This window comes from Bidens hawaiensis, unplaced genomic scaffold (genome assembly GCF_021521415.1).
Source record: "Bidens hawaiensis isolate Kalapana, Puna unplaced genomic scaffold, B.hawaiensis_p1.1 tig00014334_1, whole genome shotgun sequence".
In the NCBI taxonomy this organism is placed as follows: Eukaryota; Viridiplantae; Streptophyta; class Magnoliopsida; order Asterales; family Asteraceae; genus Bidens; species Bidens hawaiensis.
The window spans coordinates 45371-175131 of NW_027492232.1; the positions used below are offsets into that span (position 1 = coordinate 45371).

Genomic DNA, 129761 nt, shown 5'->3' on the forward strand with positions numbered 1-129761 from the left:
CTTTATGTGCTCGCCTTTCTAACGGTTTGGTAAATGGTAAAAGCTTACACGCGTATGCTTTTAAGATTGGCAAGGAAAAGAATGCACATGTTGCAAATAGTTTGGTAAATATGTATGGGTTGTTTAACCGCATCGAAGATGCCAAAATAGTTTTCACAAAGATGAAGGTGCTTGATGTGATTTCTTACAATGTTTTTATCGCGGGTTTGGTTCATAATAATCTAAAGATTCAAGCTTGTGAAATCTTTATTCTAATGTTAAAGACGGAAGTTAAACCGAATTCTCAAACGGTTACTTCAATTCTTGCTGCTTTTGATAATCGAGAGTTTTTGAATGTTGGAAGATGCATCCATGGTTATGTGGTTAAATGTGGGGACCAAATTGATGCGACCTTGAACACTGCATTGACTGAAATGTATATAAATTGTGAAGATGAAGAAACTGGTTCGAGTTTGTTTGAGAACTTTCCTGATAAAGATTTGGTTTCTTGGAACTCGTTACTGTCCACTTACATTAAAAACAACCAAGAACATAAAGCTTTGATTTTTTTCCACCTGATGATCTCAAGGGTAAAACCGACAATTGTTACGATAATAAACGTTCTCTCGTTATATACTCATCTTTCTAATCTCCCTCAAGGTCGATGCTTACATGCTTACACGTTAAGACGGTTTTCATCATTGGATATTGAAGTATCACTTGCAAATGCATTCATAACTATGTATGCTAGATGTGGAAGTTTGGAATATGCTGAAAGAATCTTTCATATGTTATCAAAACCCGATATTGTTTCATGGAATGCTATGATTGGTGGTTATGGAATGCATGGGTGTGGGGATAAAGCCATGTTGACTTTCTCAAAAATGGTCAAAGAAGGGGTTAAACCGAGTAACGTGACATTTGTTTCTGCTTTATCTGCTTGCAGCCACTCAGGTATGATACATAAAGGTTTAAACTTTTTTCAATCAATGGTTCAAGATTTTGGCTTTACACATGAACGCGTGCATTATGCGTGTTTGGTTGATCTTCTTGCGCGTGGCGGGTTATTAAACAAAGCCAAAAATGTGATCGACACGATGCCTATGGCACCAGATGCGTCCATCTGGCGAGCTCTGATTGGTGCGTGTCGAATCTATTCAAATACCCACATGGCCAAAAGTGCTTTTGAAAATCTTATTGAGTTAGAACCAACAAATGCTGGGAATTATGTGTTATTATCCAATATTTATGCTGCTAATGGTCAATGGTCCGAAGTGAAACGCTTGAGGTTAATAGTCGAAAACAAGGGCTTAAAGAAACCGGCTGGTAGAAGTTGGATTGTCATCAAAAGTAAAGTTCATTTTTTTGCAGCAGGAGACAAAACACACTCACAATCTGAAACAATTTACAAAAAGTTGACCTTTTTGTTGACTTCGGTTAAAGAAATAGGGTATGTACCTGATTTGAGTTGGGTTCTTCATGATGAAGATGATGATAGAAAATTGGCAAGACTTTCAAGTCATAGTGAGAAACTAGCAATTGCTTTTGGGTTAATTAATGTTAACCGTGGCTCGCGGATCTTGATTACCAAAAACTTAAGAATTTGTGGTGATTGCCATGAATTTAGTAAACATGTTTCTAAGCTTACAAAAAGGACCATAATTATTAGGGATGCGAGTCGTTTCCACCATTTTGTAGATGGTTCATGCTCTTGTAAGGACTATTGGTGAGATTTGATGCTATTTAAATTCTTTTGTAATTAACTTGTTAATTGTGTATATTCAGATGACATGCAAGTATCGAACTTTCAAATGACAAACAAGTAACATTTGAATCATTAAACCAAACTAAAAACAATTTTATATATATATGCACAATGTCATATACATATAAAGAGATTTCCCTATAACACATCTTCGTTCTACCTAGACAAGATTGAAATAATAATGATAAAAGATTCAAGTCTTAAGTCTCCCAATTGGCATCATCAGAAGGCCATATCACCGTCTCCATGAGCCGCTCACGCATCAACGCCAAATTCTGGTCCGATAGATCTTTATACATTGCAGAATGATCCACTTTCTAATGTGCAAAGCCACCCACAATCATAATTTTATAAAAGTGAAAATAATTAAATAACATAATGTAATTATTAATCATTTGATACCTTAATCCATTTTCCATATAGGTGAAGGCGAGTCACCATTACTCTTTCTGCAAGTTCGTGTTTCTCCTGTGGTAACAAATTACACCAATAAAACAAGACGGTTTTCCTTGATGTAGCAATTTTAACCAATTAATATGTAAAGGTGCACTCAAATGTTTAAAACCTCCTGAACCTAGATTTATACCTTCTGGAGGACACGAAGAAAACGCTTTCCATCGTTAGGTTTGTTTGTCACCACAAAACTGTCGTCACATGTCAAAAATATATAGAAAGCAGAAATTAAGTTTTCAAAAACCAGAAACAACTTGAGATATGAAAGAAATATAAATTATGAAAGTAGACTTACTCATAAAACCAACGGTATTCGGTTGGATTCATCTCATATAGTTGGTTCATAACAGTCCTCACAGCTTTGTAAGTGAATAGATTAAAGAGTTGCTGCAAACACAGTAGCGTTTTGATCATACAACTCATACGTTTCAATTTTCATCATGTTAAATCAGGATGAAACATACATGACATAACACCTAACATTAGTAAATATCAAATAAAGAATATTTTTTTCCACATTCCAATCGGTTTATGTACGAGTCCACCGTTTGAGTAATCAGTCCTCATTATCTAATATCTACAAAGGATGAATGTATTTTGGATTTGCATTGGTAACTAACTTCCACATTTAAGTTCTAAAATATAAACTAATCACCACTAGATATTAACCTTTTCTTGAATTAGAAACTTGGATCTTTAGTAAAGACTCAAACATGAACAAAGTCCGCAATGCTTGAACAATTATAGCAAAAACACGAAAGATGTTATATAAATTGTGAAATGTCATTCAACAATTTAACATCCTACAAAACTGTATAGCTAATCTTGGCACATAAATACACAAATCTTTATAATTGAGTAAAAGATTTAGCAAGTTCTAACCGCTTGAACATCACGAAAAGTATCATCATACTGTCCACCAAGTTCATTGACAACCACAAGACCTTTAGATTTCCTCTGCTTATTTGAACAAGGTGTTCTTGCAAAATATTTTGAATGGACAAAAGAGCTTCTTAATTCCAGTGAACCATGAAGCAACAACTGCTTTTTACCAACAGATTTGTGCTCATTTTTTGTATGATTCATATGAGTTTTGGATGTGAATGAATCCACACACAAACATGGTGAGGTGTGTGAATCCATAACTGATGAACCAACAACAGACACACCTCCCACCATCCTTCACTGAACAAGTTTCTTGATGGTAAAAATTGAACTTTTTCCCTAAATAATAATAAAACAAGAATCTTTATGAAAATTGAAGAGACACCCAGATGAAAAGATTCCAAAATATTTTGTGGGTGTTTATGAAAACTGGAGATTTGTGACTAAAAACCAAGATTTGATGATTTGGATGAAGAAATCAGAAATGGGTGGGTAGAAAGCAATAATAAAGATTTAAAGAGAAATGTGAAAGAAAACAAGTAGTGTTTGAAGAGAATTTGTGGGATGTAGAAGCTATGGCCAGAAATAAACATGAGGCCTCAAATTCTCCAACCAGTTAGTGTTCTTTTTTTCAATTGTTTGAATCTTCAAATCAAACTTAGGAATAGATTTGTGTACTGGTCTAAACGTGTATGGTCAGTTTGAAATTTGGACAAGTGTAGGTCCCTTGTGTACCAAGCATGTGTAGTGTTAAGTTTTTGACTTCTAAAATTGCAATTAAAGCATGTTTCTTGTGGGGAAGGTTACCTAAGTTCCCTTTAACTAGTTCAACTACTTTCACTTTGATTTTGCTTTTTTGGGAAGGTGACCATCTCTAACACGATTATAGTTGTTTTGCTTTCATGGGTTACTCGAATAGTCGAATTCGCTAAAGACTAGTAGAAATAATTCATGTATAATTTATTGAGCGTTTGATGCTCTAATGCGTAGTGTTGATATGTCTTTGTTACATAAATCATAATTGAAAACAAAGCATCCATAATATTAAGACAAGGCTATGAGATTCATAAATCCAACATAAACCAAAGGGATTAGTCTATGGAATAGTAACCAAGTTTTGAAAAATTTTCAATCAGGTCACTCATAAAATATTTTGTTTAAATCAGGTCCCTAAAGTTTCATTTGTGTTTCAATCATATATATTTTACATGGATAACAGGTTATGCAAGTTTTTTTTTATTTTTAAATAGTTTGACATTGCTAAATAAATTTTTTTAAAATTGAAAAAATTAGTAAAAATTGAGAAAAAAAAATTTATTACACAAATTTGCAAAAAAAAAAATAATAATAATCTAGAAAACTGCAAAAAAAAATGTAGTTAAGAAATCAACCTTTTTTAAGTTACGAATTTTTTTTAAGAAGCCATCATGTTTTAGAAAAATTTCAAAAAGATAGTTAGGTGATAATAAATTATTAAATAGTTGAATTATTAATTGCTTTCATAAAAAAAAATTAGGAACATATTAATTATATTAATTTTTCACAACTTTTAGTTTGTTTTTTTTTTGCAATTAAATAATTTTTTTCTCAAATTTTTCAACTTTTTTTTAAATATTTTGAAATTGCAAACTAATTAAAAAGAAACCTACATAACATGCTAGCTATTCAGGTAAAATATCTAGGATTGGAATATAAATGAAGCTTTAGTGACCTGATTGAAACAAATATTTTATTAGTAACCTAATTGGAAAAATTTAACTTAGTTACTATTTTACAGCGTAATTACTAAACTAAATGGCCTAAAAGTACTTAAAAGGTAAAACACCGCATGCCCAACAATAGTAGTGATGAGTATAGCTAGGGTTGGAGAGGCACTTTAAAAAATAGAGCTTCCGTTTAATTGCTCAATTTATATAATGGTTTATGTTGAGCTTTTTTATATATTTTCTTTCCTCTTACTAATTTACTAAATGTTTTTAGATTATTCAAGTAAATAATGAATTTAAAGTTAAGTTCGAAAATTTTAAAATAGTGTTTTTTGTTATAATAAAAACATATGTTTTCTTTTTAGACTCGTGATAACTTTATCTTTTGGGTTATCTTTTTTCATTATTATAGCGAGTGTCGGTATTCTACTCTGATCATAATGAACAAATAGTGACCAGATTTTCATTGCATCCCTATCATGTCACGCAGATTCAAGCAGAGTAGTTTAAAATTATATGGTTTTCACAGAAAACAATGTTTCGGGAAAAAAAAAAAACGAAGTCATTGAAAAAAAAAAGAAAAAAACCAAACAAATCCCCAACCATTCAAGTACATGTGCACGTGTGATTTAAAAATCTGTCCTTAAAAGATTGAGGTATCCTAGGCCTTCAACTTGTCCTATACTCGTGTACTAGTTCGGCATCCTAAAAGAGAGAGGTTGTATTTAGAGTGTTAAAACGTGAGGTTTTATATATTATTTTTTATTATTACTTCATAAAATGGGTAGGTAGTATTAAGAGAGTTAGAATATTATAGTCTTTAGTTGCACATTTAACCTACTAATTTTAGAGATTTTAATATTAATAATCTTTTAAGAATTTTATTATCTTTAAACATGAGTTTTATGTTTAAACTAGTGATATTTCTTTGCACGATACATCGAGAAATATGTATGTAATACAAATAAAAAAAATTAAGAATTGTTTAATAACATAAAATCTCATGTTATATATATAAAAAACAAACTCATGATATGATCAAAAGGATATCAATACATGTTTACTTGTTAAAATATTATTAATAATTATGTGTATCTTCATCTTATATTGAATAAATAACTTCAAAATTATGTAACAAAATGAAATATATGTTTTCAATCTTACGAAGAAACTGGCATTTCTTTTCGTATTGTATAATTCACAAGCGTGTCTATCTTCTCCGCCTATGCTCCACCTTTATTGTCGTCTCCACCCTCCAAGGGCAAGTCCCCCACCCGGATGCCAAATGATATATAGCTCCTAACATATGAACACAAGACACGGTATCCCTTCACCCTCTCTGCCCATTGCCCTCGAGATCTAACAACACACCATTCATTACATGTTGCTTTAATTGTGAAAACAAAGAATAATGCATGTTGGTTGTATGAAGTGTGAACTATTTAATAAAAATATATCGCTATCATTTAATAAACTAAAGTTTTGATTGCTATTTAGTGACGTGTGTTATATCATAAAATAATCACAAATCTTAATACCCCCTAGTAAATAAGTTGATATCTTAAAATTATTTTATTGAAAAATATAATGAGTGATTACTTAAGCATTTGTCGTTAGTCCGGTGTCACATATAATCATATTGTAAGTATCTTTCTGTCCAAACTTCCAAATTTAAAAGTTATTAAAAATTTTCAAACTTATCCTTATTTTAAGTTTGTTAATATTATTTCCTTTAAACAAAGCAATTTAAAATTCTCCCACAATTTTGTTTAAAACTAGTTACTTGACCCGCGCGCGTTGCGGCGCATCAAGACGTGAAACATGTACGTTAAGATTGACCTGTAACGACCCTGATATGCACCTAATATTACTATATGTAAAATTTAAGAATGAAGTTAAATTCTTCGAAAAATCTGCTTCATGACTCTTAAGTAACTAAAGTTTACATAAAGTGGATAAATAAGTTACCTTACCCACACCTGAACTCACCAACCCGTCAGTCTTGATCCGTAGCCCGTCGTGTAATCTGTAAACCGACCGATCGAACCAATATTTACATGTAGCCTGACTCACCCAATTCTAACCGATATTAAAGGAAAAAAAAACCATTGACCCAACTCGTTTCAAGATGTGCAAAAGATGCTCTTTTGACTGTTATATGTTTGACACGTTAGCCAACCCACCTAACCGAGACTAAACCGTTGATGACGCTGTACAGGTTTATGCCTGAAAAGTTGATTAGATGTTGAAGACTTGAAGTTATTGTTGTTACACCATAATAATGTCATAGCGTTTACACCATAATTAAGTTTGTGAACGTATACTGCTTAAAAATATTTGCAGCGGTGACTTAACGTGTATATTTGTATATTATGCAAAAGATGGCTTCACACGTAGCTGCAGTCTTGTTTACACATATATATTAGATAGAATATAGTTTACGATAAAATGAACCGTTTGAAGACGACACCGGTAAAAAAAGAGACCCACTAAGGTAGAACATCGTGATGTATATACGTTGCCGGAGATGGAATCCCGTTGACGGAAACCAATCTACCACCACCACCGGAACAACAGCCCAGACACCATCTCCATCGCCGTTGCTAAAGGGGGCTGCAAATATCGTTCAAGGAGGTGATGACCAGGTTTTTTAACATAATGGGTGGAGAGAGGGTCAATCACAACCAAGTAATCTGTAGTACAATCTTTACTTCATAATGTACAAGTGCAACTGCATTACAAAGTTGCCTTTTGTGTATATATATAATGTGGATTAAATTTAAAAATGGTGTTTTTTAATATAAGTCATAGGATTATGTGAGATTGTGCCCTAATAAGGGCAGTGGTATCCAATAATTTCAAATTTGTGTAGCCATGTGATCTTAAAATAAGACAAATCAGTTATAAATGAAATAGATAATTAGGATTAATTTTAGTTTGTAATTTTAACATAAATACAATTTTTTTCCACGTCATGTCGCGTAAAAAGAAGGTATTTTTTGCAAATATATAGTCTAAAGTTATAATAATATTACATTACAAAAGGAAAAATGGTACTTAAAAGTTTTAAAAAGATCAATTATTGCAAGGTCGATCGAATGTTATAAACGAAATATTAGTTTTTGATTCCTCGAATATTTTTGTTCACCTATGAAATATTAAAATGAATTGAAAAAATTCGTTATATGATGTTTTTATCTTTTATGAAAATTTCACAAACTAGTGTTTAACATGAAATAGTACAATACTTTTAAAAGAAAATAGAACATTTTATAGGATCTTCTTATTCCGATATCGTCTTAATATGCTGATTTTATGGAAATAGAATCCGATGTTTATAACCGCCGATTTTTTGGGTGGATGAACATTAATCATGATATCTAGACGTACTTCGAAATAAAATATGCCACATTAATGATATTTTATAGAGCAAGATACTTTCTATGAAACAAGGGATTAGTAAATGGCAATGTTTTAAAAATCTGTTTTTAAACCTTACAAAGTAATTGTGCAACCGGTTCTATCTAGCGGTTCCACTGGGTTAACTTGTTAACCCTCTAATTTCATAAAAATACACATTTTGGTCAAAAAATAATTTAAAAGTGCATAATTTCATGATATAGGGAATGAAGCTACGGTAAAACTCTTAATCACACTTAAATATGGGTTGCTAAAAGTTTTAGTCTAAAGTCTAAATAATAAAGTTTACTTTAATTATATTTAAAGCGGTATGGCGATAGGAACTGATATCAACGATAATACCGGTAGTTCAAATTACAAAGCATTTATACAATTTACTGGACCATAACATACCGACCACTTGCCCGTATATCAGGATATAAACCGGTTTTTAGAACATTAGTAAATGATTAAACTAGTGGAGTTCTTTTTTCTTTACAACAAATAAATATAAAAATGCTTATTCAACTCATCTAATTGTTCACAGAATGTTTTTAGAAGTAGAAGGGTTAGAAAAAAAATATATAACGTTTCTAGTTGGTTTTTGGGAAAAAAAATGTGTCTAGATAACTTGTTTATGCAACTAGTAGGCTTCAACATAAATCAACCATTTATGAGAAACTTCACTTTATCATAACACTTAAAGTACGTATATAGATTACAAACCATTTGGTATAAAATTCGCATATGAAAAAGAAATTTCAAAAAACGTTAGGATGGAAACGTTGTTGCGACTAACCTCATCAAAACGCAAGTGAACATGTTAATATATTCGAAGAGTCATCTAATATCTTCAACTTTCATGAATAATAAAAAAATGTTCATTTTGAAATTATTGAAATTTATGATTGCAAATAATAATAATAATAATAATAATAATAATAATAATAATAATAATAATAATAATAATCCGGGCAGCGGGCAGGGCGCACGACCCAGGTCCCTGTCAATAAATACCCACTACCGCACAACACAAGTAGCCCACCCTCCTCTTCTTCCTCGTTTCCTTCTTTCTCGTACTCAGGCTTCCTAAGTAACTTCACTTCTGGTTTTGTAACAGTGTACTTCCTCCAGATTTAGAACAGAATCTTTGTTCTTTTTTACTTCAAGATTCAACTCTTTCATATTAACCACCCATCCATCACTTTTTCAGTCAAAGATTTTTTTTAGGGTTTTCCATCTTCATTTCTTAAAAAGATTTCAGTTTCTCTCTCTCTAAAACTGTTAATTAATATCTTGTTTCACAACTCAATAATAATATCCTTCCTTTCAATGGCCCCTTCAAGAAAAACTCCAAGAAAACCAAGAAAAGCCCTAAATAAGAAGAAGAAGATTGATCAGGACACCAAGTCTTTATGTTCTGATCATGATTCAGTGAATAAGAAGGATGAGACTAGTAGTTCTGGTTGTACAACTCCTAAAGCAAAAAAGTACCAAATACCCGAGATTTTAACCTGCCCGCCGGCTCCGAAGAAACCTAGGCTTGTTTCGAGTTGTACATTGAGAAGAACACCTATTTCTTTCTTTGATCCTCCTGATTTAGAGATGTTTTTTGCTTCTCACTTGGCGAATATTTATAAACATGTTCATACACATGTAAGATGATCATCAATTTATCATCCTCTAGCAAGTAATTAGTTTAGTATTTCTTTATTTCAAAATGGCTAAAGTTATTGATTAGCAGTTTGCTTTTCTTTCTTTCTTTCTTTCTTTATGTTTTTTTGAATGTCTTTGATGATGAAGAAAGAGAGGGAAGGTAGATATATGTGTTAGTGTATGGTTTGAACGCAGTGTGTGGCTTTTAATTATTAGAAGAATTCAACTTTATAAGTTGTTTAGTTTGTGTGGTAGGGTATGATCATCTTGAAGTTATGCTAGATAATTTGTAATATTGCTAACTTTTTAAAGTTTGAGCATGAGTGCAATGTATGGTTTGATTGGTTCAACCATATTTACAAGTATTGAACTTTGAAATTTGAATGAATATGCTTATTTATTTGTTACTTTTTATATAGATTTTAGGTCTTGTTCATCTTGATACATATGGATTGTTCGGTTATTCAAATCTATAATATATGAATTAGTTGATAATGAAATCATGAGAGATATTGATTATGTTTCAAATGATCTTTTGCTTTTTTTTTTTTTGTTTTTTTTTTCTTTTGTAGAACACTATCTTCTTGATTTTGAGATATCCTAATTTTGATTAAATATGATATAACCCAGATATACACCTATTTATTAGATAGTTTGATTCACTGCGAATATCATAATAAGACTGACTTAACAAAGACTAATTGACAAATACTGTATGATGAATCTTTTTATAAAACATTAGATATATATCGATTTGGTCGGAAATTACCTACGAAAAACGAATTTTTGCACAAGACACGGCCTGGTTTACTAGTGTATTGAGATACTATGGATCAAAGTAGTACAAACTACCACATGGCATATAATGTACATGTCTCCTCACACAAACATGCAAAGGTTCAATGAACAAGAATATTACCGTTTTCCATATATAACACTATTCATAGTGGGAGATCTTATAAACCTATGCATATCAATTAAATCATCTTGATGCATGTGCCTGCATATGTATACATGTAATATACATGTACTTTATGCAAGGACCACCATGCACCCTAAGAGTGATATAAGCAATGGCCCCTTCACAGAACTTTTGAGGCTTTAATCAATGCATTGCGAAAAACTTCTACAAAAGGGGTTTTCATATTTTCCACTTCTAAAATACAGAGTTGGAAAAGACATTAAAGCTTTCTGTCTAAACTCCATCCTCTTTCTTAATTATTGTTTTCTTTAAAGTAAATGAGAGAGAGGGGAGGGGTAAAAGAGTCAATTTGAATAAAGACTACACAAAGGGTAGGGACAATGGACTTAATTTGGAATGTTGTTGTTTTCAATACGGGTTAAGTCGAGGTGAGATCATGGTGTCAGATTGATGCTATCTGTTAAGGTTTTGTGGTGTTAAGGTTATGCGTAGTGGAGGGGCTATAAATTGGGACGTTTTACGTCGTGTGGTGCCCGGTCAGCAAGAGGTGAGAATTTGTTTTTGGGGTGTAATGATGCAGGGGCTACAATAGTAATATAATAATATATATATATACATATATATATATATATATATCTATATCTTACACACATTAATATAATATATATATATATATGCAAACAACACAGACATGAGGGCGAGAAGAACTCCCCGCCCCCGCCCCTTTTCGCCCATTTATCGCCGGAGGGGGCGGTCTTCACGCCCCTTATCGCCCCATTTCGCCCAAACTCGAGCCCTACTACACTCGGCCTAAGAGAGTTAAACAACTTAATTAAAATTTCTCTTTTTTATATGAAAATATCTTACTCATTTTATATAAGTTTTCATCTTCTTTTAGTTAAGTTGGTATTTTGTGGATTTGGTAAACTTTAAAACACATAAGTGAGAAAGCTGAAGGTTTTAGAGGTGAGGATGTTGAGATGACTGTGAGCAGGAAATGTTGGACCGAATTAGGGTATTAGGTGTGGATGAAAAATTATGGTGAAAGATCAATCAATGAGAGAGCCTCTTGTTAAAAATTAGGAGTGTATGGAGATTTGTTTTACGGGTGAATGAAGAATTACTATGAATTATACAGGAAGAAATTAAAAAAAAAATTAATCTTTTTAGTTTAATAGTTTCAAATTTGTGTTTTTTTCGTCTAATAGTTTTGTTTTACTTGCAATTAAACCCGACCACACTAGCCCCATTGGTCGTTAAACCCATCAGTGTGCCCCTCACATAGGGAAAATTTTGTCATTTTTCTCCCCAAATAAATCCCGACACTAATTCACAAATATCATTTTCATCTTCGTGGTTCTTTCCTTCGTCTTCCACAAACCTTACATGAACAAACGAGGATTATGATTCATCTCTGGTGGCTTCGATTATGGCTCTTATAGGTAGTATTAATTTAACAATTATAGTCCAAATATATGAGAAACACTACCTGGTTTTTTAATTGGTTGTGTAATCGTTTGGCCCGCTTATGATGTGTTATGATTGAAGCCAGCAAAGATGAATCGGAATCCTCGTTTGTTCGTGTAGGGTTTGTGAAAGACGAAGACAAAGATGAAAATGGATTTGGGTATTAGGGTTGTGGTTTATTTAAGAAGAAAAAGGACAAAATTGCCTCTGACGTGAGGGCATGCTGATGGGTTTAACGAATAAAGTTAACGGGTTTAGTGGAGTTAGGTTTAATTGCAAATGAAAATAAATATATTAGACGAAAACTGAAAATTTGAAACTACTGGACTGAAACCACATATTTGATCAAACATTGACAAAAATCACAATTCTCTCTTTTTTATTAAGCTATTCTTTTCTTTCTCTTTCCTTGGCCCCCCACATAATACTCTCTCTTTCGGCATCCCATAGCCAAATAGTAAAAAAAAAAAAAAAACCCAACTTAAGTTTTGGTGAAGTAATGGCGGCAGTGTATCAGTGAACCCAAACCAACCTAATTGCCTTACCAAAAGAAGCTCTGGATTAGGGGTGTTCAAAAAGCTCGCGGCTCGTGGCTCGCTCGAAACTCGCTCGAAAATAGATCGAAAAAAGCTCGGCTCGAAAAAGCTCGATTCTAAATGAGCTCGGCTCGACTCGGCTCGATTTCTGAACGAGCCGAGCTCGAGCCAGGGTCAGCTCGGCTCGTGGCTCGGTTTTGGCTCGACTCGTTAGCTCGGCTCGTTGGCTCGTTTAGATTAAACCCTAAATTTTAATATCTATATATAATAATATCATACTTATACATATATTATGTCACTCGATACATATAACCTTATAAAAAATAACGAAAATAAAACATATAAAGTTCTAATTATTAATTTTTTATAATATGTATGTTAAAATCATATTTTTTTATCTTTTATATATCAAAATTTGTAAAAAGAAATTAAAAAAATTAAAAATAAGAAATAAAAAAAATAAAAAAAAATAAAGGAGTATGGCTCAACGAGCTCGAGCTCGATTTTTTAGCTCGATAAAGAAAACGAGCCGAGCTCGAGCCAGCTTGATTCAGTTCGAGCTCGAGCTCGAGCACACTCTGGCTCGGCTCGAATCGGCTCGTTTACAGCCCTACTCTGGATATCCTTAAAATCACCTGTACTAACTCCTTTTAGCATTTTAGAACTACAAATACAACCCAATTTTCTTCTAAATTTGATGAATTTTCATTTATTTTCTTACACCTTTGGTAACTAATGAAATGTTAACGATATAATGCATTATTTTTTTAAATCTAAGAATAATTGCATATATCCTTATTTAAACTTAAGCAATTGCATATATTTCTCTAAAATACAAGTTTCTAATGTGTTATGTACAAATTACAATGCTCTTCAAACATAGTTTGAGAAATTATGTAATTTTTTAAGCTTAGAAAGGCATATATGCAATTACAAATAAAAATTGTGCATTAACATCCTCTGTTTATGTTTCTCATCACTATGATGAAAGGCTTAAATCACACCTTTTACTACATGATAGATATATGGGAGGTGGGCCATTTTCATCAAGTAATTAAGCTTAAAGTGAAACTAAAATGACCACATCATGACTCACTTAAGCCGACATCTTATCATATTTATCGCACATGATTCTTGAAGCATTACGATTTATGAAAACGGAGGGTTCTTTTTTTTTCTTTCTAATGAACAAACAAAAAACTTTATTAGAAAAGACATGTCGGACTCCGCTAAAGCGACAAAAGAAATCACCACCAAACTAAAACAAGAACCCAAAACCACCCAAAACCACCTACAACCCAACAAAATCAAAGGTTCTCCAACCTTCCCAGGTGACTCCCAAATATTTGGACCTATTATAAATCCACAAATAACTCTAATTAAGCTTTAATTTCACCCAATACCTTACTAATCTAAGCCTGTTTCCGATTAAATATCGCCTTATTTCGTTCTTCCAAAGGCACTGCATCACGGTTAGATAAAGCGCATTAAAAACTTTTGCTTTCCGCATGGGTAACTGGTAGTATTTATGTAGTTCAAGAATGTCTCATGTAGAAAAAGCAAAAAACACCGGCACCTTACACCAACTCACAATTCCATGCCAAATGGCTTGAGCAAAACTACAAGACACCATTAGATGTTCTGCCGTTTCCTCGACATCCTCCATACATACTTAACACCAAACCGTCTAATCATATTCAAGAAAATGTTGAAAACTAAGAAAACTAAATCATGCACGGATGAAAACATTTAAATACAAATCAATTTTTATCATATAAACTATAAGATAAAATCTCCCCCTCATACTTAGTAAATGGTCTGAGACATAGCATCACTTGTTTTACTCTTCTACTTTTCTATTTCATTAAATGCATAATTTGATTTTTAATTAACAACTTGTAACATTTTATTATTTTCAAGTACACAAGTATTAAAATTTAAACATGCATAGTTTTGTTTACTTTTGGTTTTCTACATTCCAATTTAATTTTTATTATTTAAAACTAAGTATTTTTCGGTGTACTAAACGTAAACAACATACTTAGATCTCACCTATATAGATAATTAAGCTATTAATTAGTTCAGGGAGGGTGAGATGTACGAAATAAGGCACATCATCTATTTTCCTAAGGGATATAGATGCTACTTCCAGAGAGACCATTGAATCTATAAAAGACATGCATAAAAAAGTGTAATACAAAAATATATTGATATTATGCTATGAACGGTTTCAAAATAGTAGAATTGGATTGCTATCGCTATTCGCTAATAGAAGGAGTGTTGAAAGAGTAAAAATAACGTCACATACAACATCAAATAACAACATATAGACAAATAATTAACTATAAGAAGCAAAGTCAAACTAAAGTCTGCCCTTCCCAAAAACTCTTAAACCTTAATTTTACATCTCTAGAAAGTAAAAAAAAAAACCCACATTTTAGATAATGTCCAATAAAAGATGTAACTATCAAATGTCGCCTAATTCATTCATCCCAAATGAGTTGACTAGCCTTTACTTCTCCTCCCATTCACAATGAGGGTTTCCATTGTTATAACTAACACTTTCTTATTTTCTCTCTTTATATGTCCAAATGTCTGCATGCTTTATTTATACATCAAATGACAAATTAAGACTCCTTCATATTAAATGATTCACAAGTAATATTACATATGTACAACCTTGAATAGGGGCAAAGAGTCATTCTCACATTAAAACTCAAATTTTATTTAATATAGTTATAATATTGACCCCTCAATTAAAATTAAAAACTAAGAATAGTTACAGCAATAACCTTAATCTTTTACCTATATCTTATTTTAATTTTCACTTTTAACCTAAATTCCCTCATGATTTTTTAAACGTTAACAACTTTTTCATACTATAATATTTTTAAAAAAAAATTACACCATAAAAACGAGCATATTTTTATCTTTAATTTAAGTATGATATTGTCATAGTTATTTTCAGTTAAAAAATATACATTTTATGTAGATGTGTTTGCGTTCTGGTTTTGATGATTATAAATTAAATCATGAGCCAAACCTTTTGTAACAGTTTTTTATTGTCGAAAACCAAGACAGAATCTTTGAAAGTTGAAAATAACTGGCCAAAAGTTAAAGAAAAAAATCAACCGTCAAATCAAACCAATGAACGGTTTTATAATTTCAAACCGAACAATAAACACCCATAAACTTATTACGTGATTAGTTGATTACCAAGGCCTGTATTTCTCGCTGTATGGTGCGGGCACCCGTTTAGTTTTATCTAATATACTAGCCTCTCATAGTCGTTCACTTATATTAGGCTTACTAAATATATTAAAGAAAACCTTTATTATGAATAAAGTTCGGTTTCCAATAAAATGTACATCTGAATGTAACCAACAAAAAAAATAAACAAAAGTACGTATAGAGTTTTAAAAAAATGTTAAAAGTTATTAAAAAAATCAAATTTTATACTTAACTAAATGCTGTTAAAAATTACATAGAAATATGACCGGGTAAATTATCAAAATAAACAACTATGACCCAATTTTTACCAAAATAGACATGCCTTTTTTAGCCTATATCCATCAAATCATTGAGTTTTTACCAATAAACACGTGACATGTCGCCGACTAAGGAGGCTAAGCCTTAGCCGCCACTTTATTGACACGGAATTTTAGAAAAAGTGAGCGTGTCCTACCTTTAGCCTATAAAAATTCGACACATGTCAAAGACGGCTAAACTTAGCCTGCATCTATGGTTTATTTAGCCGGCATCCTTGACTCTTAGCCGGCTTCGAGATATGTGTCTATTCACTTAGCCGGCTCCAAATATTCTTTATTAGCCGGCTCCAACTCGGCTTGTAGGCTAAAACTTAACTTAGGCGTCTTTTTTTTCATTTTCATTTAGTCGTCTAATTTTAGCCGTCAAAATTGAATAGTTTAAGGAGAAAATCCTTAAATATCAGAGGTTTATGACAAATTAAATTTACATTTGGCATTGTCGGCCTACCATCGAGTAGATTGAAATCGTTATTTAGTATGCTTTGTTATTATTATGTTTCTTAATTTTTATTACTATTGAACATTTCCGTGTATTACTTTTTTTTAGTATCTACATACAAAAAATAATTTTAATAAAAAATAAACCTAGTTTATTCATAAAAACAACTTTATTGATAACATAATTCAAATTTATTGGTTAACAAACCTTTTTTTTAAATGAAAAAATAGATATGATATAGTTAGAAAGTAAAAACCTTTGGTAGGGTGAAGATGATTTTATATGTATAATAAGATAGGGTGAAGATGGTTTTATAAACTTTATAAAAATGGTAAGTAAAAAAAATTAAACCCGATAAGTAAACACATATAATACGTGACTAAAACATGTCAGCTGGGAAAGAAAAAGATAGAGGCCAATCACAAATTTAGCTGCGTAGATAAAAGTATTTAGTTTTGACGGCTAAAAGTATTTAATTTTGACGAGCCAAGTGTTTTATTAGGTTAGTAAACATATTTAACTTTGGCGGCTAAAACATGACGGCTGAGGGAGAAAATCAAGACGACTAAGAGAGAAAAAAAATGTGAGCCGGCTAATATTTATTTTGGAAGTTAAAGTAGTTAATATGGTGGCTAAATGAAGATGACTAAGAGATTAAAATAAGATATGGCAGCTAAAATATTTTAAATTTTGGCGGCTAAAAATAGACTGCTAAAAGAAAAAAAAAACGGCTAAGTGAAGCTTTAGCCTACAAGTCGAGTAAACAACGACGTTAAAAACATATTTTTTTTAAAATGAGGATCTTGTGTGATAAAAAAAGTAAAAAGTTTGATAGGGTGAAGATGATTTTATAAGATGGAGTGAAGATGGTTGTAAGGCCCCATTACCGGTGCCTCACATTGGACATTGGATTTACTCATAAACACAGTTCTAAACATCCGAGTTAATTAAAACTTTCACAAAATATAATAACTTCAACCATAATATATTACAAACTTCCAAATCTCGTTTTACCTAACATTCATAGTCATTTAAAAATAAAACATAGTCTTTAATTCATCATAACATTTCCTTGAGTTGCCAGTGTCTTTAATTCCATGCCATGTGTCCACATTAAGCGAGCTGCCTCATTCTACTCACCTGCGTGCATACTAAAAGTCAGCTATGCTGAGTGAGTTCTAGTTAATCATACAACATACAATACATTCGCTACTACATACTTTCTCACATAACTCATATTCTCATACCTCATTCATAGTATATATATATATATATACTTACCTTCATACTTTATTCAAATTTCTACTTTACATTATTCTATTCTGCCTCGGATATTACTAGGGTCCGGTCCCTTTTTCTACCTTGAGTATTATTAGGGCTCAGTCCCTTTCTGCCTTGAGTATTATTAGGGCTCAGTCTCTTTCTGTCTTGAGTATTATTAGAGCTCAGTCCCTTTCTTTTGTACCTGACTATCTCTTACATTCATTCATAACATACGTACATGTCATTCATACATTATACACAACGTTATATCCATAATCATAACTTGACAATGCGTGCAATATCCGAAGATCGTTCACGTACTGACAAGCAATCAATCATATCTTTCACATAATTCACGTAAGGCATACACTTATCACTTAGGATAAGAGTATTAACGATTCACATCGAGTATGCACACAGCCCCGAAAACATAACAAGGAATGGGGCTAGAACTCACATGAATGCGGTTACGTTCACCGTTAATGGTAATCCCTTTCTTTAGTTGCGCACGACTAACTGTATAACAATTACACGTATCAATTAACTATTACTACCCATGTCATATTTCTATCTTATTATAACCCACAACGAACGGGGGTCAGGGGGCAGCGGCGCCCCTGGTAGCGGGGTTCTAGGGGCGGCAGCCCCTAGAGGGGCCCAAGGGGCAGAGCCCCTGGCTGGGGTTAAGCTGTCAGGTTAGCTTGGAAAAATTTTATTTTCATTAACTGTCTTAACACATTTTCCATTAAAATTTTGAATCATTATTAAATTTGCTAACTTAAAAAGTTCGAGGACTTCCTTGTAATTAATCCATTCTTTTATAAGTCCAGGGACTGTTCTGCCATTTATCAAACTTCTAGTTCGTTACTTGGTTCTTAACGATTGGCCTAGCATAACGAACTGGTTCTTGTAACGAATTGAACCCTCTGATGAACTGGACTCTTAACGAATCAGTCCATAACGAACCAGTCCATGTAGCGAATCAGTCCATCTAATTCGTTATCTCTTTTAACGAATGATTATAACGAATCAAGGGTAATTCGTTATCCTTTTTCCCTTAACGAATTGGGTACGAACTAAAGCTAGTTCGTTATGCTTTCTTTAATGAATCCTCTAGCGAATTACCTCTAGGTCGTTAATTTCCCGTTAACGAACTAGGGTTAGGTCAGAGAATGTTAGAAAATTCTCTGACATTCTTCTCACCTCGTACCACTTACCGGCGCCGTCGCCGGTAAAACGCGGTTTCGTCGGAAAAACGAGTTTTGACTCGTTTTTCACCGTTTTTTTGCGCCCTGTTCGATCCAGATCTGAGCTAGGGTGATCCCTAAGCTCATTTTAGGTTCGGTTTATACCCGATTCCATCCGGATCTCGTGACTTAAACGGTTTAACGGTGTCGGCTCGTCGTTTCGTGACCATATCTAACGGGTTTAAGTTCATACAACGTCATACTATTATTACCTCGGGTCGGTGTTCGATTTCCTTCTTGATTTCGGCTAGGATAAGGAGAGAATAAGAGAAAGAGCTTAAGTATGTGTTTTGGTGGTGTATGGAATATGTGTGAAATGAATTAAATGAGTGATTTAAGGTTTATATAATTATAGATCATGGGCTTAAGCCCATGGTCTTTCCTTCTTTCTCTCATAACCCAAGTCCATAGTCCATATCCCTTTAACCCAACACTAGCCCGACTCATAATAACTCTTATTTTCATTTTATTAATCGAAACGAGAAAACGGGATGTTACAATGGTTGTATAGTTTTATAAGAATGGTTTGTGAAAAATTAAATTTAGGTAGGTAAATGTATTTATTTCTGATGGCTAAAACATGCCGGCTAGGAGAAAAAAATTGACCGCTAAGAGAAAAAAATAATTGAAACTGCTAAATATTTACTTGAGTAGGTAAAAATTTGTAATTTGGGGGCTAAATTTACACCGGCTAACAAGACAGCTAAGAGATAAAAAGATAGAAGCCGGTTAAATATTTAATAGGGTTGGTAAGGTTGGTAAAATATTCAATTTTGGCGGCAAAAATTAGACGGCTAAGTGAAAAAAAAAGAAGACGGCTAAGTGAAGCTTTAGCTTACAAGCCGAGTTGGAGTCGGTTAAGAAAGAATATTTTGAGCCAGCTAAATGAATAGACACGTATCCCGAAGCCAGCTAAGAGTCAAAGATGCCGGCTAAATAATCATAGATGTATGCTAAGTTTAGCCGCCTTTGACACGTGTCGAATTTTTATAGGCTAAAGGTGTGTCCCGTTCACTTTTCCTAAAATTTCGTGTCCATAAAGTGGCGGCTAAGCCTTAGCCGGCTTCGCTGACGTGTCACGTGTTTATTGGTCAAAGACTCAATGATTGAAGATATGTAGGCTAAAACAGACATGTCTATTTTGATAAAAATTGGATCCAAGTTGTTACCCATAATCAATTGGAGTAGTGATATAGTGTCTCCCTCATAAATGTAAGATTGTGGGTTCAAATCATCACAACAACTTTGCTTAAATTTGTTTTCCACGCCCTTTGACTTACCTAGTTTTACAATTGGATTCATAAATCACCTGTCCTAAACAACTATAAATACAAAAATTTCCACAAATATTGGTAAGTTATCAAACCAAATTTACCAATTCGATCGATTATTTAGGGTCTAAACCCAAACTAAGCAACACACAAAAGCCTTGCATAAGATAACAATATGTCCATGAGCCAAGCGAGCTCAACTTAATAGATCTCTTTCGCCAACTCTTTAAAAAAAAAGCAAAAAAAAAAAAAAAACAACAACAACAAACTTGTGTCCACATGTTAAGTAGAAGTTTTATTAGGTAGGTGCATTTAACACAACGAACCAAGTAATCCATGCATTTTAGCCAAGACTTGTGAGCATTGCACTGCACTTATGTACTTGCGACTGGCTACGTTGAGTGGAATGGAATCCTTGGAATGAGGAACCTGAATGAATCACACTTTAGTTTTATAAAAGAAAACTGCATATGGATTGATGTTTGCTTTTACAAATTGTCGCTTTCACCAAATGATGTTTTCCTAGAGACATGCATGATCATATTCCACATAGCCTTTTGAATTGATTCCATGCTTTAACTTTTGATTGGTAAAAGAAAATTGTGGATATGATACCAACAAAGCACTACAAAACATTGACGCCTTTTCAGGAATCCTAGGTTGCTCCTATTTTTTCCACAAAGAAAAAGGGCTTCTAAAACACCAAATAAGGTGGCTCAAGATTTCTTCAACTTTTGGGTCAAAACATTCATGATTTAATAGCTAGCTAGTACACCCACAAACACCAAAACTTGACCCCTTTGCTTACCACTCATGTGTTCTTTTCCTTGAATCTGTTGCTTGTTAAGGGACTACAAAAAAAAATCCTTAAAAAAACGAGTTTTAATAGCATATTCAACTTTGATCGAACAAATAATTACTGGTAAGAAATCGAGCTCTTTACATTCAAAGAACAATTTCTTTTTAAATGAAATAGAGGCAGGTTTTTTACTTAACAATTGGATTGTATTACATTTAAAATAATATTAAAAAAAATTCCAACTTTATTTTTTAGTATAATAAAATCGGGGTTTATTACGCTAAAGTGATGACCAATAGGAGTTTTCCAAAGTTTATAATGCATATTTTGATTAAAGATTGGGTACTATTATCCTAAATGGCGTCGAGTGAATTTTAATCAAACTATATATCATCTTCTTTGACTTTTTTCATGACCTTTTAAACCTAAATGAATGAAATTAGAAATATAGCCAAATTATTAACACCATTTTTGGAATAAAGTAAAAAGAACATACAAAGCATGTAAAATTCTACGGTTAGCAATAAAAACTTTAGTGTATATATGTCATACGTTCCATTAAAGTTGATAGCGTAACATTTTTCGAACCATAAAAAGAATATACATAAATTTAATATCATCGATCTTCATTTAATCTAACTAATATAATAAAATAACATTGTTTTTTTTACAAATTGTACCCTCTAATAATTGTTTAGTTTTGAACAACACATTTCTTCATACATTTCTTCATAATATTCTATGTTTGGTAGGCTGCCCTACTTAAATTTAATGTTAAAGTGTTACGATTAAACAACATACGCCTTTCTAGACCATAGTATATATAGGCTTAAATGTGAAAAGTGTTTTTAGTAGTACGAGAAATTAATATGAACAACTAATTTAGTTATAAGATTTAAATGTTTAAAAATAAATGAAAATGTTTTCTTGATCAAAGGTTTTTAATAGGACTATTCAAACTTTTTCCTAGTGATTAAACGACCTTCATGATGGCAAATCCTTTTTCTTGATCAAAGGTGGTTTTCTAAATACGTCAAATTTTATAAATTTTATATTAATAAGTAAATGAATTTAAATCTATTAGTTACAAGTTACAACCATTTATAAAATATCCATTTTTTTGGTATTTCAAATTTACATTTATAATTTATTATATGAAGTATGTATCAAAAAATAATTTAATTAGTTTACTAAAATATGATGCTAGACTAGACCCTAACAAAATTACGACTAAAATACTTACAAATCTGCTTGTTCATGAAGACTAAAAAAAGGACTAATGAATATATCTAATTACAAATCTTCTTAATCATGACACTATTATTTCTCAGTCAGTAGACTGGAGAGTTGCGAGTACTCGGCCTAGATAGGGAGTACTCAGACATTACTCATCGTGTACTCAATTGCCTAGACCGATTTTTACAACACTGATTTTTGTTACCTTTTCAATTGTTTCACATGTATAGTTAATATGATCATGTTAATTATACGTGTAACACCCCCTTCATAGAAGAAGAAAACAAATTAAAACTGATAGTCGGATAGTAAAAAATTACTCATGATGACAATTAACCTCACCCAAAAAAAAAAATTAAAATTGTAGTTGCCTATTTTCTCAATGAAAAAAAAAAGTTGACAGAAAAAATAAACTACACACTCTCAACAACCATTACAGAAATTTGAGTAAAATTTGTTACTTTCTTTTATATGGATCAAAACCATTACAAAAACAAAAATGTGACCTTATGTATGAAGTATGAACAGAAGAAAAAAACGATCATGGTAAAAAGATAAGACCATAAATTATGAACAAAAAACTGATGTGGCAAACAAATAAAACTGAAACAAAAAATTAAAAACGCAATGCCATATGAACAACAATAATCAACAATGGTAATGGTGTGTCACCGTCCTGCTCTAAGACTCCCCTCGCTTATAAAGTCGGACGATATTACGGGTGACGACATGGAGTTCACACCAGTTGAAGTAGTTGTATTTGCAGTTGATGTTGCAGTCACCATGCTTGCACTTTCAAAAGAAATAGATTCTCCATCTTCGAAATCGTTGGTAATATCATTAAAATCCCAATCCGTCAAATAACTTGGTTTTGTTGTGACAGGGGGTATTTCAGCATCACCTGAAAGCATGGCAATCACACGTGACATTGCGGGTCTTGCTGTGGGCGATCCTTGAACACATAAAAGTGCTACCCCGATCATACGAGTAGCTTCTTGTTCGTTAACAGATGACAAAGATGGATCTATGAGCTCCGCTTGTCGGTTGTTTTCGTATAGACTCCATGCCTGAAAAGTACCATAAATTCTTTTGATTGTTAATTTGTTATATATAAAATGAAAGTATGAACAGAGGACTTTTGGGCCAAAATGCATCCCCAAGGTCCAATCAACTTACCCATTGTAGGAGATACTTCTGTTCCGGGTCCACTTTCTCGTCATAGTTGGGCCGCCCACTAACAATCTCCAAACAAACAACTCCAAATCCAAAAACATCAGCCTTTGATGTTAAATGCCCACGCATTGCATACTCTGGTGCAAGATAACCACTATATACGATCCAGATTATTAATAATTAGTTAGTTAGTTAGTAAATAAATGAAAATAACATATTTCTTTAGAAAGGACAGAAGAACTCACATGGTTCCTGCAACCCGAGTGCTCATGTGGGTTTTCTTATCATCATACAATTTCGCTAATCCAAAATCTGATATTTTAGGGCATAATTCTCCATCAAGCAATATATTACTTGCTTTCACGTCCCGATGCACAATTCTAGGCCTTGATTCCTCATGAAGATAAGCAAGTCCTTTTGCGGTTCCCATGCATATATTGAACCGTGTTGACCAGTCAAGGTGCACATTCGTTTTCCCTAAAAGATATCAAGATATTTTATATGACTATAGATCACCAGAACGCTAAGATTCCCTCTTTCATAATTATTTAGAGAACTATTTTTATTCAGGATTGAGAACATGCAAGATGTGATTATAGGGGTAAAATGGGAATATTAGTCATTTCTAACTATCCATTTCTAAAACTGCACAATTATTTTGTGACGAGAGGTGCATCTGTTTTTAAAAAGGAATCAATTTGTTGTTTCCTTTTTTGGTTCTGAACATGACAAGTATAATGATATATAACTAAAATATGATCAAGGTGACAAGGTGCATAAAGATTTAACATACCAAAGAGTGCTTGATCAAGACTTTTATTTTCAAGATACTCATAAACCAAAAGTCTTCTAGAACCTTCAAGGCAAGAACCATGCAACTTCACAAGGTTCCAATGTTGTACAGCTGAAATGGTTGAAATTTCAGCTATAAACTGACTCCTACCATGGTGTGATGCTACAGACAGTTGCTTAACTGCTACTACACTTCCATCATTCAGTATACCCTGTGACATATTACAACTCATTATAACTTGTAATTAAATTACTAAACAACCAAATATCAGCTAATATCAAACCTTGTAAACAGGTCCAAAACCACCCTCTCCTAGCAAATTTGCACTACTAAAATCTGCAGTTGCGGTTTTCAGTTCCGCATAGGTATAAGTTTTTACTTTAGGCCCCATTCCAAGAATTTCTGCTAAAAATAATTAAAAATAAGGACTCTCCGCCAGAGACATAAAAGAAAATAAAATATTATGAAATTAAAATCATTACCATCTTCTTCTCCATGTTCCGACTTTTTCCTTTTCATGTACAAACCGAAAATTAACAGCAGAACGCTGATAGACATTACAGAAGCTACAATACCAATGATCATTCCGGTTTTGTTTGATTTTTTGGACTTAACTTTAAAACCTGTAATTAAAATAATTAGCAATTACAAGAGTTGTTAGCACAAATAAAACTAATGCATGTTTGGTACCAGGAGAAACTCGTATGGCAGAAATTAAAGGCCCATAATCTCCCTGTTCAGGTATGCAGCAGGTCCCTTTTCCAGCCCAAAACAAATGAATTTCAAGATAATTTTGTGCAACAAGAATATCAAATTCCTTTTCAAGAGCTCTTCCAATGCCGCCTGCCTCCTTTGATATATCAAAATCCTTCTGTATACGGTTTCCCTAGAGAAATTGACAGCTCGTCATACACAAAAATAAAACGATATTTTACTTAGAATTTAGAACATGTGCAGGTCAGGTTGGATTAAGCTGTCATACAGATTGTTCTCCATTGTATTTGTTATATATAATTAACGTCTAAATATGATTAAAAAACAATAGAGGGTTTTAGTCCCTATGGTTTGACCCAAATACCCTTTTTAGTCCATTAGGCTGGAATGTTGGATTAAGCTGTCTGCTGTCATACATATGAAAAAAAAAAGAAAAGAAAAGAAAAGAAAAGAAAAAAAAATTCGATGGTTTGGACAAGTTTCTTGCGGTTCTCAAAACCCACCATAGCTCTCAAAGTAACCCTATATATAGATAGATTGATAGATATAGGATGAGTATCATTATAGAGCTCTTATATTATTTACGAACTTTAAATAATATATATATCATATAAAAACCACTAAGATACTTGAAACTTTGCGAAAACCACTTTAAAACAAGAATTTTCTTTTTTCATTCTTATTGTACGTTATTAATCTTTGCCAAAATCAAAAAAGGAAAAAACAAAAAAAAAATATATATATATGTAATTCGCGGTATTACATGTATGTACCTCGTAAGCTATATATATATATACCCATTTATATAGGGCGGGTTTGGATCAAATACAAATGAAATTAACGTGCTAAACATGAAAATCAAGTAGAGTAATTATGTAATTACACCATAGAGTAATTATCATAGAGTAATTACATAATTACTCTACTTGTATATATAATTACTCTACTTGATTCTCACGTTTAGCACGTTAATTTCATTTGTACGTTAACCTTCCCCTATATATATATATATATAGGATCAGGATCATGAGAGAACCTTTTTAAAATTGAGAACTATGAAAACTATTTTGGACCACAAAAAACCCAAAAATAAAAAAAATCATAAAATAAAAAAAACACAAAAATCAAAAAAGTAAAAAAACCAAAATTCTTATTTTATCATCCCGGTTTCATAAAAAAAAAAAAAAAACTCGGTTCAGCTAAATTATATACACATATGTATAATATATACATATATGTACATTTACATGTTTTTTTTTGTCCACATGTGTATAATTTAAGATAAATGATACTGTACATATGTGTATATTACGTAACTAAAGATTAAATAAAATTATACATATGTGTATAATACGGCGTTTTTTTTTTTAATTTTTTTTAATGAAACCGGAATGAAATATAAGAATTTTGGTTTTTTTACTTTTTTAAAATTTTTATTATTTTTTGTTTTATGATTTTTTTAAATATTTTTTTTAAAAGTGTTTTTAGTGGTCCAAAATGGTTCTCAATTTGCAAAGGGTTCTCTTAGGATCATTACCCTATATAGGATACATATATATAGCTTCACGAGCTACATATAGCGTTTTAATTTTTTTTTACAATACCAACCTTATTATTAAAAGAAATGGAAAAAAATGATTGTTTGGTAGTAGTTTTTGGGCTTTTCAAATTAAAGGATGTTTTCGTTGGAACCTCCCTCTATATATATATACATAATTAAAGATCTAACCTGGATGTAAATATCAAAGACACGCCTCCCATGACCCGTCCAGCTGTTATTGTTTAGGTCAAAAACAGTCTCTGCAAAGAAAAGTTTTACAGTATATGGCCCGTTTACCAGCCCTAATCCATAGTATCTAAGAGAGTTCGGAGACTTTCTAGAAGTTCTAAAAAGTTCCGGATATCTCGTGTTATTGACTCGCATAGAAGTGGAAACTATATATGATGTCGTGTCGCTTTCGTCAATGGCAATGCCCCCATTGCTAACTGCCCATTTGTCTCGATTTAACTTAAAGGAAGCTGGTCCAAGTGTTGTGTCGTTCTCGGTGTCGAATAGTATTTTGTCAACGGTCATTTCTGGCCCGCCACACTTGATTGCCAAGCTGGAATCTTTAGCAAGTAACAAAAATCGTCATCAATCGTCGTGTCACCGTTAAATAGTTATTTGATAATGCATTTGACAGATGTGCAAAGATACAATGAACTCACAAGGTGTTGTGTTCTTGTTGCAAGGAAAGCCTCGTTGAAGACAGTCTAATCCTGGGAAAGTACTGCACATGGAGATGCAATTATTCATAATAATATAGAACTTTCAACATGAAATTATTGTATAAAGGATTTTTAAATGATTACTTAATGTTTGTGCTGTCAAATCTGAAGTTATTAGCCACCAAATTCCTGAAATAACAGGCAAACATTTCATATATAAAATTACAAGCCACTAAAATCCTCAAAGTTAATGAAGAGAAGTAAACATACAATTGCAGATTAGCCCTTGACCACGTTGGAGTCACCCATTGAGGGAAAGATCCCGACAGTTGATTGTAAGACAAATCACTGAAAATAAAATTTCATCAAATCATGAGAACGAAATTCTTAAAACCTTGTTTAATGAACAAAACTAATGCAAAAACACAACTTACATGTTCAGAAGATTTGGACTTTTCTCAGGAAGAAGAGAACCAGACAAACTGTTGTTTCCAAGGAATCTGACCACATTAAGAACAATAATAAACAACTTAAAGTGTGAAACAGTTAAATTAATCAGATATTGTAAGGGAAGGTTTAGTAATAACTTACAGAGATACTAGAGAGCTCATATTCATTAATGTTCGTGGAAGTGAACCATTTAAATTGTTGAAGCTTAAATCCCTACAAAATAGAATAAATAGTGAATGAAACTTAGTACTAAACATGTGAAAAGTTTATTTAATTAATACTGCATTATCACTTACATGTAAGCTAGTTTTTGCAATTGAATAATGTCTGATGGAATAGGACCAGAAACTAACGCGTTTCTTATAACTCTAGTCAAACATTAAAAAGTAGTTAGTAACTTGAATAATGAAATATACACAAGATAGACATGTGTCATTCAAGAGAGGGTAATTGTGCCTTTTTAAATTTAAAACCCTAATAAGATAGTCTTTTCAAAATTGAGACCCTGATAAAAGAATGGATTAATATTGTAATTATATAGTTACTGTAATAATACTTAGCACACTAGTTATTGAGCTCAACCCTGACCTGTTTTAACACATACAAAAATTACCCAATTTAACCCAAACCACCCGATCTCCCATTCTGCCACCTGTAATATACATCATTGCATGCCAAAGAGATTTGTGTGCTTACAAGTCAGTCAAATTCCTTAAAGTGGTGATAAAATCAAGAGATGAACTCACATTCTGCAAATCACTTATTCGCCTGTAAAATTTCAAGTAGTTGAATAACCAGAGGGAGAAATATCAAGAGAGAGAGAGTATGCATACATAAAAAGAGAGAAAGCATGTAGCTCACAAAGAGTTCAGCGAGGTTAGATTTGAAAAACTAGCTGGTATAGGACCGTCAAAATTATTCCCTTGAAGTCTCCTATAAAGTCAACCATATGCAAAATGAGAATTTTAGGATTTTGCAACTTCAAAATTGTGCATTATAACCATTCCTACTCACAGTTTCTCTAACTTTGTCCAGCTTCCTATAAATGAAGGTATCTTTCCAGAAAATGGACCATCTGAAGCCCACCTGAAAGTAAAAATAACCGACCTAAACATATATCTGGTTTTCACATTAATTTCAAAACAATGAAAATGGGACAAAAAGAAGTACATCTCACGCATTTTTGTGAGGTTGGCAAATGTGAGGGAATCTCGCCACCAAGACCACAACTGTCCAGATAGCTGCAACATTCAGTTAAGATTGTATGAATTAGCATCCAATCAAATACTACATATATCTTTCATATATTCAAAGAAACGTACAGTAGTTCCATCGTGACTACGTTTCCAAGTTCAGGGGGGAGAGTACCTGAAAATTTATTCGAACCTATAGCCCTGAAAGATACAACAGACAACTTTAACCATATGTAAAGATTCAACTCGAATTCGAAAATGATATTAAGAGGTAGGTACTCACAACATTCTTAGGTTTTTAAGGTTTGCAAGCTCCCGGGGTAGAGTACCCGTTAATTGATTGTGGTCCACTGACCTGTTAAGATCAATCAAATGAAACAAGACCAATATGAAAGTGTGTGTGCTAATTCGAATAGATAAATAAATTACTAAACATGCTACACTTACAAGAACAACATGGAAGAAAAATTTCCAAACCACCGGGGCAAGGTACCAGTTAATGCATTCTTATCAAGTTTCCTGCAGAAAAATGACTATCTGTCAACTTATTAAGACTAAAGTTTGAATTTGATTTACAAATTTTAAAGGAAAATGCATACAATTCAATGAGATAATTTAGAGCAGCAAATTCTTCAAGAATCACCCCTGGACTGCTAAGTTTATTGATTTTCCTGGATGACAAGTTTTAAGATACCAGGTTAATAAGAGATACAATTAAGACAAACTATTCAAATGGCTCATAACACTTAATAATAATACCCAATATCCATATGAGAAATTGGAATAAAGTTCAAATATAGTAGATGTGCTGTTAATCTGGCTGAAGTCATGATGATTATTAGCCAAATCTGATTCAGATTTACAAATTAACAAAGAACACATCTTTATTTGTAAATTCACAACAATGTTGATTGTGATATCATATGAGTGAATCCATCGATGTTTGTAAACGAACTGAACTTCAGTGAACCGTTCGAGAACTGTTTAAAAGCTAATTACCGAGTAGGGCCGGGGCCGAGATGTTCTAGTTAGATTGAATAGAATAATGGGTTCTAGGGTGATTTAGTTTTCTTGTTGCTTAAGTCGTGCCAACGCTATATATATCATAACTGAGTCTATAATTGAGAGTTATTGTTTTAGGGTTTTTGAGTTATATATTTCTTTGGTATAACAAAAGTGAGTTTTCTTAAATATTGCGTTGTCGTTATCGGATTACGTTAATTCCTTTGAGACCTTGACTGTTTGGCGGGAAGTTCGTTTAGTTAAATGAACGAACATGAACACATAACTCATTCATCCATTTATGTCTGTGAGTGTTCATTCGTTCGTTTATGTTTGTTAGTTTACGTTTGTTTAAGTTTGTTCGTTTATATTCATTAATATATCCATTTCACTTTTTAGGCCCGTTACAATTTAGTCTAGTTTTATTAACTTTTTAGGCTCAACAATTGTTTTGTTCACTTTTTATTGGTTTTAACTTAGTTATGCACGTTCATTTACCATTAATATAATTGTTCGTGTTCGATTGTTTGTTCAGTTAAAGTAGATGAAAGAACACCTTTGATGTCTTCAAGAAAAACAAAGTGAGAGTGAACAACTGATTCAAGAAAACAAAAGACTTACAGTCTAGTAATATGGCAAGTGGAGTTACTGTCGAAGCTACAATTACATTCGATGGCTGTATCGTTGAGATCCTGGGCGAAATATCCTCCTAGCGCTGGTCCACTGCATGGTTCTCCGCTTATGTTCCACAGGTTCCTCGGATTTGGAACATTCCATTTTTGAAATATCGTTCTTAACGCCGTCACTGTTGTACCATTGTCAAAATCAGAATATTTATTATGTACAAATATCACCTCTTTTGGTTATTGATGGATGCTAAAAGTTTCATGCATACAGTTAATGCTGTTAAAACAGACCAATACAGTTTTTTTTCATAGACAGAAAATTTATCTATTTGGGCCCTTTCTATTAGGAGTGTAAAGCAGGGTTAGAGCTCGAGCTTGCTTAACTTATCAGAGTTCAAGCTCAATCCGATCTCTAAATCTAAAGCTTGAGCTCGGCTTAATCCAGGCTCTATTTCTAAAGCTTGAAATTGGCTCGTTTATTAATGATTAATTAATTATTTATATATAGAATCATCTTTTATATGTATTTTAATTATATTTTTTTACATAAAATAATATATGTTATTGAGTCATTTTTATCATGATTTTTCACATAATAACAACTATTGTACAGATATATAATTAATACATTAAATAAAAGCTATATAAATAATAGGGTCAACTAATCTAGGAATTAGGAAACACATCCCATGCTCATACAAATACTATACTGTTTAAATTTTATATTAACGTATATAAAGAAAATATTACTAATTATGATGCATTCCGGGTTTGAATTAAATTCGCCGAATCTAATCGTAATTAAAATTTATGTTACAAGTTAATATTTGTAGCTGTTGTAGCTGAAAATCATTGCAAGTGACCAAGAGACAACCAAATTTTCCCGGAACCATTGCTAGTGGGAAACTGGGAAAGAAGAAGAAAAATGTCAAGAAAGTGTCTCCCTCGTATTTAATAACTTGAATACAAAGTCACATGGAAACTTTGAAAAAGAAAATAGAAAATAAAAATGTACTGTTTGTTCTGACCTTGAATTGGTTGTTAGTTTCTTTGTCAACTCATTTTACCAATAACAATAATAATAATAATAACAAAAAATCAAATAACAATAATAGTAACAAATATAATTGATGCTTTCGTTGCTTGGTATCTCAATTACAAAATAAATAGTTTATTATAAACTGTAATTCAAATTGAGCCACCAGTGTTTTTAATATGTATAGTATAATGTCAATGCATACAAGTGTTCTCCTAAATATATTTGTTAGTTCCATATTTTAATCCAAAATGACTTGGTAAACACGGTAGGTAAGTCTTTCAGTTATAAATTCAACAAAATACAACATGGTTATTAAAATTTATGTTACAAGTTGTTAAAACTTATAAGGTCAACCATTTTTCTGATATTATAATTTATGTTCAAGTTGTTAAATGGTCAACCATCTTTCTGATATGGTCAAAAATATATAGACATGGATATAGATGCAAAAATCAGTTCATACACCTAACAGTTCGGTTCCTAGTCAAAACCGGTTTGTGGGTGAAAATGGTTTGCGAACCCGAAAACCCAAACCTGTGGAACTGGTTCAAGACTTCAAGTTCGCTGTGGAACCGGTTTGTATAAAACAATATAGATATAAAACATATATAACATAGACAGACACATAAATACATAACATACATATATACCAAACATAAATAGATACATACACAAATAGGTTCGTGAGCATCGGTTCCAAAGCGGTGCATAAACCGGGTCCTAGTGGTCGGTTTGTGAAACCAGTTCCTGCTTGCACACTACAAACCAGTCCTAAACCTACGGTTAATTTTGGTTCAAAACCGGTTCCTATAATACCGATCCGGTTTCAGGTTCGGGTAGTAGGTTCGGTTCGACTAACCGATTTCATTATCCACCTCCATACATGAAACAGTTTATCCTATGTATATTATCTATGTTTACCTATTAACATAAAATATCTTTATAATATACAAAAATGACAAGAGTAAAAAATATAATTAATGTACAAATACACGTAGCACTTGCCCTAAAAAGATATTATCTTTATAAAAATTGTAAATTATATAGAAAATTGTAACAAAAATATCTGATTTACCCCCACATCCCATTCTTTATAGAGATATGGTTTAGAAAAGTTAGCTTTTTTTTTCTATTTATTCATGCATAAAGTCAAATCTCTATAAATTAAAAGTAATATAATAAAATAAGCTTTACGTGAGTATAATAGGATGATTTAGGTTTTTAAAAATTAAACAAATTTTAGAGAAAAAATCAGAAAAAACTGAGTTTTTTTAGTTAAATTTTATAGATAGAAATAAAGAATGAGATTCGAAAATCCTCAAGATAGTGATATGACTGATAGTCAAGACTTGTTAAAATTAAAGTCGCCGATTTTGACCAACTATTTTAACATTTACACGGTATTCTCGGGTTTAAAATACAGGAAAAAGAAATTATAAGATTGGACGGAGTAAGAAAGAAAAAAAATTATATAAATTCTCAAGTTAAAATAAAATAAAAGAAAAGAAAGTGTTAGTTAAAAAGAAAAATTTTCTTTTCTTTTCCGATCCTTAAATAAAAAACTCAAGTGTTAGATTTTGAATTGTGAAGAGTTGAAAAACAATGAATCCAGATAAGAAATTCAATTCGTGTTGTGTTACTGTTAATTAAAAGCACACACTTTCGAACTAAACAAGCCGATTAATGGAATAAAAATAAAAACCGATTGAATGATAATAAGCGATTTATGAGCTAAAATCAGATCCAAGCAGTTGAATTGTAAACTCGAATATCATATAGCAATGAGCTACGGGAGAGTTACATAACATACCTTCAGAAGGATCTGTAGTTTGAGCGTTTGATTTCTGAAATATGATGATGATGCAGAGAAGGAAGAAGATGAAATTTGGTGGTATCGACGCCGAGAATTTGAACCGGAAAACCATTGCATCTGTTGGTTTCCGATAATTGAGACGAAGACAGACAACGTGGAATTTCAATTGACAATTGAAATGAGCAAGTCAATAGAGAGGATTTATTGTGTTAATGGTTGGGACCGGTATGCGACTTTATACTTTAATGATCCATCCTATTGACTTGCCAGGTCTTTCCACCATTATTACCCATTTACTCTTTCTTCTTGGGAGCTAGTCTTGCTAAGGAAAGGTGGGGGCGGGCTGCGGGTAGTGTTTGGGTACTCCAGCACACCGCTAGCCCCAACCCACATTTCTTTTGGGTTGATGGATTCGGGTTTCGATGGCATGAGAAACTGAGAGAATGTAGCATTTTTTTTTAATGTTGGACAAAACTCTTTAGGATGATTGAAAAGAGTAACGTTATTACTTAGTGTAGCTAAGATAGTTCATTGTAAAACTTAAGTGGTGGTGAAGGATTGGTTGGTTCTTAAAGTAATTTTTTAAATTAAAAGGAGCACCTAATTTCCCCTTAATAGCATGGTTAATTAAACGAAAACGAAGACAATTAGCTAGCTAATTGGGAGATTTGAGATCCAAGAGGAGTGGATTGCATAACCTTCTTGGGTTGAAAAGGTTTTTTTTCTTTATTGAAAAGTTTAATTATTTCAAATAAGTGGAAGTGCTGGTGCGGTTTTGATCTAAAATCAAACTGAAAAACCAAATTTTCGTTTTTTATATTCTCAAAACCACTCAGTTTCAGTTTTTTAGGTTTATGGTTTTGTTTTTGAGCTCAATTCAATTTTTTTGGGATTGCTAATCTTGCTAAAATTTTGGGGCCGGAAAATTTAATCTAAGATATTACCTTACAATTTTCTAAAAAAATGAATGAATTACAGAGTATTGTGCATTTGAACCAAAAATATAGGGCTAATAAGAAATACTTAACATTTAAAGTCAAAGATAAAAAGTCAAAAAATCAAAGGTTTGGGCTAGGTCGTTGCGCTCCTGCCACCTCTTGGCAAAGTAGGCTGCTAGAATAACAATCATTTTAATTATATAATTTTATCCATGTTGATAAACGCATAACCTATTAATGTTAAACAACAAACAATTATTAAACTTGACAAAACGTGATTCAAGTATTTTATTATTACTTTTTCGGTTTTAAGTCGATTTTATCTTGTGCACATACATGCAGGGCTGGCCTAAAGGCATGGCGGGGTAGTTGACGGTCATAGGCCCGACACCCTGCTAGGCCCGAATTTTTTTTAAAAAAATTTGTATGTATTTTTACCAAAAAAATATACATAATCAATGTTTCAACACAATTACATAACTACTAGTTTGGTCTAGTGGTAAATGGATATAACATTTAACCAAAATGTTGTGGGTTCTAATCTTATTTGAGACAATTTTAAGTTTATTTTTATACAAAAGTTTTATATACAGCTCAAATCATAATCAAGTAAGCCCAAATTAAATTGTTTAAACCCAAAAAAATGCTTCTTTTATTAAGACTCAAAATTTTTTTTGTCTTTGACCCAAAAAAAATTTTATCTTTTCGAAGCCGGCCTGCATACATGACTCTTTTGGATGAAAAGGGAGGTGGCCATTCAAGAATTTGAAAGAGGCTGTCGGTTTTTGTCTTGGCTTTTTAATAATATGAACACAAAATAAAATAAGTGCAACTACGTAAAATAAAAATAATAAATACTATATAAAATTGTTTGAAATAATGAAGGTAGGTAAGAAAAATACTCCGTAGTTATTTAATTATGCTTTCGCTTTCCAAAATCTTCCGGTCAAAACCCGCTAAATATAAAGTCGCCGTCAATGTTGACCATTTATTCTTATTGCCTTCAGACTATCAAACTCTATTCATTGACATATTAACTACCGGTTTAACACTTTTTCTGAACGTTAACGACTCCTTAAGTCGGCAAATTGGAAGCAGGTAGGTAAGCTTCTTCATCTTCATGAATCATCAATTAAGATAGTAGTAACCGGTGTTGATAATGAATTATTATCAATTACGAACAATAATTTCGATTCGGTTTCAATTCAAACAAACCGATTCATGCAAATAACATGACCTAATTATGTGCACAGAATTCATGAGCTATTATAAACAGTTGAATTCTATACTCGAATTATTATTACATATTAGTCGTCGAATTAAGCTAGTAATGATAGAGGAATAGAAGAGTACCTTCGGCAGGATCGGTTGTTTGAGCGTTTGATTGCTGAAACATGATGCTGATGATGATGCAGAGAACCGAGAAGATGAAATTTGAACGCGAAATTGACGACAGCGGTGCCGAAAACTTGAACCGGAAAACCATCAGATCCGATTACTGGGTGGGCGGGCGTTGCCTCCCACGCGCGGTGTACATGTGTGCACATGATGAGTTGGATGGATGACCACAACAAACGTCTCATTCAACTTAAACCATAGTCAAAATATATATCCTAGTTGTATTTTTTCTTTCTTTTTTTTTTTTTTTTTGTTTTTGAACAATAAAACATACTATATTATTCTCGCCTTCCTTTGTTTCCAAACGCACCACATAGAGAAAGGAGTAAAGAGAAGCTATTTCAAGATTCTCGAAATGAATTAGTTTATTTTAATTGGCATTCAACTCTCCTAATTACAAAGAGGAGTTGAAGCGTTCCCATATAATTTAACAGCTAAGACTCATTTCAACCCAGAATCCCTGGTTCATCTCCAACTATCAACAAGAAAGTTAGTCGAAAGATTAGCAATGGACCAGCCTTAAAACTATTTTAATTAGCTAGTTCTCATTCAAAATCACTCTTTATTCGTCTGCAACTTGTATAAAAAAGGAAACACAACTTTCAGAGTGAACCTGCCTAGCCAAACATCCAAATTTGGTACGATTTTCTGCCCCACCTTCCCTAGCAAATATACACCTTAAATCAAAACCCATCAAAGAGAAACATGTACCAATCTTTGATTTTCTGCTACGGGCCACAAATAGACAATCTCGCTACCATCTTCATGAAGGCGAGTAGAGTGAATTGCATTAATACAACTCATCCATAGAGTGTCCTTCTTGGTGCACCATCTCCACCACCATTTTACGAGTAAAGCTAAATTCATCAAGTTGGAACACCCCACCATATCCACCACCATTTGGCAAGTTAAGCTAAATTCATCAAGTTGGAACACCCCACCATCTCCACCATCATTTGGCTACTAAAGCCAAATTCATCAAGTTGAGACACCTCACACCTAGACATCCATATCTTTTTTTGCTTAACCACCGTGTTCGAAGCCACACAATTGTTTCTCTTATTGCCACCCGAACCACCCCACAAAAATAATTCCTTAGCTTTTCCAAATTTGCAACCATCTTCAAGGGAGCAAGAAACATCCATAGTAAATAAAGAGACAAACTCCACAGAACCGCCTTGACTAAGGTGAGTCTACCCCCAAAGGATAAAGAGCTAGCCTTCCATCCGTTAAGCCTTTTGTTTCCTTTTTTAACTGATTGATGATAGGTGGTCAATGTTTATAAGGACCCAAGTTCACCCCGAGTGGCAAACTGATAAAATAGACCGATAAAGTAGTGGTTTCACAATGAATAATAGAAGCCAAAGAAGAGACTTCTGAATCAATTACCGCAATGCCAAAGACTTTAGTTTAACCTAATCAAATTTTAGGTTAACTGGTTTGATAACTTAAAATGATTTTTTAAACCATATAGGCCAGACTTTCTAGAGGCCTGCAACTTTTGAAATTATTTTTTATATATTAAAAAAACAAAATATAAACTTAGATCAACAACTTCACAAGAAAAACAAATGAGTTAGATACTTTCCTAACGAAAAATGATTTAGAAACAATCAGTTAGATCAGCGACTGTCAGTCTATCAAGTGTCAGCCGGCGGTATGGTTTTCCAGAGAACGCCCAAACCAAACTTTGAGCCAGCGTGGACCTGGTTAAAACAACATAGTCTAGACAGAGTAGGCAACATGACTTTTCAATTTGAGAAATATGATAGCCTAAACACTAGAAAGTCGTCGTTCTAAAGAAAAAGGTTACACAATGTCAAATGGTGTCATCGAAGGAGCTTGAAGAGGAATGGTGTCATTGGATCATTACAAAGGTGGATGTTGAGGGAGACAAGTTTTGACAAGACGGAGTTGGTGCAAACTTTGCTTTCCACGGATTTCAAAACGACGGGTTTGGTTCAAAAGTTATTTGAGCCGACGTGTTTGATTCAAATGTTGTCTCAGCCGGCGGATTTGAAAATGGGCTATTTAGAGAATTTTCCTATAAATAATTTGGGTCTATCATTGTGCCCGAACAAAAATAAAGAAACGCAGTTAAAATATTAGATAAATTTTAGTAACATTTGTTACTTTCTTTTTACGAGACAAAAATGTAACCATTGGTTCATTATGAACAAAATGATGTGGTGATACAAAATTACAATAAAACTTCAAATGTCACCTTAATTATGAACAAAAGCGATGTGGTAAACAAACAAAATTCAAACAAAAATTAAAAAAATGCAACCATATGAACAATAATAATCAACAATGGTGTCACCTTCCTTCTCTAAAACTCGCCTTGCGTATAACCTCCGACAACATTATGGGTAATGACATCAAATCCACACCAGTTGAGGTTGTGTTTGTAGTTGTAGTTGCAGTTGTAGTCATCATAGTTGTATTTTCAGAAGGCATGGGTTCTTCATCATCGAAAGCATTGGTAATATCATCAAAATCCCAGTCTGTCAAATAACTAGGTTTTGTTTTGACCACAGGTATTTCTATGTCACCTGAAAGCATTGTAGTTACACGCGACATTGCAGGTCTTAATGCGGGTGATGCTTGAACGCATAAAAGTGCTACCCCTATCATACGAGTAGCTTCTTGTTCGTTAAAAGATGACAAAGACGGATCCATGAGCTCCAGGTGTCGGTTGCTTTCGTATAGAGTCCATGCCTGAAAAGTACCATAAATTCTTTTGATTGTTATATGTAAAATGAAATTATGAACAGATGACTTTTGGGCAACTTACCCAATGTAGCAAGTACTTTTGTTCGGAATCCTGTTTCTCATCATAGTTGGGCCGCCCACTCACGATCTCCAAACAAACAACTCCAAATCCAAACACATCAGCCTTTGATGTTAAATGTCCATGCATTGCGTACTCTGGTGCAAGATAGCCACTATATACGATCCAGATTATAAATACTTAGTTAGTTAGTAAATAAATAAATGAAAATAGGATGTTTCTTTAGTGAGGACAGAAGAACTTACATGGTTCCTGCAACCCGCGTGCTCATGTGGGTTCTCTTATCATCATACAATTTTGCTAATCCAAAATCTGATCAGATCAGAGATACGACAGCTCACTGATACAGTATGGCGAGCAGCATGCTCCTGTACTGTATCACTATTAGCCGCTGCCTACTCACCAACTACTGTCATACCACGTGCGTAGCCGGCAGTTGGTGGAAAGGGAATAGTATACAGCAGGCCTGGTCACTATCAGCCGCTGCCTACCCACCAACTACCAGCAGGGCACGTGCGTAGGCTACTGTTGATGAACAGGAACACTGTTGCAGCCGGCCATACCTCCTTGGAAACCTACCTTCGGCTATAAATACCCCAAATGGTATGATCATCAAAACACAACATTACATTATCACATTATCATCATAATATACCTGATATCTGCTCTAGCAATCTCTTAATATACTTTTATATTTAAAGAGCAATCTAGTCTGATTCTCACGCCGGAGGGTGGTCACAAGGAGGAACCCCCCCTTCTCAGTGACGAGCTCACGGTGTCTGTTTTGCAGGTTATCAGAAGAACCATCTTCCAAGGGTCTAACCCCTCGTGGGAAACATCTATCTAACCCCCAGGTTACCAGTAATCTGTCCGGGGTCCGGTTAGTGTTTCTTCAGTGAGTATAATAGGATGATTTAGGTTTTTAAAAATTAAACAAATTTTAGAGAAAAAATCAGAAAAAACTGAGTTTTTTTAGTTAAATTTTATAGATAGAAATAAAGAATGAGATTCGAAAATCCTCAAGATAGTGATATGACTGATAGTCAAGACTTGTTAAAATTAAAGTCGCCGATTTTGACCAACTATTTTAACATTTACACGGTATTCTCGGGTTTAAAATACAGGAAAAAGAAATTATAAGATTGGACAGAGTAAGAAAGAAAAAAAATTATATAAATTCTCAAGTTAAAATAAAATAAAAGAAAAGAAAGTGTTAGTTAAAAAGAAAAATTTTCTTTTCTTTTCCAATCCTTAAATAAAAAACTCAAGTGTTAGATTTTGAATTGTGAAGAGTTGAAAAACAATGAATCCAGATAAGAAATTCAATTCGTGTTGTGTTACTGTTAATTAAAAGCACACACTTTCGAACTAAACAAGCCGATTAATGGAATAAAAATAAAAACCGATTGAATGATAATAAGCGATTTATGAGCTAAAATCAGATCCAAGCAGTTGAATTGTAAACTCGAATATCATATAGCAATGAGCTACGGGAGAGTTACATAACATACCTTCAGAAGGATCTGTAGTTTGAGCGTTTGATTTCTGAAATATGATGATGACGCAGAGAAGGAAGAAGATGAAATTTGATGGTATCGACGCCGAGAATTTGAACCGGAAAACCATTGCATCTGTTGGTTTCCGATAATTGAGACGAAGACAGACAACGTGGAATTTCAATTGACAATTGAAATGAGCAAGTCAATAGAGAGGATTTATTGTGTTAATGGTTGGGACTTGGGACCGGTATGCGACTTTATACTTTAATGATCCATCCTATTGACTTGCCAGGTCTTTCCACCATTATTACCCATTTACTCTTTCTTCTTGGGAGCTAGTCTTGCTAAGGAAAGGTGGGGGCGGGCTGCGGGTAGTGTTCGGGTACTCCAGCACACCGCTAGCCCCAACCCACATTTCTTTTGGGTTGATGGATTCGGGTTTCGATGGCATGAGAAACTGAGAGAATGTAGCATTTTTTTTTAATGTTGGACAAAACTCTTTAGGGTGATTGAAAAGAGTAACGTTATTACTTAGTGTAGCTAAGATAGTTCATTGTAAAACTTAAGTGGTGGTGAAGGATTGGTTGGTTCTTAAAGTAATTTTTTAAATTAAAAGGAGCACCTAATTTCCCCTTAATAGCATGGTTAATTAAACGAAAACGAAGACAATTAGCTAGCTAATTGGGAGATTTGAGATCCAAGAGGAGTGGATTGCATAACCTTCTTGGGTTGAAAAGGTTTTTTTTTCTTTATTGAAAAGTTTAATTATTTCAAATAAGTGGAAGTGCTGGTGCGGTTTTGATCTAAAATCAAACTGAAAAACCAAATTTTCGTTTTTTATATTCTCAAAACCACTCAGTTTCAGTTTTTTAGGTTTATGGTTTTGTTTTTGAGCTCAATTCAATTTTTTTGGGATTGCTAATCTTGCTAAAATTTTGGGGCCGGAAAATTTAATCTAAGATATTACCTTACAATTTTCTAAAAAAATGAATGAATTACAGAGTATTGTGCATTTGAACCAAAAATATAGTGCTAATAAGAAATACTTAACATTTAAAGTCAAAGATAAAAAGTCAAAAAATCAAAGGTTTGGGCTAGGTCGTTGCGCTCCTGCCACCTCTTGGCAAAGTAGGCTGCTAGAATAACAATCATTTTAATTATATAATTTTATCCATGTTGATAAACGCATAACCTATTAATGTTAAACAACAAACAATTATTAAATTTGACAAAACGTGATTCAAGTATTTTATTATTACTTTTTCGGTTTTAAGTCGATTTTATCTTGTGCACATACATGCAGGGCTGGCCTAAAGGCATGGCGGGGTAGTTGACGGTCATAGGCCCGACACCCTGCTAGGCCCGAATTTTTTTTAAAAAAATTTGTATGTATTTTTACCAAAAAAATATACATAATCAATGTTTCAACACAATTACATAACTACTAGTTTGGTCTAGTGGTAAATGGATATAACATTTAACCAAAATGTTGTGGGTTCTAATCTTATTTGAGACAATTTTAAGTTTATTTTTATACAAAAGTTTTATATACAGCTCAAATCATAATCAAGTAAGCCCAAATTAAATTGTTTAAACCCAAAAAAATGCTTCTTTTATTAAGACTCAAAATTTTTTTTGTCTTTGACCCAAAAAAAATTTTATCTTTTCGAAGCCGGCCTGCATACATGACTCTTTTGGATGAAAAGGGAGGTGGCCATTCAAGAATTTGAAAGAGGCTGTCGGTTTTTGTCTTGGCTTTTTAATAATATGAACACAAAATAAAATAAGTGCAACTACGTAAAATAAAAATAATAAATACTATATAAAATTGTTTGAAATAATGAAGGTAGGTAAGAAAAATACTCCGTAGTTATTTAATTATGCTTTCGCTTTCCAAAATCTTCCGGTCAAAACCCGCTAAATATAAAGTCGCCGTCAATGTTGACCATTTATTCTTATTGCCTTCAGACTATCAAACTCTATTCATTGACATATTAACTACCGGTTTAACACTTTTTCTGAACGTTAACGACTCCTTAAGTCGGCAAATTGGAAGCAGGTAGGTAAGCTTCTTCATCTTCATGAATCATCAATTAAGATAGTAGTAACCGGTGTTGATAATGAATTATTATCAATTACGAACAATAATTTCGATTCGGTTTCAATTCAAACAAACCGATTCATGCAAATAACATGACCTAATTATGTGCACAGAATTCATGAGCTATTATAAACAGTTGAATTCTATACTCGAATTATTATTACATATTAGTCGTCGAATTAAGCTAGTAATGATAGAGGAATAGAAGAGTACCTTCGGCAGGATCGGTTGTTTGAGCGTTTGATTGCTGAAACATGATGCTGATGATGATGCAGAGAACCGAGAAGATGAAATTTGAACGCGAAATTGACGACAGCGGTGCCGAAAACTTGAACCGGAAAACCATCAGATCCGATTACTGGGTGGGCGGGCGTTGCCTCCCACGCGCGGTGTACATGTGTGCACGTGATGAGTTGGATGGATGACCACAACAAACGTCTCATTCAACTTAAACCATAGTCAAAATATATATCCTAGTTGTATTTTTTCTTTCTTTTTTTTTTTTTTTTTGTTTTTGAACAATAAAACATACTATATTATTCTCGCCTTCCTTTGTTTCCAAACGCACCACATAGAGAAAGGAGTAAAGAGAAGCTATTTCAAGATTCTCGAAATGAATTAGTTTATTTTAATTGGCATTCAACTCTCCTAATTACAAAGAGGAGTTGAAGCGTTCCCATATAATTTAACAGCTAAGACTCATTTCAACCCAGAATCCCTGGTTCATCTCCAACTATCAACAAGAAAGTTAGTCGAAAGATTAGCAATGGACCAGCCTTAAAACTATTTTAATTAGCTAGTTCTCATTCAAAATCACTCTTTATTCGTCTGCAACTTGTATAAAAAAGGAAACACAACTTTCAGAGTGAACCTGCCTAGCCAAACATCCAAATTTGGTACGATTTTCTGCCCCACCTTCCCTAACAAATATACACCTTAAATCAAAACCCATCAAAGAGAAACATGTACCAATCTTTGATTTTCTGCTACGGGCCACAAATAGACAATCTCGCTACCATCTTCATGAAGGCGAGTAGAGTGAATTGCATTAATACAACTCATCCATAGAGTGTCCTTCTTGGTGCACCATCTCCACCACCATTTTACGAGTAAAGCTAAATTCATCAAGTTGGAACACCCCACCATATCCACCACCATTTGGCAAGTTAAGCTAAATTCATCAAGTTGGAACACCCCACCATCTCCACCATCATTTGGCTACTAAAGCCAAATTCATCAAGTTGAGACACCTCACACCTAGACATCCATATCTTTTTTTGCTTAACCACCGTGTTCGAAGCCACACAATTGTTTCTCTTATTGCCACCCGAACCACCCCACAAAAATAATTCCTTAGCTTTTCCAAATTTGCAACCATCTTCAAGGGAGCAAGAAACATCCATAGTAAATAAAGAGACAAACTCCATAGAACCGCCTTGACTAAGGTGAGTCTACCCCCAAAGGATAAAGAGCTAGCCTTCCATCCGTTAAGCCTTTTGTTTCCTTTTTTAACTGATTGATGATAGGTGGTCAATGTTTATAAGGACCCAAGTTCACCCCGAGTGGCAAACTGATAAAATAGACCGATAAAGTAGTGGTTTCACAATGAATAATAGAAGCCGAAGAAGAGACTTCTGAATCAATTACCGCAATGCCAAAGACTTTAGTTTAACCTAATCAAATTTTAGGTTAACTGGTTTGATAACTTAAAATGATTTTTTAAACCATATAGGGCAGACTTTCTAGAGGCCTGCAACTTTTGAAATTATTTTTTATATATTAAAAAAACAAAATATAAACTTAGATCAACAACTTCACAAGAAAAACAAATGAGTTAGATACTTTCCTAACGAAAAATGATTTAGAAACAATCAGTTAGATCAGCGACTGTCAGTCTATCAAGTGTCAGCCGGCGGTATGGTTTTCCAGAGAACGCCCAAACCAAACTTTGAGCCAGCGTGGACCTGGTTAAAACAACATAGTCTAGACAGAGTAGGCAACATGACTTTTCAATTTGAGAAATATGATAGCCTAAACACTAGAAAGTCGTCGTTCTAAAGAAAAAGGTTACACAATGTCAAATGGTGTCATCGAAGGAGCTTGAAGAGGAATGGTGTCATTGGATCATTACAAAGGTGGATGTTGAGGGAGACAAGTTTTGACAAGACGGAGTTGGTGCAAACTTTGCTTTCCACGGATTTCAAAACGACGGGTTTGGTTCAAAAGTTGTTTGAGCCGACGTGTTTGATTCAAATGTTGTCTCAGCCGGCGGATTTGAAAATGGGCTATTTAGAGAATTTTCCTATAAATAATTTGGGTCTATCATTGTGCCCGAACAAAAATAAAGAAACGCAGTTAAAATATTAGATAAATTTTAGTAACATTTGTTACTTTCTTTTTACGAGACAAAAATGTAACCATTGGTTCATTATGAACAAAATGATGTGGTGATACAAAATTATAATAAAACTTCAAATGTCACCTTAATTATGAACAAAAGCGATGTGGTAAACAAACAAAAATTAAAAAAATGCAACCATATGAACAATAATAATCAACAATGGTGTCACCTTCCTTCTCTAAAACTCGCCTTGCGTATAACCTCCGACAACCTTATGGGTAATGACATCAAATCCACACCAGTTGAGGTTGTGTTTGTAGTTGTAGTTGCAGTTGTAGTCATCATAGTTGTATTTTCAGAAGGCATGGGTTCTTCATCATCGAAAGCATTGGTAATATCATCAAAATCCCAGTCTGTCAAATAACTAGGTTTTGTTTTGACCACAGGTATTTCTATGTCACCTGAAAGCATTGTAGTTACACGCGACATTGCAGGTCTTAATGCGGGTGATGCTTGAACGCATAAAAGTGCTACCCCTATCATACGAGTAGCTTCTTGTTCGTTAAAAGATGACAAAGACGGATCCATGAGCTCCAGGTGTCGGTTGCTTTCGTATAGAGTCCATGCCTGAAAAGTACCATAAATTCTTTTGATTGTTATATGTAAAATGAAATTATGAACAGATGACTTTTGGGCAACTTACCCAATGTAGCAAGTACTTTTGTTCGGAATCCTGTTTCTCATCATAGTTGGGCCGCCCACTCACGATCTCCAAACAAACAACTCCAAATCCAAACACATCAGCCTTTGATGTTAAATGTCCATGCATTGCGTACTCTGGTGCAAGATAGCCACTATATACGATCCAGATTATAAATACTTAGTTAGTTAGTAAATAAATAAATGAAAATAGGATGTTTCTTTAGTGAGGACAGAAGAACTTACATGGTTCCTGCAACCCGCGTGCTCATGTGGGTTCTCTTATCATCATACAATTTTGCTAATCCAAAATCTGATATTTTGGGGCATAATTCTCCATCAAGCAATATATTACTTGCTTTCACGTCCCGATGCACAATTCTAGGCCTTGATTCCTCATGAAGGTAAGCTAGTCCTTTTATGGTTCCCATGCATATATTGAAGCGTGTTGACCAGTCAAGGTGCACGTTCGTTTTCCCTAAAAGAAATCAAGATATTAAGATTTTGATAATATGACTAAAGATCACGAGAACGGTTGGATTTCCCTTTTCATAATTATTTATAAAACTATTTTTAAAAGGAATCAATTTGTTGTTTCGTTCTTTTGTTCTAAACATGTGAAATATGATAATATATAATGTGCATGCAGATTTGACATACCAAAGAGTGCTTGATCAAGACTTTTATTTTCAAGATATTCGTAAACCAAAAGTCTTCTAGCGCCTTCAAGGCAAGAACCATGCAACTTCACAAGGTTCCAATGTTGGACAGCTGAAATGGTTGAAATTTCAGTTATAAACTGACTCCTACCATTGTGGGATTCTACAGATAGTTGCTTAATTGCTACTACACTTCCATCATTCAGTATACCCTGTGGCATATTACAACTCATTATAACTTTAATTAAATTATTATACAACCAAATATCAGTCAAGATCAAACCTTGTAAACAGGTCCAAAACCACCCTCTCCTAGAAAATTTGCACTACTAAAATCTGCAGTTGCGGTTTTCAGTTCCGCATAGGTATAAGTTTTTACTTTAGGCCCCATTCCAAGAATTTCTGCTAAAAATAATTAAAGGTAAAGACTCTCTGCCAGAAATATAAAAGAAAATAAAAATAAAATATTACGAAATTAAAATCATTACCATCTTCTTCCCCAGGTTTCGACCTTTTCCTTTTCATGTACAAACCGAAAATTAACAGCAGCACGCTGACAGACGCTACCGATGCTACAATACCAATGATCATTCCGGTTTTGTTTGGTTTATCGGACTTGACTTTAAAACCTGTAATTAAAAAAATTAGCAATTACAATAATTAGGCACAAATTAAAATAATGTACGTTTGGTACCAGGAGAAACTTGTATGGCAGAAATTAAAGGTCCATAATCTCCCTGTTCAGGTATGCAGCAGGTCCCTTTTCCAGCCCAAAACAAATGAATTTCAAGATAATTTTGTGTGACAAAAATATCAAATTCCTTTTCAAGAGCTCTTCCAATGCCGCCTGCCTCCTTCGATATATCAAAATCCTTTTGTATGCGCTTTCCCTAGAGAAATTGACAACTCGTCTTCACAAAAATAAAACGATATTTTACTTAGAATTTAGAACATATGTGCATACTTCTTTTGTTTCTAGACCGTTTTGTTTCATAATATCTCCAAGATTTTAAAACAGGTTTGAATTCTCTCTCTCTCTCTCTCTCCATATATAGATAGATATATCAGATAAAAACCACTAAGATATTTGAAAACTTCACGAAAACCACTTTGAAACAAGAATTATTTATTTTTCATTCTTATTGTATGTTATAAATCTTTTTCTTCGCATTTTCACTGAAATACTAGTTCAGTATTGCACTTTTGATTTTAGCTGATGTGTTATATGACTAGGGCACCAGTTTGGACGTTCTTTCTTTATTATGCCTTTGTTTAATTATTTCTTTGTTTTAAATGGTTAGTTTATTTTCTATTCATGTGCACAATTTAATGTTTAAAATGTTGCTTTTTAGTTCTTTTTGATGTCAACATATGAATTTGATTGTAATAATCCCTCCTGGTATAGTCTGACGATTTTGGAGAATGTTTATCCTCTGGAAGTCTTTGGAGTCAGTAGTGTGAGGGCCTGTTAAGATTGAGGATGAGTTATTGACAGGTTTTGCCATGGTTGGGTCATGATGACCGGATTGGAGCTCTCGGGAGCTTCAATGGGCCTTTCTAGTAACTGATTGATGAGAAGGGCCGCTACAATGAGGGTGGATTTGTAGAAATCTTAGACTGGAGGCTTGGAGAACTTTTTGTTGTTGAAGTTTTAGCTTGTTCTTGGAACTAGAGGCTTGGTAGATTTATGTTACTGAAGATTACTAGAGTTACTGGATGATTGGGATTCTTATGTGCTTGGACAATAGGTTGAAGTTTATCGCAAGGCATTCATGTGGGAGATTGTTTGTTGATGAAGGCCTTTAGGCTGGTTTTATTAGAAGGCTTGGTTTTGTTTTCTAATTGTGTTTAACCCTAATCTTGTTTAATATTTATCTCCCATCATATAACTCTTTGTAGTCTGTTCCTAATAAGAGATACCTAGTTGCAGTCAGTGGATGTAGGTCCCCTCTAGGGGACCGACCCATGTTAAATTCTTGTGTTGTTTATATTTTCGTTTCTGCATGTTTATCGTTGTGCATATGTGTGTTGTTTCGCTTCCGCACACCACTTTGTTCCTAACACTGGTGGTGCAACAAGGGCAACAACTTCCTATTTAGTTGCCATACAATATTCAACCAGCTAAACAAAGGATGCCTCGGAGCACACAAGTTTTTATATATGTTAATTTCAACAATATATATTATTTTTATTTTCCCCTCTTATGGAGTTATTCTTAATATTATCTTTAGACGGGCTTTATCAATATTTCACTAACAAGGAGACCGTTTATGAAGTTGAGCTCTTTATTCATTGGTCCCTAAAAGGCAATCCAGCTCATCATTTAATCGAAGAAGTTTTATTTCATAATTTCATGTATTTACTTTTAACAAATTAAAACGTATGATTACGAATTGTTTTAAGTTGACTTTTGTAATTGAAAACATTTTGACTTTTTTTTTTATTTAATTTTGACTTTTGTATAGGATACAGTGGAAGAAAAGATGCAACAAGTTCAGGAAATGATAACAAGAGCTCTAACCAATGGAGAAGTCAGATCGGTTGCCTTGAAGAACTTAAAATGCTCGATAGACGAATTTTTTTTTTGTTTAAAATGATTTCTTAGTTTTGAATGGAATATATAAATACATTTGGTTTACATTATGTTTATTTAGTTAATTTAATGTTTTACTTTTTATATATTTTCTATTATGTGGTGTTCATATTCGACTAGACTCACTCCAACCCAATTATAACCTACACGTCTCAACTGAAAGAGTTCAAACGTTAAAAAATATAATGAACCTGACAAACTAATATATACGTATTAAATCAAAACGAAACTTTGTTCAAAAATAAAACAAATCATTACAAAAAGTAAAATAGAAAAACGATTAAAAACTAAAACTTAAATTAACCCCCATAAAACGGGTGGTTAAATCTTGTGTGCGTGTGTATAATCAAAGATCTAACCTGGATGTAAATATCAAAGACACGCCTCCTGTGACCCGTCCAGCTGTTATTGTTTAGGTCAAAAACAGTCTCTGCAAAGAAAAGTCTTACAGTATACGGCCCGTTTACCAGCCCTAATCCATAGTACCTAAGAGAGTTCGGAGACGTTCTAGAAGTTCTGAAAAGTTCTGGATATCTCGTGTTATTGACTAGCATTAAACTATAAATGTCGGGTCGCGTCGGTCAATGACAATGCCCCCATTGCTAACTGCCCATTTGTCTTGATATAACTTAAAGGCAGCTGGTCCAAGTGTTGTGTCGTTCTCTGGATCGAATAATATGTTGTTGACGGACATTGCTGGCCCGCCACACTTGATTGCCAAGCTGGAATCTTTAGCAAGTAACAAAAGTCATCATTAATCACCGCGTCATCATTAAATAGTTATTTGATAATATGCGCATAGATACAATGAACTTACAAGATGGTGTTGTGTTCTTGTTGCAAGGAAAGCCTCGTTGAAGACAATTTAATCCCGAGAAATTACTGCAAATGCAAATGGAGATACAATTATTCAAAATAATATAGAACACTAATAAGAACTTAGTAGGCTTGTAAAGGAGCCGAACGAACACGAATGGGGAATGTTCATGTTCGTTTAACTTTAACCAAACAAACGACTGAAAAAATATACGAATGGGGTTTTTGAAGAAACACGGATCTACTCCCCAAGTATGGGTCTTAGATCCAATGAGTCAACAGGGTAGGATAGGGTTAACTGCCAAACGATATGAACCCAATTGCCTAAAGTCCAGTGACGAACACCTGCAAAACAGACACCGTGAGCTCGTTACGGGAAGAACAAGAGGGGGGGGTCTTCCCGTAACTACCCTCCGGCGTGAGAATAAGTATTGTACTGTAGGAGATAAGCATTTAAGTAAATTGAGAGAGTAATGTGGGAGTGAATGAATACCTCATAATGATTGAGAGGGTATTTATAGCCGAAGGGGGGTGGGAAGGTGGTTGGGCCAGCTGTCCCTTAAGAAGATACCTGCATAACCGTCTAGACGCGTGTCCTTATGTGATTGGTTCAGTTTATACGTTGCATGTGCATCTATAACAATCTGGACACGTGTCTCTTTATCATTGGTTAATGGGAGAATATTGGCCATGTGCACGGTTATAACGTCCTTGCCAGGTGTTATTGGCTGATTGGCCGAAGGATCATGTATTGCCCAAGAAAGCATTTCGGTAAATCTTCTAGAAGGTAATTAGTTATTGACAGCTGTCCCGGAGCATTACCTCGTGGCCATTTACACGGAAGGGTATTCCTTCTTGCGGATGACTTTTGAGGGTGTTATGATGCTTCCGCATGTGCTATGGAAGTGTTTCTTCCTCAAATGATTATGCGGATGACTTGTATGCCCCGCAAGTGTCTTATGAGAGACTCCTGAGTGACCCGTGGGTAGTCCTTAAGGGTATTTGGGTCTTTTTGGTACCCTACCTCTTCAAGTTAGAAATACTAACAATGTTAGTTGATAATTGGTTTGACGGGTTATTATATTTGTTAGTCATTTTAAAAAGTGGCTATTTTTGATTTACTACAATCAACCCTTTGTAAAAAGATGCGGCGTTAGAACGCAATTTTTTCACATTGATTTTTGGTTATTAATTTTAACATTTGTTTTCGTATCTTTTGCCTTTTAGGAAAACAGTCAAACCACCTTCAAATGAGAATGAAGATATTCGAAATAATGGTGTTGCACTTGGGAATATAAAGTAAGAAAGAATGTCATTGTTTTTGAGTTCAAAGTCTAATTTTGAGAGTGGGGTATTCACTCTAGCAAGTAATAATTCAAATGGTTCGGATGGATGACAAAGTGACGATGATGGTGACGAATCGATCTAGAATGCCAGTTAATTTTTTTAAGTTATCAGTGGATATTTTTGTTATTGTTTTAACGATTTTTGTTTATTGATCATATGTTCGATTGGTTATGGGTTTTAAAATTTGGATTTGAAGTTTCTTGGTTATATACAATGAGAATGCAATGACATCATATAAAGACTCATTTCAATCTTAAAGATGGTAAACATGGTATCAAACACTAGTTTTCAGCCTCTAAAAGAAATACATCAAAACTAGCATGGTATTAAAGACTATTTTTTTAGTCAAGAAATAAATATATAAGGACTAAACTTATTTTAATTTCTAGTCTTTAAAACATATTATTCGGGACTAAAATATCATGAAAACAGAAACCTAATGAAATTGATTGGGGACAAAATATATATGGTTTAAAGACTAATTTTTAGTCTTTAATGAAATATATTCGAGACTAGAATATCATGATATTCGAGACTAATTTATAGTCACTAAATAATCGTTTTGAGGACTGAAATGATATGGTATCAGGTGACAAATTGAAGACAGAAATTATATTTATGAGGCACTGAATATTAGTCCCGGTTGATGGCAAGCAATGAGGACTGATTTTCAGTTACCCAAACTAGTATCTAGGACTAGGAATAGGAGACTGACTAGTGACTGGCAAAATCAGTCCCTAATAATTATTAGGAACTGATTTGATAGTATCAAAGACTAATTTTTCAGTCCCAAATGCCAATCTTTTTTGTAGTGAATCTCAGTCCCGTCTAATTTATCCAGCTTGTAGGCACCTTTGGTTAATACTTGTTTGATTCTATTAGGTCCTTCCCAAGTTGGGGCTAACTTGCCCGGAGGCTCCTGTCCGGATGCCTCGTTGTTACGGAAGACAAAGTCTCCCGCATCGGATTTGCATTCTTGAACCCGCGAATTATAGTATTTTTGAAGCTGTCTTTTGTAATTGTGCTCGCGGATCGATGCTAATTCTCGTCTTTCTTCGAGCAAATCGAGATTCATCCGGAGTTCGCGATCGTTATCGTTGATTAACAGAGCCCTCGCGGATGGGATCCCGATTTCTGCCGGGATTATGGCTTCAGTGTCGTAAGTTAGGCTAAACGGCGTTTCTGAATTACTAGAGTTTTTCTGGGTGCGGAAGGCTATGAGGTAACTCGTCAACCGAACCGGTCCGTTTAGTACCCAACTCGCCTTAATTCCTTCCTTGATAGTTCTGTTGGTCCTTTCGACCTGACCATTTGCTTGCAGGTGAGCTACAGATGTGAAAAATTGGGTTACCTGAAGATCTCTTAACCATTCTTGTAATCCGCTATCAGCAAATTGGGTCCCATTGTCACTTACCAACTGTTGCGGGAGACCAAATCGGCAGATGATGAATTCCCAAAGGAATTTCTTAACACTTGATGTCGTTATTGAGGCGACTGGTTTGGCTTCTACCCACTTGGTGAAGTAATCAATGGCCACTATCAGGAACTTGACTCGTCCCGGGGCTTCTGGGAAAGGTCCCATGATGTCGATAGCCCACTTCTGGAACGGCCAGGCAGATGTTATCGGAATCAGTTCGTTATTTGGACGCAAGGTATTTGGGGCATGACGCTGGCAAGAATCGCACTTTCTGATTTCTTGCACAGCGTTTAAATGCATTCCAGGCCAGTAATACCCTGCGTTCATGATTTTTGCAGCTGTCATTCTTGGACCCGCATGAAGTCCACAAATACCTTCATGAATTTCCCGGATGAGGTAATTTGCGTCTTCCGCGTCCACACAACGTAACAGCGGACCAAGAAATGATCTTCGGTACAAGATACCATCAGTCAACTGATAATTCAAAGCTTTGTGTTTGATTTTCCGAGCTTCAGCTTTCCCAGCTGGAAGCGCTTCGGAAGATAGGTAAGCTTTAATTGGCGTCATCCATGATTCGACGCCTGTTTGAATTACCAAGACTTGATTCTGGGGAACGGATGGATGGTCTAAGATTTCTACACAAATATCTTTGGCAAAATGCTCAAAATTTGTTGACGCTAACTTGCTAAGAGTGTCCGCCGATTTGTTTTTACTCCTTTTAATGTGAATGACGTTGAAGGAGGTAAATTGGCGAATCAAGACCCTCGCTTGTGACAAATAAGAAGCCATGACATCGGAGTTTGGACATTTTTCCTATCCGTCAATAGGACAGCCCCCACAGCAATGTCGGATGCCGACAAATATAGTGTTAATGGTTCACCTGCGTGTGGAGTAGTTAACGTGGGTAGTTCCATTAAACACTTCTTGACTTTTTGGAACACTTGCTCGGCTTCCGGAGTCCATCTGAATTGTGCCTTTTTGAGGCAATTTCTCAGTGTTGAAATGAACGGATAAGATTTAGCAGCGTGGTTTGCCAAAAACCTATTTAATGCTACCAATCTCCCGTTAAGTGTTTGGACTTCTTTGAGGGATGCGGGGGATGGCATGCGGGCTACTGCTTGTATCTTGTCTGGATTAGCCTTGAAACCCGTGCCTGTAACGATTACCCTGAGGAACTTCCCTTCCTCCATCCCGAAGGAACACTTTGCTGGATTGAGTTTCATGTTGATACTTCTCAGTGTTTCGAAAGTTTCCTCTATGTCCCTCAGCATTTGATCTTCTTCGATTCTTTTGATCACTAAATCGTCCATGTAAACTTCGAGGTTTCGACTTATCTGACCTTTGAAGGCTTGATCCATCAGCCCTTGATACGTGGCCCCCGCGTTTTTTAACCCGAAAGGCATCATTCTGTAGCAGAATGTGCCCTAGTCAGTGCGGAACGCTGTCTTATCCTCGTCACCAGCCGCCATATGAATCTGGTGATACCCTTTGTAGGCATCGAGGAAGCACTTGAATTTGAATGGGGCACAGCATCTACCTTTAAGTCAATTTCCGGAAGTGGGTAACAATCTTTCGGACATGCCTTGTTTAGATCTTTGTAATCTATACACATCCTCCATGTTCCATTACTTTTTGGGACCATCACCGGGTTAGCCACCCATGTTTGGTACTTGATTTCTCGGATGATTCCGACGTGAAGAAGGTCTTGCACTTGCTCGTTCATGGCTTTTGTCTGTTCGGGGCCATTTTTCGCTTCTTTTGCACAATTGGGGTGATCAACGGATTCACCTTCAACTTGTGCTCTGAAATGTTCTGCGGGACACCTGTCTTGTCCGCGGGTTTCCATGCGAAAATGTCGATATTCTTTGTCAATAATTGTTTCAGAAAAGTTCAGACGATTTCAGAGATAGCCGGACCAATTACTACGGTTTGATCGGGAAATTTCTTGTTGAGAACCCATTTCTCCGGTTCAGTCCTCTGGTTTTGTTTGGAAACTTTGTTCGGCCTTGAACTTTCAGTTGTGTAGCAATGTCGGTTAACATGGATTATTGCTACGCCAGTGCGGGTCGGGACCCCTACTGCTCCATGAGTTGTGGACGGATGGGCATTGAAGTCACCAATTGCCTCTCGTCCGAGGATAATATCATGTTTAGAGGTTGCCGGTAAAACTAAGAATACAACCTCTTCAGTTCTTGAGTGAACTCCATCACTAAGTGTGACCGGGAAAGTAATGACACCCCGCGGGTGCATTATTTCCCCACCAAACCCAGAAACGGGTGCGTGAATAGGTCGTAATCGTTCTTTATCCTCTTCCTCAAGCTGTTCAAAGCACTGTTCATACGTAATGTCGGACGTACTACCGGTTTCGAAGAACACATATTGTGACCGGTAGTGTCCGAATAAGGCAGTAATTATCAAAGGGTTTTTGTTACATGGTCCTCCTTTGATACGAGGAAAAATTTCGTCCTCAATTTTTTTCCTGTTCCCGCTGGTCTGCTGGCCTCCGTGAATCATATGAACGTTCAGATCTTTTATTTGCCTTTTGGCTGGGCCCTGGTTGTCCTTTGCGGGAGGTTTACCAGCCCCTGGTCTTACATTCTTGACCAAATGGTTTAACTTCCCGTTTTTTACCGCTGCCTCTATTTCATTTCTTAAGGCCACACATTCGTTTGTGTTGTGCCCTATGTCATCATGGTACGTACAACGTTTATTACTGTCAAGGAATGATTTCCTTGGTAATGGTTGAGGCTTACGGAAAGTCAGATTCTCTGTCGTGAGGATTTCTGATGGAGATTTTGACAACTGAGTCCAACTGTTATTGGAAGAACGTGCGAGAAAGTTACGTTTGTTCTTGTTGCTAATCAATGATCTCGCATCAAATTGCTTTGGTGCTTCTATACTTGGTTGCAGTCTAGACCAAATCGACCAAATTGGCCCCTTGGCCTGTCGATTTGGTCTTGGGGTTTGGAATTCGACTCTTGGCACTTGTTTTTGACTGCCGGATCCCAAGGTTTTCTCAGTTCTTGCGAATAGCTTAGCTGACGTCTTGATTTCGTCCCAAGATTTGGGCATACCATCTCTTCCGGTTAGAGTACGAATCAGAGCGTCACTATTTACATTTTTTTGGAATGCTCCCCCAGCATGTCTTCACTAACCCCGCCAATATTAAGGCTCTCATTATTGAAACGGGTAATGAAATCCTCAATGGATTCATTATTTCGCCTTACTACATCAAGTATTTCAGACGGGTCACGAGTGTGTTTCTTTTGTTGACTAAAGTGTTGGGAAAACTTTGCTACGAAGTCTTTCCAACTCTTAATGTGTCCGCAAGGCAATTTTTCAAACCATTATCGTGCAGCTCCAGTAAATGTTAATGCGAACATATGACACCAGTATGGAAGAGTCCAACCACTGACTCCTCCAACCACTTCGAACCTCAGCAAGTGATCACTGGGGTCCGTCATCCCGTTATATGTCCCAACGGATGTTGGTATTTTTGTGTTTATCGGGAACGGAGCTGTCGCGATGGCCGGAATAAACTTTGATTTTTCTGCAAATGATTCCGGACGATACGGTTTGGAGAAATCGTGTTCCGCGTTGCTATAATATTATGTGTGGCGAATAGCCGATCGCGGGTAACTAGCCTCTCCAAATGGAAGAAAACGGCTGTCCCTGCTGTAATAACTACCTCCCGGATGATATGTCGAGTCGTGTCCGTCTAGTTCTTCTTAGTAAGACAGTACTCTCATATTTACGCGGGAACGAGGACGTAACCTTGTAATTTCTTTCTGGTATTGTTCTTCTGGGTGACTGTACTAAATATGACTTCCTCTTATCGGAGGAGAAACAGATCTCCTAGGAGGGTCGTCATAGCTCAGGGTACGGGCATGAAATCGTTCATTCCGTACCCTTCGTCCATATTCAGCGGCCAAACTCTCTTGTTGGATACGGTACCACTCATCTGGAGACAAAAGTTCTTCAGATCTATGGCTTGCTGTATGAGTTTTTGCCGGGGCTGAGTTACCTGAATTTTCCTCGAGGTCCAATTCTAGGTGAGTCCGGCGATTATTTCTCATAACTCGCCCAAGATCTCCCAAATTGGAACCTCTCTGAGCTGTGACTCCTCCTAGATCATTGGGAGGGGTACCAGCTGGTGTTACTACATTTCTCATACCCACTGGAGCAGTGTCTGCCAGTGGGGTAAAATGCTTTCGAGTTGATGAACCACCCAAAGTAAAACCTCCGGGTGTCACAACATCATCTTGCTCATCAAGAGTAAGATTCTGAGCGAACAATGACGTTACTCTTTCACGTGTTTCTAGATTAGTAAGACGTGGAGTTTGCTCTGAGGTCCCCGTCGGCCTTTAGGAATTTGGCTCATATTGTAACTTCGAAAATAAAAACTGATGTTCTAACAAAAAACACGGATGGCGCCAATGAAGAAACACGGATCTACTCCCCAAGTATGGGTCCTAGATCCAATGAGTCAACAGGGTAGGATACGGTTAACTGCCAAACGATATGAACCCAATTGCCTAAAGTCCAGTGACGAACACCTGCAAAACAGACATCGTGAGCTCGTTACGGGAAGAACAAGAGGGGGGGTCTTCCCGTAACCACCCTCCGGCGTGAGAATAAGTACTGTACTGTAGGAGATAAGCACTTAAGTAAATTGAGAGAGTACTATGGGAGTGAATGAATACCACATGATGATTGAGAGGGTATTTATAGCCGAAGGGGGGTGGGAAGGTGGTTGGGCCAGCTGTCCCTTAAGAAGATACCTGCATAACCGTCTGGACGCGTGTCCTTATGTGATTGGTTCGGTTTATACGTTGCATGTGCATGTATAACAACCTTGACACGTGTCTCTTTATCATTTGTTAATGGGAGAATATTGGCCGTGTGCACGGTTATAACGACCTTGCCAGGTGTTATTGGCTGATTGGCCGAAGGATCATGTGTTGCCCAAGAAAGCATTTCGGTAAATCTTCTAGAAGGTAATTAGTTATTGACAGCTGTCCAGGAGCATTACCTCGTGGTCATTTACACTGAAGGGTATTCCTTCTTGCGGATGACTTTTGAGGGTGCTATGGTGCTTCCGCATGTGCTATGGAAGTGTTTCTTCCTCAAATGATTATGCGGATGACTTGTATGCCCCGCGGGTGTCTTATGAGGGACTCCTGAGTGACCCGCGGGTAGTCCTTAAGGGTATTTGGGTCTTTTGGTACCCTACCTCTATAGTTTTCTTGTTATTGTTCATGTTTGGTTGTTACGAAAATGTGTTTGTTTTCGTTTATAAACAAATGTCTCAAGAACGTAAACGAAATGGACATAACTGAGCATAGATGAACAAACATAAACGAATAAAACTGAGTGAAACAAATTAAAATTTAACATGAACATCAATTTGTTAGACCTAAAAAGTAAACAAAACTAGAGAATTGTAATGGCTTATATTTTAGTTCACAAAAACTAGACTACATTGCAATGAACCTAAAAAACTAAATAAATATATAAACTAACTTAAACAGACAAACTTACACAACCATAAACTAACAAACACAAACAAATGAATTTAAAAACCATAAACTAACAAATATAAATGAACGTAACCAAACAAACATAAGCGAATTAGCGAATGTAAACAAATTTAAATGAACGAACGTAGACAAACACTCATGAACATATATGAATGAAAGAGAAATATTCATGTTTGTTCGTTTAACTAAATAAACAAACATTATTGTTTGTGTTCGTTCATTTACTAAATAAATGAACATACAACGAAGTTTATAGAAGGCTCACTTCGTTTACAGTATACCAACTATAGACTTCCCTTACTCCACATGAAATTATAATCTTACACAATCCTTATTGTAATTAGAATCAAACCTAAAGGTAACCTACTATATATAAAGTATTTCTTTAATTCTTAATGATTATCATACCAAATAAAACAGGCATCTAATGATTACCTTATGTTTGTGCTGTCAAATATAAAGTTATTAGCCACCAAATTCCTGAAATAACAAACAAACATTTCAAATTTAAAGTTATAAACCACTAAATTCCTCAAAGCTAATGAAGAGAAGTAAACATACAATTGCAGATTAGTCCACATCTGATGAGGCACCCACTGAGGGAAAGATCCCGACAGTTGATTGTAAGACAAATCTCTGAAAATAAAATTTCATCAAATCATGAGAATGAAAATCTTAAAACCTTGTTTAAAGAACAAAACTTACATGTTCAGAAGATCTGTAGTTTTCTCAGGAAGAAGAGAACCGGACAAACTGTTGTTTCCAAGGAATCTGATCACAATATTAAGAACAATAAACAACTTTGTATAAGTGTGGAACAGTTACATTTATCAGACATTGTAAGGGAAGGTTTAGTAATAACTTACAGAGATACTAGAGAACTCATATTCATTAATGTTTGTGGAAGTGATCCATTTAAATTGTTGAAGCTTAAGTCCCTACAAAATAGAATAAATAGTGAATGAAATTTAGTACTAAAAATTTGAAAACTCTATTTAATTAATATGTGCATTATCACTTACATGTATTTTAGTTTTTGCAGTTGATTAATGTCTGATGGAATAGGACCAGAAACTAACGCGTTTCTTATAACTCTAGTCAAACATTAAAAAGTAGTTAGTAACTTAAACATTGAAATATACACAAGATAGACATGTGTCATTCATGAGAGGGTAATTGCGTTTTTTCAAATTTGAAACCTTAATAAAATAGTCTTTTCAAATTTGAAATCCTGATAAAAGATTGGATTAATATTGCAATAATATAGTTATTGTAATATTAATACTTAGCACACCAGTTATTGAGCTCAAGCTAACCTGTTTCAACACATATATACAAAAAATACCCAATTTAACCCAAACCACCCGATCTCGCATTCTGCTACCTGTAATGTACATACATCATTGCATGTCAAAGAGATTTGTGTGCTTACAAGTCAGTTAAATTCCTTAAAGTGGTGACAAAATCAAGCGATGAACTCACATTCTGCAAATCACTTATTCGCCTGTAAAAGTTCACGTAAATGAATAACCAGAGGAGAAAAATAAGAGAGAGAGAGAGAGAGAGAGCATGTAGCTCACAAAGAGATCAATGAGGTTAGATTTGAAAAACTAGCCGGTATAGGACCTTCAAAATTATTCCCTTGAAGTCTCCTATAAAATCAAACATCTGCAAAATGAGTAATTTACATGTTTGTAACCTCAAAATATTATTCTTGTACTCACAGTCTCTGTAATTTTGTCCAGCTTCCTATAAAAGAAGGTATCTTTCCAGAAAATGGACCATCTGAAGCCCACCTGAAAGTAAAAATAACCGACCTAAACATATCGATATGGTTTTCACTTTTATTTCAAAACAATAAAAACGGGACAAAAAAATGTACATCTCACGCATTTTTGTGAGGCTGGCAAATGTTGAGGGAATTTCGCCGCCAAGACCATAACTGTCCAGATAGCTGCAAAAATCGGTTAAGATTGTATGAATTAGCTTCCAATCAAATACTACATATATTCAAAGAAACGCACAGTAGTTCGATCGTGACTACGTTTCCAAGTTCAGGGGGGAGAGTGCCTGAAAATTTATTGGAACCTATAGCCCTGAAAGATACAACAGACAACTTTAACCATATTATGTAAAGGTCTAACTTTAATTAAGAAATGATAATAAGAGGTAGGTACTCACAACATTATTAGGTTTTTAAGGTTTGCAAGCTCCCGGGGTAGAGTACCCGTTAATTGATTGTGGTCTACTGACCTGTTAAGATCAATCAAATGAAACTTGACCAAGCTGAAAGTGTGTGTGCGTGCGTGTGTGTGTCAATTCGAATAAATAAATTAATAAACATGCTACACTTACAAGTACAACATAGAAGAAAAATTTCCAAACCATCGAGGCAAGGTACCATTCAACGCATTCTTATCAATTTCCCTGCAGAAAACCAACTATCTGTCAACATTTTAAGACTAAAGTTTGAATTTGATTTACAAATTTTAAAGGAAAATGCATACAATGTAGTAAGATAAGTTAGAGCAACAAATTCTTCAAGAATCACCCCTGGACTGCTAAGTTTACTGATTTTCCTGGATGGCAAGTTTTAGGATGCCAAGTTAACAAGAGATACAATATTTAAGATAAGTATTCAAATGACTAGTAACACTTGATAATAATATCCACTATTCCTCTGAGACCTTGACTGTTTGGCGGGAAGTGCGTTTATGTTCGTTTATTTAATAAACAAACAAACATGAACAAAAAACTTTGTTCATTTAGTTAAATGAACGAACATGAACGCATGTGTCATTCGTTCATTTATGTCCGTCATTCATTTGTTTGTTTATGTTCATTAGTTTACGTTTGTTCGTTTATATTCATTAATATATCGATCCATTTATCTTTTTAGGGCTGCTACAATTTAGTCTAGTTTTACTATCTTTTTAGGCTCAACAATTTATTGTTCACAACTTTTAATTGGTTTTAACTTAGTTCCGCGCGTTCATTTGCCGTTCGTCTATACAGTTAACGAACGAACACATCCATTTTCTTAGCAGACGAACACGAACAAGAAACCCCCGTTCGTTTAATTATTCGTGTTCAATCGTTTGTTCGTTAAAGTTAGACAAACAAACACGAACATGCTCCATTCGTGTTCATTTACAGGCCTATCGAACACCATCAATATCCTCATGAAAAACAAAAAAGAGTAAGCAAGTGACTGAAGAAAACAAGGCTTACAGTTTAGTAATATGGCAAGTGGAGTTACTGTCGAAGCTACGATCACATTCAATGGCTGTATCGTTGTAATCCATGTCGAAATATCCACTGATTGCTGGTCCGCTGCATGGTTCTCCTCTTATGTTATACAGGTTCCTCGGATTTGGAACGTCCCATTTTTGAAATATCGTTCTTAAGGCCGTCACTGTTGTACCATTGTCAGAATCAGAATATATATATATATTATATGATTATGTACAAAATAACACTTTGTTTATTGATGGATGCTACAAGTTTCATGCATACAGTCAAAATCAGCATGTTTGCACTCAGTTTTGTCATTTGGCCTTCTTAACTGCTCTGAAAAGCCGCGTAAAGCACCGTTTTGGTGTTAGTGTTTCATCCTATTTGTTTTCAGCCAGCAATCACTTTGGATTTAAGGTTTTGAGTTTGAATCCAATCATATATATGAAGCTTCACAAGCTCACCCAATTTGTTATCTTAAGGGTGGTTACGAGGATTCACAGCGGTTTTTAGCCTCCTTTTATGGTGGTTGCTTGGACTGGTGTCTTGTAAATGATGTGATACCAAGGCCACTCTTTAGTCTCAATCCATGGTTTCCTGGTGTTAAATAAATTGGATCATTGCAAAGGTGGGTTCTACACATATGGTTCTAAGACTAAATTATATTATTAAGGTATAGTTTCATATATTCCAACTTCCATTTTGATGTCCACCACTCTTAACTTTAACCTTATTTATTTCTTGCACTTCTTAACGATCCTAACTTCGTTAGTTTCTTGCTAAGGTGGCATTTTTTAACACACGTATTTTATTTTTTGTTTGTCCCATTACAAATGTCCACTTTCAAAGTTTATTAGCCCATTTTCGAATTTACTCTTAAACACACACAAGTAACATTAATAAACAATATTGATGGACCCAACTTCCAAGGGTATTATTGTCATTTGGTAAGTAAAAAAAGTAATCATTCAATCGATCTACCTTGAACTTTATGTTTTTCAAACCATGACACTTTTAATAGGACGGGGTGAGTAAATCTTAAAAGAAACTTATTCGATATATATACCACCACCTATGGCCGACCACCACCTACCTCCACTACCACCTCCACCAACCACCATCGGCCTCCACAACCACCTACAACACCTAAGTTCAATCCCTAGTTTTGTATACCACTTAATTTGAAGCCCTAATTTCACCACCAACTTCATCACCAACACCAGCCTCCACCACCGAAAGCCTCCGCCAATGCTGGAGTACTCCACCACTGATAGCCTCCACCACAGCTAGTCTGTTACACCGCCTGCAGGTACACAAATTTCATACCTGCAGGTAGAATTGAAATTGGTGGTGGTTGATGATGGGGTGTGTTGAAGAAACTTGATAGTGAGGTGTTAAATCAAAGAATGATACTTTGATTTTAAGAATCATGAATTACATATGAATATTGGAAATTGAATGGAAGGAATTACATTTGAATAGTGGTGGCAGAGGCCGGCAGTGGTTGGTGGAGGTGGTGGTGGTGGTGGAGGTGGTTGGCCATAGATGGTGGATGTGGGTGGTGGTATGCTATATGGAATTAGTTTCTTTTAAGAGGTATTTTAATTTCAACATAAGCATGCCACGTGTGTTAAAAAATGTCACGTCAGCAAGAAAACTAACGGGGTTAGGGATCGTTAAGTTCGGGAGTACCATAAACAAATAAGGTCAAAGTTGGGAGTGGTGGGTATGTATGGCAAAACTAGCTGTAGCTGGAAGCTGGTGGCTTAAAGCTGGTAGCTGTAGCTTTTTATATATATTTAGATAATTGGCAGATTAGCTAGAGCTTTTAATAAAATGTATAAAATTACTAAAATGGGCATAACTAAAAACAATAATGGTAATAAATCTATTTTGGAAGGTTATTTATGTAAATTAAAATACTAAAAGCTTGTAGCTCTTTCTAAATGTTACTAGTAGAAGCTTTAAGCTTTAAATTTTTTCTCCTGACCTAAAAGCTTCAAGCTCCTTGAGCCAAACAAGGTTTTCAATTGAGTATGAGTGTTTTCTTAAAAGCTTGAAGCTGGAAGCTCCTAAGACCATCTTCTATGGTGGGGGGCTTCGAAGCCCCTCCACCGTGCCATGTCAGCGCCACGTAAGCACCGAGGGCATCGAAGCCCCACCCCAAAGATGTCCCACTATGGTTTAATGCCCCAAGGGCGCCCATATTTTACATATATATATGCATATGTATGTATGTGTGTGAGAGAGAGATGGAGATAACTGCTGAGAGGGGATCCACCCACATTCATCAACCGTGCCCACCGTTGCATTGCCCTTTTCCTCGTCGCCCATGGTTCGTTGGCGCCCCACTATGGTGTTCGGCGCCCAAAAACCCTCCTTGAGGGCGCCCCATAGTGGGTGGTCTAAAAGCTTCATGCCAAACGTACAAGGTAAAAGTTGGGAGGGTTGCCATCGATCTAATGGATGAAACTTAGGAGTATTGAAAACCAATATCCCTATTTTTAAAGTAAAAATACTTTTACTAAAGTTCATGTAAGTTATCCCCGTTTATGTATGCTATTATCTTTTTTGGCTAGAAAGTCTATTTATTTGCTCTTATTTTGTATAGAGGACCCGGTACAGTATGATCATCCTCCATGGTGAGGGGCTTCGAAGCCCCTCCCTAGTGCCACGTCAGCATCACGTGGGCACTAGGAGCTTCAAAGCCCCACCTCAAAAATGCCCCTCAATCGTGAGGGGGCTTCGAAGCCCCTTATTTTTTTTATAAATTAAGGGGATGGGCCCACCAACATTCACCATTATTTCAACACCCAACATATCTTCCTTCTGCAACTCTTAATCTTAATCCACCACCATCACTTTCTTCTTCAACAATGGTCATGAATCTTCAAACCCTTGAATCTTATATCCACCAGCACTTTCAAACCCTTGAATCTCATATCCATTCAACCCACCACCAAAAATACTGGTTTCTCATGTAATTGTATGTTTGGATTAGGTGTGTCGGAGCTCGTAGTTATCGCCGGCGTTGCCACCCTCGTGTTCGACCCTAAGGCCGTGCCGGAAATTGGTCGGAACTTTGGCAAAACCCTCAACATGTATAAATCAATTATTTTTTTAATAAATTTAGGGGAGCCGTTGAAGGGGAGGGGCCCACCAACATTCACCATCCGCGCCGGCCGTTGGCTTGTTGGGCATCACCACGCCCTTCAACCAACGATGCCCCTCTACAGTGTTTTCCGCCCACCACGCCCCCAAAAACTCACCCACGGCGCCCCATAGCGTTTAGTCTTAGTGCACCCTTTTTGTATTGGTACATGTCATCACAAAGTTACAACATTGGTCCTAGTGCATTTAAAGTTACAACATTGTCGAGTGGTCTTAGTACATTTAAAGTTTCTTTAAAATAATTACAATTTTAATCCCTTAAAGCTACACATTGGTCCTTAATTTTTTATATATATATTATTTTATTTTCATTTTTAACCCAACTATCCTCACGATTTTTAGATCATAATTTTCTCACACATTAATATTTTTAAAATAAAAGACATCATAAAAACAAGCATTTTATTATCTTTAATTTGAGTATGATATTGCTATAGTTTTCGAAGTAAAAAAAATTTTTTATACAAAAGTGTTTGTAGTTTGGTTTGATGGTTTTAAATAAACCATGAGCTAACTTTACACATTTTTTTGTCGTCGACAACCAAAACTGAACTGTTTAATAGTAAAACCCAACTAAGCCAAACCATTACCAACGGTTAGGTTCCGATATAGTTTGTACTTCAATAAAAAAAATTGAGTTTAAAACTTAAAATAAGAATTATTAATTTGCAGATACTTTCACTTCAAACTAAGGACCAATTAATACATTATTAAGGACAATCATACTATGAACAAAGATAACTTTGGTCACGCAAATAATAAACCTTATTAGAATAAATAAAAAACGAAATCATAACAAGAACAAATATTATAAAAAAACATTTTGAAAATTGGGCTAAATTAAAGTTGTAATAGACGAGTTTTCTTGTATTAAATAAACCTTTGTTTAACTATATTTTAAGTATGTCTAATATATATTATAAAACATATCTAATACTAAATAAGTAAATAGTTAACATTTCAATATCTACGGCTAGCTCCGGTTTAGACCAAGAAACCAAACTGGTGAACAGTCTCACAATTTATTGTTACATGATTATCAAAGTATGTGTTTCTCGGTGAACGGGCACTCTTCTAGTATATATATATAGGGTGCAGTTACTGTACGCTAATGTCTTAACGTACGGTAGGTACGCGAGACGCTCAAAGGCAGAAACCTAAAACGCTCACAAAACTTAAACGCTCAACAAACTCTCAAAAAATGGTCTTCGTGAAAAAAGTAAAAAAATTGATCGATTAGCCATCCAAAACTGTTTTTTCGGAGAACAAATGATTGATTGGATATGTATTGACGATTCCGAGATGTTTGAATGTGTTTTCATGGATCGATTCGTGAAAAAATGGATTCGCGTACGTAATGTACGTTAAGTCATTAGTGTATTGGATATTTTCAATATATATATATATATATTGTGTGTGATTGTGTGTGTGTGTGATTAAAGATTTTTATATATTCGTCCGTGTAGTACATGGTCCTTGTGGTGTCAATAGTCCTGCATGGTGGATAACTCATTTTCTAAAAAAATTTCAAAGAAATTTCATAACGAAACATATGTGGATTCTAATTGATTTCTGATTTGTAGAAGAAGAGATTCTTGTAATATTGTGTTGAAGTATGCGATAAATATAGATAGCAGACATGTTCCATGTAACAAGATATTAAAATAATATCAAGCTCATATAAATGTTGAATGGTTTAATTAAGAAGGTTCAATAAAGTATTTGTTTAAGAACATTAATAAAGGTCCAAATCATGCTACTATTTCACTTGTACAAAACAACAATGACAACTAAGATGAAGTAGTAAACGAAGTTAAGATGTTTTATGATTGCATATATCAATCTGCATGTGAGGTCACATGGAGAATATTTGCATATGGCGTCTATCACAGGCTTCCTGGTGTTACCAGACTTCCCTTTCATTTACATGGCCACAAACAGTTGTGTTCGCTGACAACGATGATGTTAAAGATGTTCTAAACAAAACGATTGTTGGTTCTTCATGTTTCACAGGCTGGACGGAGTGCAATCAACAGTATGACAATGCAAATACTACTAATGAATGGAGAGTTTCCAACAAAATTTGTGTAGAAAAAAGATGAACGTGTTTGGGAGCCACATAAACAAGGTTTTTCTTTCTTTTCTTTTTTTTCATTTAATGAAACTCAGGAACACAAATATTCTTCATTCTTTTCCTTTCTCTCTTTAAATGAAACTCGGGAACACAACTATCACATCCTTTTCTATCAATTTTCTTTCCTTTCCTCCGTTAAGTGGAACTCGAGAACACAATGGTAACGTGTATTAAAGGTTTTTCAAGTCATTAAGAGGACGCGGGTACATACGTATGGGATGAACAAAAGTCTGAATTTTAACCTTAAAATATTTCCTAGTTGTCTTCACCTTTAGGTTCAAGTGGTTGGATGAATATTTTGGTTTAGACGGATGGTTCACACTTTCTTACTTGAAACTGTTGCCATAAAATGGCACGGAGTTAAACAAGTTTGGGTTTCAGCTTAACATGTTTTATGGCTCAAGTAGGTGGACACAATTAAAGGACGGTTGCTAATTTGCTTCCAATTTTTATACGCTTTAGAAATTCAATGATGCATTCGGCAAGTCGACACGCTTAAAGGACGATTGTTAATTTGCTTCCAATTTTTACACGGTTAAGAAAATCTATGATGCATTCGTTATAACTCTTGAAGCATAAACAACTTGGCATTTACCATCATCTCCCTCTTGTCATATAAATGATATTTTCAATGAAAAAAATTTAATGAGATAATAGTTTTTTTAGAACAACTTTTTTGTATTTAAGCTACCGTACTCCCCAAATATAGAGAGTCTCATTGCCCCACTATGGTCATATTGTGGTGTCTTAAACGGTCTCGCGTTGACTTCAGAGTTTGTGGGCGTTCCCCCGGGAAACAATACCGTCAGCTGCCACTTCATAGTCATTTTGGTCGTGTCGGGCAGTATGCTGCGTCAGTGCAAGTCAGTGAGTCACATAAAAAGAATTATTTTTATTCAAGTCAAAGCGGGTTCAGATCAAAATAGTTTCGGTCAGAATGGATTTGAATAGAACTATATTGTTAGTAGATACACAATCAAACATGGCAAACCTGCGAGCTCAATTGTTAGGGTGCTTTTTTTTCTTTCTATAAAAAGTCATCAGTGTCTTTTATTTATAAAAAGATGGAGGGGACAGTTGGAATAACAATCAGTTCGTGTTAGTTAACAAATAACAATCACTAAGAAACCGAAGCAACTAATGCAACGAAATGACCTACGTGTTCCCATATATGATATTAATCAATCTAATGAGGTACGAGAGAGAGTTAGAGTACATATATAACATACGTACCTTCGGAAGGATCTGTAGTTTGAGCGTTTGATTTCTGAAGCATTATGATGATGCTGATGCAGAGAAGGAAGAAGATGAAATTTGGCGGTATCGACGCCTGATATTTGAACCAGAAAACCATTGCATCCGGATGGATAAATTTAATTGAGAGGAAGACAGATAGCGTGTGCGTGGAATGGAATTTAATCAATACGGGGAATTTATTGTATCAATTAAGCTATAATAATCTTCTTATGCAGACATGCGTCTTTATACTTATCAATTCTATTAACTTACCCGGTGGGTCTTCCATTACCAATTCACTGTTGTTGGGAACTAGCATTGCTTTAGCAAAGGGATTAGAAAAAAAAAAAAAATAGGGTCGTCAACGAGGTAGTGCTGGAGAGGTAAGTGAAATACTCAGGACGTGTTCGTTTCACGGAATTCATGAGAATTCGAAGGAATTGGAATTAAAATCCCATGACATGGTGTGTTCGTTTAGTTGGAATTGGAATCTTAATTCCATTTTGATGTGTTCGGTTCAAAGAATTGGAATTGGAATTGGAATTGGAATTGGAATTCAATTCCTTCAAATTCCTTTAAATATAGAGATTTCAAATCCTTCCAAAATGTGAAGGAATTCAGGAAAATTCATTGGAATCTTATCTCAAGTTTTTTTTAAACAAGGACAACGAACAAAACATTTTAGTTTTTTTACTTTTTTTGGTTTTAATTTATATTTTGAGTTATGAATTTTTTATTATACGTCCTGCTTGCGGTGCGCGCATATAATGTATATATGTGTGAACCCTCGGGTGGGCAAAAGTGAAATTGCACTAATTTTGACGTTATTTTACTAATCTCGTGAAAATAACGTTAAAAGTGGCAGAAGGTTAATCAGACATCATGTGGTGGCATTGATAGCCGAAAGACAAGGGTACATGTACCAATCAGCCGGTGTCCCGATGATTGAGTGTTATGTGTCTTATGTCCAAGGCTTGATGCAAAACTACTATCGAGTCGGGGGTCTCACCGGAAGCAGCCTCTCTATCCCTATGGGTAGGTAAGGTTGTCTACATCTTACCCTCCTCACACCCTACCATAGCTTTGCTATTGGTGGGATATACTGAGTACGATGATGATGATGATGAATTTTTAATTATTATTTTTGAATATTTTTTTGAGGGGTTTTTGATTTTAATAGAAAACCCACAAAAAAATTCCAAAAAAATAATAAAAAATCATAACGCAAAATATAAATAAAAAACAAAAAATCTAAAAAAACTAAAATGTTTTCGCCGTTATCATTGTTAAAAAAAAAACTTTTTGATTCCTATTCATTTGTCAAACGAACACATTAAGAATGTATTTGGATTTCAATTCCCCCTTATTCTAATTCCTATTGGAATGTTAAGATTCTAAATCCAATTCCTTCAAATTCCAAATCCTATGCAAATTCAAATTCCAATTTCATTCCGTGAAACGAACACGCCCTTAGTGTTTCATGTAACATAGTTTTTTGATTACTGGCCTTATCATTTAGTTTTGACAGCATCACCGATGGAAGACTACATGACGTTCACTAGTTGGATCGTTGAACTGAACAGGTTTTATCTCACTGCATTGTCGTGCCTTGGGGCGAGTGTTCACGGGCGTTGGCCTTTGATGAAGGTTTTTCCAGGATCGAAAGGTGTATCCTGATGTGGCGAAGTTATCGAGTAGCCAATTTGGAGGATTTGTTAGCCGTTAAAAAAATAATAAAAAATAAATTTAGGTCAAAAGTAAAAATGAGTTTTTTATTGAGTTTAAACAATTAAAATTTTAAATGGACTTATAACTTATTAATTTGTTAAGTTAACATCTAAAGAAGTAAAATATTTAAAAGAGTTACGTCGATAAATCACCCGTATGGTTAACACCATTATGCAGGAATCAACCCTATGATGGTGATTTTATATATATCCACTTGGAAATTTTAGCAATTGGAACCAACCGTTACTCAAATAACCGTTGAGTCGGATTACCACAACAAACGCCTCATAGTTAAAATATATTTCCTAGTTGTATTTTTCTTTTCTTTTTGTTATCAATATAGAGGAGTAAATGGTGGCATTAAAGTCTCTACTCACCGAGCCACTTCACATGAAAAGGTTTCAAAATGAAATTAAAGCGCGTCACATCCTCACACGTAATCGGACCCAGCATCACTCTCACGTTTGAACTTTGAAGCCGGATAAGTCATGGCTTGCAACTTGCAAGTTTGTAATGCATTATCTCACAATTTTCCTTTATTTGCTTGCATTATCTCCTATTATTTAGGAACTTCTTTAGTTTTGCATCTTTATTTATTGTACTTTGCATTTGTATGAAAGTTAAGCAGAAAATTGAATTAAATCAATTTAGTCATGTTTCTCATCTACGTTTTTTGAAGTCTAACTCACTCTAAGGGTCTATTGGAAGATTGACATCCCGAAACGGTCCTTATTACATCCCAACCATACCAAATAGAGATCGCCCTCCAAAAAGACTTTTCCTGAAACCGCTCAAGAAATACGTGTTATGTTGATTCAGCCGACAAGTTGCAAGCTAGACAGTAAGGAGAAACTGAAGACATATCTCTCACACTTAAGTTTAAGGTTGTAGGGTGTGGTTCAGCCACCATCACTAGTGATGTCCTACGTGGACAAAAATGGTGGACATGAGGTAAGAACACTACCCTCTCTCCTTCACCTCACGTGTGACGCGAGGGGAATGAGCAGCCTCGCACACGTCAAGTTGATGGTTGGAATTATACCGTTGTGGATTGTAACTTAAAAAAGTTGTTATATATCTATACCATATAATACATGAAACATTGGCAAATTCAGACACCTACTTTTTAAGTAATTAACAACTTGTAATGCATAAGATACACATTTTATAACATGTAAGATATGGACAAATTTGTACATTAAAAAATATATGCATATAAATAGTTACAACATTGTCCAATCAACTTTACTCAACTTTTGTAAATTTAAGAAATAGTTACAACTTTGAACCTCCATCTTTTTCTATGTATTCCTCTTAATATTAATTGTAAACCAACTTCCCACCAACGATTCCCCAACGGCCGTAACCTTTTCATCGTTAATATATTTTTTTAAAAAATTGCACCATAAAAATGAGCATTTTATTGTCTTTAATTTGGTTATGGTATTGCTATAGTTTTTTTTCAATTAAAAAAAATTAACATGTTACGTATGAGTGTTCACAATTCGATTTACTAGTTTCTAAGTTAAATTGTGAGCCAAACAAATGGATCGATTTTTTGTCATTCTAAACCGAAACTTAACAATTGAAAATTAATACTGAATTGTTACTAATGGTTTGGCTTTACACATTGAGCTTCAATAATAATTTTACCGTCAGGTCCATTTTTATATGTTCGATTTTCTATATGAACCGTAAACCAAACCGTTTGCTGTGGTTTGAACATTCAGAAACCGTCTGATCAAAATGATGATTGGTTTAAACGTTTTGAAGGTTTCAAACGAACATTGAACATCCATATTTGTTACATGATTGCTAGGATTTTTGTTTCCCCGATGTGTGTGTGTGTGTAATACACATTGACAAGTTAAGACACCTACTTTTTAAGAGTTTTACAAATTAATCAGCACATGGTAAAACATACAATGCATATGATCAAGGTGTTTGTCCAATAAAAAAGTCAAGTCAAATACGTTAACTTTAACTATCAAATGACAGTTGTAGCATTGCCTCCTTCACTTTACTTAACTTTTGTAAATTTTAAAAATATTTCCAGGTTTATCCCATTATCTTTAACCTCAATTTCACAACTTTATTTATTTTTTCAATTTCTTCTCTATTTTTAAATATATTATGTTTTCTTAAAAATTGAACATACTATTGAGACGTGCTTATTTTTGTCAGCGTTTCGATGTAAATTTTATTCATATTAATTTAGATTATAAGGTACAAGTTAGTGGAACATTAATGTACAAGGGTTTTTTATCCTATTGCATAAAAACAATTTGTAATATGATGTTAATGATGTTGCAAGACCTTGTTACTTCTGTTTTCTTTATTGTTCATGCTATGAGTAGCTACCCTTGAACTACCTAGGATTGGTTAATTAACGGTGATTTGATGATTGTTTTGGGTGTTTAACGAGTCATTGATTGATTATCTATTGTCAAGTTCAAGTTATAGTAATTTATTCTGTGTTGCTGATGTGCTTAAGTAATTTTGATTTTATTAAACCCCGTGAGATTTAATCTTGCATGAATTAGTTTCGAGTCTAGAATAGGGTGGCATGTTTACTAATTACTTGGTGTTTTCGATTGGTTGTGGTAAATATTACCATAGGGTTTGTGAGGTTGAATTTGTTTTAACCAGTAGTTCACCCCCTTTTAGTTGGACCAATACTTTAGGGGTCGGTTTATCTATTTGGCCTAGTTGATTTAGTTAGACGGTACGAGACATCGGTTCGTTTTCTAACCGTTGATAAGGTGAATTTGTAAGCTGTAACATCTCCAAAATTTTGGTCCAAATTTGACAACTTAGTAAGTTGAAGAATCAAAATTGTTCTCTAAAATAAGTAATGAGAAAATTTAAATAAAGAAAATAAAAACATTTTATAAGGAAATAAAAATATTCTATAAAGAAAGTCATGGAATAAGGATTCCCACATGGAAAGATGGAAAAAAATTGAAGCATTTCACTTAGGTATAAATAAGGAAAATGGTATCCATCTCACATGGAAAGCGGTAAAGATTTGGAAGCTCTTTATAAAGAGATAAAATTCCATAGTAATATTCTTTTATGCCTAGCATGCACCAGTGGTCCTAGCGAAGGGTGCGAAGAAACCGACGCGTACGGGCTCGGGCACGAGCCTTGGGCGATAGGCGCAATGTGGCGCTTTGATAGCGCACTTTGCACTTCGCACGCTCGCATCACCGAGAGCCGCCTTATTGTTTTTGGAAAATGAAAGTAAGACAAGGATGTGACAAGTTACATGTCACACCCCGACCAAAGGCGGCGGAACATGCCGGGGTGCAACGATTGTTCATAAGCGCATGACACTATTTAAAGCGACAATATTTAACAAACTCATTTCATTTCACAACATCGAAAATGTCACATAACAATATTCATGAGTCAAATACAACAGCATATAACAAAATATAGCAAATCAAATATTGTTCATTTTTGCTAATATCCTAGAGGTATTTGTGATGTTTTCTTCTCCAAACTCCATAATCAACCTAGATGCAAACCTGTAACATTTCATAAAATAAAGTTTATCAACACAAAGGTTTGTGAGCAATTCATAAGTTTGAGCATATAAATATATAGTAAGAAAAAGCCACAATCTTGTATACGAAACAATAAATAAAAGCAATAACTTGGATAAATAGATATCGCTAATAGAATTACGTTAGCGACACCTAGCTATAAGGGATGCCAAATAATCTAGGATTTTATAGTTATCGTTAATTTCATTACGTTAACGACACCTTGCTATAAGGGGATGCCAAATAGTCTAGGATTTATAGATTAACCAACCAAAAGCGATAAACACATAAGCATATAATCATAGAACACCAAATCGAGCAATTATTTAAGTAAAGTATACAATAACGTTTGTGGGTTAAGACTCAAGTATAAAGCATTTAGTTTAATAAGTATGAAATGTCACCCCAAAACAAAAGATGGAAAACGGGACATTCAAGTAATAAACTTGAAAGATAATAATTTGGAGATTTTGCCGGAACGACGAGTTTAACGTACAAAGCCTAAATAAAAGAAGTCTTGGATTCAGAAAGGTTGTCTTGAATATCTTTAAATAAAATAATTGTTGCGAAAAGTAAACAATTAAAGTTCTAGGTTTAAAATGTAACTATTTAAGAATTTATAATAATAACCCTTTAAATAAGTTTGCTCGAAACCGGGTTAAAGTATCTAACCTTAATATTTACTTAACCTATGTTAAGTAATAAGGTGAGAAAGATGTAAAAATGCAAGTTCCTTTGGGATAAAGATACTAAAACGGGTCTTTAACGAGTGTTCGGGTTGTTGGTTCGAGTCTTGATAATTGGTCAAACCCAAAGTCAGCTTTCCAAAATAATGAATGTTATGAGATAACTCAATAAAACTTAATAAGACTTAACCAATTATGTAGTTCTATTGTTTTAGAACTAACAACGCACGTTAAGCGAGTGTTCAGTTTTGTCGGTCCAAACTATGTTATGAGATCAAGTTGGATCCAACATTTTCAAGTACTTAAAATAATTAAAATCAGTTTGTAAACTATTTTTAAAGAAACATACAAGTCTTGATAGCAAAAAACACACTTGTGTGTCTTAAGCGAGTAAAATCGGATTCGTTCGGTTTCCATCTCACAACAAGTTCATAGATTGTTTTCACATGCCCAAATAACCAAAAACTTGTATAATAATGTACAAATGAAAATACTTAAGTTTTACAACCAAAAAGCTAACAACAAAGTCTTTAAACAAAAGTTCGTTTTAGTTCAGTTTCCATCTCACAACAAGTTCATAGATGGTTTCCACATACCCAAATAACCAAGAACTTGTATATATGATAAACAAACTAAAATGAGCAAAAGTTAAGCAAGATTAATATGTATAAACAAGTTATATATATATATATATATATATATATATATATATATATATATATATATATATATATCAAGGACACGAAGTCCTCCATGAAGCCTTGCCTTACAAGGTCCGAAACCTCACCGACCGGAATCAGAGAAGTAACTACCAAAGGTAACAAGGGATATTATATTATATATATGTTGTGCCACCATAAACAAGTATTAATAAGACTACATAAGCTAATTAGAATGAAAGATTAAACTCATTTTGACTTTTGGAAGTCAAACCTTTAAGATCGTATAAATAAACAACCTTAAATCTTTAATGTTTGAAAGAGTTTTTGGAGTTGTAGCAGGGGAAAATGAAGGAAAATGGGGGTGTATATATAGGGTAATGTTGGTGGTCAAATATGGGTGTAATTTACAAGAGTTTTCATGCAAAAATGGTCAAGACAAGCACAAACAAACAAATAAGCGAGCTACTGATATGCAGCCCGTCACGCCACGCGACCAAGCAGGTCATCCCCCATCACGTAGCGCGATGGGGTTGGTCATCAGACTTTCCAAATTTTCAAAAATGACAGATTTGGTCCCCGAAGTTCGTTTTAAGTGATTTTTACGCGTTTTAAGGACCGAAATGAATGTTTTCAAGACCCAACAAGTGTAAAACAATATTGTAACATAAATTCCATCATTTTGATTATAACATAAGCTTCGGTTTACAAAACGGGTCGGTTTACATAATAAAACAAATACAAAAGTGACCCGAATTGACGAATGTCACATTACCTAAGACAAGGGATCAAAAATGAAAAATTGAATTCAGGAAGCCAGCGCGCTACGCGATGAGCTCAGAACAAAGGTCATCGGGCATCGCGATGGACCTTGATGACTCAGCAAATCACGGGTCAACACGTGGTATGGCGGCATAAAATATACGGCGCCGCGATACGCGACGAGGGTTACCATGACCCATCGCGTATCACGATGGGCTGAGAAATCAGCTTTAAAAGGGAGGGGTCACGGCATTCACTTCTCGCACCAAACCTTTCTCTCTCTCTCTCTAGAATATTTTCTCTCACTACCTCGGTTTCTGTGCCCAGACCCGACAATCGTCACTTCATAAACCGTGCCATATACCGATGATACCTCAAAGTGCGTGCCACCCGAAAATAACCCGACATTCTATCTCGAAGTACGCGCACGACCCGACGACTATCATATGTCACCTCGATTTGCGTGCCAACCTCGAAGTTCGTGTTAAGCCCGGAAGTTCTAACGATTTAAACACTAGTACGCGACATAGAGTAGAAGTGTTGCTCGTACAAGCTTAGGTACATAAGCTCCGAAATACCCGTGTAAGGTAGGGGTTTTGCCTAAGTCATTTTATTACTACTATATGGTTTGGACCATAGTCAGGGGTATAGCCCCAAACCTTGATCATAGTTATATTTACATACGCTTTAAACATATAAAGGAATATAGTAATGTTTCTTTACAATTAAGAAACACGGAATTTTCATTCATGAGGAGATAGTCAAATTATAGTTTCTTCACGATTAAGAAACATAGCATTTTATATACATGGAGTATTGTTAAAATATTGTTTCTTTATGATTTAGAAACATAAGATTTTACATATATACAAAGATAGCAGTCAATGAATTTTTCTTCTTGAAAAAGAAACATATTATAGATGTTTCTTCATGAAGAAGAAACTCAGCATATCATTGGTAAATAAAAAGAAAGACTACATGTCTTGATATTTTATTCAAACTAATGATGAGTCAAGGTTTAAAGCTATCAAAACCAGACTAAAGGTCTGTAGCCGGATCAAGAGACGATCCGGGTATTTATATAAACCTATTTTATTATAGGTTAATCATCAATTAATCAATCATTCACAGTCAAGGTTTCAAACGCACACCGACGGTACAAGTGAATATGTTAACCTTTATAATCAGTCAAAACATATTTATACTCGATAATATGAACGGGTGTTTGTCTTAACGAGTCAGTCAATGTTTACATGAGATTACGTGATCTCTATAACGTTATAATACAAAGTAGAAAATAAAATCAACTCAGAACGAATACACTTGTGTCTCCATTAAGGGCTACGTGGCTCGGAGAACTTTTGTGTGTGTAGGGCAGTGTTACACATACCGGAAGTAGAAATATTTCCGCTGAGCTTGTCAGAAAACTATATTTGTATTGTAACGGTAATTTAAATATTTTTTAAGTCAACGATTCACCAGCTCATCGCTGACGTATTTTCCCCCACATTGCAGGGAATCATATTAGTACATAGGAATTATAGCCATTCATGGAGTTAGACGTTCGCAAGGTAGAGATGGCTCAGTTTTAAATTATTAAAATATTATAAACAAGATTTAAACATGATTTATAAATCAAATACTCGGATATTTATTAACCGAGAAGTTTTCAAATAAATTAATATTTTATTATAGCCAAAGTCTTCCGCTAAAATAAACTGCAACTCTGATATATTTATAAAATAAGTACCAACTATTGGTCATACGCCTAGGCCCTAAGTCGGGGTGTGACATAAGCCGAGTTATTTAATCCATAATATTGAATTACCCCTTATTCCTTAGGTTTTTTATGGTGGAGTTTGTGACTTTGATACGGACCAAATAATAAGTTATTATGCTACTTAGAGAATCAATTGTGCCTTATCATTCTGTCTAGACACAGTTATGGTTTTTAGCAAAACTAAAAGAGGGGGACCTATTTACCCTTATCTTTATGTAGTTAGTTTATCCTTAGAACCTGGTTTCATATGCTTGTTGACACCCGTGCATTGTTGATAGTCGTTGAGGATCCTTACATGGGTGGTTCCCTTTCATCATATATAAGAGTTCGTTAATCTCCGTTAAGTTTTCATATTAAGTAAGGTTGAGCTCATTAGTTAGTTAGTTAAGTCAGTTAAGTTAGTTATAGAATAAATAAAGTAAACAAGTTAAGTTGTTAGGCAAAACTTGATTAGGGTTAGTGATTTGAGCCACCTCACATGTCTTTGTATTCAATACTCGGACTTTCTAAACGGTGCTTCTACGCGACCGGTATACTTGCCGTTTTTGTGAAGGTTAGTTAGGTTATTCTGTTTTTTCAAAAGCTTAGTTGTGAATTATATGATTTTGATATTCATATTTATATATAGTTTTTCGCACATCAGTGAGTCTACCCCCAAAGGATAACCGATATAGAGCTAGCTTCCATCCGTAGAGCCCTTTTTATACCCGATCAATGACAGGTTACCAATGTTTAGAAAGACCCAAGTTCACCCTGACTGTCAAACGGAGAAAAGGGACCGGTAAGCAATGGTTTTACAATGAATAATAGAAGCCAAATAAGAGATTTTTGAATTAGTCACCTCTATGCTAAAGACTTTACTTTTACTAAAACCTGATGAAATTTTAGTTTAACCAGTTAGACAACTTTTATTATTTCTCCAAATTACTCACAACCGGCTCAGACCTTGTGTGGAAACCGCACAGAGCTCACTTTCAAGTGGCCCGTAACTTTTGAACTTATTTTTTTTATATATTTTTAAAAACTGAAAATTACTTGGATCAACAACTTCACAAGAAAAACAAATGAATTAACTACTTTCCCAATGAAAAATGCTTCAGAAACAATCAGTTACACAATGTCAATAAATAATTTGGGTCTATTATTGAACAATAATAATCAACAATGGTGTCACCTTCCTTCTCTAAGACTCCTCTTGCGTATAATCTCCGACAACATTATGGGTGATGGCATGGAATCCACACCAATTGAGGTTGTGTTTGTAGTTGCAGTTGCAGTCATCATAGTTGTACTTTCAGAAGACATAGGTTCTTCATCGTCGAAAGCGTTGGTAGTATCATTAAAATCCCAGTCTGTCAAATAACTAGGTTTTGTTGTGACCGCAGGTATTTCAACGTCACCTGAAAGCATTGTAATTACACGCGACATTGCAGGTCTTAACGAGGGTGATGCTTGAACGCATAAAAGTGCTACCCCTATCATACGAGTAGCCTCTTGTTCGTTAAAAGATGACAAAGATGGATCTATGAGCTCCACTTGTCGGTTGTTTTCGTATAGACTCCATGCCTGAAAAGTACCATAAATTCTTTTGAATATTATATATGAAAGTATGAACAGAGGACTTTTGGGCCCAAATACACCCCCAAGGCCCAATCAACTTACCCATTGTAGGAGATACTTCTGTTCCGGATCCGCTTTTTCATCAGAGTTGGGCCGCCCACTAACAATCTCCAAACAAACAACTCCGAATCCAAAAACATCAGCCTTTGATGTTAAATGTCCACGCATTGCATACTCGGGTGCAAGATAGCCACTATATAGGGTTCAAATCATAAACATATAGTTAGTTGTAAAACAAAGTTAACATATTTCTTTAACAAGGCTAGAAGAGTATAAAAACTCACATGGTTCCTGCAACCCGAGTGCTCATGTGGGTTCGCTTATCATCATATAACTTAGCTAATCCAAAATCTGATATTTTGGGGCATAATTCTCCATCAAGCAATATATTACTCGCTTTCACGTCCCGATGCACAATTCTAGGCCTTGATTCCTCATGAAGATAAGCCAGTCCTCTAGCGGTTCCCAAACATATATTAAAGCGTGTTGACCAATCAAGGCGCACATTGGTTTTTCCTAAATAATATCAAGAGATTCAGATTTTGGTAATGTGATAGGAAGTTAGGAACAAGCATGTGAAATATATTAAAGATTTGACATACCAAAAAGTGCTTGATCAAGACTTTTATTTTCAAGATACTCATAAATCAAAAGTCTTCTAGAACCTTCTACGCAAAAACCATGCAACTTTACAAGGTTCCAATGCTGGACAGTTGAAATGGTTGAAATTTCAGCTATAAACTGGCTCCTTCCATGGTGTGATGCTACTGACAGTTGCTTAACTGCTACTACACTCCCATCATTCAATATACCCTGTGACATATCATAACTTATTATTAAATTATTATGCAACCAAATATCAGTTAATATCAAACCTTGTAAACAGATCCAAAACCACCCTCTCCTAGCAAATTTGCACTGCTGAAATCGGCAGTTGCAGCTTTCAGTTCCGTGTAGGTGTAAGTTTGTACTTTAGGTCCAATTCCAGGAATATCTGTTAAAAATGGGGAAAATATATATTAAAAAAAAGGTAAGGATTTCCTTCAAGAAACATAAAAGAAAATAAATTAGAGTAAATTACAAAAAATGTCCTTTATCTTTGTACCTGCTTGCATGTTTCGTCCTTTATTTTCAATAACTAGTTGGACATCCTTAATGTAAGTGTTTTTTTAATAAATTAGGTCTTTTACAGTTTACACAAGCTGAAATTAACTTTTTCTGTTAAGAACAATTGGACTATTTGTGAATTTTTAAAACTGTTGATCTTTAAATTATTTGATTAGTTAGTGTAAAGGTCCAAATTTGTTATAAAACCCTTACATAAAGATGTCCAACGTAATTATTGAAAATAAAGAACATAACGTGCAAGAAGGTACGCCCTGCTTGCGGTGCGCACATATAATGTATATATGTGTGAACCCTCGGGTGGGCAAAAGTAAAATTGCACTAATTTTGACGTTATTTTACTAATCTCGTGAAAATAACGTTAAAAGTGGCGGAAGGTTAATCAGGCATCATGTGGTGGCGTTGATAGCCGAAAGACAAGGGCACATGCACCAATCAGCCGGTGTCCCTGATGATTGAGTGCTATGTGCCTTATGTCCAAGGCTTGATGCAAAACTACTATCGAGCCGGGGGTCTCACCGGAAGCAGCCTCTCTATCCCTATGGGATAGAGGTAAGGCTGTCTACATCTTACCCTCCTCAGACCCTACCATAGCATTGCTATTGGTGGGATATACTGAGTACGATGATGATGATGATGATGATGATAACGTGCAAGAAGGTATAAAGATATACGACGTTTATGTAGTTTACACAATAGAAGATTATGAAATCAAAATCATTACCGACTTCTTCCGCGTGTTTTGACCTTTTCCATTTCATGTAAAAACCAAAAACTAAAAGCAGAAGGCTGACAGACGCCACGGAAGCTACAATACCAACAATCATTCCAGTTTTGTTTGAGTTGCTCTTAACTTTGAAACCTGCGATTAAAATAATAAATAATTAGCAATCACATAAATCAGCATAAAATAAGTAATGTGTGCATTTCTTGTTTGGTACCTGGAGATACTTGTATGGCGGAAATTAAAGGTCCATAATCTCCTTGTTCGGGTATGCAGCAGGTCCCCTTCCCGGCCCAAAACAGATGAATTTCAAGAAAATTTTGTGTCACGGTAACATCAAATTCCTTTTCAAGAGCTCTTCCAATACCTCCTGCCTCTTTTGATATGTCAAAATCCTTCTGCCTACGGTTTCCCTAGAGAAATTGACAACAAATTTAGATCGCTTTTTTGAAAAATTGTAAAACAAAAGGAGAATAAACAATATTAAGTTAGGTTTAAAACATAAATGAGAACTTGAATTTCTAGACACTTTTGTTTCCTAATATCTAGGCCTGTAAACGAATCGTGCGTTCAGTGAACTGTCTGGCGGGAAGTTCGTTTATATAATAAAGGAACGAACATGAACACATGTTTCACTCATTCTTTAATGTTCATGAAAGTTCGCTTATGTTAGTTCATTTATATTCACTTATGTTTTTTTATGTTCGTTAATTTATTTTTATTTAAGTTCTCGTTCGTTATATATTCATTTAAACTTTTTAGGTACATTATAATTTAGTCTAGTTTTAGGCCCAACGCATTGTTGTTTACATTTAGCTTTAATTGGTTTGAGCTCAGTTATGTTTGTTCATCTACGCTTAGCAATGTTCGTTCGTCTACGTTTGTGAGCCGTTCATTTACACTGTTAATAAACAAACATAAAGTCATAAACAAATACGAACACAATCATTCTTAATGAACTAACTAGAACAATTAAACGCGGTTCGTGTTTGTTCAGTTCGTTTACAAGCCTACTAAATCAGATATATTTTCAAGGAAAATAAAGAAATAACCTGGATATATATATCAAACATACGTCTGCCATGGCCCGTCCAGGTGTTAGGTGTTCGGTTAAAAACAGTCTCTGCAAAGAAAAGTCTTACAGTATACGGACCGTTTACCAGCCCTAAACCATAGTATCTAAGAGAGCCTGGAGACTTTCTAGAAGTTCTGAAAAGTTCTGGATATCTTGTGTCATCGACTCGCATTGAGGTGGAAACTATAAATGTCGGGTCGGGTCGGTCAATGACAATGCCCCCATTGCTAACTGCCCATTTTTCTTGATATAAATCATAGGAAGCAGGTCCAAGGGTTGTGTCGTTCTCAGTCTCGAATAAAATGTTGTTGAGGGATCTCGTTGCTGGACCACCGCACTTGATTGCAAAGCTCGAATCTTTATCAAGCAACAAAGATCATCATCAATCAACACGTCATCATTTCTGACTGAATTGATGAATTAAAAGTTCTTGGAGGATATATAATGTTGGTCAATTCACACACAAACACACAAACATGAACAAGAAAAGAGAACCCGGACATTTGTGGAACACAAAGACGCTGATTTTGTTAAACACCCCTAACCGTCTATGCAAATGACTCAGTCATAAGATAAACACAACTTCAACCTATAAGATAAACTAAATAACCATACCCTATTAGAACACAACCTCTTAATTAAACAATCAATCAATCAATCAAGCCTTGTATATCCAACCGCATAGCACGCTATCGGTAGGGTCAGGAGAACCTCTTAATTAAACAATTACACTAAACCATTATCCATAATCAGTTCACATGTGAAAAACACTCTGGATTAACCCACTCTGATACCAGTTGTTGGCCCAGATCACACACTAACAGCCGATGAACGAAGAAAACAAGAAAACCGAGATTTTTGTGGGACACCCCGAATTTTAATAATAAGCAACCATAAGTAGTCCATAACTCCAGATCTAAACGACTCGATCATAATCAAACTTAGACACAATTCAAAACTATTATCAAAATATAATAGAGAAACTAAATAGCAATACCCTACTAAGACTCAAACTATTAACTAAAGAGATAAACTGAACAATCTTTATCCACAATCGGTTCACATGTGAAAGCAATCTGGATAAACCATTCTCATATATCCCCTTAATCCTGATTCAGGGGGCACTCGTACGCAAAGTGTCCAAGCGTTCCACACTTGTAACATCTAAAGTTACTTTTGTCTCTGTTGAAATTTCCTCGCCCTCTACCGCGACCTCTATTGGCATACCCTCGGCCCCGATCATACCGTCTTTCTCCTTGATCACCACTTGTTTGATCTTCTTGAGCTACACGTAGCCCATTAATCCGCTTTTCATATTTCTTCAATCTTCCAACCGCTTCCTCAAAAGGCATAGCTTTCAAATCAAACATTTGTTCAAAACACGCTACCATTGGAACAAACTTTCTCGGAACAGAAAGAAAAAGCTTTTTAACCATCACTTCATCCTCAAGGCTCGATCCAAGGTCCTTAAACTTCGCCACAAATCCACTAAGCTTTCCGGAGAATTCATCAATCGACTCGTGTTCTTTCATCTTCAACGATTCCAGCTCGTTCGTTAAACTCTCCAAACGAAACTTCCGACCTCTATCGGCTCTTAGGTGCCGAGCATGAAGCGCCTTCCACACGTCCTTGGCACTCTTGTTTTTAGCAACTTGTTGCAACAGATCATCGGGTAGTGATTGATATATGATTGCCTTTGCAATGCAGTTCTTCCTATCGTCGACCGTTGATCCGGTTGCGGGTTCTATTGCTTCCCAAACACCGTTTGCTCTTAGGATTGTTTCAGCCATGACCGCCCAAGTGGTGTAGTTGGTTGTGGTTAGTACAGGTAACAAGACTCCACTTGCATTAGTCGCCATTGTTGCTGCTTGATCGATTAAATCTGATGGAATACGAATTGATCAACAGTTGATCGATGTTGCACCCCTATTTATACGCGGGTTGTTACATATTAATCCTACTAAAAGTAATAATTACATATTTAACTTTGAATAAACCTCAAAAACTATATTTAAATGATGACTCATTTAGACCCTAACTTAAACTAGGGTTGTTCACGAACCGAACCGAACCGAACGCGGGCATGTTCAGACTTGGTTCGGTTTGAAAGCGAGTCGAACCGAGCGGCTTGAATTTAAAGAAACAAGCGATATCTTTATGCTTGAACTTGGTTTGGTTTTGAAACCTAGTGGCTTGGTTCGGTTTGGTTTTGCTTGATTTTCGTACAAAGTTTCCAATTTTAAATTTCTAAAACTTCAAATATCATTAATTCAAGACTTTCAACTCTAAATTATCTAAACTTTCACCTTTAAAATGTATAAAACTCAAAATTAACAACAAAACATATATAAAACGAGCGGCTATGGTTTAAATTTGAACTTTGAATTCAACACAAAAGAGGGAAATTTTAAAAACTTTAAAAAAATAGTATACTTTTATATATATGCATAAAGTTTATATATAAAACTAATAAATAAAAAATAATGCGAGCAAAACGAACCGAACCAAACCGAGCGTGGCTTTGCTCGTGCTTGGATTGTTTTTAAACCGAACCAAGCCGAACGGCTCACTTCCAAACCGAGCCGAAATCGAACGAGCATTTTTCGAGCAATTTTCGAGCGAACGACGAACGAGCGGCGAGCAGTTTGGACAGCCCTAAAACACGTCAAACAAGAAAAGCTTCTAACCAAGCACTATATTTATAATTTAACGTTAACTTGGCGAATAAGACATTACTATATTAATCATATTACAACTAGGAAACTAAATTAACTTGGCTGGCTTGTCAACTAGGTCCTTCCATATTCACCAACTTGGAATTACTAACACTAATTACTCTAAAAAAGATTAAAACTCAAACTCTTAAATAAATATACATATATATAAGCTAAACCATATTTATACACAATTTGTTCACATGTGAAACCAATCTGGATTAATACTTTATTTAATTGGCAAATAAATGGAAACAAAGCCTACCTGATAAATAACAACTTGTTGGAGAAGAAACTTGCTCCCCAAGTCTTACCCAAAAATAGTTATTAGATAGATGTGAAAAGAAACAATGAACTTACAAGGTGTTGTGTTCCTGTTGCAAGGAAAGCCTCGTTGAAGACAATTTAATCCTGGGAAAATACTGCAAATGAAGATGCAATTATTCATAATAATATAGAACTTTCAACTTGGAATTAGTATATAAAGGGTATTTAACTGATTACCTTATGTTTGTGCTGTCAAATTTGAAGTTATTTGCCACCAAATTCCTGAAATAACAAGTATACATTTTAAGTTTAAAGTTATAAGCTCCGTAAAGTTAATGAAGTTAAGTTATAAACATACAATTGCAGATTAGCTCTTGTCCACATTGGAGTCACCCATTGAGGGAAAGATCCCGACAGTTGATTGTAAGACAAATCTCTGAAAATAAAATTTCATCAAATCAAGAGACTGAAAGTCTTAAAACCTTGTTTATATTATAAAACTTACATGTTCAGAAGATTTGTACTTTTATCAGGAAGAAGAGAACCGGACAAGCTGTTGTTTCCAAGGAATCTGATCACATTAGGAACAATAAATAACTTAGTATAAGTGAAACAGTTACATTTGAGACATTGTAAGGGAAGGTTTAGTAATAACTTACAGAGAAACTAGAGAACTCATATTCATTAATGTTTGTGGAAGTGAACCATTTAAATTGTTGAAGCTTAAATCTCTGCAAAATTCAAAAGGGGATAGTAGAATAGGCTTTGCGATTCAAAAAGGGGATAGCGGCACAGCTTGTTGCTCGCTTACCCATTATCCAGATGTAGCTCGGTTTGTGTTATATATAAAAGGATCTCATTTGGTTTTTAAAAAAAAAATAAATGATGAATGAAATTTAGTAGTAGAATTGTGAAATTATTTAATTAATATTGCATTATAACTTACAGTGTAACTAGTTGTTGTAGTTTATTAATGTCTGATGGAATAGGACCAGAAACTAATGCATTTCTTATTACTCTGGTCAAACATTAAAAAATAGTTAGTAACTTGAAAATTAAAATATACACAAGAAGATAGATATGATGCATTAAAGGTGGCAATTTTGACCCATTTATATAAACGGGTCGACTCGGGTATGTCTTATCACTAATAGGTCAAACGGGTAAATTTAAAAAAACAGAAAACTGCACAAATGGACTGTGTTTTGAGCAAATTGCAAGTTTGGTCCCCGGATTTTGAAAAATTACAAACTTGGTTCAAACATTCATGAGTGTTGCACGTTTAGTCCCCACCGTTAATCCCAATAACTTTTTAACAGAAAAGTAATGTCATGTGCCAATAATGTGAGGGTAATTGTGTCTTTTCAAACTTAAAACCCTGATAGTCTCCAAAACTCCAAATGTTCATCACCTTTGGTTTTTTAAACCGAATCCTCGATTTAGCGCTGACCTTCGAAGAGCATCGAAGAACATTATCACATTTTTAGATCTACTTAGATCCCCATCTTTAAATATTATGTTTTAAACAAATAAATAAAATGTGTAATATGACAAATATGCCCTTACTTTTCCGTTAAATATAATTGGTGGAGAGTGGAGATTAAACGTGCAACCCTCTCACAGATGTTTGGACTAAGTTTGCAATTTATAAAAATTGTGAGCCAAACTTGCAATGTGGTCAAACCACAGGGACCATTTATGCAATTTTCTCTAATTAAGAGGTATAAAGGTTTTGATTACATCATACAAAAAAAATGGATTAATATTGTTAATATATACTTATTGTAATAATACTTGGCAGACTAGTTCATCCAATTGGTTGAAAGAAAGTGTTTCGGAAACCCAATTCGTTTCAACTTTCAACACATACACTCCCAATTTAACCCAAACACCTGTTTTGGCCCGTTACCCAAATCACACTGCCACCTTTAATGTATATCATTACATGTTAAAGAGATTTGTGTGCCTTACAAGTCAGTTACATTCCTCAAACTGGTGATAAAGTCAAGAGATGAACTCACATTCTGCAAGTCACTTATTCGCCTGTAAAATTTCATGTAATTGAATAACCAGAGGAAGAAATATCAAGAGAAAGAGTACGTATAGATATCGAGAGAGAAAGCATATAGCTCACAAAGAGGTCAACAAGGTTAGATTCGAAAAACTAGCTGGTATAGGACCTTCAAAATTATTCCCTTGAAGTCTCCTATAAAGTCAAACATATGAAAAATGAGTCATTTACATTTTTGCAACTTCAAAAGTGTGCACTATAGCCATTCTTACTCACAGTTTCTGTAACTTTGTCCAGTTTCCTATAAAAGAAGGTATCTTTCCAGAAAATGGACTATCTGAAGCCCACCTGAACGTAAATATAACTGATCATAAGATACCTGGTTTTCACTTATTTCACAACAATAAAAGAATATTCATGGGACAAAAAAAGTACATCTCACGCATTTTTGTGAGGTTGGCAAATGTTGAGGGAATCTCACCGCCAATGCCACAACTGTCCATGTAACTGCAAATTTTAAATAAGATTGCATGAGTTAGCTTTCTAATTAGATGCTATATATTGTATATGTGTGTTTACATATATCATTCAAGAAACTTACACTAGTTCCAACTTGACTAGGTTTCCAAGTTCTGGGGGAAGAGTGCCTGAAAATCTATTGGAACTCACAGCCCTGAAACAAACAGACAACTTTAACCATATTATTTAAAGATCCAACTTTAATCAGAAAATGATATTAATATGTAAAGATCCAACTCACAGCATTATTAGGTTCTTAAGATTTCCAAGCTCCCTGGGTATGGTACCAGAGAATTGATTGTGTGCTAATGACCTGTTAAGATCAATCAAATAAAAGAGTATAAACATATGTCAATTTGAATAAATAATTTACTAAACATGCTAAACTTACAAGTAAGTCATGGCAGACAAATTTCCAAGGAATGCAGGCAAGGTGCCAGTGAATGCATTCTGATCAATTTTCCTGCATATAGAAATGAATATGATATCATCGCCTGGTAGAAAATCAAACATTTTAAGACTAAAGTTTGAATTTGATTTACAAATTAAAAAAAAATGGAAAATCATACAATACAGTGAGATAAGTTAGAGCAGCAATGTCTTCAGGAATAACCCCTCGCCTGTTAAGTTTACCGACTTTCCTGGATGCATAACATGACAGGTTTAATAGCAGATACAATTAAGATCAACGATTAGTAAGATCCCACTGTGATTCAAGTTTTCAAGAACCTTACTTTCTTTTTAATGTGAAATAGTTCGTAAGTATGTTTATCTTTTCGTTTACATCGAAATAGAAGGCAAACGTGCAACAAGCTGCGCCACTAGCCCCTCTTGGATTGCAAAACCAAGTCTTTTATCAACTAATCGATTGATCTTGAAGTCATAACATTACTATGCATAACCTTATTTAATTTTATCAAAAAACACGCCTTTCATATGTAAATTCACAACAATGTTGAATGTAATATCCTCAAGGAAAAAGGAAGGATGAGTGAGCAGGCAATTCAAGGAAACAAAGGGCTTACAGTTTAGTGATATGGCAAGTGGTGTTGCTGTCAAAGCTACAATTACATTCAATTGCTGGATTGTTGTAATCGACGTCGAAATCTGGTCCAAGAGCTGTCCCGCTGCATGGTTCTCCGCTGATGTTCCACAAGTTCCTCGGAATTTGAACGTCCCATTGTTTAAATATCGAAGTTAATGCCCTCACTGTTGTACCATTGTCAAAATTAAAATATTTATGATGTACAAAATATCAGTCACCTTGTATATTAATGATCAATGCTATAGATTTCATATATACCAACAATGTTTATATGATTGATGCTCATGGATTCGTTTTCTGGGTTGAGCATGCAGCCGTTGATCATCTGTAAATGTTTATGAACGTTTTATAGTGTTTTTCTAGAAAAAATGTTAACGTTGGTATTTGTGGAAAGTTAAATAACAATGCCTAACCCCTAAACTCGTGCATCAAACCGGTTGAATAAATAAAATATTGAATAGTTTTTTAAACAACTGTTTATGTAACTTTATAACTAATAATTTAATAATATTTAATGCATTATGTTTTTATTGTAAATATGAAGAGACAAAATAAGAGGCGGTCACATAATTATGATATGTAAGGCAGCGAGTTACTTATTTATTAGATATAAAAAGTAAAATTCTTTAAAACAACTTTTTATTCTTCTAAATATTAAGAATATATAATGATATACTATTCAAATTTGTATGATGTGTAAATTTTAGAACTATTTTATAGCGTAGTATGATTCAACGGCTTGGCGGGTAAAGATGAGCTATTGGGAAAAAGAAAAAACCTCTAGTATTTCATAACTTCAAAAATTTCTGGTATTAAAGTATAAATTGATAATAAATGAATCAAAATGGTCAATGCATGCATCTTAATTAAATGCATTGAAGCCTTGAAGGTGTTGACATATGCTAAAACTATTTAATATGTGGCGAACAATATGTTATGTCATTACTGTAAAAGACTCAAGGATAGTCCCTATCAAGAGTCGGATCTAATTTCAAAGTAACCAAATTTCAGTCATGCATAGTTAAATCATCATCGTACTCAGTATATCCCACCAATAGCAAAGTTATGGTAGGGTCTGAGGAGGGTAATATGTAGACAGCCTTATCTCTACCCCATAGGGATAGAGAGGCTGCTTCCGGTGAGACCCTCGGCTTGATAGTAGTTTTGCATCAAGTCTTGGACATAAGGCATATAACACTCAACCATCGGGACACCGGCCGATTGGTGCATGTACCCTTGTCTTTCGGCTATCAACGCCACCACATGATTTTTGATTTACCTTCCGTCACTTTTAACGTTATCACGAGATTAGTAAAATAACGTCAAAATTAGTGCAATTTCACTTTTGCCCACTCAAGGGTTCACACATATATATACATTATATGTGCGCACCGCAAGCAGGGCGTTATAAAGCTAATTTAGTTAATAAGTTCACACATATATATACATCATGCATAGTTAAACGTATCTTTATATTTTACAAAATATATTTTAGTTAATAAATTAAAATATTTATTCAACCTGTGTAACACATGCGTTATAAAACTAATTATTTGATATATCAATTATCAACCATGGATTTTCACCAAAAGATATATATAGCAACATTTATTCTGAAATGATTAAATAAACACAATAGTCAGTGAGTAAATTTTCAACATGAAATCTACAAATTACAGTAGAGTTTTTATAATTTATGTTACAAGTTGTTCAAAGTTAAAATTTTTGGTATGGTCATAAATTAGTAAGAATGTCATATCATACTATAAATATATAGCCATAGATACTTAACATAATAGCACAATGTATTTCACAATATTATCATAAATATCTTTAAAATATACATTCATTACGTAACAAAATTTCACACATGAGTAAAAAAATACCATATTTAAATCAATGTTGCAAAAGTCGTTAGGCGGTCCCTAGGCGACCGACCCCCTTGGAGGGAGTACTCGGGGAGTACTAGGAGAGTACTCGGACATGATAAATATAAAGAAAATTAATTTTTGGGCAATATATATTTCAAATATCATAAGTTTACTAATATTTATAACAAAATAAGTGAATATCAATATAAATAAGAGAAATACATTTTTAAACACTAAACTATTCTTAAAAATGTTAATCATTAATTAAAAAAATGATATTCGTTCTTTAATATTATAGAAATACAAATGATGTTGTATTTTTTAAGTGAAAATAGACCCAAGTTAACCGACTATATGTGATTCTGACTAATGTTGACCACCTTGGAACAATTTTTAGTAACTAGGCGGAGTTAAAGAAACTCCCCTCGGCACCATACCTTGTAGCGAGTACTCGGAGATTACTCGGCCTTGTAGACCTACTTTTACAACATTGATTTAAATACTACAAATATTGTTAATAATACAGAATGATAATTTGTCTAGCGGGTACATTGCCGTTGGCGATAAAAATGGTAGAAAGAGAAAAGAACGGAGGGAGGGAACTTATTGAAAAAATAAATAAAAAGGAAGGGGATTTTTTTAGGGAAATTTAGAAAAATAAATTTTACTTTTTTAAAGAAAGGAGTTGTTAGTTTGCTTTTGAATTAAAAAAAATATTAACTTTTAAAAATAAAAATACTAACAAATACCTATTTTAAATTACACTAAAACTCATTATACTTTATCTCTCATTTTTAATTAAATAATATTATTTCCTATCTTTATCACTACCTATTCTCACGCATTCACTCATAAATTTATAATCACTCTAAAAAAGATATTTAAAAATCTATATAGTACTACATAAATATTTTTAAACATATAGAAAAACCACTGTATTTACTATATCACAGTGTACTAAACTTTAGATAAAGGAAAAAAGTTGTTTGAAAAAAAGGTAGGTAGAAAATAATTATTATTTTATTTTATGCTATGCTTCCTGTATCGAAAATCCTCTAGTCAGTCAATCCTAGATTCCTAGTTGGATATAAAGTCGCCAATTTTGACAACTTTATTAACATTTTTAGTTTTTAATAAGGCAAGCTTAAACATTCAAAAAAAAAAAAAAAAAAAAAAAAAAAAAAAAAAACTAGTGCACTTTTCTGAACGTTGACTCCTCCCTGAGTCGGCAAATTAGAAGCAGGTAATTTAAGCGTCATCTACATGAATTATCAATTAGGATAGTAGTAATTCGTGTTGATTATGAATTTATTATTATCAATTATGAACAATAACAATAATTTCGATTCGGTTTCAATTCAAACAAACCGATTCATGCAAATAAATAAAATGACCTAATTATGTGCACACGATTCATGAGCTATTATAAACAGTTGAATTTTATACTCGAATTATCACATATATAACATACATACCTTCGGAAGGATGTGTAGTTCGAGCGTTTGATTTCCGAAGCATTATGAAGCAGAGAACGGAGATGATGAACTTCGAAAGCAGTGCCGGAAAGTTGAACCGGAAAGCCATAATAATTGAGAAGAAGAAGAAGAAGAAGAAGACTTTAACTGGACAAGGTCAACAAGGTGTACGGGATGAGTGAGTCGGATGACCACAACAAGACGCTACTCTAACTCAACCATAGTTTAACTTTAACTTCACTTCAAACGTATACTATTAAGTTGTGTGATTCACCTTTAGCTTCAACAAGTGTTATGAAATTTCTAGGTTACACACTAAATGTGTACGAATTGAGTTCCGGGCCTAAACCGGCTCGAGTTGTAAATTGAATCCAATCGGTACATGAGTTTGAGGTTATAAACTGGTTCTGATGAAAAACATTCGAACGTTATACAAGTCGGTTTAGGTAATTGGCTTAAAACCGGTTCAGATATACAAACTGAAAAGGTCACAAAAAATGGTCTCCAGCGATTTTAAAAGGCTTTGTTATGATATAAACCGGGTCCAACCTGACTTCCCTTCAAAAATTACAAACTGGTTCCAAACCATCAAGTTTTTTCAGTTTGGCTCGTATATAGTCGGCCCGTACTGGTTCGTTTGTCAAGTAATAGGTCATTAACCAGTTTGTTTGTCAAGTTAGCCCGGTTAATTAACCGGGTTTTTTTTTTCATTTCTAATCAAGATATATATATATATATATATATATATATATATATATATATATATATATATATAAACAAAAACATAAAAATCCTATGTGTCGCGATATGGTCGCTCCCCCTTTTTTTGGAGTCACCAGATTTGCTTGATTTTTAAATGGAGACTTCTTATGCATTTGACCCATATTCACGGGTATGGTCTTACCAAACCCAGATATTTCTTAAACGAGTTATAACATCTCATTAAATTAAAAATTATTCTCACCAAATTATTGATGTGAAAATCCTAAAAAATAGGATATATTAAAAATTATTATATTATTTTAAAAAAAAGATATTATTTATAATTAATAAACAATTTTATTGTAAAAAAAATAAGTGGGTCTTGGGTCTCACCAAACCAAGATAACTTTTAAGCCGGGTTATAGCACGTCTTAGTTATTTGTGAAACCCTTTTATCATCAAACTCTAAGTATATTATAAATTTCCTTACAATAAACAGAATTAAACTCCGAAAAAGCATATAAATATTAAAAACGAATAATGTAAAACAACCTCCGTAATACGGGGATAAAAACTAGTATATATATAGATATATATATGGGAGAGTTATCCTAAAAATAAGTATTTTTCTAGGAAAACTAGGAATAAATCATAGCCATTGGATCATGTTAATTAATGGTTGAGATTTAAAATTACCAATAACCAACATAGTTTTCTATAATTACTCTTTCATCATTATAACCGACATAGTTTCCTATAATAGTGCTTTCACCATCATTTGTAATGTCAAATGTCAAAATTTTGTTGGTTCTTACCATTCTTAGGAAACTCCTTATTTTTATTTGAACCATTTTCTATATATATAGAGAGAAAAATTATCCTAAAAATAAGTAGTTTTCTAAGAAGACTGGGAATAAATCATAGCTATTGGATCATGTTAATCAATGGTTAAGATTTAAAATTACCAATAACCGACATAGTTTCCTATAAATATTTTTTAATCATTATAACCGACATAGTTTCCTATAATTGTTCTTTCACCATCAACTGTAGTGCCAAATGTCAAAATTTTGTTTGTTCTTACCATTCATATGAAACTTCTTATTCTTATTTGAACAATTTTCTATACTAGACGGGTGCCCGCGCGATGCAGCGGGTGTGAACCTGCTAATCACGTACAAATACAAGTGTTTATGGTTCGGTTAAAACCTTGAAATCGTTTAAATCGGTCATTGGTTTAACTTCTTTTTTCTTTTTCTTTTTTACTTTTTGTTTGTTGGTCGGTTTCAAAATTTTCAAAACGTAGTGAACGGTTGGTTCGCGGTTTATATCGGCAACCGGCGATATGAAACCAGAAAATACTGTAAATTAACCTAATTGCAATATGATTCATTTTGTAATCTTTGTTGTCATTATTTCACGTCATATATATTCCATTAATATTTATCATTTTATGTGGCTAAAATTATCATTTTTTATTTATGATCATCTCAAGTATCATATTATGTTGGTTTTAGTTAAAATTGATGGTACATTTAAATTATTAATTATTTTAAACTAAATTTATTATTAATGTTTAAACTATGAAACCAAACTGAAACCAGGCCGTTAGTAACTATTTGATTTCAACTTTCAATGCTTGAGTTTGGTTTTGGACGACAAAAAATCAGTATTAACAGTTGGACTCACAAGTTTAATTTAAAAACCATCAAAACCGACACTAAACACCCATACGTAACATATTAATTTATTTAAAATGAAAAAAAAGTACAACAATATCATATCCAAATTAAAGAGAATAAAATGCTCGTTTTTATGGTGCAATTTATTTATAAAAATATTAACGTATGAAAAGGCTATAGTCGTTTAAAAATCATGGGTGGGAAGTTAGTTTACAAGTTAAATTAAAAACATAATATGGTTAAAGATGAGGGACCAAACTTGTAAGTTGAATGGATTGTGTTTAAAAGACATGTTTACCCTTACTAACATATGTAACTCATGCTTTAAGTGTTGTAAATTACTTAAAAATGAGTGTCTTAATTTGCCCTTCTTTGGTGTATTATATATAGTATATATATATATATATATATATTGAAGAGTTATCTTAAAAATAAGTAGTTTCCTAGGAAGACTAAAAAGTGTTGTAAATTACTTAAAAATGAGTGTCTTAATTTGCCCTTCTTTGGTGTATTATATATATATATATATATATATATATATATATATATATTGAAGAGTTATCTTAAAAATAAGTAGTTTCCTAGGAAGACTAAGAATAAATCATAGCCATTGGATCATGTTAATCAATGGTTGAGATTTAAAATCACCAATAACCGACATAGTTTTATAGAATTACTCTTTAATCATTATAACTGATATGGTTTCCTAGAATTGTTCTTTCACAATCATTTGTAATGCCAAATGTCAAAAATTTGTTGGTTCTTATCATTCTTAGGAAACTCCTTATTCTTATTTGAACCCTTAAATATATATATATATATATATATATATATAGGGTTTGGATCAAATACAAATGAAATTAACATGCTAAACATGAGAATCAAGTAGAGTAATTATGTATACAAGTAGAGTAATTATCATAGAGTAATTACATAATTACTCTATGATAATTACTCTACTTGTATACATAATTACTCTACTTGATTCTCATGTTTAGCACGTTAATTTTATTTGTACGTTAACCTTCCCCTATATATATATATATAGGAGGGTTATCCTAAAAATAAGTAGTTTTTAGGAAGACTAAAAATAAATCATAACCATTAGATCATGTTAATCAATTATTGAGATTTAAAATTACCAATAACCGTCATAGTTTCCTAGAATTAGTCTTTCATCATTATAACCGACATAGTTTCCTAAAATTATTTCACCATAATTTGTAATGCCAAATGTCAAAATTTTGTTGGTTTTTACCATTTCTAGAAAACTCCTTATTCTTATTTGAACCATTTTATATATATATATATATATGTGTGTGTGTGTGTGTGTGTTTTTAATCAAATTATAAAATTTTAAGTGAGAAGTAAAAATGTACTGAACACTGTATGTAAATGCATATGAAATGTAAGGCACATGTAACACTAATGTATTATTCAGATATATTAATGAATATGACATGCCATAAAGAGTGTAGACGTTAACATTGACTTTACGATCAATTATAAAAGATAAATAGAAAGAAATCCTATTTCATTACACACCTAAAAATGTCACGTACATACAGGTGAACAATTTAGATAAGGGTCTCATGACTTTTGGAGTGTAAATAACAAGTGCGAACCCATTTTAAGTCATTTTCACAATTTATCTAAAAAATATTATCTCATGGACTAGTCACCAAAAATGTCAAGTACGATTTAAAAATAATAATATGCATGTGACTATGGACTCCTAGATCATGACATATATCTTAGGTCATGAAAAGTTAAATCGTATTGTTTCCTCTTAAAACTTTAAAAGAGTTTATGTTTATTAGATATATTTCTCATTACAAGATGTTATTTTCGTATGTTTTTAATAACAAAGATTATTATACCGTTAACAAGTATCATATATATTTAAAAGTTTGATATGAAAATAATTTATTAACTTTTTCAAAAGTCAGGATTTAAGATTTTTAGAATACAACATTTTAACTTAAAAAAACCTATATAAAATGAAATTTTGGGATTGGTAAACATTTTTTTAATATTGATTATTTTTAAATCAATGAATCAGTAAATTGTTTTGTTAATCCTAAACATGACCTTAACATGGTACAAATCATTAAACAAATTGACTTCTAAACGAGCCAATTATCCATCTTTAGATATGTTATTTAATTATCATAGTATATGCTGTGTCAACGAACATGACAAAGATTCCTTTGATTTATATATGTTTCTTAATTTTTTTTCTAATATAATTAAACTACACACATTATGCCTTAAATATTAGTAAACGTGAGTGGGTGGATCTTACATTCCTGCTGTACAAGTTTTTTTTTCTTGCTGTCGACTAACAAAATTTGTGTGCACATGTACGTCGGCAAATGATATGAATTATAAGATGGAAATAAATTAAAGTTAAAACTGATTCGGGTTAACTAAGTTTTACTTTTCGTTTAGATTAGGTTTGTGTATAAAAATTAGTGTGAAAAGTATGACAAGTTGAGTTTTCAAAACAGTACCTCAAAGTTTTATTTATTTCCTATTGTTAAGATTATATTACTTTTTTTAAATGGTCATTTTGATCACTGGCGGGTATTGATCAATCCATTAATCTCCATTCTTCGAGTATGAAATCGTGGGATGCTAGGTTGGCACGCCCTCTGTCACACCCCTGTCTAAGGCCTAGGAGCATGACCCATAAGTTGGTATCGTGATTGTAAATAAATCAGAGTTACGTTTAATTGCGGAAGACTTATAAACTTTAAGGATCGAAAATGTAATATTTACATATATCAAAAGTCGGGATTAAAACACCCAACGGTTAAATGTGTTTATAATTTACAAACCACCATATGTTTAAGTTTACAAAAGAAAATCCGAGTCATCGGATTTATATAAGTAGCACTTTGATACTCCAAGCGCTAAACTTGTTCACCTGCAAAATGCAAGAAAATACGTCAGCAACGAATGCTGGTGAACACGCTGACGCAAAAATACTTTCTTTTACTTTATCACCCCTCGAGACTGCGTCTGCCTCGGCCCAACGTGGCTTAGGAATAACAAAGTCAAATAACACATTATAAACTAGAGCCTCTACACTAGGTCACCTCACAAACACCGCAGCGTTCGACTTATTAAGTACCCGTAAATATACACATACGGTCGTACTCCCTGCAGGAGAGCGTCATACGACCTAGGGTGGTGCGATCATGCCCATACATCGCATGGTACCACCTATGTAAGGATCCATACATATGTATACCACAGCCTGAGTGTGACATCTGACCCGATCCGACCCGACCCAGGTACCCGTTTCTCCGATCCGATCTCTTTCTTTATGATTTAATATATATTTATACTTATATTTTACTTTTAATAATAATATATATATTTTCCTTCCCGCCTCTTTCTCTCTCTTTCTTTCCGCCGTCCCGTCCCTCTCCTTCTCTCTTTCCGCCTTCTTTTCCTTCTTGTCGCCGTCCCGCCCTTACGCTTTGTTTCCCTCTTTTTCTTCTAACTCTTTGCTTGTCCTTTGTTCCTTCCCGCCTAAGGTTGTCTGCGCAGCTCCACGCGCCAGACCCCTTACAAGGAATCCTGCGTGAAGACCACCTGTTTCAGCGATACGCGAGACGAACTCTTCTCGCAGCGCGCTAAGAATTGTAATTCTTCTCGCAGCGCGCTAAGAACGGTAGTTCTTCCCGCGACGCGCTAAGGATTTGTAGTTCTTCTCGCAGCGCGCTAAGAGTCGTAGTTCATCCCTCGACGCGCGAAGAATTATAGTTCTTCCCGCGGCACGCTAGGAATTTTAGTTCCTCCCGCGGCGCGCTAAGAAATGTGATTCTTCCCGCGGCGCGCTTGGAAATGTAGTTCTTTCCGCGACGCGTTAAGGTTGTTTCTGTCTGCCTTCGCGCTCGCGCTCTCTTGACCTTCTGTGTCTGCCTTCGCGCCTTAGCCTTCTCGCGCTAAACCCTTTGAGTTTTCTTCTGTTTAATCTAGCCGTTTGCTTTTGTGTTGTCTTATCTTTTGTGCTGTTGACCTAATCTGCTTTATGTCTGAAAAGTTACTTTCGGCGCAGCATGCGCACCAACCCCATTGGTTGGCAGAAAAAGTGACTGACATTATCTTTTGAGATCTGCTTTTTCCATGCTTGACCTGTACCTTTATCTGATCCGCCCATGCTTTTTACTGTTCCCTGACAGCATTATCTTGCCTCTGCAGCTGCCATATCTTTCCATATCTTTTGCTTTTGGAATCTTTTGCTTTTTGAGATCTTTTCCCCTTTTTCTAGGGATTGTGTTCCCTAGGGTTTCTCTATAAATAATAGTATTATTTTCCTAACACTACACACACAAAACACTTAATCTCTCCTGTCCTCCTCCTTGCTCTCTCTGCCGCCTCCCTCTCTGCCTCCGTCTTCCTCCCTGTTCTGCCCTGTTTTCCGGTAATATATTATATATAATAATTTACTTATTAATTATGCTAACTTGTAATCAAGACTTAAAACAAATCATTAAAACAATAATCTTTAATTATAGGTTAACTTGTGCTTGTTTAAAGTTGGTTCTTGCTTTACCTTACACCGCACCGATTATCAAGTGAGTAATCTCGTACCTAATCCCTTTTTGCTTTTAATGTTTTGGGATGATCATGTGTTCATACAAACTTAGAGTCTTAAACTTGTTTATGAACTTTAGTCGCGCAGTATCCCATGTGTTGAGGACGTAGACTTGGCTGTTTATTTGTATGTGTGGATCATTAACCGTCTTGTCGGTCTATTCCGCAGTTTTCATGGTACCATTAGATGAACACGGGAGAACTATCGTTTATGATTTTCTCTTTTATTTACACATGCACAGTTAGTCTTGTTTGTGAGCTCAATTGTGAGCACTGGCAGTCTTATGAATCTTAGAGTTGGTCCCGATCAGATTACACCCTTGTTGAAAACCAGACATACACATGTTGCGCGCAGATTTATGGTTATCTATGTATTGTATTAAACTTGATTTCTCACCAACACGCAAGTGTTTGACGTTTATTTTAACACATGTTCAGGTTTGCAGTAGCTGTTTTGGAGCTTGTGGACACGTAGGAAGTTTTCTTTATTTTGGACCTAGATTAAAATGTATCAAGACAAGTTATTGCTGTTCGAATATTATGATTTACAATATATTGATTTATGATGATTTATGTTATCTTGTGTTTACCCTGCGCGTGCGCGAATGAATGTATTTATTAAATATTGACACCCAATAGTGTCACGAGTAATGAAACAATATGTGGCGCCCCGATGTATAATCCGCCTTTGGTCGGGGTGTTACAGATTGGTATCAGAGCTCGTTGACTTTAGGATAGGTGGTTAGACGTAACGGCCTAGAATACCTAAGAGTCCCTTCTCGCGCATAAGAGAAATCTCATGTTTGCGCGCTTATTGTTAATTACTCGTTATTTATGAATATGCTCGCGCTTGCGCAGTATATGATTTTATGTTTTATTTCGCGATATTTCGATTTTTGTTAAATTTCGATTTTTATTGATTTTACTTACATATTCGTTTGTTGGGTTTGAAAATCCGAAAAGTCATGGTGATACATGAATAGTTGATTTTCAATTTCCATTTACGATTATGTTCTGAGGTTGGAGACTTGAAAACTCATGGTGATACATGAATTGTCAACCTCCAATACTCATTTTCTTGTATATTTTATATTGAAGATTGAAAAGTCATGGTGATACATGAATCGTCAATCTCCAATACTCGTTTGCTCGTATATTTTAAATTGGGAATTCGGAAAGACATGGTGATACATGAATTGTCGATTCTTGGTTCGAGTTTGTTACCTTTATTAAGTCTGCATTTAGGGTCATTTATTTTACTTTAACTTTTGACTGTAACTGACTCCGTGAAACCAAGCTTTATAAAGTTATACTTTGCGATAAAACCAAGATATTAACTAAAATTAAAATTTTTATAGAATGCCTCCGCTATCTCGCCGATTTCAGATAAGAGAAGCCTCGCGCATGCGTAGACAGCAACGTTCCCAGGAAATGGCCGCCGCAATAGCCCAAGCTTTGAGCCAAAACAATACCAACACCTCCAGTTATAACATTAAGTCCTTTAACGCGGGTAACTCTCCAAAGTTCACAGGTCTTGAAGGAGCCACCGTGATGCTCCAATGGCTTGAGAAAATAGAAAACACTTTCCTCCATACCCAATGCCCCTCAGACAGACGAACCCTATATGCTTCCAGTGTCCTGGAATCCAGAGCGCTTACATGGTGGAATGGAGTAGCTCATGCGCGTGGCGCAGAGGCTGCTTCTAGCATGACATGGGAGGAATTCAAGGAAATTCTTACGCGAGAATTCTGCCCTCCCAACGAAGTTAAGCGCCTGGAGGAGGAATTTTGGAATCTTAAGCAGTACAGCGGTGAAGCGCGCGAGTACGCGACGCGCTTCCATGAACTAAGCCTGCTTGTCCCTCACCTTGTTACCCCTTCCCGCCGAGCCATAGAGAAATTCCTTGGGGGTCTCCCCATGGAAATTCAAGATTCTGTATGGGCCAGAAACCCAGTAACCCTCCCTGACGCTATTGAGTTGGCCGCTGTGCTCAGCGACAACCATGTCAGAGCAGGAACCTTGTTCCTGCGGGGAACAGAAAAGACCAAACTCACCAAGACTGCCCCTGAACCAACAGAAACCAAACCTGAACCCTCAAACCGTAACAACCTCAAGCGCAGGCGCAAGGCCTATGCGCTTACCAACCCGCCCATTGTCCAGCAACCCGCATACCAACCTCCAGTTTACACGCCTAACCCACTATCAGCCTACCCAACTCCCCCTATAGTCCACAACTATGCCTTAACCAATCCAGCACTCCCTGCCCCACCAACTAAGAAACCTTACACAGGAAACCACCCCTTTTGCCCAACCTGTAGATTTCACCACCCACCTCAAGTCCCATGTCGACTTTGTACCCGATGTGGCCGCGCTGGTCACCTTGCAGAAAACTGTAGAGTCCCTCTCGCCAACCCAATTGCGCCAACACCACCAGTCTACCCGCAAAACCCTCAACCAACCTACCAAAACCCACGACCCAGAACGTGCTTTAACTGCGGTGATCCCAGTCATTTCCGGAACGCGTGCCCGAGACTACAAGTGCAAATCACACAAGCGAATCCGGTGAACCAGATTTCAAACCAAGTAACGCGTGGACGAGCTTTTAACATAACCGCGCACCAAGCGCAAGCGAATAATGACGTAGTTAATGGTACATTTTTGCTTAACGGATTTTATGCTTCTGTACTTTTTGATACTGGCGCCGATCGAAGTTTTATCTCTCGCGCCTTCGAGCAGAAGCTTGCGCGACCGCGCAACGATTTAAAAGAAGATTTTTCAGTTGAATTGGCTAACGGTGAAACTGTTTTAATAAACTCAGTGATTAAAGATTGCACGCTTAACCTTAACGAAAACGATTTTCTGATTGACCTCATCCCCATGCCTCTTGGAAGCTTTGATGTTATCATTGGTATGGACTGGCTCTCGAAGAATCGCGCCGAAGTTATTTGCGCCAAGAAGATGATTCGCATTCCTCGAGAAAATGGTGATCTTCATATCTACGGCGAGAAACCCTCCAGTGGTCTTAAGCTTATGTCTTGCGCCGAAGCCCGAAGACTCATGCGGAAGAAGTATGTTGCATTTCTAGCCCATGTGGTTAAACCTGCTGAAGAAAAGAAGCTTCGCGATATCCCTGTTGTGCGTGATTTCCCTGAAGTTTTTCCTGATGATCTTCCTGGTATCCCTCCCGCTCGTGAAGTCGAGTTTCGTGTTGATCTTGTCCCTGGTACTTCCCCCGTGGCTAAATCTCCTTATCGTCTTGCATCCGCTGAGATGCAAGAATTGGCCAGCCAACTTCAAGAGTTGACTACTAAAGGATTCATTCGCCCTAGCTCTTCGCCCTGGGGTGCTCCGGTGTTGTTCGTTAAAAAGAAAGATGGATCGTTTCGCATGTGTATTGATTACCGCGAGTTGAACAAACTCACCATTAAAAACCGGTATCCCTTACCGCGTATTGACGACCTCTTTGATCAACTCCAAGGTGCCTCTTGTTTCTCGAAGATTGATCTCCGCTCTGGCTATCACCAGTTGCGCATCCGCGATGAAGATGTTCCGAAGACTGCTTTTCGAACTCGTTATGGCCACTTTGAATTCTTGGTCATGTCCTTCGGTTTAACCAACGCACCCGCCGTTTTCATGGATCTAATGAATCGGGTGTGTAGACCTTTCTTGGACCGTTTTGTGATCGTGTTTATCGATGATGTTCTGGTGTATTCTAAGACCAAGGCCGAGCATGAGCAACATCTTCGGTTGGTGTTGCAGAAGCTTAAAGCTGAGCAACTCTATGCTAAGCTTTCCAAGTGCGAATTCTGGTCTGATGAAGTACAGTTTCTTGGTCATGTTGTCAACAAGATGGGTATTCATGTCGACCCATCCAAGATTGAAGCAATCAAGAACTGGATTACGCCATCCACTCCTTCTGAGATCCGTTCCTTTCTGGGCTTAGCTGGTTATTACCGGCGCTTCATTTCGAACTTCTCGAAGATCGCTTTGCCTTTAACAGCTCTAACGCACAAAGGTAAACCGTATATTTGGGGCTCGAAGCAAGAAGAAGCCTTTCTGACGCTCAAGCGATTGTTGTGTGAAGCTCCTGTTCTTGCGCTACCTGAGGGTAATGAAGATTTTGTCGTGTATTGCGATGCATCCAACCAAGGTCTCGGTTGTGTTCTTATGCAACGAGGCAAGGTTATCGCTTACGCATCAAGGCAACTCAAGGTTCATGAAAAGAATTATACAACTCACGACCTCGAACTTGGTGCAGTTGTTTTTGCCTTAAAGATCTGGAGACACTACCTTTATGGTACTAAGTGTATCATTTACACTGACCATAAAAGCCTTCAGCATATCTTTGATCAAAAGGAACTTAACATGAGGCAACGCCGATGGAACGAACTCATCAGCGATTACGATTGTGAGATCCGGTATCATCCTGGTAAGGCTAATGTGGTAGCCGATGCGCTCAGCCGAAAACCCTGCCAGCTTAACTGTATTTTGCCGCGCACGCAGCTTCACTTCGCGCCGATCCAAAGCAACCTTGAATCGCGCATTCGTGACGCGCAGCGAGCATCCATCAGTAATGGTAACCTTCGCGCCGAGTTAGCGTGTGGCGCGGAAGCACTCTTTGTCCCTAATCTGAGTGGAATTCTCTGCTATCTTAATCGCATCTGGATTCCCTTTGATGAGAATCTTCGCGCTGATATCCTGAGTGAAGCACACAAATCTCGATATTCCGTTCATCCTGGCGCTGATAAGATGTACAAGGATTTGCGCATTACTTATTGGTGGCCCGGTATGAAAAAGGATATTGCTGTGTTCGTAGCTAGATGCCTGACTTGTTCTAAAGTAAAAGCTGAACACCAACGCCCATCTGGTTTGCTCGAACAACCAGAAATTCCTACGTGGAAATGGGAATGTGTAGCAATGGACTTTATTACCAAGTTACCTTTGACAGCAAGCAAACATGATAGCATTTGGGTAATAGTGGATCGATTGACTAAGTCTGCTCACTTCCTGCCCATTCGTGAAAACTACCGTGTTGAGCAACTCGCGCAGCTTTATGTCAAGGAAATTGTCTGCCGCCATGGTACTCCTTTGAGCATCATATCCGATCGCGATGGCCGTTTTATATCTCGCTTTTGGAAATCTCTCCAATCTGCGCTAGGAACTCGCTTGGACACGAGTACGGCATATCATCCTCAGACTGACGGTCAGTCTGAGCAAACTATTCAAACTCTTGAGGATATGCTCCGATCTTGTGTTCTTGATTTTGGAGGTAATTGGGATTCACACCTGCCTTTGATCGAGTTCTCTTATAATAACAGCTATCATTCCAGTATTGGTATGGCCCCATTTGAAGCACTTTACGGTCGTAAGTGCCGCTCCCCGATTTGTTGGAGCGAAGTGGGTGAAACTCAAATCACAGGACCCGAACTTGTTCAAGAGACAACCGATAAAATCGCCAAGATCCGTGATCATCTGCTGACTGCCAGAAGCCGACAGAAGAGTTACGCAGATCGTAGACGGAAGCCTCTCGAATTTCAAGTTGGTGATCTTGTTCTCCTCAAAGTGTCGCCCTGGAAGGGTGTTGTCCGCTTTGGGAAGAAAGGTAAGCTTGCTCCTCGTTATGTTGGTCCATTCAAGATTCTCGCGCGTGTGGGAAAAGTTGCCTACAGACTTGACCTGCCGCCCGCGCTCAGTAATGTGCATCCAACGTTCCATGTATCCAATCTCAAGAAGTGTTTAGCTGACGAGAACCTTCACATTCCACTTGATGAAGTTCAAGTTGATGAAACTATGCATTTCGTTGAGAAGCCTGTTGAGATTATGGATCGCGAGGTAAAGCAAACCAAGCGCAGTCGCATCCCTATCGTGAAAGTTCGTTGGGAGTCCAAGCGCGGAGCCGAGTTTACATGGGAAAGGGAAGATCAAATGAAGATCAAGTACAAGCACCTGTTCTCTGCGCAACCTACTTCGAGATAAATTTCGGGACGAAATTTCTTAAAGTAGGGGAGACTGTGACATCTGACCCGATCCGACCCGACCCAGGTACCCGTTTCTCCGATCCGATCTCTTTCTTTATGATTTAATATATATTTATACTTATATTTTACTTTTAATAATAATATATATATTTTCCTTCCCGCCTCTTTCTCTCTCTTTCTTTCCGCCGTCCCGTCCCTCTCCTTCTCTCTTTCCGCCTTCTTTTCCTTCTTGTCGCCGTCCCGCCCTTACGCTTTGTTTCCCTCTTTTTCTTCTAACTCTTTGCTTGTCCTTTGTTCCTTCCCGCCTAAGGTTGTCTGCGCAGCTCCACGCGCCAGACCCCTTACAAGGAATCCTGCGTGAAGACCACCTGTTTCAGCGATACGCGAGACGAACTCTTCTCGCAGCGCGCTAAGAATTGTAATTCTTCTCGCAGCGCGCTAAGAACGGTAGTTCTTCCCGCGACGTGCTAAGGATTTGTAGTTCTTCTCGCAGCGCGCTAAGAGTCGTAGTTCATCCCTCGACGCGCGAAGAATTATAGTTCTTCCCGCGGCACGCTAGGAATTTTAGTTCCTCCCGCGGCGCGCTAAGAAATGTGATTCTTCCCGCGGCGCGCTTGGAAATGTAGTTCTTTCCGCGACGCGTTAAGGTTGTTTCTGTCTGCCTTCGCGCTCGCGCTCTCTTGACCTTCTGTGTCTGCCTTCGCGCCTTAGCCTTCTCGCGCTAAACCCTTTGAGTTTTCTTCTGTTTAATCTAGCCGTTTGCTTTTGTGTTGTCTTATCTTTTGTGCTGTTGACCTAATCTGCTTTATGTCTGAAAAGTTACTTTCGGCGCAGCATGCGCACCAACCCCATTGGTTGGCAGAAAAAGTGACTGACATTATCTTTTGAGATCTGCTTTTTCCATGCTTGACCTGTACCTTTATCTGATCCGCCCATGCTTTTTACTGTTCCCTGACAGCATTATCTTGCCTCTGCAGCTGCCATATCTTTCCATATCTTTTGCTTTTGGAATCTTTTGCTTTTTGAGATCTTTTCCCCTTTTTCTAGGGATTGTGTTCCCTAGGGTTTCTCTATAAATAATAGTATTATTTTCCTAACACTACACACACAAAACACTTAATCTCTCCTGTCCTCCTCCTTGCTCTCTCTGCCGCCTCCCTCTCTGCCTCCGTCTTCCTCCCTGTTCTGCCCTGTTTTCCGGTAATATATTATATATAATAATTTACTTATTAATTATGCTAACTTGTAATCAAGACTTAAAACAAATCATTAAAACAATAATCTTTAATTATAGGTTAACTTGTGCTTGTTTAAAGTTGGTTCTTGCTTTACCTTACACCGCACCGATTATCAAGTGAGTAATCTCGTACCTAATCCCTTTTTGCTTTTAATGTTTTGGGATGATCATGTGTTCATACAAACTTAGAGTCTTAAACTTGTTTATGAACTTTAGTCGCGCAGTATCCCATGTGTTGAGGACGTAGACTTGGCTGTTTATTTGTATGTGTGGATCATTAACCGTCTTGTCGGTCTATTCCGCAGTTTTCATGGTACCATTAGATGAACACGGGAGAACTATCGTTTATGATTTTCTCTTTTATTTACACATGCACAGTTAGTCTTGTTTGTGAGCTCAATTGTGAGCACTGGCAGTCTTATGAATCTTAGAGTTGGTCCCGATCAGATTACACCCTTGTTGAAAACCAGACATACACATGTTGCGCGCAGATTTATGGTTATCTATGTATTGTATTAAACTTGATTTCTCACCAACACGCAAGTGTTTGACGTTTATTTTAACACATGTTCAGGTTTGCAGTAGCTGTTTTGGAGCTTGTGGACACGTAGGAAGTTTTCTTTATTTTGGACCTAGATTAAAATGTATCAAGACAAGTTATTGCTGTTCGAATATTATGATTTACAATATATTGATTTATGATGATTTATGTTATCTTGTGTTTACCCTGCGCGTGCGCGAATGAATGTATTTATTAAATATTGACACCCAATAGTGTCACGAGTAATGAAACAATATGTGGCGCCCCGATGTATAATCCGCCTTTGGTCGGGGTGTTACAGATTGGTATCAGAGCTCGTTGACTTTAGGATAGGTGGTTAGACGTAACGGCCTAGAATACCTAAGAGTCCCTTCTCGCGCATAAGAGAAATCTCATGTTTGCGCGCTTATTGTTAATTACTCGTTATTTATGAATATGCTCGCGCTTGCGCAGTATATGATTTTATGTTTTATTTCGCGATATTTCGATTTTTGTTAAATTTCGATTTTTATTGATTTTACTTACATATTCGTTTGTTGGGTTTGAAAATCCGAAAAGTCATGGTGATACATGAATAGTTGATTTTCAATTTCCATTTACGATTATGTTCTGAGGTTGGAGACTTGAAAACTCATGGTGATACATGAATTGTCAACCTCCAATACTCATTTTCTTGTATATTTTATATTGAAGATTGAAAAGTCATGGTGATACATGAATCGTCAATCTCCAATACTCGTTTGCTCGTATATTTTAAATTGGGAATTCGGAAAGACATGGTGATACATGAATTGTCGATTCTTGGTTCGAGTTTGTTACCTTTATTAAGTCTGCATTTAGGGTCATTTATTTTACTTTAACTTTTGACTGTAACTGACTCCGTGAAACCAAGCTTTATAAAGTTATACTTTGCGATAAAACCAAGATATTAACTAAAATTAAAATTTTTATAGAATGCCTCCGCTATCTCGCCGATTTCAGAGAAGAGAAGCCTCGCGCATGCGTAGACAGCAACGTTCCCAGGAAATGGCCGCCGCAATAGCCCAAGCTTTGAGCCAAAACAATACCAACACCTCCAGTTATAACATTAAGTCCTTTAACGCGGGTAACTCTCCAAAGTTCACAGGTCTTGAAGGAGCCACCGTGATGCTCCAATGGCTTGAGAAAATAGAAAACACTTTCCTCCATACCCAATGCCCCTCAGACAGACGAACCCTATATGCTTCCAGTGTCCTGGAATCCAGAGCGCTTACATGGTGGAATGGAGTAGCTCATGCGCGTGGCGCAGAGGCTGCTTCTAGCATGACATGGGAGGAATTCAAGGAAATTCTTACGCGAGAATTCTGCCCTCCCAACGAAGTTAAGCGCCTGGAGGAGGAATTTTGGAATCTTAAGCAGTACAGCGGTGAAGCGCGCGAGTACGCGACGCGCTTCCATGAACTAAGCCTGCTTGTCCCTCACCTTGTTACCCCTTCCCGCCGAGCCATAGAGAAATTCCTTGGGGGTCTCCCCATGGAAATTCAAGATTCTGTATGGGCCAGAAACCCAGTAACCCTCCCTGACGCTATTGAGTTGGCCGCTGTGCTCAGCGACAACCATGTCAGAGCAGGAACCTTGTTCCTGCGGGGAACAGAAAAGACCAAACTCACCAAGACTGCCCCTGAACCAACAGAAACCAAACCTGAACCCTCAAACCGTAACAACCTCAAGCGCAGGCGCAAGGCCTATGCGCTTACCAACCCGCCCATTGTCCAGCAACCCGCATACCAACCTCCAGTTTACACGCCTAACCCACTATCAGCCTACCCAACTCCCCCTATAGTCCACAACTATGCCTTAACCAATCCAGCACTCCCTGCCCCACCAACTAAGAAACCTTACACAGGAAACCACCCCTTTTGCCCAACCTGTAGATTTCACCACCCACCTCAAGTCCCATGTCGACTTTGTACCCGATGTGGCCGCGCTGGTCACCTTGCAGAAAACTGTAGAGTCCCTCTCGCCAACCCAATTGCGCCAACACCACCAGTCTACCCGCAAAACCCTCAACCAACCTACCAAAACCCACGACCCAGAACGTGCTTTAACTGCGGTGATCCCAGTCATTTCCGGAACGCGTGCCCGAGACTACAAGTGCAAATCACACAAGCGAATCCGGTGAACCAGATTTCAAACCAAGTAACGCGTGGACGAGCTTTTAACATAACCGCGCACCAAGCGCAAGCGAATAATGACGTAGTTAATGGTACATTTTTGCTTAACGGATTTTATGCTTCTGTACTTTTTGATACTGGCGCCGATCGAAGTTTTATCTCTCGCGCCTTCGAGCAGAAGCTTGCGCGACCGCGCAACGATTTAAAAGAAGATTTTTCAGTTGAATTGGCTAACGGTGAAACTGTTTTAATAAACTCAGTGATTAAAGATTGCACGCTTAACCTTAACGAAAACGATTTTCTGATTGACCTCATCCCCATGCCTCTTGGAAGCTTTGATGTTATCATTGGTATGGACTGGCTCTCGAAGAATCGCGCCGAAGTTATTTGCGCCAAGAAGATGATTCGCATTCCTCGAGAAAATGGTGATCTTCATATCTACGGCGAGAAACCCTCCAGTGGTCTTAAGCTTATGTCTTGCGCCGAAGCCCGAAGACTCATGCGGAAGAAGTATGTTGCATTTCTAGCCCATGTGGTTAAACCTGCTGAAGAAAAGAAGCTTCGCGATATCCCTGTTGTGCGTGATTTCCCTGAAGTTTTTCCTGATGATCTTCCTGGTATCCCTCCCGCTCGTGAAGTCGAGTTTCGTGTTGATCTTGTCCCTGGTACTTCCCCCGTGGCTAAATCTCCTTATCGTCTTGCATCCGCTGAGATGCAAGAATTGGCCAGCCAACTTCAAGAGTTGACTACTAAAGGATTCATTCGCCCTAGCTCTTCGCCCTGGGGTGCTCCGGTGTTGTTCGTTAAAAAGAAAGATGGATCGTTTCGCATGTGTATTGATTACCGCGAGTTGAACAAACTCACCATTAAAAACCGGTATCCCTTACCGCGTATTGACGACCTCTTTGATCAACTCCAAGGTGCCTCTTGTTTCTCGAAGATTGATCTCCGCTCTGGCTATCACCAGTTGCGCATCCGCGATGAAGATGTTCCGAAGACTGCTTTTCGAACTCGTTATGGCCACTTTGAATTCTTGGTCATGTCCTTCGGTTTAACCAACGCACCCGCCGTTTTCATGGATCTAATGAATCGGGTGTGTAGACCTTTCTTGGACCGTTTTGTGATCGTGTTTATCGATGATGTTCTGGTGTATTCTAAGACCAAGGCCGAGCATGAGCAACATCTTCGGTTGGTGTTGCAGAAGCTTAAAGCTGAGCAACTCTATGCTAAGCTTTCCAAGTGCGAATTCTGGTCTGATGAAGTACAGTTTCTTGGTCATGTTGTCAACAAGATGGGTATTCATGTCGACCCATCCAAGATTGAAGCAATCAAGAACTGGATTACGCCATCCACTCCTTCTGAGATCCGTTCCTTTCTGGGCTTAGCTGGTTATTACCGGCGCTTCATTTCGAACTTCTCGAAGATCGCTTTGCCTTTAACAGCTCTAACGCACAAAGGTAAACCGTATATTTGGGGCTCGAAGCAAGAAGAAGCCTTTCTGACGCTCAAGCGATTGTTGTGTGAAGCTCCTGTTCTTGCGCTACCTGAGGGTAATGAAGATTTTGTCGTGTATTGCGATGCATCCAACCAAGGTCTTGGTTGTGTTCTTATGCAACGAGGCAAGGTTATCGCTTACGCATCAAGGCAACTCAAGGTTCATGAAAAGAATTATACAACTCACGACCTCGAACTTGGTGCAGTTGTTTTTGCCTTAAAGATCTGGAGACACTACCTTTATGGTACTAAGTGTATCATTTACACTGACCATAAAAGCCTTCAGCATATCTTTGATCAAAAGGAACTTAACATGAGGCAACGCCGATGGAACGAACTCATCAGCGATTACGATTGTGAGATCCGGTATCATCCTGGTAAGGCTAATGTGGTAGCCGATGCGCTCAGCCGAAAACCCTGCCAGCTTAACTGTATTTTGCCGCGCACGCAGCTTCACTTCGCGCCGATCCAAAGCAACCTTGAATCGCGCATTCGTGACGCGCAGCGAGCATCCATCAGTAATGGTAACCTTCGCGCCGAGTTAGCGTGTGGCGCGGAAGCACTCTTTGTCCCTAATCTGAGTGGAATTCTCTGCTATCTTAATCGCATCTGGATTCCCTTTGATGAGAATCTTCGCGCTGATATCCTGAGTGAAGCACACAAATCTCGATATTCCGTTCATCCTGGCGCTGATAAGATGTACAAGGATTTGCGCATTACTTATTGGTGGCCCGGTATGAAAAAGGATATTGCTGTGTTCGTAGCTAGATGCCTGACTTGTTCTAAAGTAAAAGCTGAACACCAACGCCCATCTGGTTTGCTCGAACAACCAGAAATTCCTACGTGGAAATGGGAATGTGTAGCAATGGACTTTATTACCAAGTTACCTTTGACAGCAAGCAAACATGATAGCATTTGGGTAATAGTGGATCGATTGACTAAGTCTGCTCACTTCCTGCCCATTCGTGAAAACTACCGTGTTGAGCAACTCGCGCAGCTTTATGTCAAGGAAATTGTCTGCCGCCATGGTACTCCTTTGAGCATCATATCCGATCGCGATGGCCGTTTTATATCTCGCTTTTGGAAATCTCTCCAATCTGCGCTAGGAACTCGCTTGGACACGAGTACGGCATATCATCCTCAGACTGACGGTCAGTCTGAGCAAACTATTCAAACTCTTGAGGATATGCTCCGATCTTGTGTTCTTGATTTTGGAGGTAATTGGGATTCACACCTGCCTTTGATCGAGTTCTCTTATAATAACAGCTATCATTCCAGTATTGGTATGGCCCCATTTGAAGCACTTTACGGTCGTAAGTGCCGCTCCCCGATTTGTTGGAGCGAAGTGGGTGAAACTCAAATCACAGGACCCGAACTTGTTCAAGAGACAACCGATAAAATCGCCAAGATCCGTGATCATCTGCTGACTGCCAGAAGCCGACAGAAGAGTTACGCAGATCGTAGACGGAAGCCTCTCGAATTTCAAGTTGGTGATCTTGTTCTCCTCAAAGTGTCGCCCTGGAAGGGTGTTGTCCGCTTTGGGAAGAAAGGTAAGCTTGCTCCTCGTTATGTTGGTCCATTCAAGATTCTCGCGCGTGTGGGAAAAGTTGCCTACAGACTTGACCTGCCGCCCGCGCTCAGTAATGTGCATCCAACGTTCCATGTATCCAATCTCAAGAAGTGTTTAGCTGACGAGAACCTTCACATTCCACTTGATGAAGTTCAAGTTGATGAAACTATGCATTTCGTTGAGAAGCCTGTTGAGATTATGGATCGCGAGGTAAAACAAACCAAGCGCAGTCGCATCCCTATCGTGAAAGTTCGTTGGGAGTCCAAGCGCGGAGCCGAGTTTACATGGGAAAGGGAAGATCAAATGAAGATCAAGTACAAGCACCTGTTCTCTGCGCAACCTACTTCGAGATAAATTTCGGGACGAAATTTCTTAAAGTAGGGGAGACTGTGACATCTGACCCGATCCGACCCGACCCAGGTACCCGTTTCTCCGATCCGATCTCTTTCTTTATGATTTAATATATATTTATACTTATATTTTACTTTTAATAATAATATATATATTTTCCTTCCCGCCTCTTTCTCTCTCTTTCTTTCCGCCGTCCCGTCCCTCTCCTTCTCTCTTTCCGCCTTCTTTTCCTTCTTGTCGCCGTCCCGCCCTTACGCTTTGTTTCCCTCTTTTTCTTCTAACTCTTTGCTTGTCCTTTGTTCCTTCCCGCCTAAGGTTGTCTGCGCAGCTCCACGCGCCAGACCCCTTACAAGGAATCCTGCGTGAAGACCACCTGTTTCAGCGATACGCGAGACGAACTCTTCTCGCAGCGCGCTAAGAATTGTAATTCTTCTCGCAGCGCGCTAAGAACGGTAGTTCTTCCCGCGACGTGCTAAGGATTTGTAGTTCTTCTCGCAGCGCGCTAAGAGTCGTAGTTCATCCCTCGACGCGCGAAGAATTATAGTTCTTCCCGCGGCACGCTAGGAATTTTAGTTCCTCCCGCGGCGCGCTAAGAAATGTGATTCTTCCCGCGGCGCGCTTGGAAATGTAGTTCTTTCCGCGACGCGTTAAGGTTGTTTCTGTCTGCCTTCGCGCTCGCGCTCTCTTGACCTTCTGTGTCTGCCTTCGCGCCTTAGCCTTCTCGCGCTAAACCCTTTGAGTTTTCTTCTGTTTAATCTAGCCGTTTGCTTTTGTGTTGTCTTATCTTTTGTGCTGTTGACCTAATCTGCTTTATGTCTGAAAAGTTACTTTCGGCGCAGCATGCGCACCAACCCCATTGGTTGGCAGAAAAAGTGACTGACATTATCTTTTGAGATCTGCTTTTTCCATGCTTGACCTGTACCTTTATCTGATCCGCCCATGCTTTTTACTGTTCCCTGACAGCATTATCTTGCCTCTGCAGCTGCCATATCTTTCCATATCTTTTGCTTTTGGAATCTTTTGCTTTTTGAGATCTTTTCCCCTTTTTCTAGGGATTGTGTTCCCTAGGGTTTCTCTATAAATAATAGTATTATTTTCCTAACACTACACACACAAAACACTTAATCTCTCCTGTCCTCCTCCTTGCTCTCTCTGCCGCCTCCCTCTCTGCCTCCGTCTTCCTCCCTGTTCTGCCCTGTTTTCCGGTAATATATTATATATAATAATTTACTTATTAATTATGCTAACTTGTAATCAAGACTTAAAACAAATCATTAAAACAATAATCTTTAATTATAGGTTAACTTGTGCTTGTTTAAAGTTGGTTCTTGCTTTACCTTACACCGCACCGATTATCAAGTGAGTAATCTCGTACCTAATCCCTTTTTGCTTTTAATGTTTTGGGATGATCATGTGTTCATACAAACTTAGAGTCTTAAACTTGTTTATGAACTTTAGTCGCGCAGTATCCCATGTGTTGAGGACGTAGACTTGGCTGTTTATTTGTATGTGTGGATCATTAACCGTCTTGTCGGTCTATTCCGCAGTTTTCATGGTACCATTAGATGAACACGGGAGAACTATCGTTTATGATTTTCTCTTTTATTTACACATGCACAGTTAGTCTTGTTTGTGAGCTCAATTGTGAGCACTGGCAGTCTTATGAATCTTAGAGTTGGTCCCGATCAGATTACACCCTTGTTGAAAACCAGACATACACATGTTGCGCGCAGATTTATGGTTATCTATGTATTGTATTAAACTTGATTTCTCACCAACACGCAAGTGTTTGACGTTTATTTTAACACATGTTCAGGTTTGCAGTAGCTGTTTTGGAGCTTGTGGACACATAGGAAGTTTTCTTTATTTTGGACCTAGATTAAAATGTATCAAGACAAGTTATTGCTGTTCGAATATTATGATTTACAATATATTGATTTATGATGATTTATGTTATCTTGTGTTTACCCTGCGCGTGCGCGAATGAATGTATTTATTAAATATTGACACCCAATAGTGTCACGAGTAATGAAACAATATGTGGCGCCCCGATGTATAATCCGCCTTTGGTCGGGGTGTTACACTGAGGGCTAGGTTTATACCCATAGTTATAACGGTTTTAGGAACACATAGTTCCTTGTAAACAATTTCATATAACAAGTTGACTCTTTTGAAAACAAGTTTAAAAGTTTGGGGGCGTATTCACCTTGTCTCTTTAGGATCGGCTTCACTCACCGTCCAAGGGTCTTGCTTTTTCTTTATCTCGCACCTATAGTACGAGTATAAATATTTGTTAGTCGGATACACGATCCGGCTTAAAACCTTTAGTCTTACATCTCAATCCTCGATTGAACCTTTAGTTCAATTCTTTATTTACTTGAAAACCTCTTGTTTAAAAGTAAATTATAAACCTTTAGTTTATATAAAAACCCGACGTTTCTTCTTCTCCAAGAAACGTGATCATTTTCTTTTATTATTTAAGAATACTCATTATTCAATAAATAATAAATTAATAACAAAGAATATATACATATATATTTACACACATATATGTGTTTATCTAACATATAATTTCTTTATTATTTTTCTTTGTTATGTTTGCATTTCTTTTCTTTTATCGAGGTATCGAGTATATCCTCGACTTAAGGCTTAAGCCTTGAATATAATATTAGATTATATTGAATTTGATATTACGCCTAACCTTAAGTAGCGTAAAGAAACTCTAGAGACTCGAGCAGCACTCCAACGCCACTTTACTTTGCTCGACACGCTAATCGAGATACGCCAAATCTTCAATACTCGTGGGCACGTACTTCGAGAACAAACGCCATTCTTGGTTAAATGTGGGTGGAGGGTGGCACGCACTTCGAGGAAACATTACACACAAACAAGGGATCGGGGCACGCTTATCGAGGTATTATGGCACGCTTATCGAGGTAAGGCTAGAGAGAGAGTAGTGAGAGGTTATAGCTGATTTGGTGTGCAGATTTGAAATGCCCATGGTCGCTATTTATAGGCGATTTTTAGAACCCTATCGCGGTACGCGATGGGTCCCTGGGCTGACCTATCGCGTTCCGCGATATAGGTCAAATGACGCGGCGGGTAGGTCTGCCACGTGTCGACACGTGGCAGGCACCGCTCCACGTGGCGACACGTGGCAGACGTGTTGCCACGTGGTGACACGTGGCGACAACCGGTGCCACCGTGTGTCACGTGGCACACGTGTCACAAATTGTCAGATGCCCCATTGCGATACGCGATGGGGTTCTCTTCTGACTCATCACGTAGCGCGATGAATCAGGAAATCAGATTTTTCATTTTTAACCCTCCAGTTTGGATTTTGGCAATTTCAGTCCCTAGACTTTGAAAAGTTGACATTTTTGGTCCGAATTTTACGTGATGTTACATCCTCAATTCCCAAACAAAAGCTCATTAATCAGCCCCAACCCAAGGTAAGCTTGTATTGTTAAGATTAGAAAAATGCCAAAAACAATAAAACATGTTATATTGATTAAATAAATTCCAATATAGTTAAATATAGAAATTATACGTTAAAGGTGTATTACTTTAGAACGTTTACCTATAGCCTATGAATGATGTTTTCCGATGATGGTGCGGGAATTACTAGAAGGTTGTGGTGAGGGATTTCATATATTGGTTTGACAGAAGTAACTGAGACTAGTGTTGTTGGGTACACGGTGCTAGCAATTATGAGACTAGCAAAAGGTGGTGTGACATCTAGCAACGTTGGTGGTGATTATGAAGAAGAGTTATGGTGGTGACATATAGTGATGGTGGGTGGTATAAGTGTGTTCTGATGGTGTTTAATCTAACTAACTATTTTTGTGAGGTGGTTGATGTTAGTTTGATTTTTTGAGTAGTCTGTTGAACCACACTTTATCTAAACATAAATAAATACCTATGGCGATCTTTAAAATCTCATCTACATCACATTCCATAAAATGTGAATAACCTTCTACACGTATGTAATTTTATTATTAAAATGAAACCATTAAGTAAACAAAAACCAACTATATTAATGATTTAAAAAAAACGATTATGATGGTTAAGCTCTTTGGTTACAATCCATGTTTGCTCGTGCTTTTAACATCCATACTTTTTATTTTAAAGATTGAGCATCCAGGTGTGCTTTTTATGTGGTTACCTTTTTGATGAATTTGTAGCATCTATGCTAGAAATGGCATGAAATTGGGTGGTCAAGAAGTTATCATTCACTCACCTCCATTATAAAATTGCAAAAGTAAGACCATTGATATTATGACATGCATCATTTATTTTCTATATGGAAAATGACCCATTGAATTTTGGAAATGTGATTTGACAAAAATCTTATTTGATAAGTGAGGTCGTGATCAAAAATCTTTATTTGCATCCGCATTGATTGACTGTTTTTAATATTTTGTAAGTATTTCAAACATTATTCTATTTACTAATTTATATTATATAAACAACCATTTATTTTCATGGTAATTATGTTATAAACTAGTATTGGTCCTATTGGAGCCCATACTTCGTGCCTAGCCGTAGGAGGTTAGCGCTAATGCATTTATTACCTGACATATCAATGGATTAACAAACCATGTAGGATTAAACCTTAAACGACAATAAAAGGAAGCAAGTCACACGATTAATTAAACATGTTTATAGTTAAAATGTAGTTTTAACTATAATAAGTTAAATAAAAAGGAAATGTAAAAAAAAGATAAATAAAAAACATTGGTTAAACAAAACACATTACAAAACTAATAACTCTATAAAAGTTCAGAAGTTAAAAAAATAAATCGTTTCAGTAAAAAGAATCACAAAACTTCAAGGGATCGTATGATAACTCTATTAAAATGCAAGAATTCAAATTTAAACAACCGGTTCTATAAACCAATAAATGATGTTTTTAAAATAAATAAAACTACCCTCTCATGACCTAAAACTTAACAACAACCAAGTTTACTTTGCCCATTATTATATAGCTATATATAATGTTTCTTTCTTTCTTTGTTTTTTCTTTTTGAATTTAAAGACCCTAATTAAGTATGAGTCTAAAGCCCTTGTTTGAGTTAGTTGGCCTACGAGCCAGCCCTGCACCCTCTGACTAATTCAGAGTAGTCACTTAACGAGATATAAAGGTCGTGTAGCAACGAGATGTATTCCACTAGTAACCAAAACCCAAGTAATGTAACGTTAAAAACAAATAAAAGATAACTGGTACACAGTTTGGTAATATTTAAAAACTAAAGGACCACAAACTCTAGAATAGAAAATAGATTCTACGATGTGGTGATGTGTCACAAATATATATATACACGCGTCGATGTATAAAAAAAGGTGGGGTACGAAACAGACAATAAACACATACAAAGATAATATAATAATATAAAGATATAGCGATTATTATTATTATTATTATTCTCACTCTAAATCTTCTTCAATCCACAATTCTCAATTCTCTCCGATTCCCTTGCCGATTTCTCTTATTTAGGGTTTTTTTTTTCAATCGCCTCTGCCGGTAATTATTATTATTAATCAATCAATCAATTATTATTATTATTGTTTTACTCTCTGTTTATTGATTTTGTTTTATTTTAATCAATTAATTTGTAATCGGTGTTTCAGTTCTGCATGTTGGATTTGTTTAATTTTTTATTGATTTCTGTTTGTTTGCATGTTTAATTTTGGGTTTTTATTGGAATTGGGTGCATGCGATTGGATAATTCGAGTTTTGCTTCCGATTTCGAAGCTTCTAGATTCAAATTAATGGTTTTTTTATTGAATTGATTCTTTTGTTATGTAATTTGAGCTTTTTTTATGCTTAAAGGTGCAGAATTTATAAATTTGAATTAATTTTTTTTATTAATTTTGATTTTTGTGAATTTGGGGGTTTGATTATTCGTATGTTGCAGTAATTTGAAGATGGTTAGTTATTGTGTGGAACAATTGATCCTTGTGATTAATTGTGGGTACAATTGGATGCATGCAGATATAATTGAGTGCATGTTGTGTATTTTAACCTGTAAACGGGCTGGTTGAATGACGGTCAAAACGGGTTCTGAGAAAGTGAGATCGGGTCAAAATTGGTGGATTTAGAAAAGTTTCGGTTTGGTTCGGGTCAAAACTGGTGGCTTTAAGAAGTTATCAGTTTGGTCCGGGGTCAAAATTGGTGGCTTTAAAAAATGTGTCAGTACTTTGGTTCGATCAAAGCGAGTCGCTTTGAAAAAGTATCAGTTTTGTTCGGGTCAAAATGAGTCATTTTAAAGAAGTATCAGTTTGGTTCGGGTGAAAACGAGTCACTTTAAAAAAGTATCAGTTTGGTTCGGGTCAAAACGAGTCATTTTTAAAGAAGTATCAGTTTGGTTCGGGTCAAAACGAGTCATTTTTAAAGAAGTATCAGTTTGGTTCGGGTCAAAACGAGTCATTTTTAGAAAGTATCAGTTTGGTTCGGGTCAAAACAAGTCATTTTTAAAGAGTATCAGTTTGGTTCGGGTCAAAGCAAGTCATTTTTAAAAAGTATCAGTTTGGTTCGGGTCCAAACAAGTCAAGTATCAGTTTGGTTCGGGTCAAAACGAGTCAAGTGTCAGTTTGGTTCGGGTCAAAACAAGTCACTCGTAAGAAGTATCAGCTTGGTTTGTGACAAAATGAGTCACTTAAAATAAGTATCAGTTGGGTTCGGTCAAAATGAGTCACACTTAAAAAAGGTATCAGTTTGATTTCCTGTAAAAATGGGTCACTTTAAAAATGCGTCAGTTTGGTTCGGGTCAAATCGTGTCACATTAAAAAAAGATATCAGTTTGGTTCATGCCAAAGTGAGTCACTTGACCCTTCTGGGCCCGTTTAAGTTAGCAAGTTTTATAAAACTGTCCAATATTTGTTAACTATCATTTTGTACTATATTTAATAATTGAGAAAGTGATTGTTGTTATTATGTATATTTGTGTTCAATCATATGACAATTGATCTAACAGTTTTGAAGTGGACTATCTCATTGTATGCAACAGGTACGCCTTGCTGGCACGTATTGCACCCGCTCCATGTCCACCACTACCATGAGGCGGGCCAACTCAGCCGACTCATCATCACAAGAACACTCATTAGACCGTGATTCACAGTCTGATGATGTTTTTAGCAAGGATGAAGCTGATGTCAGCAAACAACCACATAATCCGCCATATTTGTCTTCAGGTTAATCTTTATCTTTGTATTTGTTATATTAAATTATTTAAAATTTTAAAATATATACATATATTGATGATGAATTACACCCTTTGAACTCAGATAACTTTCAACAAGGACAACATAATATCCAACTTGGAACACAAAACATACTTCCAAGGAATGAAGAAGTCGTCGTACCGGTCCCGCAACCTGAACTACTTGTAAGATTCCTTGACTTGAATCAAGAAAAAACAGGGTAACGGTCAAACGGGTTGACATTCTACACTCTAAATCGGTTATTATTAAAAAAAAAAAGTTTAGATTTTGATTGCAACAATGTGATCAATTTTTAACGCAGTTATTTATAAAGTAATATAAGGAATAAGAAGCGTGTGTAAGTTGGGCTGGCCCGGCCCGGCCCATCCAGTCACCAATCCAACTGGTCCCGTCTGACCCGGCCCGCTCGTTTATTTACGTTTTTTATGTTCTGCAGGCTTGTGCACCAAATCCTTACTATGATCCCTATTATGGTGGGATGATGGCGGCGTACGGTCAGCATTTGGTAATTTCAGTGGTAACTTTTTCAAGTATGTTAAATATAATGGTGTTTTGGATCAACCCAAATGAAGTACACATTTTGACCTCTGACCCGCCCGTTTGATGAACCCGGTTTGTCTTATTGATGATTTTTGTTATGCAAGGTTCATCCTCAGTTTGTTGATATGCACCAAGTAAGGATGCCGTTGCCTCTTGAAATGGCGCAAGAACCCGTTTATGTGAACGCGAAACAGTATCATGCTATTTTGAGGCGACGACAGTCGCGCGCGAAAGCTGAACTTGAAAAAAAGCTTATTAAGGATAGAAAGGTGGGCATACAATACAAATTAGGGCTGAGCCGAGCTTTATTTCAACGAGTTAATTTGTTGGTCTCAGGCTTGGCTTGTCGAGCTGGCTCAGCTCGTTTATCTTAACGAGCTGAAACGTTAGGCTCGGGCTTGGCTCGTAGAATGCTTGAGCTAGCTCGTAGCTCGTTGAGCCGGCTTGACTCATTTATCTTAACGAGCTGTGACGATAGGCTTGGGCTCGGCTTGTTTATTTTAACAAGCTGAAAGGTTACAGGCTCGGGCTTGGCTTGTAGAATGCTTGAGCCAGCTTGTGGCTTATCAGCCAAGTCATTTATTTTAAGAAATAAAATTTAAATTTTGTAATTTTTACACACTTATATATGTAAAAAGTAAAAATAATATTGGTAACATACATATATATATATATATATAATGCAGACCTTATAAAATACAGAATTTATTAAATACATAATCTATGTGTATTAAAAGTTGGTTATAATTTATATATATTAAAATCTGCGCTTTACTTGTATACGAGCCAAACTAGACTTTAAACTATTTAAATAGTTTCTGATAGTTTTTTACAATGAAATCTTTTACACCAATTGATTACAAACTAAATTAAAAGATGTCATTTTAATGTTTTTCTTGTTAAATTTTACAGCCATACCTCCATGAATCCCGCCATCAGCACGCAATGCGAAGAATGAGGAGTTCCGGGGGGCGTTTTGCCAAGAAAACGGAAGCCAATGCTTCAAAGTCCGCTACTGATGACAAGAACGCGACATCTTCAAGTACATCAAGCATGAAGCGGGCCCGCTCTGAGTCCACTGAGAGTCTAAACACCCACCAAGAAGCAACAGGCGGGATGGTCAACAATTCATGCAATGGCCGCGCGTTTTCAGCTGATGGGGCACGGTATGAGAGCCAAGAAGCAAGGGGCAATATGGTCAGTTCGTATCAGTTGCACGGTTCGGATATAGGGGTAGGTGAGGGTGGGTCTTTAGGTCAGCAGTGGTCAAGCATGCAGTCAAACCAGGCGGCGCAGAGGGCGGTTGCCATGAAATGATGATGATGATGGTGATGACGACAGGGATGGCAACTCATTCTTGGCTGGAGGGTAAAAAGGTAAATGGCCTATCTTGTCTGTCATGATCGTTGTTTTGCGGATTATTTTTTTTCGTTAGTTGTTTGTGTACAAAGTATGATGGAGTTTGTGAGGCTTAGAAAGAATGGTTTGTGGTATTTTTGAGCCGTTTTAAATGTAGTTAAACGTTGCTAGTTTTGGTTGACATGAGTTTAGAATTCCATATATGTTGTTGGTTATGCATATTGTTTTTTTACCTAGTCATGATTTGTCACCTCGGCTTATAGCCTCTATATTTTAGAGGTGCTATCATAAGTACACCACCCCAACCCACATATGGGGCCGTATAGACGGCTGTAGCCGTATAGAGCTGTCTATACGAACCATATATAATGTGGTAGTTGTGTGTTACATGTCATGTCACGTCACATCAGTTTATGTCGCTATGTCAGTCTCGCATATCATATGTGTGAAGACACCAATTCATATGGACATATGGTATGTAAAAACATTTTTGCTGGTGTGATTAGACAGCTCATACCATATGACCATAAGACCAGTATGATTTGTCAGTTATGTGATTAATACGTCACGAATGTGCGTATAAGTTGCCCCTCTTTTAGTTTTAGGGGATTTTTGTAAAGATCATTTAACTCAAAAATGAGTGTCATCTCTAAAGGGTTAACGGTATTTTAGTTTTAGAGAGAATTCCATACATATATTCGTCATGTAGTATTTATTTTCTTAAAATGCAGCTTTTTAAATGTGTAACGTTCAAATATAATCATGCAAACACAGTTTCTTCGATATTTTCTATTTTGCGAGCTAATTGTGATCCTGAGATATAATGTACATTGTCTTGGGATGAACTTCTTTCCTAAGTTCAGTCTGTCTTGTTTTGATTTAGATAAATGGACTTTTCAAAAATCCAAACATATTTTCATCAAAGTGATTGATCATGTGTGGTTTCATGCGGTCCTAACGTTTTATTAGACAAAATGGAAAGAATTTTGCATGCTGATGAATATGAATTTCTGCTTTTAACAACTAGCTTTTACAATGATTTTATCACCCTCATAAAAGGATGGATTGTATTTCCATGTTGATATATTGAGCAATTTCCCTTTCGATGTTGATACGAATGGAATAATATTTTACGATACTAAATATAAATGCTTTTACAAGATGATATCAAAACACATAAAAGGTACGTAGGTGGTAGGCACAAAGTAAAAAGGATTCTTGGGCGATGTCATTGCGTATTGTGTATCGGCCACCTAGCATACATGAGATGAAATTGTGTTTTTATAAAAAATCAGAACCTGAGTAAATTTTGTTCGAGAAAGAAGTTATGCATAGTTGCAATGATTGCTAGATATATGGCCATTTAAAAAATAAATAAATCTGTCGCTAATCAAAAATGTCTTCAATATGTAAGTCTTTGAGCATGGAAAACTACAAGTCTTAGATCTATTAACTAATTTGACAGTCCCAGAAACAGACTGCAACAGGAAAACAGAACAAATAAGTATCCCAAACATATACTGGGGTGGTGCCGGTTATTTTCAAATCTCCTCAACTAGGATTTGAACTTATGACCAATCGGTGACTACTCTACCTTGTTATTTCACATTAAGATTCAAGCAATAAAAATAACCTTCAGATAAAGAAAATATAAAATAACCAAATGTCGATAAATGTCTTGAAAACTTTAATAAGAAAGACATCATAAAGGAAGTCAAAACCCGGCTTGTAAGCTCGCATCACCGTCATCAAGCAACAAGTTGCTCAATACCTCCAACCATCCTCACAAGTGAGGCTAGAGCACAGGAATGCAAGCCAGAAAACCAAATACCAAAACTCCTTATCCCAAAACAAACATAATAGAAATTAAAATTGTTTAAAAACACAAATAAAACACTCCCAAGAAACAAGCACCTTCACTTGGCTCCCTTCTTCACCGCAGCCTTGGTCACCTTAGCTCCAGTCGGGTCCTTCTTCTCCACGCTCTTGATCACACCAACCGCAACCGTCTGCCTCATGTCACGAACTGCAAACCTCCCAAGTGGCGGGTACTCTGAAAAAGTCTCGACAACCATAGGCTTGGTTGGAAGCATCTTAACCATACCTGCATCACCGTTCTTCAAAAACTTGGGCTCCTTCTCAAGCTCTTTCCCAGACCGTCTGTCAATCTTGGTCAACAGCTCGGAAAACTTAACAGCAATGTGGGAGGTGTGGCAATCCAAAACCGGAGCATACCCGTTTCCGATCTGGCCAGGGTGGTTCATGATAATAACCTGTGAAGTGAAACTGGCTGCACCCTTAGCCGGGTCATCCTTGGAGTTAGATGCAACACACCCACGCTTCAAATCCTTAACCGCAACGTTCTTAACATTGAACCCAACGTTGTCACCAGGGAGAGCTTCTTGTAGAGCCTCGTGATGCATCTCAACCGACTTGACTTCAGTGGTCAACCCTGATGGACCGAAAGTGACAACCATACCAGGCTTGATAACTCCGGTCTCAACACGACCAACAGGCACAGTTCCAATACCTCCAATCTTGTACACGTCTTGAAGTGGTAGACGAAGGGGTTTGTCTGATGGTCTTTTTGGCTCGTTGATCTGGTCAAGAGCCTCGAGAAGAGTCGGACCCTTGTACCAGTCGAGGTTTGTGGAACGCTCAATCATGTTGTCACCCTCGAAACCAGAGATGGGAACGAACGGGATTTTGTCCGGGTTGTAACCAACCTTCTTCAAGTAAGAAGACACTTCCTTCACAATTTCATCGTATCGTGCCTTTGAGTACTTAGGGGTGGTTGCATCCATCTGCACAATATTATCAAAATCAAAATTTAATATCTTTTACACATAAAGATTCACATTATGTTATTTAAAACAAAAGATGCACCTTGTTACAACAGCAGATCATTTGCTTCACACCATCTGACCATCCTTAGAAATTACCAGCCTCGAAACCACCGGTAGTGGAGTTGATGATCAAAACAGCACAATCGGCCTGTGAAGTACCAGTAATCATGTTCTTAATGAAATCACGATGTCCGGGAGCATCGATAACCGTGCAGTAGTACTTGGTGGTCTCAAACTTCCACAACGCGATATCAATAGTGATACCACGTTCACGTTCGGCTTTAAGCTTGTCAAGCACCCAGGCGTATTTGAAAGAACGCTTGTTCATCTCAGCTGCTTCCTTCTCAAACCGCTCGATGACACGCTTGTCGATGCCACCTAGCTTGTAGATCAAGTGTCCGGTTGTGGTTGACTTGCCGGAGTCGACATGTCCAATGACGACAATGCTGATGTGAGTCTTTTCCTTACCCATTCTGAGTTATCAAACAAACTGCCACAACAAATTGAATTAAAATAAATAACCTAAAAACATATAATATCTTTAACAGAAAAAGAAAAACAAAAACAAACATGAATTTAAGACAGCAAAAACATTCACGAATTGTTTCAAACTATAATATTAACATGAACTTGATTATATGAATAAATAAATAACTGATTTAAAACTGTACTACTAAAGATTGTATGTAACTAATAACCAATTAGATAAAAGCAGTAATGCATAGAAGCTTATATTAAATATACAACTTAGTTAAACATCAATACAATATATTATAAACTTATCAATACAATTGTTCATACGGTGTGACGTCATCATAAGCAAAATACAGAACCAAAGAAATAATAAATTAATTAATTAAAAAAAAGCAGAATAATGAACAAATCAACATGTATATCTAACAAATCCAAGCAAACTATAAACAATAATCAGATCAAAATCAGTCGATCTTAATATATTTAAAAATCATCCGATAGCTTCATGAACACGTAAGATCAATAATCATCCGCTATTAAATCAAAATCAGCTGATTTAAGCATATAAACAGCTCAATAATCAACTGTATAGAAATCAACCGATCGCTTCAGCAAATATATACACAATACTCTAATCAGAAACCCTAAATCAACCAAAAGTTATCAAATCAAACACGATTCATGTAATACAGGTTACAACGATACAATCGATACGTATAAAGGTAAGGTTTGTGGTTACCTTGCTGAAGAATTAGATGTGTGGCTGCCGAATTGAAGAGATCGATGGGAAATTGTTAAAGAAAGAGAGTAGACTGCAGGGAGGCTTTATAGCCGAGAAGGATGAAGGTTTATGCTAGGGTTTTCTATGGGCCGTTGGATTAGGTGATCTGACGGTGGAGGATGTGTGAGGGTTTGTTGTATATTGTTTTGGTTATCCGCCGTGGATTCCACGTTAATTAATTGCCCTATGGCCTGTTTTTCGTTATTATTGTTGGTTAATGACACAATTAATTAGTTTTATTTGACTTTGAATTAAAAGAGAGAGAAGAGGTTAATTTATAATTTGGTGTATATATTGATTGTATATCAATAATGAGTGTTTAACCTGGGTGATGATAAACTCAAACGTTGTCGGTTACAGACGTTGAGGCGGTAGGTTGACGAGAACTCGGTTAGTTTCTATCATGTGCTTTATGATACCGGTACTAAAGAACAAAAATAAAACTAAAAATCGAGGTAGACCAATGGGGTGACATCGGTCGGTAAAACTTGGGTGTTGGGAAGACCAAGTGTTGACGATCTCAGGCGGTGAGTTGGTGAGCCTACTCAATTTCGGTCAGTTCCCGTCACGTTTTTATGGTACTTTAACAGTTGAACTATAATTAAAAAACAAGATTAACATTCAGTCAGGTATGGAAGCTATCATTGTAAACCACGATGTACTTTTACATTTGTTACGTTATCGGAATGAAAACAAAATGTGGTGAGTCTGCGCCTATTCGGCTGGTGTCCATCGCGCTCGTTATGATACCAGAGCTAAAAACTAAAAAAATAAAAACAAAATTGATATTTGGTCAGTTTTTATTACAATACCTGAAGCAAAAAAAAAATAAAAACAAAAACAACATTATATGAACCAACATGATGTTGTCTAGTGCTCTAGCAGGGACTTAGCGGCCGAATATCTTAATTGTTATATATAATAATATATTGTCATGTGAATTTGGTCTACTTATTAATTAGTCTATCATTTATAGTGGAGATGCATGTTCTATTATCACTTGAGTCATTTTCATAGACGTCTAGGTGAAGAGACGAATCATGGCCTTAATCCCGGGTTCGAACTCGACAGCAAGCGAAGGTTTACAGATTTCATCTCGTTCAGGGGGGTATGATCTCAAGGTAGTCGAAGAGTCGACCTTAGACATAGCCACCAAAAAAAGTAGATTCACACGTGAGATTTTCTGTCATTCAAAAAAATATTTTAATCTATCGTTACTCCTTTAAGAAAACTCTTCAAAGTCAAAACACTTAATTCAATTGATGATGGATATTAGAAATTCTTCGCCCCCCCCCCCCTACTCGAACACGTCTACAAGAATATCATGAACCGTACGATATGTCATTTCTCTTTGCTTCTTCTCTCACAATCATCCCTTCTCTCATCCATGGCTAGTTCTGTGGACGAGCTTTGGCCATGACAAATTGCCCAACTCTTCACCTTGCCCATGAAAGTTTGCAGGTTTTGCATTGCGTATGCACTTATTGGCTCGTAATGGTGGATAATGAAGATGTGACACTTTACTCATGGACAAGGTCGTCTATGATAATTTTTTAAAATTTCGAGGCCCAGGACGAGTGAAAAAAAGGCCTATGTTATCACATTTTTAATTACATGATAATTAGTTTGACAATTTTATCAATCGGGCTAAACTTCCATAGCCTAATACGGACCAAAGTGAAAAATGTATTAGTAATAACAAAGTTATTTGAATGACCCTTATTAGTAATATAATGTTATTAAGAAAATTATTAAAATGACCGTTGTAGAACACAAGAGAAAGTTCATATTTATAAAATAAATAAGACTTATAACGGAATTGAAATTGAACCAAAGACCCTTTGGTTTCACACCTATCTCTCTTTCCATTACACATAACTTATTTAGTAATCTTTTGTTTTAAGACAAAATTATACCTAAAATATATATGATTTTTTTTACAATTATCAGCCTTTCGGAAGAGTGGGCAAAAGTATAAACACTATCTTTATTTGTTGTAGGTTTTTCTTATGAACAATTTGTTTTTCAAATGATAATTTATAAAATTAGAGAACAAACTTTACATTTTCACACTGTAAATGCAATCACTAACCACCAAAATTATAGAAAAAACATAATATTTTTACACTGTTAATTTAATCATCAAATACCTTCCATCATGCTATATATGTGGTCTAGCAACACTAGTTTACTTTAGCATCGTTAACTTAAGGGATATTGGTTTTTAATACTCCTAATTTTTTCCTCATTGGTAGATAACACACCCAACTTTCGATTTGTCATCCACCACTCCCAACTTTCACCCTATTTTCATGTACCACTCCCCATCTAAATGAACACTAACCTCGTTAATGATTTGGACTAAAAATGTCATTCAAATTAGTTGAGAGGGTAAAACAGAAATTTTATTTTTAACACACAACCTCCATTTCCGGTGACCTCGTTTTTCGGCGACCTCGTTTTTTCCGGCAAATTTGATTTTTCCGACTATCTCGTCTTTCAGAACACCATATCCATCATTTCACCGAGCTTCACATATGAATTTGAGTTTTCCGGCGAGTTGCAGGTTTCCGGCGAACACCATATCCATCATTTCACCGCTCACCGCCCCAAAACCGCAACCCCCGCCCCCCGCCACCACCAGTGTCTCACCCAGCCACCTTCCGGGATCGCCTGCGTGCCGGAAAATCGAGTTGCAGGTTTTTGGCGAGCACCATCTTAATCATATCTTCACTGGTGCACAATCTTCATGATCTCCATCACCTTTTTACACCTCTGAACCATCTCCATTTTCTGAAAGACGAGAGACCGGAAAACTCAAATTCACCGGAAAAACAAGGTCGCCGGAAAAACATGGTCACCGGAAATGGAGGTTGTGTGTTAAAAATAAAATTTCTGTTTTACCCCCTCAACTAATTTGAATGACATATTTAGTCCAAAACATTAACGAGGTTAGTGTTCATTTAGACGGTGAGTGGTACAGGAAAATATGGTGAAAGTTGGGAGTGGTGGGTGACAAATCGAAAGTTGGGAGTGTTATCTACCAATGAGGGAGAGTTGGGAGTATTAAAAACCAATATCCCTTAACTTAATCATCAAATACCTTCTACTATGCCAAGGCCGGCCATCGCATATGACAAAGTAGTCAACGACCATAAATCCGACTACCCGCTAGGCCCGGATTTTTTTTTTAATTATATGTATTTTTTTATGAAAAACAATATGCATACTTAATGTTATAACTCAATTACATAACATCTAACTTGGTCTAGTGGTTAAGGGGTATGACTCCCAACCAAAAGTTTGTGGGTTCTAGTCCTATTTTAAACATGTTTAAGCATATTTTTATACATTAGTTTTTAAAACAACCCAAATCATAGTTAACGAAGACAATTTAAAAATTATATTGTTTAAACTCAACAAAATACTCTTTTTACTTAAGGCCTAAAATATTTTTTGCCTTCGACTCATTTTTTTTTCAATTCTCGAAGCCGGCCCACACTATGATATATATGTAATCACCAAAATTAGAATAGAAACATTACATTTACCGTGTTAATTTTTACATTTTATTTGGAAACATGAGAATCTAGAAAGGTTTTAACATGAAGGCAAGAAGTAAATAACTCTGCTATTATTTGATTTAAACCTTATCCTGTTTTGTATTTGCGTTTGATGGATTGTTGGTATATTTTTTTTCTGCATTTAAAATATTGTGATATTATTACGTAAATAGTGAAGCCTCTACAAAGGGTAGTTCAAGATTATTTTTTTAATTCCTAAAACCAAAACTTTAATTGAAGTCTTTTTTTTTCATAATAAAAACCTAATGGAAAAAACCATCTTGTATTTTCGAATTGGACCTAAAAGTGTGAAAGTACGACATGTGTGATGGTCAACTCCTAAAAAGGAGCGACAAGGCAATTGGCAAGCTATTTGGAATGGGCAGCCTAAAACATACACAATGTGCATTAATAACATGAAACCCTTTTAATTGCCTTGTTCGGGGTGGTTTAAACTCATAGTTAAATTGCAAATTCCCACAAAATAGTGCACAAAAAAACATAAGGTGACTAAGGAACCGTGAATCATACATGCAAGAGAAAATATAACTATAGTTCGATAGTTCAAGTAGCACTCATTGTCTATTAGTCTTGATTTTTCCTCTCTAAATTATTCTTGCTTAAATAGATGCCAGAATGTAAGAAGAACTAATTTCTATCTATGACAAGACTAATGTCGTTATGTTTTACAACCGAAGCCTCTACTGGAGATTTTTGGAGCACCAAATGTAAGGAATAGTATCCCTTTGAGGGTTTTGGAATATTTGATAGACAGCTTTTTTTATACACGACTTAGCCTGTCTACACCTAAATTTTTTTTATACATGACTTAGCCCATCTACACCCTTAAATTAAGTATAAAATAAGATGTTGAGCCAAGAATCCTTAGGCTAAAAATATGGAATGAGAAATAACGAATGTTTTTATGATGTTATAGAAAATCATAGAGCTATTCAAGTCACGTAGAGCCACTCGTATCACACGAGGATGATGTTATGTGTAGCTATCTGATTTCAATTATACCTTAAAATCTTTTATTTTATTTTTAACTTGGACCCTCTACATTTGGATGCCTAAAAATAGTTTCCTTATTTCTTTGATAACCGAAACAGATAAGATCACAATATGAGTAAATATTTAAAATCACATCACAATCCAAACAGAGTCATTTTTTCCATGACTTATCACATGACAACAAGCATAAGTCATATCGATTGGATGCAACATTTTTGCCAATTAAACACCAGCACACCCACACCTGGCCTATTGGCCTTAGATCAGACTCTTTTCATGTTACAATATCACTTTTAATACACAAATTCACAATTTCATCTGTTAATTGCAAATTTAAAATCGATATATGAAACCAATCAAGAGATCATGACACAATAATAATAATAATATAATAATAATAATAATAGCTAGCAGTCTAACACAGTGGAGTTCATCTTACACATCACAAATTAGGGCAAATACAGAGCCAATTCAGGAAGATCACAACAGTTTCAAGTTTCAACACTAGGCAGCTTTGGCCGTAGAAGCATCGTGAT

The 129761-nt window shown here is 35.8% G+C and overlaps 5 protein-coding genes, 1 long non-coding RNA gene and 3 pseudogenes across 8 annotated transcripts; 2 read left to right on the forward strand and 7 right to left on the reverse strand.

Annotated features, from left to right (window-relative positions):
• The window catches only part of LOC143546326 (putative pentatricopeptide repeat-containing protein At3g11460, mitochondrial pseudogene), a 2825-nt pseudogene extending 1105 nt beyond the window's left edge, over positions 1-1720 (forward strand).
• Positions 1721-1766: 46 nt separating this feature from the next.
• Positions 1767-4005, reverse strand: LOC143546327 (chaperonin-like RbcX protein 2, chloroplastic). Its single transcript, XM_077038017.1, has 5 exons — positions 3080-4005; positions 2493-2584; positions 2331-2388; positions 2147-2212; positions 1767-2061 (listed from the first exon to the last, which is right to left on the reverse strand). Exons 1-5 carry the CDS (start codon positions 3374-3376, stop codon positions 1945-1947), a joined length of 630 nt encoding a protein of 209 aa, XP_076894132.1. The 5' UTR covers positions 3377-4005; the 3' UTR covers positions 1767-1944.
• Positions 4006-23110: 19105 nt separating this feature from the next.
• Positions 23111-33914, reverse strand: LOC143546342 (putative LRR receptor-like serine/threonine-protein kinase At1g56140; annotated as a pseudogene). Its single transcript, XR_013137574.1, has 24 exons — positions 33580-33914; positions 30726-30909; positions 29702-29773; positions 29550-29621; positions 29386-29457; positions 29232-29303; positions 29080-29150; positions 28924-28995; positions 28771-28842; positions 28606-28677; positions 28206-28277; positions 28051-28122; positions 27894-27959; positions 27730-27807; positions 27604-27648; positions 27460-27521; positions 26981-27360; positions 25228-25423; positions 25020-25160; positions 24821-24939; positions 24538-24748; positions 23990-24221; positions 23748-23898; positions 23111-23638 (listed from the first exon to the last, which is right to left on the reverse strand). The product of XR_013137574.1 is annotated as a putative LRR receptor-like serine/threonine-protein kinase At1g56140 (transcript).
• A 4256-nt stretch (positions 33915-38170) lies between these two features.
• On the reverse strand, positions 38171-40338 carry LOC143546334 (putative LRR receptor-like serine/threonine-protein kinase At1g56130). Its single transcript, XM_077038024.1, has 4 exons — positions 40224-40338; positions 38958-39024; positions 38716-38866; positions 38171-38639 (listed from the first exon to the last, which is right to left on the reverse strand). Exons 1-4 carry the CDS (start codon positions 40336-40338, stop codon positions 38238-38240), a joined length of 735 nt encoding a protein of 244 aa, XP_076894139.1. The 3' UTR covers positions 38171-38237.
• A 4540-nt stretch (positions 40339-44878) lies between these two features.
• On the reverse strand, positions 44879-46402 carry LOC143546335 (putative LRR receptor-like serine/threonine-protein kinase At1g56140). The gene is made up of 5 exons (XM_077038025.1): positions 46295-46402; positions 46013-46223; positions 45599-45830; positions 45357-45507; positions 44879-45280 (listed from the first exon to the last, which is right to left on the reverse strand). Exons 1-5 carry the CDS (start codon positions 46400-46402, stop codon positions 44879-44881), a joined length of 1104 nt encoding a protein of 367 aa, XP_076894140.1.
• A 13346-nt stretch (positions 46403-59748) lies between these two features.
• LOC143546344 (uncharacterized) lies at positions 59749-60119 on the reverse strand. Its single transcript, XR_013137575.1, has 3 exons — positions 60080-60119; positions 59906-59977; positions 59749-59820 (listed from the first exon to the last, which is right to left on the reverse strand). It is a non-coding gene; the product is annotated as an uncharacterized LOC143546344 (long non-coding RNA).
• A 17672-nt stretch (positions 60120-77791) lies between these two features.
• Positions 77792-91437, reverse strand: LOC143546343 (putative LRR receptor-like serine/threonine-protein kinase At1g56140). Its single transcript, XM_077038030.1, has 24 exons — positions 91109-91437; positions 87743-87926; positions 87287-87358; positions 87109-87180; positions 86959-87030; positions 86800-86871; positions 86634-86705; positions 86475-86546; positions 86322-86393; positions 86159-86230; positions 85134-85205; positions 84847-84918; positions 84693-84758; positions 84546-84623; positions 84425-84469; positions 84281-84342; positions 81184-81563; positions 80349-80544; positions 80132-80269; positions 79158-79276; positions 78885-79095; positions 78567-78798; positions 78325-78475; positions 77792-78228 (listed from the first exon to the last, which is right to left on the reverse strand). The coding sequence occupies exons 1-24, from the start codon at positions 91215-91217 to the stop codon at positions 77833-77835; spliced, it is 3087 nt and encodes a 1028-aa protein (XP_076894145.1). The 5' UTR covers positions 91218-91437; the 3' UTR covers positions 77792-77832.
• Positions 91438-116799: 25362 nt separating this feature from the next.
• Positions 116800-120848, forward strand: LOC143546345 (nuclear transcription factor Y subunit A-9-like). Its single transcript, XM_077038031.1, has 6 exons — positions 116800-116948; positions 118435-118618; positions 118712-118812; positions 119085-119153; positions 119293-119457; positions 120101-120848. Exons 2-6 carry the CDS (start codon positions 118468-118470, stop codon positions 120503-120505), a joined length of 891 nt encoding a protein of 296 aa, XP_076894146.1. The 5' UTR covers positions 116800-116948; positions 118435-118467; the 3' UTR covers positions 120506-120848.
• A 1339-nt stretch (positions 120849-122187) lies between these two features.
• Positions 122188-124802, reverse strand: LOC143546346 (elongation factor 1-alpha-like; annotated as a pseudogene). The gene is made up of 3 exons (XR_013137576.1): positions 124607-124802; positions 123434-123883; positions 122188-123351 (listed from the first exon to the last, which is right to left on the reverse strand). The product of XR_013137576.1 is annotated as an elongation factor 1-alpha-like (transcript).
• Between the last annotated feature and the right edge of the window lie 4959 nt (positions 124803-129761).

What these genes read in the sequence shown, in the direction of transcription:
- LOC143546343 (XM_077038030.1), bottom strand. Translation starts at nt 91,217, where the DNA reads ATGGCTTTCCGGTTCAACTTTCCGGCACTGCTTTCGAAGTTCATCATC. An exon ending in TTGTCTGCCATGACTTACTT is followed by an intron (nt 87,031 to 87,108) that starts GTAAGTTTAGCA and finishes TGATCTTAACAG; the next exon opens with GTCATTAGCACACAATCAAT. An exon ending in ACTCGGGTTGCAGGAACCAT is followed by an intron (nt 78,476 to 78,566) that starts GTGAGTTTTTAT and finishes AACCCTATATAG; the next exon opens with TGGCTATCTTGCACCCGAGT.
- LOC143546327 (XM_077038017.1), bottom strand. Translation starts at nt 3,376, where the DNA reads ATGGTGGGAGGTGTGTCTGTTGTTGGTTCATCAGTTATGGATTCACAC. An exon ending in CTTTTCGTGATGTTCAAGCG is followed by an intron (nt 2,585 to 3,079) that starts GTTAGAACTTGC and finishes CTGTGTTTGCAG; the next exon opens with CAACTCTTTAATCTATTCAC. An exon ending in TATATGGAAAATGGATTAAG is followed by an intron (nt 2,062 to 2,146) that starts GTATCAAATGAT and finishes TTTGCACATTAG; the next exon opens with AAAGTGGATCATTCTGCAAT.
- LOC143546334 (XM_077038024.1), bottom strand. Translation starts at nt 40,338, where the DNA reads ATGGTTTTCCGGTTCAAATTCTCGGCGTCGATACCATCAAATTTCATC. An exon ending in ACGCGGGTTGCAGGAACCAT is followed by an intron (nt 38,867 to 38,957) that starts GTAAGTTCTTCT and finishes GATCGTATATAG; the next exon opens with TGGCTATCTTGCACCAGAGT. An exon ending in AAAAGTACTTGCTACATTGG is followed by an intron (nt 38,640 to 38,715) that starts GTAAGTTGCCCA and finishes GGTACTTTTCAG; the next exon opens with GCATGGACTCTATACGAAAG.
- LOC143546345 (XM_077038031.1), top strand. Translation starts at nt 118,468, where the DNA reads ATGTCCACCACTACCATGAGGCGGGCCAACTCAGCCGACTCATCATCA. An exon ending in TCCGCCATATTTGTCTTCAG is followed by an intron (nt 118,619 to 118,711) that starts GTTAATCTTTAT and finishes CTTTGAACTCAG; the next exon opens with ATAACTTTCAACAAGGACAA. An exon ending in AGCTTATTAAGGATAGAAAG is followed by an intron (nt 119,458 to 120,100) that starts GTGGGCATACAA and finishes TAAATTTTACAG; the next exon opens with CCATACCTCCATGAATCCCG.
- LOC143546335 (XM_077038025.1), bottom strand. Translation starts at nt 46,402, where the DNA reads ATGGGGCCTAAAGTAAAAACTTATACCTATGCGGAACTGAAAACCGCA. An exon ending in GTTTTGGACCTGTTTACAAG is followed by an intron (nt 46,224 to 46,294) that starts GTTTGATCTTGA and finishes AATATGCCACAG; the next exon opens with GGTATACTGAATGATGGAAG. An exon ending in ACGCGGGTTGCAGGAACCAT is followed by an intron (nt 45,508 to 45,598) that starts GTAAGTTCTTCT and finishes GATCGTATATAG; the next exon opens with TGGCTATCTTGCACCAGAGT.